Source organism: Periophthalmus magnuspinnatus, chromosome 3 (assembly GCF_009829125.3).
Source record: "Periophthalmus magnuspinnatus isolate fPerMag1 chromosome 3, fPerMag1.2.pri, whole genome shotgun sequence".
Taxonomy (NCBI): Eukaryota; Metazoa; Chordata; class Actinopteri; order Gobiiformes; family Gobiidae; genus Periophthalmus; species Periophthalmus magnuspinnatus.
Genome location: NC_047128.1, coordinates 31507868 through 31650719, shown reverse-complemented (window position 1 = coordinate 31650719; position 142852 = coordinate 31507868). Strand labels below are relative to the sequence as shown.

The 142852-nt window shown below is 39.1% G+C and overlaps 9 protein-coding genes across 15 annotated transcripts; 7 read left to right on the top strand and 2 right to left on the bottom strand.

Annotated features, from left to right (window-relative positions):
• Positions 1–11451: 11451 nt before the first annotated feature.
• Positions 11452–16432, top strand: rcn1 (reticulocalbin 1, EF-hand calcium binding domain). The gene is made up of 6 exons (XM_033989979.2): positions 11452–11945; positions 12697–12890; positions 12964–13142; positions 14186–14246; positions 14329–14528; positions 14973–16432. The coding sequence occupies exons 1-6, from the start codon at positions 11725–11727 to the stop codon at positions 15078–15080; spliced, it is 963 nt and encodes a 320-aa protein (XP_033845870.1). The 5' UTR covers positions 11452–11724; the 3' UTR covers positions 15081–16432.
• Positions 16433–20952: 4520 nt separating this feature from the next.
• Positions 20953–26319, bottom strand: wt1b (WT1 transcription factor b). 2 transcript variants are annotated; one of them, XM_033990986.2, is made up of 9 exons: positions 25647–26319; positions 24741–24854; positions 24260–24353; positions 22526–22606; positions 22237–22345; positions 22012–22156; positions 21806–21895; positions 21476–21559; positions 20953–21356 (listed from the first exon to the last, which is right to left on the bottom strand). In XM_033990986.2, exons 1-9 carry the CDS (start codon positions 26065–26067, stop codon positions 21235–21237), a joined length of 1260 nt encoding a protein of 419 aa, XP_033846877.1. In that variant the 5' UTR covers positions 26068–26319; the 3' UTR covers positions 20953–21234. The 2 variants fall into 2 exon arrangements, with proteins under 2 accessions (XP_033846877.1, XP_033846869.1); XM_033990978.2 differs by having other exon boundaries at positions 21467–21559; positions 25647–26315.
• A 4622-nt stretch (positions 26320–30941) lies between these two features.
• On the top strand, positions 30942–34098 carry eif3m (eukaryotic translation initiation factor 3, subunit M). The gene is made up of 11 exons (XM_033987843.2): positions 30942–31066; positions 31382–31514; positions 31634–31772; positions 31853–31976; positions 32081–32175; positions 32301–32384; positions 32478–32577; positions 32983–33064; positions 33450–33593; positions 33746–33806; positions 33890–34098. Exons 1-11 carry the CDS (start codon positions 31025–31027, stop codon positions 34011–34013), a joined length of 1128 nt encoding a protein of 375 aa, XP_033843734.1. The 5' UTR covers positions 30942–31024; the 3' UTR covers positions 34014–34098.
• Positions 34099–35114: 1016 nt separating this feature from the next.
• On the top strand, positions 35115–38421 carry prrg4 (proline rich Gla (G-carboxyglutamic acid) 4 (transmembrane)). Of its 2 annotated transcripts, XM_033986690.2 has the most exons (6): positions 35139–35619; positions 35711–35880; positions 35962–35989; positions 36539–36680; positions 37449–37637; positions 37711–38341. In XM_033986690.2, exons 1-6 carry the CDS (start codon positions 35541–35543, stop codon positions 37736–37738), a joined length of 636 nt encoding a protein of 211 aa, XP_033842581.1. In that variant the 5' UTR covers positions 35139–35540; the 3' UTR covers positions 37739–38341. The 2 variants fall into 2 exon arrangements, with proteins under 2 accessions (XP_055088528.1, XP_033842581.1); XM_055232553.1 differs by lacking the exon at positions 35962–35989 and having other exon boundaries at positions 35115–35619; positions 35711–35887; positions 36518–36680; positions 37711–38421.
• A 75-nt stretch (positions 38422–38496) lies between these two features.
• On the top strand, positions 38497–46527 carry qser1 (glutamine and serine rich 1). The gene is made up of 13 exons (XM_033984601.2): positions 38497–38893; positions 39521–39627; positions 39699–39836; positions 40379–43480; positions 43617–43918; positions 43994–44110; positions 44193–44326; positions 44420–44595; positions 44661–44798; positions 44891–44988; positions 45091–45237; positions 45326–45421; positions 45510–46527. The coding sequence occupies exons 1-13, from the start codon at positions 38784–38786 to the stop codon at positions 45648–45650; spliced, it is 4806 nt and encodes a 1601-aa protein (XP_033840492.1). The 5' UTR covers positions 38497–38783; the 3' UTR covers positions 45651–46527.
• A 2222-nt stretch (positions 46528–48749) lies between these two features.
• Positions 48750–54451, top strand: depdc7a (DEP domain containing 7, paralog a). Its single transcript, XM_033984810.2, has 9 exons — positions 48750–48863; positions 51920–52367; positions 52662–52789; positions 52877–53069; positions 53164–53384; positions 53475–53617; positions 53685–53810; positions 53887–53965; positions 54054–54451. Exons 2-9 carry the CDS (start codon positions 51928–51930, stop codon positions 54275–54277), a joined length of 1554 nt encoding a protein of 517 aa, XP_033840701.1. The 5' UTR covers positions 48750–48863; positions 51920–51927; the 3' UTR covers positions 54278–54451.
• Positions 54452–54680: 229 nt separating this feature from the next.
• cstf3 (cleavage stimulation factor, 3' pre-RNA, subunit 3) lies at positions 54681–62816 on the bottom strand. Its single transcript, XM_033984799.2, has 20 exons — positions 62587–62816; positions 61926–62027; positions 61675–61770; positions 59215–59247; positions 58817–58914; positions 58672–58738; positions 58550–58584; positions 58350–58476; positions 58177–58254; positions 57933–58095; positions 57695–57804; positions 57492–57608; positions 57188–57406; positions 56225–56327; positions 56061–56130; positions 55788–55983; positions 55564–55714; positions 55350–55444; positions 55219–55279; positions 54681–55140 (listed from the first exon to the last, which is right to left on the bottom strand). Exons 1-20 carry the CDS (start codon positions 62611–62613, stop codon positions 54941–54943), a joined length of 2148 nt encoding a protein of 715 aa, XP_033840690.1. The 5' UTR covers positions 62614–62816; the 3' UTR covers positions 54681–54940.
• Positions 62817–63810: 994 nt separating this feature from the next.
• On the top strand, positions 63811–84682 carry hipk3b (homeodomain interacting protein kinase 3b). 2 transcript variants are annotated; one of them, XM_033988363.2, is made up of 17 exons: positions 63811–64173; positions 66157–67375; positions 72161–72284; positions 74420–74539; positions 74633–74719; positions 74861–75045; positions 75142–75256; positions 76052–76175; positions 76264–76367; positions 76436–76560; positions 76912–77079; positions 77158–77487; positions 77575–77715; positions 77849–78081; positions 78228–78276; positions 79924–80057; positions 80317–84682. In XM_033988363.2, the coding sequence occupies exons 1-17, from the start codon at positions 64101–64103 to the stop codon at positions 80757–80759; spliced, it is 3774 nt and encodes a 1257-aa protein (XP_033844254.1). In that variant the 5' UTR covers positions 63811–64100; the 3' UTR covers positions 80760–84682. The 2 variants fall into 2 exon arrangements, with proteins under 2 accessions (XP_033844254.1, XP_033844263.1); XM_033988372.2 differs by lacking the exon at positions 78228–78276.
• Positions 84683–85683: 1001 nt separating this feature from the next.
• Positions 85684–130636, top strand: kiaa1549lb (KIAA1549-like b). 4 transcript variants are annotated; one of them, XM_055232506.1, is made up of 23 exons: positions 85684–86033; positions 108466–108777; positions 111777–112235; positions 112322–112437; positions 113963–114182; positions 114299–114432; positions 115148–115316; positions 117288–117347; positions 118534–118685; positions 119451–119622; positions 120004–120167; positions 120600–120635; positions 121444–121634; positions 123315–123436; positions 124506–124630; positions 124917–125146; positions 125836–125968; positions 127337–127708; positions 127781–127875; positions 128139–128284; positions 128525–128676; positions 129152–129225; positions 129795–129881. In XM_055232506.1, exons 1-22 carry the CDS (start codon positions 85784–85786, stop codon positions 129179–129181), a joined length of 3840 nt encoding a protein of 1279 aa, XP_055088481.1. In that variant the 5' UTR covers positions 85684–85783; the 3' UTR covers positions 129182–129225; positions 129795–129881. The 4 variants fall into 4 exon arrangements, with proteins under 4 accessions (XP_055088481.1, XP_033847549.2, XP_055088479.1 ...); XM_033991658.2 differs by lacking the exon at positions 129152–129225 and having other exon boundaries at positions 129795–130636; XM_055232504.1 differs by lacking the exon at positions 129152–129225 and having other exon boundaries at positions 85930–86033; positions 121453–121634; positions 129795–130636.
• The last annotated feature ends 12216 nt before the right edge of the window (positions 130637–142852 follow it).

Sequence of the window (142852 nt, the reverse complement as noted above, 5' to 3'; positions counted from 1 at the left end):
AAAATATTTCTATACACTATTCGTCTTTAGAAAGGTGTTTTATTTATTTAGTGAGTAAATAATTAAAATTTAAAGGTTCAAAATAAAAACACAAATTTCATGATAAAAGTAAACCACGAGGTCATTAAAAACAATGACCACAGCGCGTGTCCTGGATCTTCAAGAATATCTGGGAAACATTTTGACGTGGCCAACTACACACAGTATAATATTAAAGTTTTATTTGTAAAAGCCTATTTTAACACAGATTTATACAGATTTTTAAGTGCTGTTGTGGTTTGTGTGAGTTGTTCAGTGGGTCATCATGGCACTGTAAATCCTGTGCCTGATGGTCGTTCAAACACATAAACATACATATTGACTATACCCTGTGTGATGTTCTCACCTGACAAGACTTCTCTTTTATATACGTTAATTTGATTCAGTGATTCAGTTTGCTGGAGCTCTCCTCGGTTTCTTTCAGCGCTCTTTAAGTGACAGGTGACAGGATGGCATTTGTAAAGATCCCCATGCGCTATTCTGTCCTGACGCAGAGGGGAGGAGGCACGCCATGGTACGAGTAAAAATAGACATCATTTTACTAATGCCATCACCTGGCTTCTGGCACTTCGCTGCGCAGGGTCAGGCTGGCGCACAGAGGCCATGCGCACCTGCTGCAGAGCGCGAGGACTGGTAATTACGCAGCAGGCACCGCTGCACGTGCACAGAACAAGGCGCTGATAGTTTCTGGGGAAAAAGGGAAGAGAAACTTACTGTCCAGGTTCATGATTTTTAAAACGTGAGATAATAAGCATAGTTTATTCACTTAAAACTACTTCAGACCCAGACACGCTGAATATTTGGAAAAACTGGAGGGGGAAAAAAAAAAACTGTTGAGAGAGGCGCCTATAGCTGGAAGCAACAGACGCACCGAGCCCCAAATGTGACAAACTCGCAGCAGATCAGTGTGATATGTTTAAATGGATGCAATAGAGACCGTGAACTCACACAGAAGAACGCACCATGTAAAACAACACACTAAATCAGGCAATAACGACAACAAACCGCCTGGAAAATGGACGCATAGCGCAACAAGACTCCCTCGGCCCTCCCTCACCCTCCTGCCTCCGTCTGGATGACAAACCTTGTTCTCCAGTAAATTTTATATTTGAGGGAATAATTGAACGGATTGTTTTTGAAGTTTTTTGGTTTCTATTGAGGCTGTGGTTGCTGCGCCTCTGTATGATCAATCTGAAAATCCTAATGAGATTAAAAACAAAGTTGCCTGGACCTAGTGGCTCATAATAAACTTACAAATCATTGACTTACAAACCAAAGAGTGAAGGAATATCACCTTAAACGATCAAAAAGTGTAAAGGGAGAGAGTTATGTTTGACAACACATGTGTGACGTTTCTGGAGACGCCTTTACCTTTCAGTGTTTACATTATTGAGCACTTCACTGAGAGAGAGAGAGAGAGAGAGAAAAAAAAAAAGATCTTGTCCGGGTCATCGCTTTTCTATTGATCTGATTGAGTTCTTTCCTTATAGAGTAGTTATTAAGCTGCGCCCCTCTGTGTATACACGCCACATTTCTGTCTATACAGTGTTAAGCTTTGCAGTCTCCGTGAATAGAACATTTTCTAAATCTAATCACAAACGAACCGTAATTAGACAAGTAATTATCGGCGTAATTAACAAGGTCTTTCTGTTGTGTGCGCTTTGATACGGACGGGCTGCTGCTGCGCTCTTTGTGGCGCACAGCAGCAGCGGCAGCAGCAGCAGATAAAGTCTTTATTATTATTGCTGGAAACCCATCTGGTAATAGCCTTGCCCGAGACCTCCTCCCCCCTAATCAAGGTTTTAATTAAAGACGGTTGAGGGCTATGGAGAACATGAAGGCCAGTAATTAAGACTAACATTGGACCCTAACAGATGCAACCCTCCTCCTGCGTCGATGCAGTAAAACGCAACCTTCTAGCCTACGCGTAACGATGCGCTGGGATAAAGAAAGTACATTTGCTTTAAAACATTCATGCACCAAAACCATCTTTCAGAAATAAAGGCCTAAATCTTGAATGGCACAGATAAAGACTTCTGCTGTTGAGTAAGTCTCTGGTGTTACACTGGCAGTCGCATATTTAGAGCGTCCCATTGTGTTTGTTGTCATATTTCATTGACGTGTAAGCTATTGATTTGTAGGCAGCTGTAGGTTTTGTGGAGAAAGAAAGCTGCCAGTCACACTGCATTAGTGTGAAGACTGAGGAGTAAAGCTACAGACCGTGACACGTGACCGTCCAAAACAGTGATGGCAACTCAAGAACGTTATTCAATCATTATTAGCCAACTATTTCAAATTTTTACTCTTTAAGCTTATGTAAAAGTTTGTTATTTCATTTGACGCGCTGTTTAATCCATTCACGGATTTGTTCTGCTTTAGGAACATAAAGCCAGAACAACTGCTTTATTTCAGGGGCCTAATGTTTCAGCTCTGTTGCCTGCGCGTTATTTCTAATAAATGTGACCTCCTCATAAATATTCATTATTACCCAGGCCAGTCCCGCGTGCACGTGGTTTAGCCAGTTCAATGGCCTATACTCCCAGCCCCTTCCCAAGTTGCATTGTGAAAGTTTCGTCTTCAGATGGTCAAGCAGATGGGTGGACGTTTAGCCAAAACCCCACGCACGGTCCCTGCCTGCGCGCCATCCACTGGAGAAGGCCTGCGCGTTTAGGACTGGCTCCTGGTTGAGCAATGCACGTGCCCTTAATGACATTTCTCATTTTATTTTTAAAATGACATTTAAAATTATGTCTTTGCTTTTTTGCATCCTTTTACGCTTTTCCCCATAATAAGTGCACATATTAAATAAATCAGATGTTGTAGATTAGCCTGTTTATGTCTGGAGTTAGGTAAAAAGCACAGTATTTTGCCCGATATGTGTCTTAAGAATCTAAATTGGCTCTATTAATTAATGCTACACAAATGAAAAGTTGTCTGATGCGCAGTTGTGGTGAGTTATTTTTTGTGGAGCTTTTGTGCCCCCTTGTGGCAGGATGAGGATAAACGTTGTGATTGTGAAAGATATTTCTACACACGGTAAATGAATGCATTTATCTAAAGGACTGATATCATTTCCATTACGGACATTACTAAGATTGTTTAGCCATAAGAGTGTGCGCATGTTTCTACTGAGTATTTATGTGTGTGCTGCACAACATCCATGACAATCTGGAAATGGGCTGCACAGCCTTAATTTATGGCAAATATTCAATTGCATCAAGCAGTGCATTGTTCAAATGAGCACAAAATGAGTACAAATCAGTATATTTATTTGAAGCACAAAACACCAAACAGGTTCAGTTTTAAAACCCAAAACCACGAGAGACAAGATGACAAGAGACTAAACAGTTAAAGTATCAACTTGTATAACACAATCTGCTCTAGTAGTAAACTGCATATTTTACACTTTAACCAACAGAATCACTGCTCAATTACACAGACTAGTGACTCGTGTTTAGTAATGTTCTCTGGTATTACACTTTGTATAAGCCTGGACAATCTTTAAAAGCTGCGACACATTTCATCATTAACACATTTTGTTTGAGAGTGTCACCGTTTGTGGAGATGAACTGGTATTTCCATGTAATGAGACGGTTTTCACATGTGGACCTGGATCCATGACTAACCCACATATTTCCATAGTCTCTGCTGATTATAGCAGCATATAGCTGCTTCCAGCTCAATAAGACTTAATTTTCCAAGTGAATGAATACAGGGAAATGTCAAAGGTATTGGATTGAGACAGTTTTAATCACTGTGAAAGAACAGTAGAGTTTGATGAAAATAATTCATCCAAATATAGATTTTTTTTTTAAATATATAAAATTTTTATTCTACACTGTTTTAAATTTGTACACTCCAGAAACAAGAGTTATAACAAATCAACTTTACTGGATTATAGCTCGCTCCTAACTGTGAGCTCTGTTTGTGGAAGACAAAATCCACCCACAGAAAACATTTTACTTTTTCCAACTTGTATGAGGTGAAAGGTCATTTATGTCTGAGACCCTTAACCACTGTTTCATCATTAATCAATATGTGACTAGACTGGATCATTTATTTGATTTCTGTGGTAAAAATAGCTACAGTCTGCTATTCATGGATGTCAGGCAAACGTTCCCTTTATGATTTGAAGGGTTTTGTGAGGGCCTTTCCCCATTCAAAAGTATATAATATAATATTTTGATTTGAATTGTTTAAAGAAGAAGTGTGCCTCGACTAAAGCTATTGTTAAAGTCCTAGTACTTGAATAAACGACGTTCGCTGTGTGTTGTCTGCTAATTATAAAGTGCTTTAACGTCTGACAATCAGGCAGTGTCTTGTTAGTTTTACAACTTTCTGGTCATAGAATTTTGTGAAAAATGCTTCTAAACTTATAATAAATCATTATGATGCTCAGAATGCATAAAATAAGTGAGAAATAACACTGGACTACAGCAAAATGTTTAAAACGAACTAGTTGTTTTTCATATCCTCATGAGAGTAAAAATCTGTTCTGTTATTAATACTTACGTAAATCACAATATTGTTTTAAAATGCCTTAATAGCAGAAATGGGTTCACTCCCTGTTCAAAACTACAGAACTGACAGGCCCCCATCTCCTTATACTGAGAGTGATTCTGAGCTGTGGGCGGGGACAGGGGATGTGGACATTTTCAGAGCACTCAAACCTCGAATGCAGGACAATAAAAGATACAAATATGCATGAATCAATTAAAATACAACTGTAAGTAAGCTTAATCTGAGGAACACTGTTATAACATGATTAAAAGCTCAGAAAAGTCATTTTGGCCACCTTAATAACCATGAAGGACCATTGCTGAGTACACGTCCACTGATCTGTGTCTATTGTCTGTTTATATGTAAAACAAGCTCTGTGTTTATGAAATTTCCTCTTGCTGACAATAATGTCTAAAGTCTGAATAGAAAACAGAGCACCATCACAGTTGTACTATCACATAATGTACATTTAATATTGATATTTATTCCAAAAAAATGTCTATAAGTGAGATTGAGTCAACATACACCTTTTCTGTCAATATATTCTGCCTTGTAATGAAAGTACCTTGTCTTCCCTGTGGTAGACTGGCATTTACTTGCCAATTTCTGCCTTTAAGTGCAAGCTTTAAGAGCAGTGTTTTTATCTACACCTAAGAAAGATACGGACTGGGACAATTTAACAGGCAATTTAACTGACCGTGTGTTAGTGAAGCTGTCTGAGTCGCACTCTCTGCCAGAACGCCATGGCATGATGGATGTAGGCAGTCTGGACTAGGTAAAAACACACACACACACACTGACAGGCACACAATTATACACACGCTGCTACTCAATACACAGATACACAGAGATCCAGCGCCATATTTTCCCAATACAAACACATATGGGCCCTTCCACAGCCAACCCCCTTCCATTAAGTCAACATCTTGTGCTGGCGGTTGGAACAGAGCAGGGCTGGAGTCAGGTCGTCCAAATCCGTCAGTAAGAGGAGGCACAGGCGTTTGTCATCTCCCTCTCTGGGCACGGTCCTGTTGGAGAGAGAGAGAGGCGCGACAGAGGGTGGTGCAGCCATGAAGCATCTGGCTCTGCTCTAGCTCCAGCTGCAGGGAGATGGAGGGGGGACAGGAGCCACGCGACAGCCCAGGGGAAACAACGGCACTGAGGCAGCCAAGAGAGCTCTCCTCCACCACCACCAGGCCTGATCCTCTTCTTGTGCTGCGGTGAGGTGGGGGACCCTGCAGTTACAAGGAGAAGAGGTTCAGAAGTTAGAGGAAAACTCAATTTTATTTGTGATGACTCGAAAGTCAGAAGGCGACGTGTAGATTTTCAGACCGGAAGTGGACTTTGCTTCACCTGTGTCTGTGTAGGCTTCTTTTTGTAAGTAGAAATACATGGGTCAGGTTGCTCCTTAGTGGCAATGGCCTCAGTCACTGCTGCTTTAGAGAACTGGAGTGATGTAATGGAGTGATTTGGTCCTGTGGTGTGTGTGTTCTACCGTTTCTTTCACTCACATAACATGTATCTGATGAATGAAAAAGCAAAAATCCAAATAAAGCTTTTAATGTTGCATCGCTGAATGTCAAAGAAAAAAAAGGCTGTCCAAACATTGCCCCACAGATGACAGGCCACACTCAGGCAGCCACAGCCCACAGACACATGGAGTTCACCACTGACATCTAGCCAGTGGCAGGCATTTAGCACCAGACTGTCTCAGGCATGGCATCACTGCGTCACCATGAACAAAACTAGCCCTGAAGCTGGAAGTATTAGCTGTAAATGTGCCCTGTCTTTTGGGGTCTTGGTCTCAGGGGACAAAGTTTTCTAACAAAAGAGGGAGATCAAATGAGATGTTGTGACTCCTTTGAGGGGCTGCATAGATTGCGTTTACTGTGAACAGTGACCTTTATGGAGCAATCTGAAGCCTGAAGATCCCTTTTGTTCAGTTTAAAATGTCCACAAGGTTTAATTAACCCAATTTTTCTTTTTTATTGGGCCCTGAGACTAGATTATTTAAGTACAAATGTCTCTCTCTCTCGATATATATAATAAAAAAACACAAAAACAAACAATCACATGCAATATATATGAATAAAGGAATAAAGTCTTTTTAAACTATAGGTTTGTGAGGACATTGGATAAGGAAAGTCCCTGCAAAGCCCCAGAGGTCAGAGCAAAAGAAACCTAATGAAAAATACCCACATTGTCAGTCATTATCAGCTCGAATGAATCTGTTTATTGTTAGAGATTTTAGTTTTGACCATTTATACTTCTGTAATCTTGCATAACATAAATATTTGTTGCACGGTGTGTTTTCTGCCCTCTTAACCAACTGACCCCCTCAGAAAAAAGATTATTAGTTTGTCTGTAAGTTACTCTGTGAATTATAGTTTTCCCTGTCAAGATTTATAGTCATAAAAATGCTGTGGCCTATTTCAATGCCAGTTTACACATCCATCCCTAGTGTCAGTCTCCCAGACAGTCCCTGGGCTAATCTTCTTTTCATGGTCTTCATTACGACCTGTCAGGACATAAATTGACAGTAAATTGCCTTGTTTATTAACACGGCCCTCAAACAGCATCCTTAAACACCACCCTCTGCCCTCACTACCTCCCCCTGTTTAACAGTGACCAGGAGGATCAATTAAGACGCAACAGAAAATGAGTCTGAGCCTGAACAATTCCTCTTTTCACTCTCGCACTGACATTCACACACCCACAAGCCCCCGCACATCCACAATCCAGTTTTAATGTGACTCCTAAAACATTATGTCTTCTGTTGATGACCCCCTTTCAAGACCTATTCAGACAGATATACTTGCTTGCCTCACATTTGAAGCCAGGCCATGCTTGACGGAACACCACATCAACTTGACTCAGAGGCTTGGCTGCGGCCTTTGCCATATAACACAGTAATTACTAGATCAAATCTGTTCAAACTGGAGAAACGCTGTTCTGTGATCCCTCCTATACCAATCAGCACACCGAGGTATGGCCGCCCAACTATAAATTGCCAACTTAATTAAAACCAGGACCTCTCTGTCATCTAATTACAGGGAGAAAAGGTTATTGCTTCAATGCAATTTTCCAAATATGATTCCTTCACAGTTATTAAAGGCTGCAGCGTCGTTTATTGTTTCAGATTTTTCAATATGGAAATGGCCCCAGTGACAGATGTAATGACTCGGGGAAAACGCTTCATTTTGATAGTGGCCCCGCACAGCCATTTGTGTAAGATAAGTGGACCGGGCAGCAGCAGGGAAATGTCACCAGAGGCGTCCCATGATTGCCTCCACTTTACAGTTGTCATTAAACAGAGCAAAGGTTCCTATTCTCCTATATGGCAGCGATGAGAAGTTTATTAATCTGTCCTCAATAGTAGAGCTTGTGAGTTATTAAAACTATGGGAAATAATAGGAAAGGAAAAATAGTGGGAGTAGGGCCTGTGACAGTGTTCTGCCTTGTTTTGTTAAATTTATATCTTCTTATTCTCTCAATTTGTTCTTCTCTTTTCCTTTTATATATATTTTTAATGATGTGTAGTGTTAGGATGTTTTTTCTCCTTTTCCATTTGGGCTTGGTGCAGGGCAAATTAGTCTTTGCTATCTTGAAATAAACAGTTACATCTGCTCTTCTTTTCTATCTTTCAATGCAGCTGCCCAAACTAATCTCCAGTTCTTGAGCTTGGCTTGGTCAGGACTCCATCTTGTACCTATTGTGCATGTTTGGGTTGCATTCACATTTTAGGTACTGCCTGCACCACAAACTTAAACATATAATTAATTCTGCTGCTAGAGAAACAAAGGGCATCAAGAGGGCACATCTGAATAGCGTGCATTGTGGACACTAATGCTGTGTGTCTCCCACCATAGGGTTTTCTTAATTACATTAAACAAATGCCCTCTCTAGTGGGTGTGTAATGTCATGGTTAACAGAACACCCCAGGAGATGCCCCCCTCATCTTTTTTGAAATATTCATGTTGAAAGCCACTCCATCTAAGGCTGGATCATTTGCCGTATGTTAGTGGAAATCCTAAATGTAATACATTTTTAAAAATACGTACAAATATAAAAAAATAAATAAAATAAATGCTATACGTGTGCAATGAAACTTGTTTGCAGTAATATACTGCTCTCTAACCAATCCACATTGTATTTACACAAAAATATGTATTTTTTTACAACACATAATCATATTCAACCATTACTGTAACTTCAGTGTTTCACAGAAAAAAACAAAAGTATAAATTACATAATTTCTGCAGAACACACTGATTCAATTTGACCTGGCAGGACTCATTTAAATACATTAACAATTCATTAATTAAATAAAGAGGCTAGTTAGCCCCAGGGCCCTTTTATAATCATAAACTGGGGTGTACTATTTATGCAAAGCAGCAAAGTGCCATGTGCTGGCTTATTATGCTAATGATGAATGGCAAAATGCATGTTTCCCCTGCCTATGATGGAGGATTAGGCATGGCAGTGTCAGCAAGTAGTTTCCAGGGTACAGAGTCTGCTGCTTCCTATTACAGCCTGTTGAGATGAATCTGAGTAATGCGATTCTTTAAGTCCTCATGTAGTTATGATCCCTGGCCTGCCTCTCACAAATTAATTCCTGTGTGTTGCAGAAAATATGTCACAGGGAGTTTGTAAAGCAGGCCACCTCCACACTCCCACAACAAACTCATTTTAGAGTTCAGTATAGGTTTGATTAGTCACTGCTTCTTGCGATGGTAGACTGTGGTTCATATCGGCATCTACTGACACGAGATGGTTTACTCAAGAGTGAATTGCTCATATGTATCTGGTACATGTATAGGTATCTGTGTAATCCCTCAGTTATCCTGCTAGGTTACATCACAAAAGAAAATTTGTCCCGTTGACAGACTTCAGTTTTCTTTGGCCTATCCACTCCTAAAATTTATATCCCGGCATGAAATAATATAGTCAAGAGTTTTTATGTTATGGTGTTCCCTCATCACAGTTTACCTTTACTTACTTGTATTGCAATCGATTCATGGAGGTTTGATGAATCCTTATTGTCCTGCATTTGAGGTTTGAGAGCTCATAAAATTTCTGCTTTCACCTACCCCCTATCCCCACCCAGTTCTGTGTAGAAGGTCAATAAAGGCCACATAGCCATAAAAATAAATTAAAACCTGCTTGCTGGGGAAATGCTATGAAGGTTGTTTGTTTTTTTTTTGTTTTTTTTTTTGGTTTGTTTGTTTGTTTTTTAACAAGAAGTCAATGTCAATTCAAGTCATTTCTGTTATTAAGCCAATTTAGATTACAATTATTACAGTTTGCAATCTACAAAATGTAAAATAATTATCTTATGCTGTGGTGTAATACTAAATGCCCAAGGGAAAAAAGAAATGTGTTTTCTTTAACAACAATAACTCACTGTTATTGGGGGAAATTGTCAATATATGACCATTAGACAACCAGGCCCTGACATGTGAAGTGCCTCAGGGGTCAATACTAGGCCCTTTTGTTCAATTTTGACATGCTGTTATTATGCCAGTTAATATGCAGCAATGATGAGTCTTGCCACAACTATGCAGACGACAGATCTATGACTCATTTGCAGCAGGTGAATATGGATGGAGTATGGATGTGGATTCACTCTGTCACTGCATCCAACAGATCAGTGTGTGGATGTAAAACAACTTTCTCCAGCTAAACTCAGACAAGATTGAAGTAATTGTCTTTGGCCACAGAAACAAAGAGAAAATGTCAGCAGTCACCTCCAGTTCTCTCTCTAAAACCTTCAAATCAGGCTAGAAATCTAGGGATAATAATAGACTCAGACTTGAACTTTAACAGCCACATCAAATTAATAACATCTGCAGCTTTTTACCACCTAAAAAAACATTGCAAAAATTAAAGGTATACTGTGTAAACCAGAGTTGGAGAGCATTATTCGTGCATTTGTCCCCAATAGTTTAGAATACTGTAACGTCCTGCTCTCTGGCCTCTCCAAATGAGCATTAAGCCAGCTGAAGTACATCCAGAACGCTGCTGCTCAAGTCCTGACTAGAACCAGAGAGTACAAGCACATAAGTCCTGTGCTCAGGTCTCTGCACTGTCTCTGCTTCTGTACAAGTCTCTCCATGGACCAGCATCAAAGTACATGTTAGTGCCATATGAACCATCTCACACTCTAAGGACTTCAGGGACCGGCCTCCTGATGGTGCCCAGAGTCAGGACTAAACATGGAGGATCAGCGTTTTAGTTTTCTGCAGCTAAAACCTGGAACAGATGCAGATGTGAGACGGGACTCTACATTGACAATGTTTAAATCCAGACTTATAATAATTCAATTTAGCTGTGCACATGACTGAAAGGTTTTTATTCAGCACTGTACTCTTTTCAGACTTTTTTTTTTTTTTTGTATAATTTTCTTTGTGTGGCTTTAATGTCTTTCTTATTCTGTAAAGCTCTTTGAATTAACTTAAACTTAATAAACTTGCCTTGCCCTGAGGTATGAGTCAATGCAAGTGTCATGAAACAGATCTTTGGGTTTGGGATTTTGATTTAACAGTTGTGTAGGCCTGTCTCTAGTGCCTTTATTTATTCTGCTTTATTTGTTTATTTTTTTTATTCTGCTTCATTCATTACACAGCCTACTTCCAGCTCTAGGGGTGGCCCGTGTGAAAGTCTATAGTATTCCATGTTCGCCTTAGTCTGTAATAAGCGTTTGTTTCTATTTTTACATGGACCCACTTTCTCATATGTGTCCCCAGTTGCAACGTGGCGCCTGAAAACCTTCTATTCTTGTCGACCTCGCGTTAACCAATAATGGGGATTCTGGCAAGAGACGAGGCTGGGCCACTTCTCCAACTGGGGACGTGATTGGCTGCGTCAGCGTTACGCACAGCCGTAAGGAAATACCGGCACAGCTACATCCCTCTCTCAGGAAAAGGGATAGTGTAGGCTACTTCCCCAAATCAGTTTTGAGCTGTAGAGGTGTTTTCATGCGTTTTCTAACCACGGACACAGGTGCGCGTCTGGTGTTTGTCTCCAGAGCTTGGAGCTGCCGCAGACTCGATACACTGTTTTAAAGCGGCAGATAGTGTGTTGCAGGTTAAGAGGGGAAGGGGCTATTAGCTTTTTCCAGTAGCTTCTGGTCCATTGGAGTGCAGGCCCAGTTAGAATCAGCCTCAGAACACCTCAGCGCATCTCATGGACGTCTTCAGCTGCGCCTTAGCTGTGCTTCTGTGCACTATTGTGGTGAGTGGGAAGCCCATGGTACGAAAAGAAAGAGTCATCCACGACCCAGAGACTATGAGACAAGCCCACGAAGATAATAAAAGCTTCCAGTTCGACCACGAGGCTTTTCTGGGCAAAGACGAAGCCAAAACATTTGACCAGCTCACACCAGAGGAGAGCAAAGACAGGCTTAGGTAAGACTCCTCATTATTTGGTGTAAAGCGGAGGCAAAGGCACATCACCCCCTGTGTTTGCGTGTAATGTTGCATGCTAAAACATTAAAAATTAACGCTGCGTGAGAAACATGTGCATGACAGCAGTTGTAAGTTCCATTATTTTAGTACAAGCACTTTACGCACACTTCCTGCGTTACACATGGGCTTAATTCTACATCAATATTAAAACAAATGTAGCTGGTTAGTTATGAAATGAAGTGGAGACTGGGGATAGTAATCCAAGTACAGCCACAAACTCAATATTGTCTTAGGCCCTGAGGTTTTCGGGAGATTGGTGATGAAACTGCACTCTGTCACTTGTTGGGTGTGCAGTGGGAGGAACCTGGAACATCCCAACGTGGCAGCCCACGTCTAAATATATTTCACCTCCAGCGTTTTCTACTGAACTGTGGTTACCCTCTCCTCCACCAAAAAACACCACATTTGCTTTCCATTTGCTCCTTAAATAGTTGAACAAATATGTTTTTTTCAACCTTCCATGTTTGTTACATTCCCTCAAAGGTATTTTTTGCTGTACTCAGGCCTATATCATTTTTATTAAAGGTTATATTAAAGCTACTGATCCAAGAAGAACCAGAGGTATTGGTGTGTGGTGTGGATGTGATTTTAGTGGCTCAAAATGAAAAAATCTAAAATCTTGTTATTGCAATAGTGGTATTTTTCAATAGGCCTTTTAAACCCAATGGTTTTGCCCTTTTTATATTTTCAGTAAAATTGTGGACCGTATTGACCTTGATGCAGATGGCCTTATAACTACAACTGAACTGAAGGCTTGGATAAAGCGCGCCCAAAAACGCTACGTATATGAAAATGTGGCAAAGGTGTGGGCAGACTACGACCTCAACAAAGACAACAGAATTTCATGGGATGAGTATAAACAAGCGACCTATGGATATTACCTTGGTAAGTATTTTTGGATAGTAAATTATGCAAGTTACTTGGCTCTAATATGAGAAACTTGTTTTTATGCCCTTAGCCAACCCTGAAGAGTTTCAGGATGCATCAGATCAGTTCAACTTTAAGAAGATGCTGCCTCGTGATGAAAGAAGGTTTAAGACCGTTGATCTGAACAACGACAATGTGGCGGACAAAGAGGAATTTACAGCCTTTCTTCACCCAGAGGAGTTTGACCACATGAAAGATATCGTGGTTCTGGTAATTTCAGTTTTGTTTATTTAGTTTATTTTACAGGGACATTGTACAGGAGCATTAATCAAAGAAACATTGAGATGCTTTGTACCAGACTATAGCTCTCAGAGCTTCTTTCCACATACAGTCCTTAAGACATACAAAATACAGTACAATACAACTGTCTACACAGACAGCATAAAACAGTGCAATCTATATACACAAATAGTAAAATTTTTTACATGATAAAATTACAATGTCATTAAAGAGCTCTATCCCGGTCCCACCTTACTCCCTTTTTACTAAATTATATCTGAAAAGTAATAAGCTGACCAAAGGTGGCCCTTTAAAGCTCAACCTTAAAATATAAAATTTGCGCTATCCAAAGATTGCGTGGCAAATATCTGCAGCAATGCTCTGCTTCTGAGTTCATCAAACTTGTACTACCCATTTGACAGAGTTAATTATTGATCTCTCATTTTAACTGCATGGGTGTCACACAATGTTGTGAACTAGCACAAGATTATTTCCAGTATGTCTTGAAATAATCTTGAGATTATTTCAAGATATACTTTTAGAATTATGAGACAACGATTTATTTATTTATTTATTTTATTTTTGTAGTTAGAGAGCTGATTTGGGGGTCCTGACTGGAAAAGTCTTAGGGCCTCAATGGGTTCGTAGGTGAAGTTATATTGGTTCTTGTTGATCAGCCCGTTTACCTAAAAACATTACATTAGAGAATTAAACAACCAAAGTTAGGACTAGACAGCTGAAGACACACAAAGAAAAGGGGTAGATTCAAATGGGCAATGTGCAATTTTTAGAAAAGCAAGTATTTAAAATAATGGTAAATGTAAGGTTGCAAATGTGATTTTGCAAATGTGGTGCTTTTATAAGCAAACAATGCTGTAATTGGGGTCTGTGTGACAGCCCAGCTGTAAGATTAGCCTAATGCCATTTGCACACATCACTCAATGTGACATGTTTCATGTACTTTATGTGCAGTACAGTAAAGGGCAGCCTGCTGTTGATGCTATAATGACATCATTAACTTGTTTTGAATTCAGGAAACCCTGGAGGATATTGACAAAAATGGTGATGGACATGTGGATGAGGATGAGTACATTGGTCAGTTCAAAACTCTGGTTTATTCTGATTTAAAGAGTTAAGTGATCAACAATAACCTTTACTAATGTTATATGCACTTCAGCGGATATGTTTGCTCATGAGGAAGGCGGCCCTGAGCCAGACTGGGTCAAAACTGAGCGGGAGCAGTTTTCTGACTTCAGAGATTTGAACAAGGATGGTAAAATGGACCTGGATGAAATCCGCCACTGGATCATGCCTCAAGACTATGACCACGCTCTGGCTGAAGCCAGGCATTTGGTCCATGAGTCAGACCAGGATAAGGTAAGACGACGTTGACTCTATGATGAGATAGATGGACTGTAAATCACGGTTTATTGATCTGTAATAACTAGAGATGCATGAAGACAACTCTTTAATACTAGTGCAGAGGCTAAAAATAGACTTAATTTCCCTAAAAAGTAAAAATATTGTATGATGTGTGATGTCGCTCTTATTTATCACTCGTAACAATAGCACGACTTTGTATTTAACGCTCAAACATTGTGATCAGTAAATATTATTACATCAGTTTGTATGTCCAACCAGCATATCGGCAGAAGTGATATTTTGGAGCCAATACCCAATCCAGCAAATTTTCATGGATTGGTGCCGATATTCAATAGCAATACTGGCATCTGTTCACCCCTAGTATTAACCACACACATGCTGGTGGAGTTTGAGTTTGCAACTGGCAGAAAATAATTATTTTGCTTTCATGCTTCTTAGGATCAAATGTTGACTAGGGAAGAAATCCTTGAAAACTGGAACATGTTTGTGGGAAGCCAAGCTACCAACTATGGAGAGGACCTCACCAGGAACCATGATGAGCTTTGAGAGGAAACAACTACTTTCATTGAACTCTTTTTTTGCCAACAACTATCACCCTCCTCCACGGGACAGAATTACACTGTGACTCAGAGCAAGAGCAGGTCTGGCCTCGTCCCTCAGCTAAACTAAGGCTGCCATTATAGATCATGTTTCTGACATTCAGAGACTGAACTGGTCCAAGTGGACACGGTTATCAACAGTGGTGCCTTTAGTTGTGTCTCTGGCATCTGTGTAGATGGGGAGTTTTAGAATTTAATGTGAAACTGCAGCTCCAACAATGACTGTTTTTATTTATTTATAAGATTGGGGAAAGTGTTACTGTTCACCAATGGTTTCTCAAAGGTGTTAGTATTTTTTACTTGTTTTTGTTGCCAAAAAATGTTTTTTTTTTTTTTTATGATTTGATTATTTTAGGTAGGACATTTGTGTCTTGAATTGCCTGTGAACTATTCTTTTCTTTGGTGTTTTAAAATATGAATCAACAGAGGTCTGCCTCTTACTTGTGATGTTAGCAGCTTTAGAGCTATCGTAGAAATCTTACACTTTTTATTTGTCTTATACTAAATACAGGGATACAACACTCTTATTTTATGGCATTGAGTGTGTGGGTCTTTAATGTGTTAAATGAGTTATTTGTTGTCATTGTAACTTCTGCAAATTCTATTTCAAAATGAACATTTAGCCTATTATTCAAATTCTTCCAGGCTTGTCGAAGCCACTTAAAGCGGTACACTGAAGTCTTTATTCATTCACTCCACACTTTCGATGGCTTTGGGTTGGATGACTGCTCTAACCACTGAGAGACTGTCCCCCCAGTAAATACCTATTTACTCTGATCAAAGGTAAGGATAAAAGACAGAACACTAGAAGTACAGCTCAAAAAGCATGGTCTATGTTGTTTAGCTTATACAAATATTTTCTGCACTTGACTAATTGCACTCATTGCATAGTCCTGAGTGAACAGAGGAAACGGAGCCGGGCAGACTTGAGTTTGCTGCTGGCTGTTGTTGTTGCAGGACTCTTACATGTAACTGAGAAAGTCGTTCTGCCACCCAGCCTGTCCCTTCTGTCTGCTCATGTGGAACATATGGATATATGTGTGCCAGTTAGCGGGGCAATTCAAGCGAGACCAATCCAATAAAACTCATTAGAAGAAGTATGAGACAGACCTATGAATGTGTGGGATGTGCTGCACTTCAGTTTTGAAATATCAAGTCAGACAGAGACACTGAAAGTAGTTTTTTGTGTGTGTATAAAGTTATTTTAAAGGGTGTCATTATTGGGAGTGAACAAAGAATAGGTACTGATGTGTTTTAGATAAGATCGATGCAAAAATAAAATACAATTAGTCATTAGTCACATGATGTGTATTTACCATAATTCTTTATATCAGTAATATTTAAAAAAAAAAAAAAGTCAATCTATGTTTTAAATTGTTTGGCAATAATTCTAATGCATCTTGCTGGCTAATTTAATTTACTGTTTTTATTTCAAACCTTTTAGGAGGATGAGGGCCACGATTCCCTATTGATTGCATTATATTTTACCATAACTTCACCATGAAATATCCAAATGTTAAACCTGATCGTGACTATACCCTATAACTCACTATATTTCATCAAAACTCTGCATTAAACCCATATTAATTTTACCAAACCCACATCTGTATTAATCTGTATTGTATATTTAATGATATACAATTTTTCTTTCCAAATAGTGAAAATCTTCTGTGGCATATGTCAGGTTACATCTTAATATATGGAAACGATGTATAGCTGAGGTGAACATGGGCTATACATATTCAGGATGTAAATGAGCTAATATGTGTGTTTGCTTGTGTGAGATCTGTGCTCTTGGTCTGTCTAAATTTGCCTGGCGGTCATGTTTAACAGCCGGGCCCTGCCGCTCCTGATAGCCTCTTAATCATTGGCACTGGGGGAGTGTTTGTATCGTAATGACTTCAGACGTCTCTCATATGAGTGTCTGTGGACATCATGTGCTTTGGACTTATAATAATGAGCCCTTTGGGTAAAACACGGAGAGAGAGTGGGACTGGGGAGGCTCGTAAAGTAAAGCTTATTGGACGTCTGAATCGATTAACCCTCCTCCACTATAGAATCATTTCCACTTGTCCAACAACCATCTTCTTTTAAATAGGCTTTTTATAGCACGGTGCCATTTACTCAAAAACAATTAACAGCAAAGCCTGAATGAGTGTTTTAATAAGGTCTAGCTATCCTTCATGTTCTGTGTTGCTGCTGTTCTGGGGGGTTGTGGCTGATTGTATTTTAAGTCCTCCTGATCCATTCTTTTATAGTACAAAATAAATAGTACACATTTTATACAAGTATATGCATATAAAGGATGAAAGTATTTGACGTTCTTTGTAATTGTGTTCTTTGTAATTACATTTTTGTTCTTGCCATGTGTCACAATTTTCACATTTGCATGACCTACATACAGCACATTTCTTGTAGACTGAGAGAAGACTGTGCCGTGCTGGACAATGATGCTCTAAGAACTCCATAAGTCTTGTAAACGTTCTTGAAAATGAAGGGTCTGTGCTGACTGGACATATTTTGGGATTGTACTTCTATTGATAATAAGGACAAAAAAAAATACTTTTAACTTCTGCTCCTCTATCATTATGAGTTTTTGTGTGTCGGTCAGAGCTGTGTAGATAGGAAATCGCTCTTTAATGACTACACAATTAGAGACAGGGCTTTAAACTGCCATATATTTTAATTTAGCAACCATAAAACTAGTGAGTTGGTAAGTAATTATAAGTGCCTCCAAAGGATAGGGTCTGGATGATTCAGATACAATTACTGCCTCACTTCTGCATATCTTTGATGGCAGATAGAATATTCATTAAAAGGCTACAGTCAAAGAGGCCCACAGAGGAGTTGTTTTTGGAGTTCACGTTGGCCTGGGACATAGACAGTGCTATCCCAATGAGACTGATATCTTTGGACAAAACACCTCTCTCGCTTCGTTTGACTGTGGCTCTTCCTCTCTCTCCACATCTCAGCATCTGGTTACCTTTGGGATAGTGGGCAAGCGAGATGGGGGTGATGCTGGGGCCTTGTTTTATCTCTTTCCTGTCCTGTGTTCCCCAGGGGACTGTGTTGGTTTGTCATCTGACATCTCACATGATAGAAATATGTCTAATCCTGTTAGAAATGAACCTCCTCATGTAGAGCAGGAGACAGCAGGAGGGGCTGAGGAAGATGAAAGACGGCTGAGGGCAGAGGCTGTTTAAAGCTTAGTGCATGTCGGCTCTATTCACTACATATGAGTGTTTGTGTGCTTTGTATCCTCTTGGGACTATAGGACGACTGCTGCTGCCTTCATGACAGACTCCTCTCAAGGTGTTTTCCCTCAGTCTTTGTGGAGTGTGCCTCTCTGCTCCCTGAGTGAGAAAGTTTACCCTGTAGGCCCCATCTGAGCTCCAGGCCCCCAAGGTCTGCGCAGTCCCATAGCTGCCCCACACTGGAGCCCCTCCGGCAGCCTCAGACCACAGGGAATACCCCTAAGAACCAGGGCCCTCAGACTGTGGCCCCGCTCAGCTCTATAGCAGAGCAGCCTCGGGGAAGAGGAGCTGTCTGGGAATACCACTAAAGCTATGCTTCACTGAACATACAAAGGGGCCTGGCCAGCGCCTCCTGTTGGCACGGCCAGGCTGCTGCGTGCTGCTGGTCTCTTGTAGCCCTGTGAGCTTGGTCTCTGGGGCCCTGACCTTGTTAACAATCCCTGGGGGCTCATTGAAGCCTCAGTGTGCTACATGTGCACTGACCTTTCCAGCTCCGAAGGTTAAACAATGTCTTATTTGGCCCAAAGATTCACAGTATGACATATCCTCATGTTAAATGCACCTGGGCATTCAGGAAATATGGAGTCAGAATAATCACCATGTGGCCTACTGTGTATTTGGTTTCAAATGGTTAAATGTCAGTTGAAAACTAATCAGAGAATGGTTCTTTCTTTCAGTTCTCATCAGTTGAATATAATTTATAAGACATTCTCATTATACAACTGATGAACAGACCTTCCAACTAGTTTTAATTTGGTTAATACTTATACTACCACATTTGAGAATCCCTATTCTACCCCTAACTCCCTCCTGTCTCTCTCACTATCAAAAAACACAACTATGACTTAAAATATACTTTCACTTGCACAATAAGACTCTTTATTGTGATGTATGAGTTTGATCAGTCAGACGTTCAGTAGACACACTGCAGGAGGTGCGCATGGATCTGGAGGCTGTGAAGTAGCAGGCCTGCTGTCCTACAGATGTCTTGGGCTGTGCATTACCAGGTGTACGTCACCTGAGATTACCCACGCTCACACCCCTTAAAGGCACAGAGCCAGCGCTACAGCAGAAGGGGCATCTGGTGGCATGTGCATGGGAGTTTTGAGCATGTTTCTGTGTGTTCATGCATTCAAATGATTACTAACATTTTACAGAGCGAGCTATAGCAGATATCCCAACACTTTTTCTGGTATGTCCCAACAAAGACAATACTCAAGGCATTTCATTAAGAACAATAAACCTTCCAGTATTACATTACACTTACATTTGGCTAAAAAAAAAAGAAGAAGACCACAGAATAGCTCAATATTGTTACTATGGATTGGAAAAAAACAGCCCAAACCAGAACTTCAAATAGGACACACATGACTCTGGTTGTATTCCAGGGCATCTGAATGTGCCTGGTCCAGGTTGGAGGCAGTGCAGGTGCAGACAGAGGAGGTAGGCCTACAGTAAGCAGATGAATGGTGCGTGTGCCATTTTCCCCTGTGAATATAAAGCCCGCAGCCCATTACAAATATGTGTACATGAATAGCTACAAAGCATGCAGACATATAGAAAATCCTTAAGCTACTTGAGTCCAAATGCATTCTCATAGACCCTGACAATCATCCTAGGTTTCATTTTGCAGTAAATTGTAAGACTATATACTTTTATTTATTTATTTTTTTTCAAATACTATTTTTATACAATTCATGAGGAAATAAAAATTGGGACAAGGAACAGGGGCCTAAGTGGCTGTGCATGACCTAAAGAGGGACAGGTGGTCACCCTAAGTCACAGTCTGCTTTTTATCTTCGTCTTTGTTTGTTTGTATCTTTTAAGTGTTTTGTGGGCAGCCAAATATTAAATGGACACCCAAAGTGCAGAAGTATAAAGAGCGTTTACGGTTCATATTTAACAATTGAAAACGGTTCAGTGAGCTCAGACTTGGCCCCTCAAACAGATTGACACTGCCATCCTGTGGTCAAACTGTGTAAAACAGCTCACTGCTCTTGAAAGTAGGATTTCATTCATGTTCTTTATGTCTTAATGTTTTTGGCCTGTTTTTTTTCTTTGTATAATTGGTCTCAGAATAAAGATAAGTCTCAAAGATGTAGGTCTACCCCAAACAAGCAGGGCAAAACTGTGGTACATGATCCTTAGGGCGAACTTGTGACGGGACAATGAGGATATAAACTACCACATATTGGGAATGAGGAGGGTTTATGTTTCTAGTTGTTGCTGTCTTTTGGTAACTTGGGAGTGCACAGCTTGTTTTCCAAGTCTTAGTTACATTCATTCCAAACCATTCATCCACCACTGTTGTAATTTTATCTTTCACAACACACACACACACACACACACACACCCACCCCCCCACACACCCCCCCCCACACACACACACACACACACACACACACACACACTTATTTAGAACAATATTTTTTATGAAGTTGATTATTGTATATTATATGGTGATGGCAAACTTTATATACAAAAAAACTCTTGAATGGCACATTTTTGTTTCCTAAATCCAGTTTCCAGAGTACAGCACGTTACATGTTACAAAAGAAGAAGCCAATGCAAGTTACATTACATTGCATTACATTTTCCTTTTTGGCTCAGAATGAATGCACCTATTTAAAGTCAAATAACAAAGCAAGTGCCACATTAGGAAAGCTGTCATCTGGCCAATACAAAGGCATCAGCTGCTCTGCCCACTTCAGTAAACCTGGCATCGCACCATATAAGCGCTGACCAGGCTCCTGCGCCGTCGGTCCCTATTGCTGGCACAGCACATTGTCACCTTCCTCTTCACCCTCCTCTTCGTCCTCCTCTTCTTCATGCCGAGGCTGCTGTGGCTCAGATGGCAGGCTGCAGTTTGCTCAAGTTCCTCTGGTGCATGCTGTGGTGCCGCACCAGTTCATCGGACCGCGCAAACTTCTTCTGACAGTTGGACCAGCGGCAGGTAAAAGGCTTCTCACCTGACAGACAGGGGCAGTGGGAAAGAGGTAATCACTGCTTTAGCCTTTTAAAACAATTAACTAGCATTTAGAGTCAGAATACAAAGGTAGAAAAATAAAGGAATACGCACTTGTTTTACCTGTATGAATCCGAGTGTGTGTCTTAAGGTGGTCTGACCGTGAAAACTTTCTCTGGCAAGTCTCACACTGAAATGGCTTCACACCTACACCAATGCAATAAGCACAGTCCACATAAATACTGCAATAAAAATAGTGCATTTTTATATAAATTCTGTATTTTTTCACAATCTTTTTCTATTTCAATATGTTATAATATCTCAATGTTCATAATATTTTACTTTCCTTTTTCCTATTTTACTTTTTACTTTTATTTTCATATTACTACTGAATATTGACTATATATACACACATATATATTGTACTATACTGTTATATGCCACAGTTATTACCTGTGTGTCGGCGCTGATGTCTTTTTAACTGATCTGAACGAGAGAATCTGCGACCACACTCTGTTAAGTCACACTGGTAAGGCTTCTCCCCTGAAAAAAAACAAAAAAATTAATAGTTGCATAAATTAGTAATTAATACAACAGAGCCTTTCACAGTAAAATAATTTGCTTGGATAGTCCATTATACTATAAACAGAGGCACTCACCTGTGTGTTTGCGCCCGTGCATTTGCAGATGTGACAGTTTGAAGTATCGTTTGCTGCAGCCAGGATAAACACACACAAATGGACGCTTTTCATTTGTAACAGACTTTGGTGTAGATGGGGTGATACTAGGAGCATGGCACACATCCTACACACAAAATTATGGATATTTAAAAGAACGTTAACATTAATATACATTTTCAAAGTAAATGTTGTCTTCTTCCTAACCTGTAACCCTCTGAAGACACCGTGTGCGTGGATGTGGTACTGGGTGCTGCAGCTCACGAGCATCGGAGGAGGTGGAGGCGGTGGGTCAGTCTCAAAACTACTAGGGCCACTAACAAAAAACAAAAATACAAAAAAAAAACCAACATTATTTATGACACTTAACTCAAAATGTTGGCAAATATATTGAAAAAATGACTTCTTTTTGCCCTGTTTTTTCTTAGTTAAGTTGTTTTCTTCAAGGCTATGGGCGAGGTAAGTGCATTGTTGTAAACGCAGACAAAACAAGTACCTCTTAATGGAAGAAGCCAGTGTGTTCATCTGGTTCCACGTCACACACTCCAGCTGAGATGCCATTTGGTACAAGTTATCACTGTAAAAACATGTACAACATTATTAGAAGTACTGAAAAAACACATCTCTTTCCACTTACTCAAGTTTGGAAAGAATAAAAAGAATAATCTAGTATGTATGTGTCTATTTCTGTATTTACTTACAAGTTTAATAATACTCATACTATTGTGAGAGGACTTGTGAGACAGTCTTTACTAAAACCTTAATTATTACTAGTGGCTACTTCATTTTGCAGTGAGGCATATTTTGAGATTTAAAGCTTGATCAGTTTAGGAACCCCTGAGCTAAAAATAAAGCTTCCTTACCACTGTTTTCTTATATACATTTGATTGGTTCTGACATCTGCTACAGACCAAGAACACTGTACATTTTAGTAATTGTTTTTGGTACTTTAATCCTCTTGTATGATTATTCCTCCCTCTTCTATGTCAAGATTCAGCAGCCACTAATACAACAATAACACTTCAATAAAATAAATGTTTAAATGTGATTTGTTCTTCATGATAGTGTCATTTCACTTCCCACAACAGAAGACATTTGGGGAAGACATTTGGGGAAGTCCAAATGGTTCACTTATTAACACATCCTGTCCACCCACATTATACTCCTCCCTGGCTTCATTAAAAACATGGGCTCTGGGCCATTCTTTACCTTGGCAACTATCTCTGCACTGTACGCACACACACTTGCTATGGCCATACTGTGAACTGCAGACGGAGATACTATTGTGTGCTGTGAAGGCTGAGCTAGTCCGTGCCTAGTACACCACGGTCCGGTACATGACATCACTCAGTCCGCTGTATCATTAAAAGGCGGGAAAAATAGTTTTGGGGGAATTCTGGACAGCATTCCTGAAAAAGTCCTTGAGGGGAAGGATAGCGATGGCTCCCTAATCAGTCCAAAGCTCTGGTAAAAACAGTGGAAGCACTCACTGACACATGACTTATATACACACAGTTTGAGGGCTTCCAGCTCAAATCAGAAGTGCTCAGAGTCTTTCTCTTATCAGCTGCTGGTCCAGTATTTGGGTTGAACATGTTCCTTTTCTCCAAAAACATTGCTCAGGCGGCATGCAAAGAATTTCATCCTAATTTACCCCAAGAGATGTTCTGCATCAAAATCAAAACATGCAGGGGACTGTTACAGAGGTTAAAATGAGGCGATTCAACGCTCCTGCCCTCTATTCCACTTTGACTTGCTTTTATTGTTTAATCCTCTTCAGCAGTATATCACTCTGTGTTTGCTCTGGCAAGCTGAGTAGGAAAAGGGTAACATTATAAAATATTCCTCAGTATTGTCTCTACTACCCAATCAAGAGTTCAAATTTTTATGAATAATGTAATGTTTTTGTTTGTTTTCCAGTTAGAGGAGCGAGCAACACTTTTCGGCAAGACGTCACTGAAAAGTTGAATTTAGGACATTGCATTTTTTTTTTTTTTTCAAATGAAAATGTTCAAGAATTTTAAATACCAATTTGAAATTAAATCTTTATTACCTAGCATTTCTTGCTGTTTTTGTACTTTGCTGTTGCAACATGGACATACTCTCTTTATAAGTGTCCTCGATTCATTGCCACACCCCAGTTTACATATTATCTCATAAATGTCCTTTTGCTAAATACTAAACTTTAATATTTATAACTAATAACAAACAAAAAGAATGGTGGTTTTACCTGTTGTAGTTTCGCAGAAGTAAAGCTTGGTTGCTTGATTCAGGAGGACTGTGGCACCCAAAGACAGGAGCTGGAGCTGTGTACTGCTGATCAGCTATGAAAAAATAAATAAAAGAAATTATGAAATCTAAAATATACATTATAAAAGTGTAAGAATAGAGTTCTGAGAATAGGCCACATGGTGTATGTTGTATATTCTTTGTTTTCAGGGTGACAACAGATCAATTACTACTTTGACTCTTTCCATAGCATTGATGTAAGGGCACTTTCCCATCTCCAGAGTCATTAAAGTTAAAAGCATAAAAAGACAAGCAGAGTGTGTTTACATACGTATATGACAGAAACTGAAGTGATGTGTGACAGAAGAAAATGGAGTTGTTGTGATATGTAAAATGATGGGTTACTTATATAACCTTGCAGTGACATGACAGTTCTACACTCTGTGAATTAATGTGGTGAAAACACAAGGGGAGAAGTTTACCTATGTTGCTTGGTGGTGACAGTATGTCTTCATGTTTGAAGGACAAGCTGGGGAGCTGGTGAGATGGAGTGAGACCATAGCTGGGGTTGTTATCCAAGCCCATTGCTCCATAACCTGTAAGGACACATGAGAACTTAAACGGAATGAGGAGCTGGTTCATTAATATACACATTTTTGTTCCTTTTGGTGAGATATAATTTCGTTTTGAGTAAAAAAAAAAAAAAAGAAGCCTAATTTGTACTCTAACAATTAAAAAAACAATACATATTAATTTACACTTTGTACAGTTTAATGCCGCATTTAGAAGTTTCAAGCATTACATTACGCCTTCACTTGGCCGAGCATGTCATGAGTCAGCTAAAAGTGAAATTCATCGGAATTTTGTAGTTTCTCTGTTCACTGAATAAGAAATAAACAATGTTGCACAAGGGCACATTCCAGATGTGTCTGAGCTGATTCTAAGTTTGTATAAAAATAAATGGAATAAAGGTGTTTGTAATGTTACAGTGTTTGCACCGACAGAGGACATGACTCCCAACTCAATATAACAAAAAATATTTAGAGCTGACCTTCCAACCTAACACAAGGTAAACATTTAAATAATAATTGTAACAAGTGCCTTTATTGAAATAAACACCATTTAAGATTCAAACAGAAGTTGATTGCCAAGAATGTGTATTGCCAGAATGTAAACACAAGTCAGAGGATGTTTTCATCAGAAAACGTTTAGGCCTGTTCCTGACCCAGGATCGAATGACCTGCTGCTACTGACAAACCTGAGTAAACATGCTTTTGTAAGATCTTTATGGAAAAAAAAACTAACCAAAAAACATTTGTTGGACACAAGCCCGGCCAATAGCAGAATAATAACACAAACGACATTTGATAAAGATGTTTTCTGCTCACCTTGGCTCCTAGGCGCAGAAAGACTATCTGGACAGGTGGGTAGATATGTCCCATTTGAAAACATCCTGGCCTGGCCTGCAGCTGGTTCTCCAAAAGCCCCAACTCTACCTGCACCAGTAAACTGTCCCGAGAAGTGAACCGTGAAGGCCCCCAGGCCACAGTGAGGGTCCTCCAAAGTGTCCGAGTTAGGCCAGCCTGGCTCCTGTTTGATGAGTGAGTGATGGGACGGCAGACAGCTGTAAGGAGAGGTGGGATGGAGGTCCAAAAATTGAGTCCATTGTCCCTCATTGACAGGCATCCCACAGCCTCCACTGACGGTGGGCCCAGGTAAGGACGAGACAGGGGGTGCGGGCGACAGGAGAGTCAGCTCCCGAGTCTCTGAGCTCAAAGAGCCCAACGAAGCACATGGCTCTGTCAACATCGTCGGAAAGAAAAGTCCAAAAAAGATTCCAGGTGAAGATAAAAAGATAAAATTACTTAACTGACAATGTCATAGAGCATAAAGTAACACTTCTAGAGGGCATCTTGAGGACAACAATATATTTGATACAGTTAATTAGCAGGTCTTATAAATATCAGATAAAATCGGTACAGTCAGTGTGGACTTGTTGAGGTGTGGTGGGGTCTGTCCTTTGGTCTATCTGGCTTTTCTTACTTTCTTGAAGGCTCAAATAGGATGGACAGTGGGAGGAGCAAGAAGATGACTAACATTGCCTTACCCTGGACACACTACTGGACTGGACTCCGCTGAAAGTATTGATGTGTTTTGCTGCCTAAAAAAACAACAACATCACAACATCAATTTTACACTCTTTGATTAGTAGGCCTATAAAACAGTTTCAGTAAAATAATGAAAAGTTATACCAACCTAATAACATTTATCATAATTTATGATGAACATGAATCACACAATTTCTGAGATTTGCCGTGCCAAAAATAGACATCTGTTCCAAATGATGTAACATTTTTACAGAAATGTAGAAGTAGATCAAATAGGCTCATAACATACACGTGTTTACATAAAAAACAAAACATAAATGTAATATTATTACATTTATATAAATGCTATTATACAACTGAACTCTGATAAAAATGTAAGAAAGGTAACTGTAGTAGTACCACTGGAGACAGCACCAGAAGCTCAAGTATATTGTTTTGTTTGGTAATCAATGTTGTAGACAATTTACAAAAAAGAAATTAAATAAACTAAAACAAAGAAATACATATCCTGTAAAGGAGGCACAATTGCAAGCATCCTCTGCATTGTAGTAAAGGAACATTCTGCATTTGCACCCCCAGTGTTGTGTGTGAAGATTCATCAAAGGTGACAGACCCAAGAGAAAACGAGTCTTTCTTAGTCTCAACATGACGAATGGCAGCCCCAAATACAGCCATTCCTCAGTAGAATCTTTGGGTTTAAAACAACACTAAAGCAGGGCAGAAGGGAAATGGTCAATACTATCTGTGACCCCTAACAGGAATCACACTGAAAGCTCTGAGTAAGAGGCAAAATGAGACGGGTTTCTATCTGACAGGAATTTGTACATGTTACTAATGTTACTAATTTGTGTTATATTGCAGATGGGTTTCCTTAGTAACACATTCTGACAGAACTGACGAAAACACAAAACAAAAACTAACGCAAATAATTTTGTCACTTTGTCAAAGACAAAGAACTGTTTCAAAACTACTGTGTTTTTTACATTGTAAATTCATTCCGGTCAGAGCAGCTTGACACTTTTTTTTAATAAAAGCATATGTCTTGGCTGCCCAAGCAAATGGCCCACCATGATTTACAGAATTTAAAGTTTTGAGGAAAATGGATCATGTGTCATGCAGCAAGGAACAGCATGGGTATATATGGTCACAATAAAAGGGTAATATTAACATCTGGGCCAGTCAGACGGGAGGCTCAGAATCAAGGACTATCCTCTACCTGCAGTGCTATAAAAGGAGGACGGCCTTCATACTTCATACTTACACCATAAATACAATTTGCAGCATAACAGTCATATTATCTAAACATTTTTGGGTTGTTTTTTTTCCTATTTTTCTCCTTTCCCCTTATTCAGACATTAGCCACAGCTGTCATGTAGTTTTTGTCTCTCTGAAGAGGTACAGACCTAACTAAGAAAATTGGCAGCAATTTTCTTAGTTCAGAGAATTACACAGTTTGTAAGTCAATATACATATACTGTACAGTACACCAGCCTTTTGCGCTGTATATACATTTGCCTAGAAGTGTCATGAGTATTCATTTAGCTGAATAAAGCATGTATCATCCATGCAGGTGCTTGTGTGTCAGTATCAAGGCCGGTCTTATCAGGTCTTTACAGTAAACCACAGCCTTTTCCAGGGGTCACGCCCTGAACAGCTGGCTGTGAGCAGTCATCACAAAACACTGCACATATCTACAAAGTGGTTATGGTCTGTTCTGTTGTCATAGCCTGCTACCTCATTCAAGTTAAGTTGGTGTTGAGATGACAGTAAAATGTGTGACATGGGGCAATAGATGTTACCGCAAACAGTGTGTTTTTAGTTTCTAAGGGGAAGGCCACTTTAAGGCAACTTACTCAACAATAACTTTTGCTTAATTTGCTGGACAGAAATATTCTCTACAGTTAACATATTAGAAGAAAAAAATGGGGCACCACATGTCAGCTGATCAGATTTAAATACATGTAAAGAAAAACAAACAAAAAATATCTAATAACAAGGGGCCTCTGAAACTTTTTGTAACTTCTAGTTAGATTTTATATTTCTTTCCATACTATATCCCCAGTGCATTATGAAGAAATCGATCATTTACGACTGTACTAACCACAGAGAGGTGTCATGATTTCCAAGAAAACGGTGGTCTTTTCCTCCTCTGCAGCCTTTCCGTTTAAACAAAGCACAAACACTCTCCAGAGAGGGATTATTGACCTCAGATAGCTCCACGCCAAAGATGCAAACTAACTGACTGATGGCTGCTGTCTTTGGTGTGATAGGACAATGCTCATTAAGTGATATGGTAAGATAATGGTGGAATTTACACTTTTTTGGTTTTAAACAAGTCAAACTGACAATTTTGAAAGTAGTCACCTAAAAACTTTAAAATGTGTAAATATCTACAGATTATTGCAGCATAACTCACTGAGAACATTATAACATTATATACAGGGCTCTACCAACCTTTGAGCTGTGAGTTTGCATTTCACACCTTTTGTAGATTGTCTTGTCATGTTTTCTTGTTTCTGAAAGAGACAAAATATGTATTTTTAAATTTTGTTTAATTTCTTTATTGGCTGATAAATGAAGCTATTATTGGTTATAAAACATTAACCGTCAGGTTGATGTCACTCTACACAAAATGTTTACTTAATATCATGGTCATTATGATATTAACTAAACATTATGAGGGTTTCCAATTCAGTACATCTTAACTAATACAGTGAATACAGATTATGTCAGCAGTAACAATAATCTGCTGCCTAAGTATCCAGAATATATTACCTTTCCATGTGCAATTTCTGATGAACTCACAATATGATATTGCAAGGCTTGATTTTTTGCAAGCTATGTCCTTTTAACTTAGCAGCTCATTGAGTGACCACTGATTAAGTAATTACCACCTGCTTAGCTGGACAGATCCCCAGCTAACTCATTTTTGCATGGACTTTCATTCATCTTAAGCCAACAGAACTACAATCAGCAACATATTTATTTAATGAAATAGAAACATAATTGGAGCAAATGACATTGTTCATTTGAAGATTATTTAGATCATATTTTGGGCAGGTCTTTCAGGAGATTTATCTCCAAACTGAAGGGTTTTTTGCTTACTATTTTTTTCCCTTTGTGGTCAAACGCTTGCAGAGGCCAAGTGTGCTTCTAAGTAATTAACAAGCTATTCTGTCCACCTTTCCTTGGAGGGAAGTTACTCATGCAATGCCTCTTGACAAGGTCACTGCCTGATAGATGAGGCTGAGCAAGGGGATTTTTCAGAGATAGTGAAGGCAAGCAGAACTGTGGGAACTAGACAATTAGTGGCCGTACGTAGGCAGCCATGCTGGATGATGAGCATGAGGCTGGTTTACATGGATACTTACTACTTGGAGGCTGGACAGGGAAGGCTACACCTGGGCTCAAACTCTTAACGCTGGCCATTCATCACTGAGATGGCCGGCCAGGCGATGTGCCAGGAATTTTGGGAGAATGTTGCTTGTGAAATTAAACAGACATCAGATCATTGCAAATAATGGCTACAAAGACGTCTTCTCCTGCAAAATCTTAAGTGTGTTAGTAAATAATTTAACCCATGAGAGTAAATTGCCAGAGTGCTCATTGTCACAACAGGGAGAAAGGGCTACTGACTGCACTAGGCCTATATTTTGAAGCACTACTGTGGCATTCTAAAGGTTTGCTGTAATTTCAAGTCATTCTACTTTGAATCCATGTCCTACTCCCACTCACCACAATGTGACTTAAAACTAACCTTTTAAGATATGCTCCTGGATCTTCAAAGTGTTTCCAACTATTATTGGGACTTGAAATACACCAGGCAGCAGTTGTTAATCAGATAATGAAATTCCAAGTGCACTTGTAAAGATGTGGTTATAAATTCTCTGCATAGACAGCATACAAGAGCACGGAGAAAGAGTGAGATGTGGTACCAGGCACTTGCCTTCCCAATAGCATGACACGTCATACACATGGTATGGTGTAACCCAGTCTATCTGCTTTGTCTCTTGTAGTGGGAAAATATTGCTTCATACAGTATGCTAGGCTATTGTTACAATCATGTTTTATCTGGAATCCAACCAGATGACATAGCCTACTTCTACCCTAAATAAAATAGGCTGGCTAAACAAACATAATGGTTTAATTCAGTTGCCATGACTAGATACATTTTGCTTTCAACCTAACCTCAGACACTAACTCTGCCATTGTAAAAACAGTTTGTTAAGACCTCCCAATAAAAAGTCTCCATAGGTTAAAGGGGACAGAGATGAGCAGTCCTCCTGACAGTCTTGTAGAATGAAGAGCTCTTGGTCAGTGCTTCATAGGTGGTCCACACTGATGGTCCACAAGTCTTTAAGATAACCTCTTCTCTATAACTTTCATCCATGACATCCACCCAGGATTACAGACATAAATAAAATATCTGTTTAGACAAAAGAGGTTGTGACTAACATGTACACACACATAAAATGCCAGTTAATGATAGAATTATCAAGTGATAAAGCAACCAAAAGGACAAACAAAAAGAAACGGTACTGTAGCTTTAACATCATGACCCGGAAGTGCTCTCCCGGCCCCGGACTTTTCTTTTCCGCTCGTCTCTCAGTCGCGGTGGGAGCGTGGATTTCATCACCTAAGCTCACAAAAGCACCAAAATGAGCGTCCCTGCGTTTATTGACATTACAGAAGAAGATCAGGTACGGCAGAGTCATTGTAAAACACGTTTGTTTGTTTCAGTTTGAGCTTGGTCTGGTTTTGGCGACAATAGTGGATGTGGGTTAGCAGCAGGCTAACATCACAGCTGTGCTTAAGCTAATGTTGTTTAGCTAATGGATAAGATGTGTGTGTTGATATTAACTCTTAGCATATAGCTTGCCCATCAATATATATTTATCAGTTCACATGTTTTTAAGAAAATTTGTATTAATTAGTTTTGCTGTCTTAAAATGACACGTATACATAAAGTGTTGTCTGTAATTATAGAATAATTAAAGTGAATGTTGTATATGCAGGCCTCTGAACTGAGAGCTTACATCAAGGCCAAAGGAGCAGACATCTCTGAAGAGAACTCTGAAGGTGGGCTCCACGTAGATCTTGCTCAGATTATTGAAGCATGTGATGTCTGCCTCAAGGATGATGACAAAGGTATTTATCATGCCTACGATTGTATTTCTCTTTTTTACGCAGACATTTCTGTTCCTGTATGTCTTTTGTGCATTTATTACTCCACTGAATTTTGTTTATTCATTGTCACTATTGAACAGATGTGGAGAGTGTCATGAATAGCATTGTGTCCTTGCTGTTGATCCTGGAGACGGAGAAGCAGGAAGCTCTCATTGAGAGTCTCTGTGAGAAACTGGTGAAGTTCCGTGAAGGAGAGAGACCCTCCCTGAGGATGCAGCTGTAGGTGACCACCTTTGTTTTATGTCTTTCTTAAACATATTGCAGGTTGACTGACCTTGTGGTTGCATGTTTTGACCCAGTCTAAGTAACCTGTTTCACGGTATGGATGAGAACACCCCAGTGAGGTACACAGTCTTTTGTAGCCTCATTAAAGTGGCTGCGACGTGCAATGCCATTGCATTTATTCCCACAGACCTTGATCAGGTGAGACAAGAATTTCTTGATACCTGACTGAATTATTACTCTACAGCATATAGCAGTTAATTGCAAATCATCTGTAAAATGTGTATATTGTTTGCAACTTCCAGGTGCGCAAATGGATTATTGACTGGAACTTGAACACAGAGAAGAAGCACACACTCTTACGGCTGGTGTATGAAGCACTCGTTGACTGCAAAAAAAGGTATACTTTAACACATACATCATTTTAATCAAATCTTAGACTGATTTATTGTGCTTATTTCTTTATGTTCTGTCCAGTTTATATTTTTCTGTACTTGAGGCAATTCTTTTGTGTATATTTTGCAGTGAGGCTGCAGCTAAAGTTATGGTTGAGTTGCTGGGAAGTTACACAGAAGACAATGCTTCACAAGCACGTGTTGATGCTCACAGGTAGTGGCATTCTGCATCATTAGTCGTATAAGTTCAACTGTGTGTCTGAGCTCTTTTTTTTTAAATGTGTGTGTGTATATATATCTATTTTAGATGTATTGTACGTGCACTCAAAGACCCCAACACTTACCTTTTTGACCACCTCCTCACATTGAAACCTGTGCGCTTCCTGGAAGGTGAACTTATTCATGATGTGAGTTCTTTTACAAAATTATTTTGTATGTTTCAGAACAGTGACATGAGTATTAATAAGTGGTCCTTTTTAAAATTAAGAATTATAAATAAAATGCCATGATATTTTTTTTTAAACATGAATGACTATTTCAAGAGACTTTATGTGATTTCTTTTATATAAAGACAAATGACTCACGTGTTCTATATCCTCCTTAGTGAATAGAAATTAGGTTCTTAATAATATATCACTACATATCATAATTTCTTTTCATTTTTCATTTCATTTATTCATTATTTTTTTTATATATGCTAATCATGGTTTTTGTTATTTATTTATTTAGTTATGTTATTGTCAGAAACGTGTGAGCAACTGTAATTAATACATTTTCAATAGATACAATACATTTTTCCACTGTCTTTTCAGCTGTTAACCATTTTTGTAAGTGCTAAACTGGCAGCTTACATCAAGTTTTACCAGAGTAACAAAGACTTCATTGAATCTCTGGGTAAGTATATAGTATGAGATAATCTTACAACAGTAATTGTTTAATATAAGCTAAAATTGCAATGCTATTACTTGTAACACCAATATAATAAATCTATTAATATACTATGCTCTATTGCTATTATAAATTAGCATCGGTTTTTGTGCTGATCCAACACTGGAATGTGCATGTGTCAGCACAGCCCTTTTAAAAGCATGGTTGTAATTACAAGCTTGTGTGGGATGGACAGTGAAAACAGACAATATGGGATCATGGTAGTCTTAATGAGTAGAGATTTTCCCTTCACATGGGCCCAAATGAATAAAAAAGGGAAACTCCCAGGGTGAAGAGTAATAGACTGTGAACTGTTTTTGTGTTTAATGACCCTTGGATGTTTACCACCCAGGACTGTCCCATGAGCAAAACATGGCCAAGATGCGTCTGCTCACTTTTATGGGCATGGCTGCAGAATTCAAAGAGATACCGTTTGACACCATGCAACAGGAACTGCAGATTGGGGCTGATGATGTTGAAGCATTTGTCATTGATGGTAAAAATAAATTATTCTGTCCATAAATTTTAGATATATTTTTATTAATTCATGTTTTTTTTTTTAGTTTTTGCCCTTAGAACATGCTTACTAGTCTCTATTCCTAGCTCGCAGGTTCATTACAACATGTTCCTTATTTTTTTTCCTCCTAGCTGTTCGGACCAAGATGGTTTATTGCAAAATTGATCAAACACAACGCAAAGTTGTTGTGAGGTATGTTCCTTTACCACTGAGGTGTGTTATACATTTCATATTATGGGCTTGCCTTTGCTAATGTATTTTTTTCCTACTTTCAGCCACAGCACACATCGCACCTTTGGCAAACAGCAGTGGCAGCAGCTGTATGACAGTTTATCCTCCTGGAAGGGTAATCTTGCAACCGTGAAAACCAGTCTACAAGGCTTGTCTCCCTCTGCCTAATTTACAATGTTACAGAGAAAAGAAACTACAGAAGAAATTCATCCCACATCTGCTTTCTGACTGATTGAGCAGGTTTTTATATTATTCATCAATAAAAAAAAAAAAAAAAGAATTCCATGTTTTTGTTGAGTTATTTGAGATTGAGAAGTGAGTAGGTGACACCACTATTGCATTTTTATCCCAGCAGATTTTGAGTTTGTCTGTACTTGCATTCAGAACATCTCATCTTGATTGAAGTCATTTTAAAAAATATATACCAGTGGAATGTTTTTTTTTTTTTTTCCTCTTAATTTGCCAACATGGTTTTATAATCTACCAATGGAACTTTACTATTCAAATCTCCAATTAAGGTGAATTATTCCTAATTCAAGAAATTTGAAGCCAATTTCTAGCAGTAGCCCAGTGATGTATGAAAAAGGGGGGACATGAGGTGTTCAGGTGTCTCAGTAATGATTGTAGTAAAATCAGCACCAACTGATAAAGTGCAGAACTGCTGTACCTTTGATGACCTAGTTGCAGTTCCATATGGGTGGCTCTGTAATGTCTATTTCAACATCACTCGTCAATGTACCCTCTTCATAAAACATTATTGTTTTAATGCATTGTTTGTAAAGATCTGTGTAACCTCACAGCTCACCTCTGCCATCTTGTCTAAAGGGATTTCAGTCTGCAGCTCTTATCAGGGGAGTAAATCACAGAACACATTCTCAAGAGCACAGCCTCATCAGAGCCACCTGTATGGAGAAGCACAGAGCAGATAGGCAAATGCAACACGGTCACAAAGGCATTCACAGTGCTCTACTTTATAAATATGGTATGAAACAAGTACATCAATCGGATAGAATTCCATGTTTGTGTTTTTACTTCAGAATATGTAGACATTGGCTCAAATTAGAAAACCAGAGATGCTGCCAAGAGATAGCTCCCTCATGATTATTTATTTATTTAGGTTTGGAGAAGGCTATGCATGTTGTGTGCCATTTATTCACAGTATAAACAGGATATTTAGCCAAGAACCAACCTACACATTTTTCCAAGACAAGATGGTGCCATCTAGCGTCCATTTTACGCACGACGCACCGCGCTCAAGGTAAGCGCAATCGATTGGTCATGTCTGTGCGCAGGTGGTTTTGGAAAAGCGACAATTGCAAGTAAACAGACTTTGGAAGCTTACTCATACATTTCCTGCCATTTCAGAAAAACGACAGACATTGAACGCCACCTCCACCACATTACAAATAGAGGTTGTTTTTTTAAATTGCGTTAAAATATTTCGGGGATTTTAAAGCGGCTGTTTAGTTTTTAAGTTTTTGGGCAACGACTTTAGTTTTTATCGCCGTCCAAAGACTCGCTCTTGTAGATCTTTTTTGTCTCTGCTCGTAGACTTTCGGTTACAAAATGAAAGTAAGTTGTAAGTCACCTTTGTAAGAGTGTTCATGTAGTTATTACACTCTGGTCGTGTCGCTGAAAGACTTTAGTGGCAATTAATGCCCCACCCGCGGTCCGTGCGCAGGTGCACGCACAGCCATGTTACTGTGGGTGTTCATACTACTGCTGCTGGTGCGCTTTGGAGATCTGGGCTGTCTGCGGAGTTCAGACAATGAGGGTAAGTAGCAGCTTGTTATTATGTTATAACAATTAGTAGCAGGCCTATATTATTTTGTTATTGGGCTATGTTTGCTTCTGTTATGTTCCAGCTGAAGTTTTTAGTGATGAGCGGGGCGCAAACTCTTTCTTGGGTCGCCACCTTCTGTTGAATCGTTTTGACTTTGAAATCTTCGTCCCTGGAAACCTGGAGAGGGAGTGTTACGAAGAAATTTGTAACTATGAGGAGGCCAGAGAGGTTTTTGAGAACATCCCTGAAACAGTTGAGTGTGTTCAGTCAAATCCCCTTAATAGGAAAAAACTAAAAGCTGTCAGTAATTCTAACATTATTTTTGTTTTACAGGATAACTTTTGGAAGAAGTACACTGAAGGTACACTGTGTTTTGGGTTGGCCTTGTTTCCAAGAAATGTAGTATAAAACCTGTTTTGTCACTTGACAAAATGAACAGTGTGTGTTTTCTATGATAAAGACGCCCTAGTGAAATGTTTTCTCCAGTGTGGGGAAGAAAAATCTAAGCCCCTATACTAAATTAAGAGACAAAATACATACTACATAGGTTTGTAGTTTGGGAAGTTTTTTTTTTTTTACTTTGCATTTGCTTAAACGTGCACTATGTAACTTAAAGTCTGTTATCTGCTTGTTTCAATGAAGATATTGCTTTGCTTGGAGTGCTCCACTGTACACTCTGCTCACATTAGAATGCATGTTTTTCCAGATATTTTGGAGCAATTAAATGGCTGTAATTGCAATTAAATGCAAGACAAATTACTTTAATACCATACTTCCAGGTAGAGTATTAGCATCATGGAGACAAACAGGTGGTAGACTTCTTAGGTTACACGGTGCACCTTTTAATGTAATGGACACTGGTACAGTCACAAACTTCGATGAACCTCAGTGTGTAATGTTATGTCCACAGATAAGGGCCAGCGACCGAACCGAGTTGATGTGACATCTCTTTTGATTGGTCTAATCACTGCTGGTGTGGTTCTTGTTTTTATGGGCCTCCTTGCGTGGTATTTGTGTCAGGGAAAATGTAAAGATGACATCAGCCGTGCGAGGTGAGTAATAATATTATCAGTATACAATATTCTGATGTATCAGTTGAGCCACAGAGGAATCAGTAAGGCTCACAGTCATGTCTTAAAAGCTAATATTAAGTTAAGATAAACTAGGGATGGGCAATATTGACAAAACTTAAAATATCTATATATCTATAATATCGTGATATCATATACATTCTAAACTAGGCTGCTGATTAGATAGTAGAAATGTAATTGTAAATCATCACCAAAGAAGCTTTTGGACCATCACAAATGTAACAGGAGTGTAGCCTGTGCACAGGCGCTGCAGAACCTGTGCCCCAGAGGGAGTGAGTCGAGAGATGGCGAAACAAAACGGAACAGAAGCACAGCTCTGCTATTAACACAACAAATCTCAATATTTACTATATTGCCAAATGTATATCTTGCACAAAATTTTAAAACTATATCTTTAATATCAAACTATCACCCAGCCCTATGGTGAACTGTAGTGTTCCACAAAGGGACACATGTAAATAACACAACACAACAATGCAAAAGTAAAAAAGAGGGTACATGCAGTTGAATGCCTATGTGCCATACTATAATTTTAACTCAATGAATAAACCAGTTATATAAACTTAAGGAGGAAGTCACTTTCGCTCTTTCTATTGCAACTAGTCTCACATTTAGTGCCACTGTTATAACATCGTAGATGCCAAATGATTAATGCATTGGCCTACAATATTTGATGCCCAAAACATCACTTAAATTATTTTGTTTCCAACCCCATTTTATTTTTGCCAGTTCAATTCGAGTTCGCACGAGAAGGAGTAATGCATCAGTAATCATTCGACGACTAGAGGAAGTGTCCTTGCAGCCTGTGAACCCACAGGTGGACCCTGTTCAGGACACAGATGCCCCAGGCCTGCCTTCATATGAACAAGCTATTGCAAACAGTGGACAATATGATGCCCCCCCGCCACCATATCCTGGGTATTTTTTTATACTTTGTTTTTATTTGAATGTTGCAGTGAATTGTATAACCAAGTACCTTTTTTGCCTATAGATCAAGAGCTGGCAGTACAAGACGATAACCAGAATGACACACACATAATCTGCCCTTCCTCCCTAGACCTGTATGCTGGATTGCTCATATTCTCATTGTGCCATTCAGTTTGATGCACTACAGAACTATTAGTTTACAACAGAAGGAAATGGACATGATTTCAATGTATAGGCTTGGTGTTGACTTATTTAAGGCACTTTAAAGTAGGCCAAGATCTTACCTTTCATGTTTTAATATGGCAGATTTTTACCAAATGAAAAATGAAGACTCCTAAAGATTGGTATATTACATCTGCAAACAGTGTTTTTCCATGTTTCTTGTATTTTTGAAGAATAACAACTGCTGCTGTGAGAATCTTATTTTAACGAAGTATAATTTTGTTTGACCTAAGCTTAACTTGCATGCTTTGCTTTACACTTCATCTTCTGGTTCAAATCGACTTCAGAAACACTGAGTAACAGTCTAACTTCATAAATTCAGATGATTGTCTCATGTTCATTAGCCTACACATTTCACTGAATTCTTAAGTGTGAAGTTTTTTATAATGATTACATTTAGGTGAGATGCTATTTATTTGTCTGCAGACCTCTGTCTCTGATGCCTCTTTGTGTCACACATGAAACATGGGCATGGTGCAAATTTTATGAAATTGAAGAAATTCTATATTTTAAGGTTTTATTATAAAATTAAATAAATTTTAGATGAAATCTCTATTGATTTGACCTTTTTTGTAATGACAGCCTGGTGTTTGTGCGGCTCTCAAACATGGCATGGAACTTGTAATGTGGGAAAGGGGCAAAAACTACAAGCTTGACTGCGGTGCATCCTGGGAAATATGCTAACATGGACGAAAGCATGCAGGATTTGCACCATGGTCTTTACAGTATTCGAAGAAGCGCGTCGAACAAAAAGTGATAATTGACTTTAAAGTAGCCGCGATCCTTCAGAGAGGCTTTTCGGCGCTTTGTGGACTGTCCACGGCTCTGGACTGAGCTTAGTCCGTCAGACCGAGCTGCTGCAATGTGCGTCCAGTGCCTCTCGAAGCTCCGCAGGAGAAGCAGATCTTTAACCGGATGATGGACAGGAACTACCCGTGCTCAAGCTTCGCGGACGCGCTGGCTCCTCCAGCACAAAGCGCAGCTTCTTGGGCCTATGAGCGCAGCTCTGCGACTGTCAAGCCAAGGTACAGGGAACAGGAGGGCGGGTCTGCTTCCCAGAAAATGTCGGTGATGAAAGGCCTAGGAGCTTGAAACCGAGGAGTTCACTGCCTGTGTGTTGTCAGTAACACCAAAGTAGACTACAGAGAAAGTTTAGTGTCCTGTGCGTTTGAGGGAACACTTTTGTGAGCGCTAAATACTCTGTAGTCTACTCTGTACTCTGGAGTACACTCTCCAGACTACTCTCCTTTAAAGGTTTGCTGCGTGGCTTCCACAAAAAAACACCATTCCCTGTTCTGGCAGGGCTGATGATCTGTGTCCTACATTTAACACTAGTTTTAATTAACGCTTCAATCATAAAACTTGTTCCTATTGGCTGTTAGTTGGCTGTCGATTTGTTTACAAAGTTTGGCCTACTATAGTCCATCCTGGACATTTTTTTTGCATAGTTCATTAGCTACTCGTTGAATTGTTTCTGAAAACTGAATGTCATTTTTTCATACATTGTAACTTGCTGAATTGTCCTTATATTTACTATGTAGGCTTCAATTGTTAAATCAGTAGGCTACAAGGTTCTTATTTGCAACAACAAAAATATGTGTGATCTACAGCGCTTATATTAATAACACAATTCATGTTTCTTGTCTTATTAGTACCAGTTATGGAACAACACACGTTGATACAGAGGTTCTTCACCGGCAAAGTTACGTGTCCTCCCACCAGCTGCCCAACTATACTACAACAAACCTACCTGCAGGAGGTGAGTTAAATACTGTGGGCTACATTATCTCCCCAATAACTGGTTGATGAAGTACGCTCCTCTTGTTTTAGGAACGCTTGACACAAATAGTCATACTTCTGAGACCTCAATTATGAGCTTTTTGTCAGCCATGGAGTCCAGAAGTCTTCAGGCAGGACCTGTTGGTGCCTCACTGCTTCCTCCTTTTAGACCACCATCATGGCCATCTGGTAAGAGGTTTTAATAGATAAAAAACAAAGTTGTAAGCCAATATAAGTTGATAAAATGTACTGTACTAGGGGTGCAATTAACAATGATTTAATAGTTAACTAATCTGTGATAAATGTTTTGAATAGTCAACAGTCAAAGCATTATTTCTATTGTACATGCAGACCTTTTAAATAAATAAACAACAAAATAAATCTTGGAATATGGTGACTGAAGGCTTCTGAATACAAAATCGTTATGAATAATGTGTATTATTGATCAAAAATAATTTATTCTGCCATTTTGGTTGAAGAATGCTACTGTCCTTGTAAATGTAGTGTATTAAATATACTCTCCAGACGTCCTTAGGCAGTGTCAGTTTAGCTTCTTTTTGGTCAAATTGGGTGAAAATCTCATTCACAGGCCTTCCATGATCTAATGACTAATTGATGAATTGAAAAATAGCTAATGGTTAGTTGCTGCCTTATTTTTGACTTTATGTTTGCTATATTTTGCTACATTTCTGAATGTCTTGGTTTTTACATATTTTCTTTTTCTGCTCCAGGCACAAATTCTACCACAGAGTTATACTTGACTGGTGCCCTGCCATCTACTGCCACTTTCCCATCTACTGCTGCTCTTATGTCTTATCAACATACCAGTGCCTACCCCACCAGAAGCTGTGCTGCAAATTCTCCTCCAGCTCTTCAGGACCCTGCCTTCAGCACTTCCACCAGTGGCCTGTTCCTTTCTCATCATGACCCCCTTCTCCATCTCAAACCAAGTCAAACCATGCTTCCTGCAGCTTTGGCCTTTTCTACTCCCACTTTAGGCTCCTCTTTACCGGTCCAGTCCTCCACTTACCGCTCAGCTCAGGAGTCAGCCCCTCACCTCCTTCAGCCTCAGTTTAGCCTTCTGCCTTGTCCGTTATCCACTCCTCATGGACCTACACAGCAATTTGGCACTACTGTATTTTCAGGCTCTATTGAGAGAGCTCTTCAGAGAGAATGCAGTGTGATCAAACACCACCAGAGGCCTTCTACAAACATCACAGCATCGGAGCAGTCTCCAGACTCTGAGCATACACTACAAGGTTACTTTAGCGCTGTCAATGAAGGAGAGGTATCTTATCCACCTGAACCATCTCGGCACTCCCCTGTGTCCTGCAACCTTTCCACTGGATCAGATTCCTCTCATGGAGTAGTTTCACAAACCAAAACAAATTCAGTCACTGAGGCTTACTCAGCTATTTCTGTGCCAAAGGCTAAAGATATCCATCTAAATGATGTAGATAAAGATAGTAACTATAATAATCATAATTCTCCAGGGCAAAAGCAAAATTCTATTGCTAATCAGCAGTCCACACAATTGTCTGCCGCTATAACCACCAATTCACCTATTTATGTCAATTCACATGCTCAGTCACAGCCTCCATGTTCTTCCCCTAACAAATTGCCTGCACCTTCCAGCCAGTCGGGGAGTGTTTCATCTGTCAATCAGAGCCATGTTTACTCTCCTGGTCAGGAGCATGAGACGCAGTACACAGCCCAGGCTCAGGGCTTGTGTCAAGAACTTGCTCTCTCTGAAAGTTATGCTGCATCCCACTCTCAGGGTACTCCTTTAATGACTTACACGTCCCAGTCAGAGGTGCAAGCTTCATTAACATATCCACACAGTTATGCCCCAGGACAATCCCTTAACTCATCCTTTCCAACCACATGTATGGAGAGTCTTCCCACTTCTAATTCTTCTCAGGTGTACTCTTTAATTCAGGCCTCCGGAGAAAAAGTACATAACAACTTATCCGCGCAAGAAGCACATAGCAACAAATCATTGCCCCTTTATTCATTGTCATTGCAATCTTTACAAAATAACATCACAACTTCAGTTCAAGACATAAAGCCTTCAACGCAGCAGGTCTCAATGTCTGTCAATTTGGTAGATAACAGTTTGAGTGCTCACAACAACATTATCTATGTTGTCTCCAAGATGGAAGACCACCAGAAATTACAAAGTGTTATTCGAAGCAGCTCACAATCGGGTGACCAGGCAAATGGACAGGGACCTGCAAATACAGCACATGTTAAAGATGAAAGTACAGTCGCAGTAGGCCAACAGCATGCCCACCAAACTACTGTCTCTGGGCAGCTAGGTTCCAGCATATCACCTACAGGCAATAGTGTAGTGTGTTCACCTGCACAATTGAACCTAGAGCAAAAACTGCATACTTCACAGATCAGATCTCCTGAATCTCATCAACAAAATCATCAAAATCCAATTCAGGGCCTTGTTACAGCAGGCCACACACAGTTCATAACGGTTCCTTGTAATCAAGTTCTTATTGACCCAAACCAGATCATCAGTCACAATCAGTCTTCATCAAAGGGGGTATCTGTGCCAGGAATACAACAGCCCCAAGGCCTGGGTCCAGTTCATGTCCAATATCTTCATATGGATCGAGACTTGCTAGGATCTAGCATGGCTGAGACCACAAACGAACAGGGGCAATATCATGAGCAGAGTACTAGATGCTCTGATTCTAATCATCCTCTTATCCCCAAAAGCCACTATGACCAGGCAACAAATCAACAACTGAATGATGCTAAGAACCATTTTGCTCTTAACTCAATTTGCTTTTCTGACTCAGTGTTAGATGAAAGAAATATTATGTCTAATGTTGATGATATTTTGGCTGCCACAGTTGCAGCATGTGGTGTGCAAGATTTTGTGAAGGCATCATCTTCTGTTGAGGCTGATAGGTCAAAGGTAAATTCTGCTGATCCAAAAAATCAGTTCCAGACTTTAGATATGAGGCATATATCCCCCATTTTCTCCAACGCACAAGAACTCACAAATGTTTCCTCCAGCACTGTGGCCATGGCATCGAATGGATCTCGAGTGACATCAGGCTGTCAGGGACCCTCCATCCATTTTAACCATAATCCTGAACATCACACAAATGAAGACAAAGACAGGTCAGAAAATCACTTTACATATGTCCCTTCTGGTAACGAAAACCAAACCAAAGGAAGGTCAATATTATGTATGAAAACAGAGGAATGTTCTGTAGAGTACGCTGACGGTGAAGTAAAAAAGAAGGGGAAGTTCTTAACCAAGCCAGGGGGTGATGATGAGGCACATGCCAAACGCAGTGGACAAGCTAAGCGGCAAAACTCCAGGCCAAGTGATATTTCACCTCCTGTCACAGCAAATGCAGTTGACAGTTGTCCACAGCAGGAAAGAATAAGGCAAAAGATCCGGGAAGTGGAAGAGAAGCAGCCAGAGGTTAAAAATGGTTTTATAGGTTCATTTTTGGACTTTCTCAAATCTGGTCCCAAACAGCAATATTCCCCCAGTCCCATGCGAACGGTCAGCCGGTCAAAGAAGCCTTCCAACCCACCCAAACCCCTTACATGTACTACAAGTACTTTACCAAGTGTAGCTCCTAAACTACAGACTCTTACAGCACCTTTGATTCCTCAAGCAAGCCCAGTGGTGACCACTCATTCAAAACGTCTAGATGAAGATCTGCAGAGAAACCTGGAGACACTGCCATCATTCAGCTCAGATGAGGAAGAAAACACCGGGAAGAATTTGGCTTTAAGGAACAGCATTAGCTCAGTACTATCATCTCTGGATGAATCTTCAGATAGGAAAATACGAATAGGTAGGCTTTGCTTTCTTTGTATACCATGCTCTTGTTGAAAGTATTGTCAATTGTATCCATTCACCTTCATTTCTTTAACATTTTTATATATATATATATATATATATTATTTTATTTTATTTTTTTCTTTTCGCAGATAACAGAATTTCTAACCCTATGTTGAAGCCTGAACAACCAGTCATGGTGCCTGTTACTATAACAGCCATTTGTCTTCCACAAATGCCTGCCCCTTCACAACAAATAAAGAGTGCCATGAGACAGACTGCTGTTGTTGCAGAGAAGCCCTCTGTGACTGCACCTTCCCAGTTGGCTGTTCAGCTGATGAGTGTGGCTCTGGAAGGACTCACAGATGATGAACTTTCCGACAGTGGAGGAGAGGGAATGTATCGTGAAAGAGATGAGTTTGTTGTCAGAAATGAGGATATTGAAATGTTGAAGGTATATCTGGGATAGTTGCTTAAAAATTACTTCTTAAAAGGTTTGTACTTATAACTTGACTGTTGCTTTTTGCAGGTCACAATGAAAGCAGGGAATGAGCCACCTGCTATCTGGAAAGTTCAAAAGGCTCTGCTACAAAAGTTTGTGCCTGAGCTTCGAGATGGACGGAGAGTCTTCTCAGCCACAAACAGTGTAAACTTTACATTGATACTATAATATTTCCTGATAAAATGTATATGAAACATTTGACATTTTTCTGTCTTCTTCTATGCAGTATCTGGGGTATTTTGGAGATGCAAAAACCATGTACAGACGGGTTTACGTTAAGTTTTTGGACACCGTCAATAAGAGAGAGTATGTCAGAGTTTGTAGTAGAAAACCTCGCTGTAAACCTATGACTTCCTTGAGGTAGATTTATTTTTCCATTTTTAAAAGATTATAATTAGAACAAAGCAAAGGCTGAATGATTGTTAATGTTTGTTTCTTTCTTGGTGTACTCAGAGGTGTCCAGGTTAAAGCCCTGCTTGGCTTGACAGCCAATACTTGCACCACCACATTGTGCCAAAAGCCCCGACCCAAACAACCTAAGTCCAGAGCAGAGCCACCACCCAAAAAACGACGGAAATGGAAGGAGGAGTTTTCATCTACACACTCCGACTCTTCTGCTGAAGAAGATGGTAAATAACTTGACTTATTTGCTTTTTAAAACATCACATAATAACTTATTTGTAAATGTGCTTAGACTTAAATCCTCCAGTCCCCTTTACTTCACGTCTGCTCAACACAAGGACAATGAAGGAGACATTTAAGGGCTTTGTGGAACTCCTCATCAGTATTGCATTAGATGAGGAATTGATAACGGCTTTAGAGAGATCGAATGGTGAGTGAAACATTTTGACAAATTACAAAATCTTTGTCATGCTATTTGGAAATTTGTCTAGTACAATGGGTACACTTTGTCATTTATCATAGATGACTTACTACTACCACACATGAAGAAGGTAGATGGGATGATTACAGACAACAGGAAACGTTTGCTTCACAAACTTCCTATTGAAAATATTCTTAAGGTGTTTTTCCATTATATTCAATAGAATCGATTAAACAAAATTGTATTAAATTTCTAGTACAAAAAAAAAAGTATTATAAGTCTGTCTGTTGATTGTGCCTAGACGGCCTTGGACAGCTTTCCTGAGATTGCTGTAGTGACGGAAATGAAAAAAGAGGGCGAAACTCCAACCTTCAAAATTCGTCTCAGTGGCAGGGCCTACAACAAAAAAACTATGAAACCCTACAAGTTACCAAACAAAGTGCCACAGGTAATTAAAATGTGTAACTACTCTATCACCCAACAGGGGGTGCAGTTTATTTTTTACTCACACTGTCATGTTCTTTTTACTCTCCAAGGAATACACTGTTAATCAACAGCAAACTCAGTGGTTCTCTCTGTACCACTCTTTACAGCATTACAAGTACCACACATACCTCATGTGTAAAAATGAGGTATGGCACAGTTCCCAGTAAATGGCACACCTTTGCACTCTCCTGTTTTGACTACAATCAATTGTGTGTGTACACCTCTCTCTGACAGATTGAGTCTCTGCGCGTCCAGGCGGGAGAGCTGGGACAGGAGCAAACCGTACAGAAGTGCCTGCAGAACGGAGTGTGGCTGGAGGGCCTTTTTGATCGCTTTGGAGAGCTAATCAATCAAGTGCAGCAGGTCTGCCGATGATATTTCCTTGTTTAGACTGGTGACAAAAATATTTGAACTCAATCTGATGTATGAAAAAAAAAACCATGACTGTTCGGATTTGTGGTATCAAAATTCCGTTTGCCTTTTTGAGAGTGTGAGACAAGTTTCTTCAGGTGTTGCATCAAACTCGAATGTAACTTAAAGAATGTGACAGACTTTGAAAGCTACTTGTCTCTGTGTATGGTTTTGTAGGAAACATATTTTTAATGTGTGTCTTTTGTATGTTTGTATGTTTTTAAGTATTTTTTTAAAAGAAAATGTTATAACCCATTGTTGTATATTAAGATAGAAAGTCTTTGGCATAACATGTAGTCATGAGATTAAATAAATTCACAAGCATAGACAAATGTCTACAATAGAGTTGAATAGTTCTATACGCAAGATAACGTACAAATAATTTTTTTATTTTTTTTTAATTTAAGCTAATTTTATATAACCCTGTTTACAGCTTTGAAACAGCATTTTTTCTGTCTATAAGCATTATGTACATGTTGTGTACATAAAAACAGGTGAAATTATGCAAACTCAGTTCTTCCAACTTTATCTTCCACGTTTTTAAGAATGGAATGGAAGGACTGTATTCAATGAATATCATTTCACCATTTCACTGTAAAGTTGCTTTATAACTCTCAAATATCCCAGTTCAAGCTAAACTAAATAGATTTCTATTTACGCTAATATTTTTATACCTTTCCACAACAGATTTCTATGACCCAAAAAATTGGTTTTATGCTACCACTTTGAAATGCAGTTTGTAAATAAAGTCCTGCATGCTTTTCTTGATGCAAGATGCATGGTATATTATATTGCCTTTTATATGTGTAAAACTAATCAAGTCATGAATGAATGTTTAAATACTTCAACATACTAAAATTAAATGCCAATTTTGTTTTATTGGCTAACAAATACAAAAACAAAAACATCAATCAGCCCTTTAACAGTCTAATTTATATGTGAGCTGTGAGGATGCTTAACACAAGTAAAAAAAAAACAAAAAAACCCCCCAAAACATTATATATGAGTCGTGAGGCTAACACTATGTTGGCATAAAACCATTCCTAAATTTTTCCCTATTGAGAGTATATGACTTGGTTTAGTCTGGACTGTTGAAGAAAATATGATTTCTATGCGTACAGAAGGCACAATTACTGGCAACCTTTGTGAGAAAAACAAAAGTTTCTCTGTGCTGGGGCGACAGTTTGTCAATGAGGAGACCCACTGTCCTCTGTTGAGATGGAAAAGAAGGAGGCAGACGTCAGGCGGGCATTTCAGATTCCAGCGCAGACACAGCTGTAACAGATACACGGCTCTGCTCTCTAGATAAAAAGCTAATGAATTTTAATGAATCATTGTGTAACATGTGGGAGTTCTATTGAGGGACCCTTAAAGTTTTTGAAAGTCTGACTGTAGCTTGGGTGTTTATAACATGTTTTCTACAAACAGATTAACTACATTTTTACCTTTGTGGATTTTAAAGGTGCACTCTTCACCTTTTGTGGTGGGGGCTCCACAGTGTGATATTAAACACATCTAGTATTTATTCTGCTACAGGTGTTTTAATTGTCAAATAAATATGGCTGAGTGGATAGGAGGCATGCATTCACAGCAAGAAGTTCCCAGATTTGATCACCAGGTTGCCTGGGTCTTTCTGTGCAGAGTTTGCATGTTCTCCCCATGTCTGGGTGGGTTTTCTCCAGGCACTCCAGTTTCCCCCTTCAACCCAAAACATGTACAATAGGTCAAATCCTCCAGTTTAGGTAGTCCTGACCAAGATTAGCAACAGAGATGCTCTCTGAGCATTGCGTTGTGGTGCCCACTGCTCATGAGGAGACGCCCCAGTGGCATTGAAAGATGGGTCAAATGCAAAGGACAAAGTGTACCTTAACCTTGAAATACATGCGTTCTTATTATGAGTGGAGTCAATTCTCCACAGAGCTGACCTGTAACTTGGCCTGGTGGTTTCACATGCTTGTCACATTGTTTCTTGTAGAACATTTTGGGCGAAGCAATAACATCTCCATGAATATGTTTGGTGGGGAGCGCTCCAATAGAAAGTCTACCTTTAAATTACAGAAAAATGGGAAAATAAGGTAAAAATAAAACAATGTAAAACAGGTAACTTTAGAGGTCACTGCCATAATTTACTTTCACATATAAACTCAAACCAACTGTGAGTAGGCTACATTTTCTGTCTTTGCTAAAATGTGTCGACATGATCTTATTCGTTCTTTAAATGTGAGTTAAACAAAGTCTGAAAAGAGTCAGTGTCAGTTTTGTCCAAACACACCTGACTCCTGACATTCTCAGTTCAAGAGTTGTTAAACCAGTTCTGCCAAGAATATTCAAGAGATCATTTCCTCAAGTCTCATCTTTGTCTTGACTGAACAGAGATTTGGGTCCAGACAAGGGTGATCAGAAAAAAAATAAAAGGTCAAGCTTTGTAGACATACAATAGTTGAGTGTGATAATATTGCATTGCCGCCTTCCTTTTCCAGTGTCTCTTTCAGCAAGTGAGCTACATTGGCTTTGCAGTGTCAGCTTACTACTTTTCCATTGTCAGATTACACCTCAAGACAGACACTGCTGTATTCAAGTCAATGCTGAGTGTATGTTTTATAGGTGTTTGTGAGTGTAACTGGAGAAATTATACCTTATTTATTCTAGGCTACTTTTGCATAAAATTCAAAAAGGCAATATGGAGAAACTAACAAACAAGATATATAAGACAAACGTGTGTTCTGTGACTCCTGCTGAAATATTAACACGGATATGGTACAGTTCAATTGTGTCTTGCACCCAGTTCATACAAACTACAGCCCATAAGGAAAAACATATGTATAATGTAATAATAGCCTACATATGAGTGCAGCTTGCAGCTTTTTAGTCTCATTTTAGTTATTTTAGTCCTGGTGATTTAACGCAGTGACACATTTTTTAGAGTGTTTACATCAAAAATGAAGTTGTTAGTGTCAACCAGCCCGAGAGTGGCTCATTATCACATTAATGGGCGTCCCAAACGGGCGGTGATTGGCACATGAATAATGTATGTTCGTGGGAGGAGACGGTTTCGCAGAGAGCTGGAGCGAGGTGCGTGCGTCACGGTGCGCACTGAAAACCAAAGACATGGACCAACTCGCTTTGAATGGCAGCCTCTACAGTGACTGAAAGAAGTTGTTATGCTTCTGAGATAAGGTGAGATATTGGTCCTTTTCAGACTTTTCCCTCGTTGTCCAAAGGCGTAGACTGTTAGAGAGAAGTAACGAGAACTCCTGACAGTGGAGGACTGACTGGAACCAAGCGTCTGTGGAAAGATCAAATGTTGTTAAAATTGTTTTTGTTGCTGCATTTGTGACTCTGGAATATTGAGACGATTAACTTTGAATGAACTCTGAACTTTGAATTTGTCTGTTTAAAAACTACAGAATTTGAAAGACTAGGCTTATCATTTAATTAATACTTAACACTTTTTTTAGACTAAGCCAATAGGCAAACGTGCTTTATCGGTTTAATCATTAAGCCTGCCTACTAATATGCTCCATTATATCCCCATAGATTAAATATTGGCAAATAGTTGTTTATTTATTGTACTCTTGATAATTCTGCAGCCTGGTGTTTGTATTAAAACACCAAACCAGGGTTTTAACTTTAACCAGCCTATCATAGACACAGGTGTATTTAAAAGAGCCAATGGTCTCTTCTCTCAAATGATGTCCTTGGGCTTGATCGGTTGATGTAACCTGACTCAACATGTTAGAAAAATGCAGCCTTCAAGCCTTTTTCGTTGCTTTTCTGCCTTGGGAATAATATTACTTTGCCTCTGCACAAAATCAGAGCTAGTGTTTGATCTTTCACCTGTAATGGGCTGTTTGTGTTCACAGGGGATTGTCCCATGTGTTGCTGCTGCTCCCATTGCGAGTATTTACCTCCACTGATGTGTGCAAACACAAATGGTGATGTTGTCTTTAGTTGGAATACAGGTCAGCCTTTCTTTGATGCCTTTGAAGGTTGGCAGAATAATATAGGTTAAGCAGGATCAAATCTCAGCATGTGGGAAAGAAACCTTATGCATGCCCCACTCCCATCATTTTAATGCATTTAATCTGTAAAAGGTAATCCACAGATCCCTGTAGGGACACAGCAGATGGTTCTCCTTTACTTCATTATAAAGACTTCATTGTAGCAAAAGCTCTCTATCGAGACTAGGACCTTAAGTTTTCACGTGATGTCCGACAGCAAAGCCTATTTGATTCAGATATTCACATTTACATAAAAACATGGGTTTAGCCTAACATCCTGAAACTTATCTGATGCACAAATGGCCTGATATGGGTCTTACTCTGGAAGAAGATTTAATTGTCTTCCTCAAAATCAACAAACCACAACTTGCAGTGGTGCCGAGTGGACACTTAGTGTCTGTGTGTGTCGTATGATGTGTGTAGTATGATGTGTGTAGTATGATGTGTGTAGTATGATGTGTGTCGTATGATGTGTGTCGTATGATGTGTGTCGTATGATGTGTGTAGTATGATGTGTGTAGTATGATGTGTGTCGTATGATGTCTCATATGATGTGTGTCGTATGATGTGTGTCGTATGATGTGTGTAGTATGATGTGTGTAGTATGATGTGTGTAGTATGATGTGTGTCGTATGATGTGTGTCGTATGATGTGTGTAGTATGATGTGTGTAGTATGATGTGTGTCGTATGATGTGTGTAGTATGATGTGTGTCGTATGATGTGTGTCGTATGATGTGTGTCGTATGATGTGTGTAGTATGATGTGTGTAGTATGATGTGTGTAGTATGATGTGTGTCGTATGATGTGTGTCGTATGATGTGTGTCGTATGATGTGTGTAGTATGATGTGTGAAGTATGATGTGTGTCATATGATGTGTGTAGTATGATGTGTGTAGTATGATGTGTGTCATATGATGTGTGTAGTATGATGTGTGTCATATGATGTGTGTAGTATGATGTGTGTCATATGATGTGTGTCGTATGATGTGTGTCGTATGATGTGTGTAGTATGATGTGTGTCGTATGATGTGTGTAGTATGATGTGTGTAGTATGATGTGTGTCGTATGATGTGTGTCGTATGACGTGTGTAGTATGACGTGTGTAGTATGACGTGTGTAGTATGACGTGTGTAGTATGACGTGTGTAGTATGACGTGTGTTGTATGACGTGTGTCGTATGACGTGTGTCGTATGATGTGTGTCGTATGATGTGTGTCGTATGATGTGTGTAGTATGATGTGTGTCGTATGATGTGTGTAGTATGATGTGTGTAGTATGGGGCCAGTGTTGGCATTCACAATTTTATTATTAAAATATTTGTCTTTTGCAGAGGTTGTTTTTCTTTTTACTTAGTGCTGACCTGATCTACTGCCAACATTTGTTCAGAGGTTTTCAAATGTTTCCTTTTGGAAACAGCAGTAGTCTTGACACCTTCTGCTCTTCTCTCCTCGTGGAGAGGTGGGGGCTGTGTCAGCAGAATACACTGTGTATCCTTGTGTGTGATCAGTGTTTAGTGCAGTCCAGGATAACCCGGGTCTAATGAATATTAAAAGTTACAGCTGGTTTATAAAAAGCAATACAATCTCAATTGAAACTAAAATGCTGGTTGCCCGTATGTACTGTAAAGGTCAATCATAATCTGACAACAAGTTTGGAGTTGATTCATTCATGTTTTTTGATTGGATCAGGAGCTCGAGAGCCAGAACACTAAATGGAAACCAGCAACTTTCACATCTATGTTTTTGTAAAAAAAATCAATATACAGTTATCAGTATAATCAAGGTATAATGTTTTACCAGCAGTTGTTGCGCATTATGAGCATGTTTACTTCCTTTTTGAGAAAATGAAATTGTACATTGTACCTTTAGTTTACATTTGTATTGGACAAAAAGGGTTAAGCACTGATAAGTGACATTTTTTGAGGAGCTGTACTTCCAAAAAGCAGCTACGACAGCAATAATATTAAATAAAATGTGCAAAGATTGTGAGGCCAAAATTATGAACAGAACACACAATATATTTATTCTATATTATGTCAAAATCGCATTGCATGTCTGTTTCTCATAGATCCAGTGAAGGTCCCATAACACTATATGATAGAATAGGAACCGAAACCTTGCTCTACTGATATGATTAATAGTCAACTGAGAAAAAAAAAAGTTCACAGTAAAACATGTTGTCTTCAAACTTGGGGTGAACGTCTGATGTATTTTGTGTCTTCCTTGCTTCAGGGTAAGACATGGCCATGGCGGGGAAGCCTTTCAGGGCAACCTACATCTGGGGCAGCATTATCTCCAACCTGCACACCCACGTGGAGGTCAAACGGCGCAGACACAACCTCAAGTCCTACCACGACTGCTTTTTGGGCTCAGAGGCTGTAGACGCAGTCCTCACACACATCACACTCATGCGCTTCTTTGGAGAGGAGGCCGTGCCGCGTTATAAGGCTGTTCGTCTGTGCCAGGCCCTTATGGACTCCAGAGTGTTTGAACCAGTTGGGACTAAAGTTGTTTTTGGAAAGGACAAGAAGCAACCAACCTTTGAGGATAGCAGCTGTAGTTTGTACCGGTTTCTGAGTCCAGGGAGCAGCTCATTAAACTACTTATCGTCAGAGCACAATGAAAGTGGATATGAATCCCCAGGAATCAAATGGAACAAGAACAGTCCAACACGTGAAAGGTACATCCCATAATCTACTTCTTACCATAGGTAACGCTGAGCTTTGAATGTAGTTGTAAAGGGCTTCAGGAGACCTGTTGCTGTGATCATATTGCATTAATATGTTACTGTTAAAGACTTTGGCTTTAACACTTGCAGCCTTTTGATTTATTGTGAGAGTGACAACTAAACCAGAGCTGTGTTTTATTATGACATGATTGATAAATAATTGGAACATATTGTAAATTAAAGTTGAAAAGCAACACAATACTTTACACTAATTTCACTGCTTGATGCAATTGTGTATCTCCTCAGACAAGAGGTGAAGCATGGATTTTTCTTCAAGTCGCCAACAGACATATCTCTGGAAGAAGTGCTAAAAAACCTAGACCTGAGTGCAAACGTCACACCACAGATGATCAACCTTGGATTATCTCAAGACAGTAAAACAGATTTTTTTTCTTACAAAATAAATCTACAGTATGTATGTTTGAATCACATCTCATGTGTTTTTATACATTTCTGTACAGTTATGGATGAGTTGTGGCACCAGCAGGCTGTGTTCAGGCTGTTGCAGCTGATAGAGCTCCCCCTGTTGGAGAGTTTGTTAGAGGGAAAGGGTCCATCAGAGTCCAAAATGAATGGCACAAGCAGTGACACAGATGTCATGTGCACGTCAAGTTACCTCGACAGAGAAGTTCTCAAGGCTTTTAGTGAAGCACAGTGAGTTTTATGTTGTGTTATAATATACAATTGTGACCTCAAGAACGTCACAGCCTTTTTAGCTCTAGATGACTATAGTTGTCCTGTCCTACAGGGCGGATGAGTGGATGTCTGCTGCAGTGGACTGTCTGGAGTTTGTACCTGATGAGTTGGTCGTAGAGCTGAGCCGTGGTTTGGCCCGCTGTGCCGATGACCTGCTCCAGTGTAAGAAGCTGCTCTATCAGATTCTAGCTGAACATTATGGACATGCTCAACAGCCGCCTCTGTTGTGTAACTACATTTTTGATATCCACTCTGGCATCTCTGAACTTCTTGGTGAGTGGAGTTTTGCTTTTTTATTTTTAATGCATACAAGTTTATGATTACGGAAAACTTTAATCAAGTTTTTTTTTTTTTTTTTTCCAGTAAATGGAAAGCAAGAACAAGCTCTGGAGGCCTTCCAGTTGAGTCTGAAGATCCAGGACTCTCAAAGAAGGGAAGAGCTGCGCAGGCTGCTCAGGTTTATGGCAATTGCATCCACATCACTGGAACTTAAGCTCCACAAGGAGGTGAGCAGTGACACTGCACTCTACTATCTATATGTGTTCACAACAGCTAAAAATCGCTCTTTTCCAGATTGAAAACAGAATGGCTGTAAAAAGAGCCTTCTCAAATGCCATTGTGTACAGCAGAAAACTGCCTAAAGGAAAAGTAGATCTAATGGTGCTATTTATGATGGATAACCATCATGATTTGTTTAAAGTAAGTAGTAATAAGTTTCATTAACCAATAAGTTTGCTTGCCAAATACATTTTTAAATCAATGTTTCTTTTACCAGACACCTTTGACTTTACACAAGTTGGTTACTGACAAAATAATTACCATAGTTAAAGGAGAGGATCCAAACAATATGAGTGGTGAGTACATCAGTGCTTTCTCTTAATTAAATTCATACTTAGAATGAAACATTACCATTGTTTTTTTTGTTTTTTTTCCTTTTTGCAGATACAACATATTGCAATAGAATAAGTTCTAAAGAATATGCAGAAAATGCTCAAAAAAACACAAAAGAAGAATTGTTATCATTGCTACAGACTATCCATGAAAATCCCCATCTTTCAGCTAGTAAAAAAAGAAGACTTTTGGGACAGTTTTATAAAGGCCATCCAGAAATATTTGTTCAGTATTTTGGAAATAGATTATCTGCGGTCAATATGTTACTAAGGTGATATTTATATTTCTCAAAAGACATTAATTTTAAAAGTATGTTCAATATTTATTTTTTGTCAGGTTAATAGGTTAAGATCCCTGTGTAAATGTTACATACAGGAGGAGGTTGCATAGCAAAACACGGCATTATTAGCAAATGACCAGAGATTGTGTTTGAAGACATTTGGCTGCACGCACTAAACTGTATATGAATTATCACTTCAGGATTTGTTTTTTATTTAAATGTTTTTTTTACATTGACTCAACTGACTTGATTATGGCATCTGGTATGCCAAATAATTTAAAACTAAGCTTTTATGACAAGAACAAATAATTGTTTTGTTATTGTTTGTTATTAAAATGTTTTCTGTTAGTGTTTGTAATATTTGAATGTGTAATACATAATGACGAGACAAAATTATGTTTCTCAGTGTTTATTGAGAGGAAATTCAATTCCTTTTTCTAAAAAAGATTAATTTGCCATCACTCAAACTTCACAAGGTGTGACAACATCGACTACCAGATTTAAAAATGTGTACAGAATAAGGATCAGTCTTTAAAAATAGGAACTGTTAACCAGACCACTCATTTGACCATCTTTTGTATACAGAGAGATGTCAAAAGTGGACATACATTACCCATAATGACCACAACTGCGTACTTTACACTAAGGTTTGGAGTGTCTACCGGATTCGCTTCTGTTGGCGGGCACGGTAAATGTCATGTATGGGAGGTGCAATAGCTCCCTTGTCGTCCTCCTCATCGGAGTCTGCGTTAGGCCTCTTGAGTGACTTGGCAATAGCATGGTTCTCCATGGCCCCATTGCCCTCGCCCTGTGCATCAGGGAGTCTTCCAGTGATCAACTCCACAGCAGCGTCAACAGCTTCATAGGAACAAAACATACAAGTAAACAGCAGGCCAAAGTACAGGGCTCAGTACACATTCCCAAAAATCAACTTACTCTCAGGAAGAGTGCATCTCCTGAATGTTTCCATGAGCTCATCCACTTGAACAAAGGGTCCCTAAAACAGTACAACAGGAGTTAAGATTGCACAAATGATATTTAAATAGATCTGTTACCGTTACACTTACAGTGAAGCATGTTGGTGGAGGCAAAAGTTTCATTAATACCACAGCGGCTGGTGGAACAGGAAATACTCCACCAGGGACTGGGTGTAAACCAGGGGCTGTGGAGGAAAAAGTAAAATTACTTTAGTTTTTTCCTTAAAAGATAAAGATAAGATAACCTTTATTTGTCCTCCAATGAAGAAATCATTTAATAAATATAAACAATGAAAACACATACGGGCAAGGTGACGAGGCTGGAAGGGGATCATTTGATTAGTATCAGGTTTGGGATACTCTGGTTTACGGTCAATTTCGTCTTTCAGTATAGGCACAGAAGGAGCCACCACTGTCTCTGGAAGTAGTGCAGCCAGTTTGGCACGAGATACATCCTTTAATAATACAAACCACAGGTTAATGATATTTCATGTTGTCCAATGTGTACGTAACATTATACATTCACACCTTGTATCCAAGAGCTTTGAGTTCACTGGTAGAGCAGGGGTACAAGTCCATGAACTTGTATCTATCTACAAGCAAGGCAGTTTCTTTGCCTTCATACTCATCCTTAAAGGCAGCAAAACGCCTGCGCTCCACTTTGAGAATACTGGCCAGGTCACCTATGTTGCTCTCAAAAGCTAAGAACCGAGCCCAGATCTCACTAAGAAAGCAAGTAACAATAGAGTTTAGTTGTGTTTGTTTTTGATAACATGCAACAGTATTAATCATTTACTTTACCCAGACTTTTCAGGAGACAAATTTCCTGAAGTAAGCACTCGCTCAAACAAGACCCGTGTGTTGTTGTCCTCTGGAGAGAAAAAACAGTTGATGTTAAGTACTTTTCAAAAACAAAATGTCTTTTTATGGTGTAAAAGATTAACAGATGGGCAAACATTACTTACCATTGAGATGTGAGAGGTAGTCTATGTAGGCAAGTATGTACTCGGGAATGTCACCATATTTTTTCAAACCAAGTTCAAAAATCTTGAAGGCCACAGATTTGTCCTAAAATCACAGAAAATGTATACTGTTGTTATATGTGTAAACAGCAAAGTTCAAAAACAGTGCGAATACAATAAGATGCCCAAAAGTATAACAAATATTCTAGGTGATAGGAAATTCAACACACGTATTTATAAATATTTAACTACAATCACAATATATACTCAATATAAAAATAATAGATAGAATAAAATACATCAAACAATGCTACAATACAGTGGCCTCAGTGAGTTTTCACACATCTTTAATTCCTTCAGATTTATTACAATGTAGCTATTAAATCTGATTAAACTGATTTTCATAAAAAATAAATAAATTCAAAAAAACAATTTCATAGTTTTGCAAAAATAAAAAATTCTACGATTTCACAGTGAGAAATGTATTCACATTGTAAAAAACCTGCAGATCCCTTCCAGGTTTATACAGTGTTTCAGTACAGGTTTATTTGATGAATTGTACTGAATACCTTTTTGTAAATAATATGTCACTTTTTGACTCAACTACAAAAAAAAATGACTGCTTTAATAAAATTACATTAATGTATCTATATTATAAGCTAAAAGTATAATTTTTAAATACCAATTTACTGCTTGGCTCGTTTTAGACTATGGGTGCAGGCCATAGTCGTCATTAATGGGGAACATTAAATCCTGTGGTTCTACATATTTCAATTGATGTGCAGTGGGTGAATACTTTTCTCACAGTCGTAATATTTATTGCAAACCTCTTGAAATTTAGCTTCCTTCTAATGTACAGTTAAAGTAGAATCTTTGGAATAAAAATTAATTTAATCACATTAAGTATCTGGCAATGCTGTGATATGCATGTGTACAATAGGACAGCTGATGACAGTTTCTCCTTACTTTGCTGCAGTAATACTCCATGAGTGCTGCAGTAACATACACATGGTGACGAGTGCGTGGATCTTCCCTGGCTTTTTTAAAGATGGTTCGACCTGACTTGATGCCTTCAGCTCTTCTGGCAAACTTCATGTACTGAATATATACCAGCGTGGGGTCGATGTCTTCAATAGCCAGCAATTTATTATAAATGCCATGCACCTTTTCATGCTTCATACGACTCTGCAGAAGCATGGACGATACAAGGTAAAAAAAAAAAAAAAAAAAAGCCTAAACATTCTATCTATAAAAGCAGTCAGACACCCACCTCCTCATAGTCTGCAAATGAAAAGTACAGAAGCATGTTTTTCTTCAGCAAAGTGCCAATAGCGCGTTCATAGATGTTAGCAGCTTCATCACTGAATAACTTTGAGTTATTCATGTCCTGAGGGTAGTAGTAAGTTTAATGATCATATTTAGTACATTTTCTAGTAACCTAATGAGTGAACTCAATAATGCCTTTAAACTTACCCCCTTTTCTGCCAACAGTTTGCTGGACTGTTCCAGGTACTGTGCTGCTTCATACCATATGTCAGGATGATGACCAAGCACTAATAGACACTGCTCATAGGCAAACATGACTGCAACACACAGCAAACTCACTTGTAAAACTAATGTTATGTATACCCTATGTTTAAAAAAAATAACCTTCTGCCCTCCACTGGTTATATGGTGGTACTGTTTATTGGCAATGGAATATGACAGTAACCTCTTTTTGTGATGAGAGTCTGGTCTTCTGTGCGCAACGGATTGCTTTTTTCCCACTGGATGTATTTCTTCCACATCTCCACTTGTTGGGCCTCCTGTGGTGAATTCTGGGGTGGCACTGAGGGGGCATTTCTATCCAGTCCCTTCATCACAGTCTCATACTCCTATACAACAATAAACACTGGGTTTCTGATGTGCTTTAATAACAAGAACTTATCATTTCACATATCCATCATGTGTCATACCTTTGCCACCCTCCTGGCGTTCATGTAATCTCTACTTCGATCCTCAATCATCTTTTTTGCCAGATGTACATTTATCCCCTTAGTGTAAAAGAACAATACATTTATGAAACTTTTTTTCTTAAACTTTTACTATAAAGAAGCATTTAAATAACATGAGTTAGGGTTCAGCTCACCTCTTCATATTTGCTATAATCCCTCCAGAGTTGCTCAATATTAATCATGGGATTGACACAGCCCCGCTGATAGACCCTTCGTACTGCAGTGATGCGCTGATTCTCTGCATAAGAGCCAACAGCCTCACTACCAAAACACACAAATAAATATTATTAAAAAGGTTAGCAAGTAACTTTGTTTGAATAAAAGCAGCACTTACACTCCTTTGAGAAAGTTGATGTAGTCCACCCAGATCTAATAAACAAAGAAAATGTAAAAAAAAACAACACAAACAAAAAAGCCATGTACACAGAAATAATAATAATTGTCTTGGGACTGTACCTGATATGACATGATTTCCATACCAATCTTATCAAGAGCAAAGTCATAGGCCTGGGCCATCTTTTCTCTGTTGGTAGGACACATGGATGCTTTAGATTTTGCTGAGCTTGTTGAAACACTCATGTAACTATTTTTATTCTCTTACTTGTAGCTAGGCAGTTTTCCTTTGGTCTCTCTGACATATGAGAGGTAACATTTCCACAGGTCAATGTGCAATACTTTCATTAGGCATCTTTGAAACAACTAGAGGTAAGAGAACAGTAGTTAACTGTAATGGTTTGTTACATTTTTCCTCTAAACATCAAAGTATTTAAATGGGAGGTCAACTGAAAGTCAAAGGCATACTACACAGAATAAGGAATAATTATACATGCTTTTTTAAGCTGACCTTGTGCATTCAGTTTGTAAACTAGATTTTGTCAATCACATTCACATTTTAATGTGAATATATGTTACTTCTGGTCACCAAAGGTTTTAACTGATTTTCCTTGACTGATGGCATCTGAATTGAAAATTTGACAATAACAAGGTTTGCCTACTTACCTTTTCAACCTTGTCATAGTTTTTAGCCTTGATCTGCAAATGAGAGTGCACATTCAATGTTACTATAACAGCCGTACATAATAACAGTGTATGTTTTTAGAGGTCATGCATTCATGCAACTGATCATTCACACAATCAAACTGAGGAAATCAACAAAGTGAATTTCACACAATAATGACAGATTGCTTAAGGGAATATTTGTTTATTTTCTTTAAAACTGTACCACAGCAAAGTCAATAGGTTCACTTTGCATCTTACAGATGAAAGAATTGCAGCACTCTGTCTCTGCACCTTACAAACAGATTAAACCACGTTATAGCAGCCTGAACGTTTTTCACCAAACATAAGGGACCAGACGAAGGTGAGATTAATTTGGTTATGCATGGGGAACCGCAAAAGCTGTAGAAGATTCAGTGGTGTGTATCCACAAACAAACTAAAACACTAAAACTCCTGGAAAATAGGAAAAAAGTCCACTTTCTCCTTCATCAAAATGGGCAATGATAGGATAATCTAATGTGTAGTGACATGTATCGTAATGACATGCCTTATGTTAAGAATTCAAAGCTGTCCTTATCTGCAAAAAGTATGGCTGTGAAGATTACTATTATTGCTCCAATCAATTACACAATGGTGTAGTAAAATTCTGCTCAGCAATACCTGGAGCAAAGCCACTCTAATCTACACTGAACAAAATTATACCTACTTCACAAAAAACATACATCATTAATTAACATAATAATCAAAATCATGACCCAAATAATGTGACCAGGATGTTTTCTTTAATCAACCAGCCATAATAAAGTAAAAAATGTAGTCCAATTCATAATACAAAATGTAAAAACCCAAAGATTGGGAACCTCATGGATAACATGCCAAAAGTTCATGAAAAGCCATTATGCTACTGAAAATAGAACGGTTTAGATGTCCAAAAATGTTTTACCTTAAGCAACAGTTTATCACATTGGTGCACTGGTGTGGTCATTAATTCTGATGTTAACTGAATATACTCCTACTCTTACATTCCATCAAAAAGAAAGTGTAGATTAGCTCGTATTCTAACTGAAAATGATGAAAATGTTATGCCTAGATAGATGTGCTAATGTGACCTGAGAGCAAAAATGTACATGCTTTAAGATGGCAACTTAAAAATGTTTTTGTTTTTAAATGTTCCTTAAAATATTTCCAACGATCCAAAGACGATCCATTTGACTTAATCCATATTGTTATATATGACATAAAAGGTGGGCAGATTTATCAAAAATACTGACATCATTGAGAATGCTGATTTGAAGATATGCAAAATGAAAAAAAAACCCAAAAACAAAATATCAGTTACATAGCTGACCATTAAAATGCTGAAAAAAGAGCCAGTTTAAAAAAAAGTTCAAAATAAGGGTATAAAGTAATATTTCTACACTTTGTGGGTCATTTTAGTCATTTCACATTCGTCTGATACTTGAACCTCAACCCAATATATTTTTATACATGTGTATACATTTCTGTTGAAATGGCATATTTTCTGAATATTGTCACTGGGAAAACTCCATAAAAAAGATAATTTACTATCAACACTGCCCACCCTTCTGACAGATAATAAATCTTCATCTATGGGTCGATTCTATGAAAGGAAAGTAAATTTACACACCATAAATATTAAATTGTAAATTTTTTTTTATTTTGTAAATGCTGCCCACCCGTAATAGCTGCTGACAGAGCCTGTTTTAGACCTTTCAAATTTGTTTACGAAAAACTGCTGCAGTGAATATAACAGTGAGGTAGGGTTTGCAGTACTTCCAAGGTGAATATAGAGGGCAGTAAATGTGAGGTAAAATTATACTCTGTGAAACATGCTAACTGTTAGACATGGAAGTTGATAACCTGTATGGATGTAGGAAGGTGCTGTAGGCCCCAGCAGGTCTAGATCAGTGTTATTTTTCATGTTCAGGACAAGGGAGGGAAAAAATATATTTACCCAAAAGAAATGACACAGGAGGCAATAAATTGACACGACAAGTGAATAAAAGGCTAATGCACTCCAATATCATTAAAATTATTTTAATACTGTTGCAGACCAAACATGCAACAAATGCACATGACCCCCCCCCCCCCCTCCCCCTCCTCCACACGTACTGTGAAAAAGACTGTATTAAAAATCCAAATTATTCTGGAAAAGCAAAAAAGCCAATTTTCTGCTGGTATTTTAAAGCCACAATTCTAGATGAACCACACAAGATATGCTACACAAAATTAAACATTATGAGTCTACAGATGCATTTAAAGGGTGAAACTTTCTTGACATATTTGGGTGAATTTATGAATTGTTTCAAACACAGGAATTGTGACTTTAAAACTGATAAAAGTATGTAGAAATGACACATTTTGGTTGTGTGAAAATCACATTGTTGATCATTTAGGACATACCCCAGCCATGCACACTTAAGAGAGAATAAAAAATAACCTCAGCCTCTATGAAAAGTTTCCAAAATCTGCCTGAACTTGGAAACTGTGTGACTAGTCGCTCATAGGTCTTCCGGGCTTTATCTATTGGTTGATTCTATGAAAGGAAAGTGCATTTACATACCATAAATATAAAATTTTATATAAAATATGATTCATTATTTAGACAATCTACATGCCCCACCCTCTTTTCAAACCACCCGTCAACCCCAATATGCTGAACCCCAGGAATGCAACTCTGTGTCACTAAACCTGTGCTTCTCGAATCAGAATGCTCCATGCGTCAAGGTCATATGGATTTTCTTCCAACTTCTTTTCTGCCTTCTTCACCTTCTCCGGAATATACTCTGCAGCCTGCAAGACAAAAACAAGGACCAGATGTTTGACAGTGGCAAATATACTTCCCATCATTTCGAATAGCAAATATAACATGTTAACTAGATGCATAAAACAACCAAAACATATGTCATATTAGTTCATTAATCACGTCAAACAACATATAACAGTAATATGGCGAAGTATTGTTGTGTTTTATTTTGGTACAATTGCTCATATGATGACATGATGGTGATGAGGTCAACCTTAATTTTACAATATCAAAGCAATTATTCGAGATCTGCCACCTGTTACAATGCACAATGAAAACGTAAAGAGTAAACATGCTAATGCTTGGTAGCTATTGCTAACACTGCAGACGGTTCGTTTACCATCCTCATTTGTAACCTTGCTATCGCCGTGCTACTGGTGCGGCCTTGCATTCATCCATTGTTTACTCTTTAACGCCAACTAGTGCAAACGAATACATTAACCGTAATTGAAGAAACTGAAAATTAGGTACATTTTGTGTTGTGTAAAAACATGTAGCCCTACATTGTGGGCTTGCCATGCAGTGTACTGCGTGTAGGTTAACTACCTGATCGGCTGCTGCTTCGCTGGTCATAGCTGGAAGAGTAAACTAGGATTAGAAAAATAAAGTAAATAACATAAACGTTCAAATAACGGCGTTTTGACAGTTATTGTACACTATTTTAATTTCAGCATTGCGTCTAAAAGCTAGATTATGTATATATAGTAGGTCGAAAGGCAAGTAGCACAAGCTTTTCTATGGTGACCGATTTTCAAAATGGCGTCGAATGTGACTTCCGCTCTTCCAATTAAGTCCCTTCAAAATAAAACGGTCAGATGCGGTTTATATAAATTACTTGATTATATCAGGTGTACATATCATAAGGCCTGTGCATGTTGCTTGGATGAATGAATACTTCCATAGGCCTTTGCTCCGGAGGCTGAGGTTGAAATTTGTTTCCAGCCAAACACTACGCCTCAAGACCACACAGGCTAAAGCAAAAGATAACAGAGCAGTAGATCAAACGCCTGTTAAAAGTCAGGGGCATGACGAATCCTCAAGAATATCGCCTGGTTTATTTCAGTGATGTATGTGAAACAAAAGAGCTCGCTTTTCACTCATGAACAAATTTCTCTCACCCAAGACAGATTTTAGTGCTTCGTTTCTCAGTTTCCTGTGATGTTTTTTTTTCTTTGTTTTTTCCTAATAAGCAGCAGACATTCCTGTCCGTAATTAGCTAATCATCCACCAATCAATCACGCTGAACCCAGAAAGATTCAACAGTGACCAGACTCACATCTTCCTAAAGTACTGGAGAAGTGTGTATTCCCAGGCAAAATCAAAATACAGACAACCTTGGCAGTTTCATTCTCGTTTGTTATGTAAAATGACAGTGAGTAAGCAATATTTGAAGACTAATTTTATTGAATAACATGCTAGGCTACATCTTCAGTTTATAAATGTAATCACATTCAGTTAACCTTTACTTTCCAAGAAACAGACTGTTGTTCTTGCTTCAGGTTTGCAACCTCCTGTAATTAGGGTCCCACATGGTCACATACATACTGGAGATGCAAGTCAAAACACTGCAAGTCCCAAGGAATAGTCTAAATTCTATTTTGAGCTCAGACAGTTTGTTCTTGTCTTCGCACTAATCTACTTAAAAAGCTATACGTCTGGCAACTCATTTGGTGGATGCGAAAAGTTTGAGGACCATGTCCACGTCCTCTCTACATCGGTCATTGATTGTTTTGGCCTGGTCGATGCCGTCAGTTAACAAACATTGCGCTCGCGCTGTTTCTGCTAGAGGAAAAGAGACATGTTAGAAACTGGCTGGGCCGCGGAGTCGCACGTCTAGACGGGGTATCGCCAACCCAATTTGATATGGGCTACTTTGCCCTAAATGGACTGAGACACGCGTGAACACTGTAAATACAATCTGGACTCGATATGGTGCGGTCGGGAGCAAAAATGACGGAGTAACCTCATGTTTAAAATGTGGGAGATGGTGGCTTTGACGAGAGCGGGCTCTCCCTTCCTGTCGTCTCGGACAAGATGGCAGCAATGCAGGCGAACTGTACATGGTGTGGATTTGTGAGTCCATAACATGTTCAGAGAAGCCCTGGATTATATATATAGTTACTCTGTGTGAAGGTAAGCGCTCAAATCAAATGTTCAAAGTCTTAAAGTGGTTTGTGTTGATCTCATATCAATCAAGTTGTGACGTAGCACTAAGTTGCAACTTGGCTAACAGTTACAAACTTGAGGCTAACGAATATAAACTTAAGACATATTTGCTTTTGCTAAAGGCTCTTATTATTTCCGTATTGGCTGTATTTTGTTCTGATGTTCTTTGTTTAGCCTTTAACCTATAGCTTTTATCACAGACCATATCGCCTTAGCGTCGATGTAAATATCCATGTAAAGCAGTGGTAAAGACTTCATGTTGGTTTCATGTTGGTTTCATGTAGTCAGGGGCTTCATGTTGGTTTCATGTAGTCAGGGGCTTCATGTTGGTTTCATGTAGTCAGGGGCTTCATGTTATGGCAGTCCATCATAAATGCGCTAAACGTGTCTGTAAATGTCTTTGTTATTGTGGAAAACATGCAGAAAACATGTATAGTCTGTACAGTTAACCAAGAGAGCAGATGTGTCATTGTTTTTATTTCAGAAGATTTCACAACAATATTTTATTCTTAAACAACAGCCAACAAATAGTCCCTTAAAATAGTCCCGAGCATCTGGGGCTTCATGTTGATTTCATGTAGCCAGGGGCTCTGTAAAGGTTATGTCACATTTTGCCAAATCAAAACATAGTTCACTGATACTTTAAATTAAATTAGTGTTTCTTTTCATCAAAGGTTTATAATAAGTGCAGTTGCAGTAGTTCTTGGCGCAAACTGTCTCCACTTGTGTCTTTTCCCAAGAACATAAACAATGCATGCAGTGTTTCAGATGATTGGGACTATTTTAAAAGATTATTTGTTGGCTGTTGTTTAAGAATAAAATGTTGTTGTGAAATCTTCTGAAATCTCTTAGTTACCTGTACAAACTATAATTTTTCTTCTGCATGATTTCCACAATAACAAAGACATTTTCATGCACGTTTAGCACATTTATGATGGACTGCAATAATATTGTCTGAATATGTCAATGAGATAATAATATATTTAAATGTTTTTGTCAATACCCGCCCCTAGAATATGTGCCAAATATTTGTGATAAATTGTTGTCTCTCTTCTAGTTGAGATCAGTGGTGGCTGTTGGTTGCCAGTCAGACTCAGGAATGTGTTTTTGTGTGATGTCATACCCCCATAATTCCCATACCGGGGACAGCTGGTCACATGTCCTACATTATGGTAGCTTAAATACTGGTTTGAGAATGATGTCATTTCATGATTACAGACAAACAATCAATTGGGTGTGTGTGTGTGTCAAAAAGCGTGAGAAAACATAGGTGTACAAAAAAATTACGGAACAACAAACAACAGATAAAAAATGTAATCAGTTTTTGACATAAATTGATTAAATGAAAATAAAACTACTCACTTAACTAAAACTGATCTGTATTACATTGCGTAGTAGTAACAATCTTATTCCCCCTATTGTACAAGGTAGGCTAGGGCAGTACCTTTGACTGATGAACGGGTTCTAATGCTGCACCAGTGGTCAAACATAGCTTCATGTGTTTACTTTTGTGAACAGTCCGACCATGACCATGTGCTTCCTTTTGAAGCATGATGACTTGTTTTTTTTCTCACTTGTATTCTCTTTGTGGTGGTTGCTTAGAGACCTGCAGTAGGATGCATGGAAATGGCAAAAAAAGGTCAGGCAAACCTTTGAAAAGTTAGTCATTTTGTGTGGAGGTGTTTACGTTCTACCCTCCACACGTTTCACTGGTCTATTTGACCAGTTCTTCATGTCCTTGTGTTTGGTAAACAGTGAAATTTTATCTTGACTGAGGGTGTTTACATTAGTGCTTTTATTTGTTTGTTTCAGGAAACTTGTGTAATCTTAATCAAATTTTATTTTGCCCAGTAGGTCAAATAATTCATACTGTAAAAGTAATTGATTCCTTGTTTTATATTTGCAATTCATGTTAAACTGATCAAGTATTTCTTGATTATGTCTCTGCAGGTATGGCCTCACAAGTCTTGGTTTACCCACCACACGTTTATCAAACCCAGACAAGTGCCTTTAGTGTGAAGAAACTCAAAGTTGAGCCCAGCAGCTGTGTGTACCATGAGAGGGCACACCCACGGACTTATCTGAACAGCAGAACCCTTCCTATTGTACACCCGACCAAACAAGCCCAGCTGTTTGTGAACCCAGACGTTTCATTTGGTGTTAAAGTGCGTGGGGGACAAAAGTACCTAGTCCAGACGGTAGTGGTGCGGGGTGTGCCCAGACATCAGCCCAACAAAAGAAGAGGAGAAGGAGTTTGCCACGCGCAGGGCAAGGAGCAGCAGCAGAAGAAGACAGGCGCAGCAAGTGGAGGGCGCAGTGGAGCGGTGGGGGCAGCGGGGCGGGGCTGGGGCCAGGGCGCAGGAGGAGGTCCGGAGGAGGAAGTGGAGGAGGACTGTGCAGGTTTAAACTTGGCCGACAGCTCTCACCGATGTGGGCTCAAACGTAAAAGTGGAGAGCTGGAAACCCAGGCGAGCACAATGCAGATCGTTGAGGAATTGTCAATGTTGCCTGCTATGTTGCAATCGAATGTGGGGAGCGCGACTGCGGGTGTGGGGGCCACTGGTGGGCCCTCCAAACAGGGGGCTACAGGAGGAGCTGCAGGTGCTGATGGGGACTATCAAGTTGTACAACATGAGGTCCTATGTTCAATGAAGAATACCTATGAAGTGCTGGATTTTCTGGGCCGGGGCACTTTTGGGCAGGTTGTGAAGTGCTGGAAAAGGGGCACGGGGGATGTAGTGGCGGTGAAGATACTGAAGAATCACCCATCATATGCGCGGCAGGGCCAGATTGAAGTGGGCATCCTTGCTCGTCTAAGTGGTGAGAATGCGGACGAGCACAACCTGGTGCGGGCATTTGAGTGCTTCCAGCACCGCAGTCACACCTGCCTGGTGTTTGAGATGCTCGAGCAGAATCTCTATGACTTTCTCAAGCAGAACAAGTTCAGCCCGCTGCCACTGAAGGTGATCCGGCCTGTACTGCAGCAAGTGGCCACTGCTTTGAAGAAGCTCAAGAGCATGGGGCTGATTCATGCAGACCTCAAGCCTGAAAACATCATGCTGGTGGACCCAGTCAGGCAGCCCTATAGGGTAAAGGTCATAGACTTTGGCTCAGCCAGTCACGTGTCCAAAGCAGTGTGCTCCACGTACCTTCAGTCCCGCTACTACAGGTAAACACACATGTCATCAAAAGCCCAGTACAAAGAAGATGGTAAATCTATTTCTTTTAAAGTGTTTTATTTGCCTTTTCAGCAAATTACCATAAATCTTTATCCATTATAATTATCTAAAAGGAAAGTAAGGAAATATCTCCTATATATCAAAACTGGCTTTATAAGCAATCACTGGCTTTGTTTCTTCCTTGTCGTATAACTAAATCCTTTATAATTCCGGTATTGCTTATATTAACAGAACACAATAATTCTGAGTTATGGATAATAACTACCGTCAGCAATTACAATTTACAAGTTTATTTGATTTCTTTTTAATCAATAGATGGATGTGAAACCTTTTCCACCCTCACCTGGCCTTTGTTCAGGTTGACTTGTCATTCAAAACACCAATTCTCCCTCTCCCTCTTTAAAATAAATTGTTAGCATCTTGTTGAAACTATGGTAAGTTTGTTAGCAGTAACTTAGGAACTGTCTGGAGGTGGCACGTCACATTCCCAATTCCATGGAAATAAAAAGTTGAAACCATGCTTCGGAACATGTCATTTATGTCAGATTTTATATCATACTGTGGAATATTAGAGCCAAAATAACATTTCCATGGAAAGTCTTCAGGCCAAATAAGACATAGCTAATGCACTAGGCACTGCATTCCAGATGGGAAGTGAGCATGGGCGTGAAGTGGTTCCTTCAAGCTCTGGTTACTATTGAAAAATCGTCGCCCCTCTGTTGCTGTTCGGCTTCACTATTTTGTTCCTAAATTAAGATATGAACATTAATAACAGACCAATCCAGTGCCCGCCCCTGCCAAACCAGCAGTGGGAGCTCGAGAGGGTGTGTACCTTCAACAGCCTCGCGCCTGATTAGCTTTTTGGTTTTATGCTCAGATTTTCAGTTATGGCCCCTAGTTGCAGGTTAGCCACTATAACTGCTACCCTCGATGAGCATCATTTGATTGCAGCCGAATGCTATGGATGACGCTACACTCCCTTTGTCCACTTTTATTATACAGTTAGAACACATGTTTTCTAAGTTCATTGCAATAAGAAATAGATGAATCACTGTCTACACACATTTTCCATGTGGTTTGAGAGAAACATTCTTTGTATGAAAATGTATCATCAAGAGGTCCTCCTGTGGCATAGTAATGACTTAGTCTAGTTGAAATGAACTCTAGCTCAACTACTCCAACTAGGTATCTGGCTCCTATCATGAAATGTGATTATTCTAACTCTCAACTGAGAGTTAGAATAATCTTTATTTCCTTGTGGAGCAGTTTAGTAGGACTATTAGTCATTATGTTGATTAAGTGGTTGATTTTGTTTTAGTCACTTAGTGAAGCGAAGGTGCATTTTACAAGTACTTATGACATAAATGACCTAAAAGAACTGAAAGCTTTTCCCTGTCATTTGAAGGAGAGTATTGTATGATTGTTTAACAGGAAGTGGCTGAAAATAGAACAGTCACAGACCTTTACTGTGCAGAGGAGGAAGTGATCAGTGCGGCTGTTTTAACTCTGTTCTGTCAGGTTATTTTGATACAAAGAACATCAGAGAGACTCCTTGATATAATGTGTATGTGGTGTGGGAATGCAGACTGACTTCTTATGCCAATATTAGCATTTACCATTTGGTACTTTGACTACTAATATGGAAATGATCATTATACGCTTGTGTTGGAAGATATTGTTTTGATTTTCACTTCATTTCACATAATTACAAGTTTGTTTGTACTCTCGCAGACCCTGATAGAAATATGCAGAGCCAGTGGCTGAGCATTGCCAAGGCTGACGTTGAAGGTTGCCCAAAATAGCTGTGGGGACATTGACACTTCTATAGATGGTGAAGCAAATAGGCAGCCAGAATGAGAGAGGGACAGCCTGAAATACTGGAGCTCTCACTTGCTCATTCAAGGTCATCTATCTTTAACATCAGCTGTCTTACAATTAACTTCATGAAATCATGTTACACACTGAATTGTATACAGAAGACTGGGACAATATTCTCAATAAATTGATCTGGATAAAGTTTCACATGAAGTACCCAGCAGAAAAAATGACAAGAATACAAAGCTTGTGTTCACATGATGAAAGTCATTCCTGTTTACTCCCATCTTGAATAAAGAGCCTTTATATGTGTCACATGCATTCTATAGAGACAGAACGATGGGTTTTTTCATGCTTAAATAGGGCTGTACAATTTTCAGCAAGACTGAGATTCTGTCATCTCTAATTGTCAATAACATGCTTAGGTGTTTTTAATCAAGAGGTCCACAGCCAGTTCTCTCTGTTAAAGCATGGGTTTTGGAGGAGAGTATAGAGAAACTTGACTTTTTAGATTTTATTGTAGTTTATTAAAAGTTTTAGGTCTGTAAACCTAAAGCCACTCAGAACCAAATTGCTGCTGGGCGAGCATACTTCCTTTGTATAACGCAAATAAATGCCAAGGCTAATGCATATGGGTCAGTGGCTCTGATCACTCCAAATGTAGAGAAAGCAAGAGATTCAACATCCAAATATAAAATGTTTTCATTGTGATGGATTCATAATATTGAGGTGGTTCTCACATGTCTGTAGCAGTCCTGAGCCCTCTTCTGCTTCTATTTTCTCACTTCACAGGGTGCTGACACTAATCCGATTTTAGTCAAATAATCAGTATTTATTTTTATTTTTTAAATTGTCAATCATAAACCAGGGTGTTTATAATTGAACTGTCTCCATCCGGCCCTGTGGACGTGAAAGCATGTGATTTGGAGCAGAGTTAGGACTTGTGTACTGCATTTTAGGTTTAGTCCTGGTTCAGTCTTGGTTCAGTCTTGGTTCAGTCTTGGTTTAGTCCTGGTTTAGTCCTGGTTTAGTCCTGGTTTAGTCCTGGTTTAGTCCTGGTTTAGTCCTGGTTTAGTCCTGGTTTAGTCCTGGATTTGTCTTCCACCAGGGGATATTACGCTTTTTGTAGTACTGTAGATTCTCATGTAGTTACATCACTGTTGGTGTTGATGACTTTTCCAGGAAGACCCTGATGGGTATAAATAGGGCTAATGTTGCATTGCTGACATATCTTTATGCCAGCATTTTGCTGCTGGCAGCAGTTGACTTCTGATATAATATACATTTGCAGTCTATTTTAGCAGATGCTTGTAGTGGTGCTGTTCATATGCACATGCATTATGTGATTAGAAAAAAATGGTTTGGTGCAGGTTGTATTACACAATGTACATGGTCTAAAACTTAAATTTCTTGCTGTTTTTATTATTTTTTAAAGGCACTATGCAATGTCTAAACAGGCACGTTGAGAATATTAACAGAAGAGCTTCGTTTCTATGGGGGCAGTACATGGCAGAGCAGTGTGGACTAATAAGTTATACATTCAGCCGACATGCTTAGCTAAACAGAGCTAGCATGTGTTAGCAACAGCTGTTTCCTGTTTATTGATGCTAGGGACCGGAGGGTATTGAAATTTGGTGTCACGATTATCATGGCCAAATTCATTGCGACTAATAATTGTATTACAATAATTATAAAAGTTGAACCGTTTAAAAATGTTATGGATATGAATAACTATTATTTAAATATTATGAATAGGTTCCATATTTAAACAACTGCTACAGTGATAAACTGTCATCAGTGATTTAGAAGAGAACATTATGGAGCTTTTTTCTGCACATTCTGGTGATATTATGGCGATTATCTTTGTTGGCAATCATCACCATTATATAAAATGTCCCATGAGCGATTATTGTTGACTTTTTTTTATCATGATAAACCTTTATTGTTTTTTGTCCCATGCCTGATGGATGCACTCGTGTCAAGAGCAAAAATCGGGCCTCTCCACGACAACAAAAACACATCTTGAATAAATAATATTAAACCTGATTATACACATGTTACCACTTGAAATTATTACCTGTGTTCATTTTATTTTGCCAGGGTGTTTGCATGGCTATTGGGGGTCAAGACCTGAAAAGTTTCAGAACCCCTGCACTAAAGCACTTATTACTGATTGGCTGCAGGTTTAAGTGCTGAGTATTCATATGAGCCCTTTTATTTAGCTTATTTATTTACCTAAATATGAAAGTTTAAAAAATTGTAATTTGTATGTAAATATGACATACCGTATTTTTTGAATTGAAATGTTTTAATCTAATCTATGAAACCTATTAATGCTGGGTTTGTTATATCATCCCCAGCCTGCACCTGTGACACAGTATTGCGGGATGATTATCTCGAGTGTACGCCTGAGACAGCATGTTGTCTGAGTATTAAGAGCAGTGACTATACTTCATCCTTTGACCCAAGGACATAGAGACTGCTTCTTCATCAGAGCACAGCTGACCTGCTAACCTAAGGCTCAGCCGCTGAACCATAATGACTGAGTGGTTCTTGTACTAATACAAATATCTATTAATATAACTACTTTAGACCTGGTAGGCTGGTATAAATCCAGTGATACTCAGAAAGACTTATGTTTAGGTTGTACACAGTGTGAAACTTGAATCAAAACTATTAGCGTCTTGTTTGATTTCCCTATGCACCATCTTCAGCATTTCACAGAATTCTGTGCAAATAAATCAAAAGAACACCTCATTTTCTTTCTGTAATCCCCTTAAACAGTCAGCCATATGACCACCACATTCAGTTCAGTGAAGCATTTTCTTTCCTTTTGACTAAAGCTTTTGTAACTTAAATACCATTCAAGTATTGCATTAGGTATTTTGTGATATCCATATTTAATTGCATTTTTTGTGATCTGACTCAAATATCTAACCTAGATTTCTTTTCTGTTTTAGGGCTCCAGAGGTGATTTTGGGATTACCCTTTTGTGAAGCCATAGACATGTGGTCACTGGGCTGTGTCATAGCTGAACTGTTTTTGGGCTGGCCCCTGTATCCTGGAGCTCTGGAGTATGATCAGGTAAACACGTTTGAAGGTTGCATCAGTCTTTGTTCTGATGGTCTGTATCAGAATCATTTACCACATGGTGTTTACTTTGTACATTTGATATATATCTGCTATTTTGATCACAATCATCAACATTTCCAGTGTATTTTTTCTTTGGTCTTATGACCTTTTTTTTCTTATTCTCACCAATGACAATTTAAGTGAGAGGGATAACTGACAAGTTTTCCAAGTCAGATGTAAAATGGAATCACATGTTAGCTGGTTATTAGCGGCCACCTTCAGTTATCATTTAATCATTTTTACCCTGTTAACATTTGTTGTAAAATATTCCACACATCACAACCATTTTGTGGTGATGATGGCCATTATGAATTTCAGCATTTAGATAGCTGCTGTGGCAGATAACCAATATTGGCAATACTGATATCAAGATTTAAAAATATACAGCAAGGCCTAGAGAAGAGGAAAAAATAAATATAAAAATAAATAAATAAATAAATAAATATATATATATATATATATATATATATATATATATATATATATATATATATATATATATATATAAAAATAAAAGGCAGTATCTGCAAACCCCTCTGATATCTCCTATTCTAGCACCGATATAATGACCATCCCCATTATTTTGCGTGCTTTAGCAGGGCAGTCTGCTGTCTGCCCTCCCTCTAGTTTCCTGACTGTTGTCCCGGGACCAGACTGATCTGGGCTTATCCTGAGCGGCTTTCCCAGCCCCCGGAGCCATATCTGCTCAGGGCTGCCAACCCTCTCCTTCTGAGTATGCCTTGTCTGCTGTAATGCCACACTACCACCTGACCATATGTGCACATTATTCAAGGGTGTTATGAGCAAGTTGACACCTTGGAAATTAAGCTTTGGCCAGAATATATCAAAGCCTCAGTCTGTGAGAATTTGTTTTTTTGGAATCCAGTCAGCATGTTTCAAATTGGTTTCAACTTTCAGAGGGGTCCAGGTCCAGGGAAGCCTTCTCTCCCTACAAGCGACCATTTGGGGAATTGTATAAAGTAGGGCTAAATAAAAGAGAATTTAAGAAAATTTTGTTTAAATTGACAAACAGAAAACATAACATATTATATAACTCACTCGGTGTATAAATGTTCATACTTGGAAACAATTGAATTGAGGGAGGGTTGATTTTGAATCTGTCATTTCAAACTTACACAGGATGGAAATGACAAGTTTAAGTGTCTGTGCTCAGGCTCAGTGTTGGTGTGCGGTGTCATCCAGGGGCCACAGCGTCACGGCCCCTCCACTCTTCTTATCTTTCTACATGGGCTCTTGTTCCATCACACACAGCATAATGTATTTATAACTCTGACTAACTTTTACTTGAACACTTTTTTATCTATCAGCTTCAGGACACTATTCAAACAGTGTTTGCTATTATTTTTTTTTCAGCAAACCACACAAATACTTGATTATAGCTGCTGTGATTTTGGGAATTACTACCATATAATTAGATTTTAATTGGGGGGTCAATGTTGCCTAAACAGTCATACAAATGTGAAACAAAAACTAAAGTGATATTTTCAGAGTTTGGACTGTGGTGGTCGTAAAGTAGCTTATACATTTATGCTGCAGGCAGAGGCATGCCACCAGTTAACAAGTGTCATTTCAGATGAACCACTCCTTCCAGTAAAAATCTGGGATTTCCCAGTGGCAAAAAAATTATCCACCCACATCCTCACATATGTTGTCATGCTGTTTAGTTTTACTCTTGAGCTAAACACATCAAAGGTAAACTTTATACTCATTCCAGATTTTTTTTTTCCACCCGTCTCTTGTAATTGCTCTGCCAGAATATGCTTTGTGTTCAAAAGTCACAGGATTGTTCTTCACCCTTGTGCTGTGCTCAGTCTAAGAGCAGTTTTCTTTGCACTCTGGTGGGATTGATGTCAAGTTTCTTCTCATTGATTCCCTTTTCTTGAATACTATAATATGTAAGTATATAAGTGTTTGTATCTTGTTATCCGGCTTTGTTGGATGGCACACAAAGGCTCCTGTTACAATGCATTTTGATAAGATCCAGTAGAGTGTCTCTACTGGTGTATTGCCATCAGAAATGTAAAGAACATGAACAATATTGAGCATTTCATTCCACATGTGTTTAGATTCGCTACATCTCCCAGACACAAGGTTTGCCTGGGGAGCACTTACTGAACACGGGGACAAAGACAGTGCGGTTCTTTTGTAAGGAATCAGACTCCCCTTATGCAGCATGGAGACTGAAGGTAGAACATGACTTGTTGATACTCATTTATAATCAGTGAACCTCACTAGGTTTTCTTTATGAACCTCATAAAAACTTTCTTTTGTCATTGTAGTCTACAGATGAACATGAGACTGAAACAGGAATGAAATCAAAGGAAGCCAGAAAGTACATCTTCAGCTGTTTAGATGACATAGCGCATGTAAGTGTAACTGCCCAGACCATTATGATTAAACACTAAAAATGAAGTGCTAAGAGTGTGAGCAGTTTCAATGAATCCTCATGTTTAATAATTTGCTCTGAGCTTAGACTTGAGAGTAATGGTCACTCATGTTTGTTGCAGGTGAACTTGGTGATGAATCTGGAAGGTAGTGACTTGCTGGCAGAGAAGGCGGATCGTCGGGAGTTTGTAAACTTACTCAAAAAGATGCTGTTGATTGATGCTGAGGAAAGGATTGTCCCTGCTGAAGCCCTGACCCACCCTTTTGTAACAATGCAACACCTGCTTGACTTTCCCCATAGCAACCAGTTAGTGATCATTTTGTTTAGTTATCTAATCATTTGTGTAATATGTCATTGTCACCTCTTTTGGTAACCTTTGACATTCTTGTTTTCTTCTTGCAGTGTAAAATCATGTTTTCATATCATGGATATCTGCTGGAGTCGTCCCGGTGCATATGATTTAAACAGGAATAAAGGTTCTTTCATGAGACCCAAGCTGACCGGTGTTCATCCACAAGTAAGCCTCACACTCTGCTCCAATCGATGGTGCAGATAGAGCCCCTAGTTCTGTCGTAATGGCATTCACATATTCTGATTTGCCTGGCTTATTGCATCTTGCTTCTGCTGTCATGACAACCACATCGCGTCATATTGCTGAGGTCATGGCAACAGAGCAAAGCATTGTTGTTGCTGAGGAGGAAAAAGGAGGTAACCTTTTTTGGCATAGATGTCTCATAAAAGCCTGTGTGCTAAATAGAGCAGAAAAATGATCTCTGATTATAACAATGAACGTACTTATCAATCATTTTGTTGCCGTTTATGTGCAGAAAAGCTGTTATAGAGCAGTTGCTCTATACACATTTTGGAACATAAGTGACCAAAACCTTGTAACATATTCTGAATGCTTCCCACCTAAGTTAAAATGAGTAGTTTAAAGCCCCAATCTCACTGATAACTGAGAGTCACTATAACACGGTGACTCTCATATGAGATTAGGCCATGGATCTGTTAAAATTAAATTAATTATAAAATATGAACAATAAAAGTGTAGTCTTTAACCTTTTCAGGTGGCACAAAAGACATTTAGAATAAATATGTTCATAGTTCTTCCTTAATATGATGAGGCAGCTATTATTGGTACATCTGGTGTAACATTGTTTTGCTATGTAAATTTGGATAATTCACTTTGGCTGTTTCTTTTCTCTTGTTTGTTAAACAAATCATAAAAAGCACACTTTGCTCTCTGCAGGTTGCTGAATAATTTAATCTGTACAAATCTGTGAACTTTGTATTTGCTTGTATTTCTGTGTAGGGGTTGGCTCCATCTGCTCCTTCAGTTTTACATCCTGGGATTCCTCTCCAAACAGGAAATGGACAGTTTGGTTGCAATGACTCGTTTCAGCAGGCTCTCATCCTCTGTCCACCAACCATTCAAGGTACATTGTAAACTTATGTGTACAATGTTCACTGTTACAGCAGTGTTTTTCTTATTTTAAATATTCTGACCAATACACCCAAACACAGCCAAACCAACAGGTTATCCTGTTCGAATGGAAGCTTCTGTGCCTCTAGTCACTCAAGCACCCCCAATTCAGCCATTACAAATCCGACCTGGAGTCATTACACAGGTAAGTTGAATTTAATGCTATATTTTATATAGACCAACTTATCATTAAAGTATATGCACTTTACTTAGGCCTGGTCCAATCGTGCTCAGCAGCTCTTGGTGCCCACATGGCAGCAGGTGACATCAGTACCTCCCCCACCAAGCTCTTTGGCCTCTGATTCTGTGGCTGGGTCACAGCGACTGGGAGAATGGGGGTAAGCTCACAGGACTCCATCTGGATTATGTTTCTAATGAGCTCATCAATAAATCTGTGAAATAAATGAGAGCACCACTTGCACATTGTCAGAATTGTCTTTTTTATTTTTTTTAACTTTCATAATATGGCCAAAGGTCTGCTAGATTGTTTACAGTATTTTTGTGTTGTGTTTGCGCTGATATAAGATATACTCTGCACTCCTGGCTTTGCTGCTCCAATCTGTGCCTGCTCTTCAGAATATTAATGACTGATGAGTCATCTGTGTCCTTTGGGATCGCTGACAGGGACCATTTTGTCTGTAATCGTGCTGAAGGGTTTTGGCTCACCGTTTTCTTTTTTCTTGAATCAGAAAAGTGCGTCCCCATGGCAACCACTACAGCTCCATGATTGCCCACTCTCAGCCATTCTTAGCCAACCAAATGACAATGTCCACCCACCAGCCAATCAACATCGGCATAGCACATGTGGTGTGGCCACAACCTGCTGCCAACAAAAGATCAAAGCCCTGTGGTAATAGGTAAGAAACATACTCTCAGGTAATGTTTAATGCAGGGTTCAAATAAAGTGTAAATCTTTGTTTTAATAAATTTTGCAGAGGCAGCCACGTTTCCCAAAATGCAAACATCCAAAATATTGAATGCCAGTCCCCAAAGATGGCCGATACAGCAAAGAATGTCCAAGAGGTAGAGGAGGAAGAGTCCAGATGTGTGGCTGAAGGGCATCCTGCTGAAGACAAGCCTGACGGAGTGCAGGAAGAGCGTCATGAGGACGCCTGCTGTAAAGTGGAGCCAGACTGTGCAGAGCGCTCAGTATCTCATGAGCAAAGACCGGCCGTGGTCATGTCTGACCTGACCAGCCCCACAGTCAGTATTATCAGCATCAGCAGCGACGAAGAGGACAACACGCAGAGGCACTCGGTGGGAGAGTAAGTACCTGTACTCATTTCACTACTGACTTTTACTTATACATATATCTGCGTATTGAAAATGGTTTATCTCCTTTGTCAATACAGATGTGAAGGTAACACAGACTGTGAGGCCTGTCAAAGTACAGTGGATATGGAGAGGGTGTGTTCTCTCAGTAGTCCTGACAGCACACTCAGCACGAGTTCTTCAGCCCAGTCCAGTGTGTCTCCCTGCAAACATTCAAACAGGCACGTAGCTCTACACATGTGTGTCTGATACAAATGCACTGAGATAAGCGAAGAATGCATCCAGATACATATTCAGAAACTTTTTTTCTTAGGGATTTAACTAAAATAGGGTCTTTCTTTTGTTTTATTGCAGTATGTCCGAAGATGAACAGGAGAGTGGTTGTGACACAGTGGACAGCACACCCACCTCTGATACTGGTCATACAAACAGTCCCTTTCCTGAGGAGAGCTTCATTGCTGACACCAACCAAAACTGTGAGCCACGTGTCGCTTGTGTTGCCCCAGAAACGGAACCCAGTAAGCCACAAATTCGTACTGTTGCCGTGCCACCAATGAGAATACAGAACAACAACACATCTAACATGGGTAGGTATTTAGTCAACAGCAGTATGCATGTTGTTGATTCCATTTGTCACATTTATAATATATAAGTAGTTTGCATAAAGTCCAAACATTCCCCAGAGCGCTGTGTAAGCTCAAAGATCCAGTCACTGCTGCTGTCTGCTCTATAGGTCACTTGGCCCAGGATTATCCTGTATTAGGCTACAGAGGTTCTCACAGGTGATTATGAATGACCTGGATGACATATTTGCAGAGATCTCTGGTGTGAATTTCTGTTTGCTGTCAACACTAGCTCTATACTGTCTCTTTCTCTTCTTTCCGAGTGAGAGTGAAATATAGCTGGATTCAAAGATTCATAATCATCCACAAAATTAGCTACTTAATGAAATGTAAGAATTCAACCTAAAACATAATACATGCCACACTTTAGGTTTTGTCTGCATGTTTTTCTGGTGCTTTAAAGTGTGCTAAAAGTAGCTTCAGTGCTGTTGTGGCAAAAGCAGACTAATGTTAGACAGTTTGGACAGTTAGGCCTGTCATGATAATTACTATATCGATTTATCTTTCAGTATATGAAAGCTGGAACAATATTTTTTGGGGCTCATTATATATTGTACGTGCAATATTTCTTTGTGCTAATGATGATTTTTTTGGTTATTTTTTTGTGCTACTATACAACTGGAGCAGTTGAAATTGAATGAACTTCTACGACTGATTATAGATACAAACTAATGAATTAGTGTTTCATTCTCCTTTATTGCAGCTCATGTTTATTTTATATATAAACATGAGCTGCAATAAAGGAGAATGAAACACTAATTCATTAGTTTGTATCTATAATCAATATAAGTACATTTAGAATGTTTTGGGGGATAATCCTGCTATTTTTTTCAGCAATACATCACACTTCATAATTTATTATCATGACAGGCCTATGGGCTGTACAATTATATAACATCATCAGTGACATTGGTTATATCAGAGGAGGTCCCAGATATTGACATCTGTCCAATATTGAGAATTTATCATATCGTTGGCACAGTATTTTTTCTAAGGTGTGCCAGTCTCTGATGCATTGAGGATAAACTTGGAATGACACATGGACATGCAGATGAGGAACTTAAAATAAAAATTAAAAGAGGTGGCAAATGACAAATGACTTTATATTTCACACAAATGCATGCTATCATCTAATAATGCCAATTTGTGGACCTTGGATGTCTAAATTTGGATATTTGTATAAAAAAATACTGTCCATCAGCCACAGTAATTAGAAAAATATTAGTATTGGCTTAAAAAACAACAACATATGGGACCATTTATAGTTTTTTAATGCACTGTTCAACCCCAGCTGAAATTCAAGCAAATATTTGTCATGACTTGCGAGTAGTTCACATTTATCCCATCATTCATGTCTATTTATAAAGCTTGGGATCAGATTGGAAGGACACATGCTGCTATATTTAAATCCTGCAAACCCCAAACAGCTCATGCAGGCCTACGAAGTCTAGTGGGGAGGTGCTAAAACTTTATTCCTCTGGACAAAAGTTTAGCGGACCAAACATGCTAATCTTTTACAAGTAAAAAATTACTCTGCAAAGACATTTATCTGCACATTTTCTTCTTTCTTTCTCAATGCACAACTGAATTTAAATAGATACCTCTTATAAATCTCAGCAGTCTGTCACAGATCAAATCTAGACTTTAACCAGCTGCTCCACCCCCAGAGCCCCTTATCTAGGGCACAAATGAAAGTAAGCTGTGGTTGTAGAGTTTTTTAGATGCCTTTTTAAGGATTTACCTTCGGCATACACTAACATATCTATATTTTGTCCCCCCATAACATGTTTTTGGTAATAATCTTAGAGTCATCATACCAGTCCAAAGGAAGAGGCATTCCAGGGCGACAACATCACCACTCCACGCCTCTTCTCAACCGGTCACAGAAAATAACCCCTGCATTCCAGACCCAACAGCAGCAGCCCATTGGCTTTGGACAGGTGAGCACAATTAGCATGTCGAAACTGGTTTATTTATTATAGAAACTGTCTCTAATATTATTTACGTACTGTGGCAGATTTGTATCTTGATATATACATTATTTTACAAGGAAAAAGTCGGACATCAAATTCACATTGATACAAAACATAAATAAATGTTGCTAATAATTAATCTCTATTTCGCTTAATTTATTTTCATTTATCATACAGTTTAAACACTCCCATCTAGTGGCCAAAATTCATATTTTATTTTCCGCAGGTTCAACATTTTGGCTCGTGTCAAGAATGGAATGGCAACTTTCCTCACCGGAGACCGCAGGCCTTTATTCCTCCCACCATACATGGGCATACCTTCACCCTGTCCCACAGCAGCCCCAGCCACACCTCTGGTCCCCATCCCCACATTGGAGCTCACCCTCACTCTCAGCCTGCACTCTTGCCCTACCCTGCGTCTGGTCCTCTGGTCACAGGTGCACCAGTAGCACACTTACTGGCCTCTCCTGGGGCCTCACGACCGGTGCTCCAGCCCACATATGGCCTCTCCCACCCCGCAGGCATTGTCCATCAGGTCACAGTGGGACTCAACCCTCGGCTGCTGCCCTCGCCCACCATGCACCAACCGGGCCAGTTCAAGCCTCTCTTTCCCCCACACTCCTATATCGCCTCGCCTGCTTACGCCAGTTTCCCCCTCAGCCCCACTAAAATAAACCAGTACCCCTACATCTGAGCTCTGCATTATCCTTCATACCACAATAGGGCTACACGAGCTGAGCATATCTCAACCCATAAACCACAAGAACATGGTTTTCCTGACAAAACCATGGCACAACCACAAAGATAGCAAGCTATTTTTTGAATCATGTAGACTTGGTTGTATTGAACTTCAAGCTTTAAAACATGAGTTTCACTGGTGGATGATTTAAAAAAAATCTGAAGGAAATAATGGATGAATGACTAAGTGAAAGAATGAATATCAAAACTCACACTTAATGTGTTTTGCACATTTGATATATCTTTGCATTGGATCTTATATGAATACTCTTCAAAACAGGTAAATAATTGGGGTGGTGTGAAATAGTTAGACTTTGCACCCCTGATCCCAGCTATTTTTCTATAATGCCTTCTTATGTGTGCAAGACACATCCATATTTGTAAAGCCATCCCAGTCTCTAGCTCTAGGTTGACAAATGCACATGTTGTCCACAGTGTATGTTGTACTGCTTTCAAAGTATTTGTACTTTCTTGGTGTCTTTTGGTGTTAGCAATGTCAAGTCAGTTAACCAATTTAAATAGGGTTATTCCTCACGCTGCATGTGGTCTTGCATGAGCAAAAATGTAAACAGGAAGATGCATAGACATTGCTCTAATTGTTTGTGTTCCAAGACTCGCTGCATTGTATAACTGTCCCCAGCCATAGTGCCTTACATATTTGAGGTTGTTAATGTTACTACTTATATATGACTATAACATGAATATTAATGTACTGGACTGCAGCACTTGAAATTCCAATCACTCAATGCATCCTATGTGTGAGTATATATATGCACCTGTGTATATGTCCATGCATAGCTTGCATGGATGTGAGGTATCACTGATAGTGATACTTGATATTTGGAGTTGGTGTATTTTCTTGTGTAGTGAATTACTTTGTTTCCTCAAGAAGAACAGCATGATTTGCTGTTGCAAATGCTTGCTCCTTCATTAGAGTTGTTTTAGGATCCATCCTGAATGAACTAGTGTACAAGTGCAAGTACTGAGTATTGATTAATATTTGATAATCACTTTATATTTAGTGGAACTCTTATTACTAACAGTATTTGTACTGTTTGATGAAACTGCAATACAATCTAAATTTAGTTCATTTTTTTTGTCGTCATATTTCTGTTCTAAATGTGTTCACATTGTTTTATAGATGTTTAGAAGTGTGGTGGGCATGGCTTTGATTAGGTAAGGAAACATGCAAATGAAATTCACCGTATGGAATCTTCTAAGCCTGAGCAAACCATGCAGTATTTCATATAGACACGTATATGAACATATATTATAGAGCTAGGCTATTAAGTACAGATGCTTGACAAAGTGTGAGTTAATGGTGTGCAATTCTCATTTATGCATGTGTGACAAAGGTAACTTTCCCTTTACATGATAATCTTTTAAATGCTTAAAACGTATTGGTGTCGACGGCTTATTTTCTACATTCCGTCAGGGAGGATATATATACACATGTATTTATGTTGGTTACACCCATTATAAATATATGCATTTGTGCTTTTTCTGTTCAGTTGGCTAGTTTTGGGTGTAATTGTGTCGTCTTTATTTTCAAATGAAGTTGCTTGTGCAGCACCAAAGACTGTATTTCATTTCCTAAAGCAAGGTAGCTACTCTGTTTGCATCGGCCTCAGTTCTACTGTCGTCATGAAATGGGGTTATATAAAAAGAAACAAAAACTTAATTTAAAAATGGCAGAGGTTTTGTCTAGCTTATTGGGCAATTAATACGTCGTATCATTTCTTTCTTGAATGTATCATAGATAAGCTGCTATATGATAATTGCCACTTCAATAGCTGTGAAATTAGGTGATTTCTGAGTTTAAACCTGGCGTCGCTATTTTTGTATAGGTCCCTAATTATTAAGTGATTTTTGTGTTTTGTGTTCTTATTTGGAATGTCATTGTAACTACTGTATTACTGATGATGAACTTTTGTTGCGTTTGTTGTTTCTTGGGGTCTGTGTTTTTGCATCAGTATTTTATCCTTATTAACCTTTTGGGCTCATCACTGCATATCAAATGTATTGATGTAACTTAATTTTTGTACGTTTTCATAATGGGGTTTTGTAGACATCTAAAGCTATAGCTTGCAGGATTGATTTAACTTTTTTTTTTTTTTCTTTTTGTTTCAAGTCCGTGCTCTTTTTATATATGGTACCTGAGTGCTGTGACATGCTAGAACATCTCCCTTTGGATAAGGAGAATAAATCTTTTTTTCCTCTCACAAACGATATACCCCAAGATTTCATACAAGCAGGCAAGCACCTTGTATTGTCTGAGAGATGAAATGATTAACCAGTAATTTAATATTGATTTTACCGTTAAATAGATTCTTGCAAATTATTTTATCTGTTTAATGTTATGCTACTTTTGTTCTCTGTTGTTAAACTGCCTTGTTTTCCTATTGCTCTCCCCTTTATGAGTGTTTCATATCAAATGCAAGAATTGTGGCCACTGTAACATGCTACTTTCAGAAATGGACAGTGTGAGCAGCACTGCGCTTGTGCCTTGAGATAAGAAAATGCGAATTTACAACCGTAACATTATTGTGGTCAAAACAGATTTGCTTTTTACAGCCACATTTAAGTAGGTGAAAAATTGTTGAACTTGTAAAGACGACTCCTGTTACTAGTGTGTCAACACTGAAGTATTAATCTAAAAATAGCTGCCACTGAAACCTCCCAACACATCTACACTTGAATGATATGGCACTCAATCTTTGAAAGTCTCTCTGGCTAAACAGATGCAATACTTTTGTGCCGTCATCGCACCACCAAGTGTTCTTAAATAATCGATTCTTTAATTTAACCTGCTTGTCACATTTTTGTTCCATTGCATTTCAACACCCAGCACTGAGAGTAACTAATTGAAAATGAAATTCTAGGAATTGATTTGAAAGTGCAATATTTTGCTCATATGAATATTGGGTTTTATGGCATTTGTTAACTATGGATCTACTGAACATACTGAACAAAAAATGTAGTCAGTGAATTAATTGAATTAGAGTGAAATGCTCTCCCAATTTTCTCCAGTTATTCACCAGCAACACACCTGCATAACCTCGCCCAAATATATCTGTCCTTCCAAGGTCAACCAGGAAAGTTCGAAAACAACAACAGGTTTCAAAAGATCCTTTGTTTTCATCTCATTAAGGGGAGTAATTGACAAACGTGTTTAATGTCCTCTGGTCCAAATGAGATCTATGTGCTGAGATGTTTTGAGACCTTTTGTCGTTTCTCTCCCAAACACTTAGTAAGAAGTGGACAGAACCTTTGTTGACTAATGTACACTTGACATGACACAACATGACATAACATTTAACAGATAAAACTTTTTTTTTCTTTTATGGACATTTATGTTTCATGTACAAATGTTAATTCAGGGCCTGTATTTGTAAAATGCTACTGTGTTCATTTAGTTCATTTGTGTTATTTTCTGGTGATTTGTGTTCAATTCAGAGTTAACTCATACTGCAAGTTATAGAATCATTTAAGATTGCTCTCAAATAGACTTGATTATAAAATCTAAACTGTTACTGTTTAAATGTAGATTTTTTGTGGCTTTTTGTTTTGTTCCATTAGCTTTTATTTTGTGCTACACTAGTTTGCCATGTAGCAATTGCACTGTGCAATATTTACAGTATGACGACTGGGAAAACTAACTCAATGGATGTGATGTCTACAGTTTGCATAGTGTTTCCTCTAGTTCTCAGTGATTTAGATGTGACCAAGCCTTCTCTACTTTGTCACATTAAGCGGGTTTTCCAGGTGACTCTTTTGGTGAGTGTCAAAATAAGACTTTATGGTGTATTATTGTTAAAATCCACTTTGAATTAAAAAAAATCTGTTGATGCAAATATTTCCGGCTTTGTTTCTTTTATCCTTGGTGTATTTTAAAGAGAATCTACAGTAGTTTATATCCTACTTTTTGGTTGACCTAAACATGAATCGCACATCTGAACTCCAGTGTTTAGAACAAAAAATAACAATAAGGTAATAGCCTACAAATGCAAACTTAAACTAGTTAACTTTAATAACTTAAGTTTTTGAATATCCTTTACTGATAATTTTGGCAACCATAGATTATATTACAACAAATTACCTGTCCGATCTTAAATGTATTTTACTAATAAAAAGTACAGACTTAAATAGCCTATTACACATGATGATGCACAAAAAAAGATTGCTGTAAAAGTATTTGGAACATTAAACCTCAACCTTCCTCATACATCTGGTCTTTATCTCCATCTAGTGGCCATGAGCTGGTATGAGCAGCACGGTCAGCAAACATTCACATATCCTTGTGTCGTGCACGTGTCAAAGGGCTGGGTGAGGTCAAGATTTTACAAGAATAAAGCTTTTAAAGAACTATAAAAACATCACAAATAACTAAGCACTTTTCCATCAGTTGCGTGTGACTTACAGGACCAGCAGAGGGCGTCCTTCTGTTCATTTTTTTTTCTTTTTGTCTTTTTTGCAATTAGCAGATGCTAATTTATCTATTTTGTCCAGAGACATCAGGATTCATGTGCTACGGTCTGTGGAAATCTGAAGCTAAATATCACATGACCAGTGACAGAGACATGTCCTCATCAGGACACAGGAGTCTGACACACAGCCCCATGAGTTTGAGCTCAAGCTGCTAAATGTAAAAGCTTTGAGAAAGTGCTGCCGCCCTGCGCCACGCGCGGATGGGTGGATCGAGTGAAGAGAGGAGCTGAAGAGAGGAGCTGAAGAGAGGAGCTGAAGAGAGGAGCTGAAGAGAGGAGCTGAAGAGAGGAGCTGAAGAGAGGAGCTGAAGAGAGGAGCTGAAGGAGCTCTCTTTATTTTCTCCTGAGCGCCTTTCCGCGCGAGCCGTGGACGCGACGCGAGCCGCTGTGTGCCATTCCTGCTCGAAGCACCCAGACTGATCCAATGTATTATTTACGGGCCAAAGTTCAGCTATTCATCCGCTGGAGATGGCTCCCGGTGTGAGGGCTGCTGTGCGGGCCGGTGTGAGGGCTGCTGAGGGGGCTGCTGTGCGGACAGGTCAGCCCGGTGGCCGTGCAGGACGTGGCGGTGGATGCTCTCTGGACAGATCGGATGCTGGAGCGGAGAGGAGATGTGTGAGGAGCAGGCGGCGGGTCAGAGCAGTGGGGAAGCCCGTGAGCTGGCTGCTGTCTGCGGGAATGCTTTCATTTATTGTCCAGTGTGCTGTGGCTGCAGAGGGTAAGCTCCACTGACACTGGCCCAGACCAACACTAATGCTGCATTACGTTTGATATTCAGCGCATAGCGTTGGTGACAAATGGCTTTCCTTTTTGTTCACTTCTTAATAGGCTGCATGAGCAGAGGATGCACTTGGACATATTAACACAAACCTATCATTCTTCTCACCTATTTCCAGCGACACAAACAAGTTGTAAATCCGTCCATGTTCAGGCCATGTTAAAAGCCCCTGAGCTGTTCAGCGTTAAGGCTGTGGGTTAAAATTGCAGTGTGGAGCTTTCTGAATGTTCTGAATGAGTGTCCTGGCTGGTTGTCTGCATTTTCACGATGCTTTGTGTCTGCAGTCGTTTACCTCCTTTCACCTCTGTCAACTCTTTTGTTTCATTGCTCTCATACTGCACAGATGGGCTTTTTCTGCAGTAACAAATTATATAATCTAATATGCTCTTGTGTTCTCATTTTTCTTTCATTTTTCTATAATCTCAAATATTTGCATTTATTGAAACTTTAATTATTTTTCCACAACCTTTTTATTGGTCAGTTATTCTGATAGGGTGTTTGGATTCACAGGACAAACAGTGTTTCACCCGGGTCAGCAGCACTAATGATCCAGTGGTTTGTTCAAATGAGGCTGACCAACACTACAGGCTATAATCATCTCATCATCCATTTAAAACTGCATTTTTGTGACACTTTTTCCATCTTGTTCCAAAGTGCATTCACCCGAAATTGCCCATGTCCTGTCAGCTTCCTCAGGTGCAAACTGTGAAGCGCACTCTCACCTCACTGATGCACTGCTACAGCATCTCTGTCTTTTTCCCTCCCTCTCTCGCTCCCCCTCTTTCTCTCTCCCTTCCGCTCAGTCTCTCTCTCTCGCTTTCCCTCTTTCTCTCTCCCTTCCTTTCTTTCTCTCTCTGTCTCTCTCGTTCTTTTCATAGTCAGCACATCCATTCTTACACATGAGCCCAGCAGCAGAAGCACCTGAGCCAGACGCTGTACATTTCATCAGAGCAGCTTCCACAACAATGTCACTTTTTGGGCACAAACAAGGACATAGATGTAGGTTTATTTAGACTGCATCAGACTGTTACTTACTGCGGGTTATTTAGTCATTTTATTAGTGGCTATTTGCACTGTAGTGGTCTTTTTATTTCTATGGAAAATACTTCCCAAACAAACCAGTACTAAATAAGAACTGTTTTGGTTTTGGTCGGTTGGTTTGGTCCTTATTTAACAAGATGATGTAAAATCGTTGTGCGTCTGTGGTTTATTTAATGAATCTATATGGCATGACAGTCGACAAGTCAATATAGACAGTAAATAATTGAAGGACTACCATGATTTTGAATGCAGAACATATTGACGGCGAGCTGTGTGGACGTACTGGATGTTTCATTATGGCTTTTAAGTTCTCCACCAGACCAAGTTGTGGGTCAGATCTGTGGCTAAGTATGTGTTTCTAGGTATTTTTTAAGCAATAAAACACTTTTAATACGGCACAGATGTAAAACAAATTGCAAAAGCACCAACATCCCTTTAAAATACATTGATTTCATGTATTAAAAAGTGACAAATGCACGTTACAAAGCGTCACCATCAGATTAGAAACATAAGGATCATTTTAAAGCACGTTAACCACATTATGTAACACTTTTTGAAGCGAAGGTGCACGTAGTGGTTGAGTATTATTATTCCTGTAGCACAGAGGACTCTCAGAGGGCAGTGCCTGTTGTCTCCCGTGTCTTGTGGTTTCCTACAGTTTGAGTGAACCTAATGAATTCTTGTCTGCTTTATGGCCTTCCTATTGGCTTTACCAGATAAATTATGCACCGAGGTGACGGGACACAGAACCTCGCTGAGACTGTGCAACCTTAGTCTTTTTTAAACTGCACGAATCTGACTGATTTACAAAGGCTGCACGGTTATTATTTTTTTGGCGATTGTGATTAGAATTATGATATATGTTTCAAAAGTAGGATTCAGTTCAAAGTGTACATTGTAAACAACTCTAGGAGCATCGACGGTTGACAGAAGACTGAAATATGAACAGATAAACTAACACAGGGTTGAGTGTAGAGGTCTAAATGACAAGTACAACAAACTATTTCTTTTAAAAATGTTGTATATTTTGTTTGTTGCAGCGCCAACTCAAATTGTGCTTTAGATTAGATTGCAAGCCCCGTGCAGCTCTACTGTTTACCCTTTTTCACTACCATAACCCAGCCTTTCATATGAGTTCTGACAGCTCATTTTGACATGGTTTAACCTCTCAAACCTTGTGTGATTTGAGATGCTATCCAGAGCGATTGCCTGCTTTCAGTTTATGTTTACCAATTCATCATGGAGCAGACTGGCAGTGAGATACCTGTCCGTTTCCCATTTGCAATCGTATTTTGGGATTTGACTGTTATAATGGAGGAATATTCAAAACTGTCCATCAATATGCTTTGATTCTTCTATTGTGTACCTGTGAATTACGCTGCAAAAGAGGTTTAGTTTTGCCTGGCGTAATCACAGAAAATATAATCATCAGATTTTAGTGACACTTTTTTAGCAAAACTCAATGGAAATATACTTTTTTTTCAAGTATGTATGTTGTATGTGTTTCTTGTTGTATGTCGTTCGATCAGGGGTGTCGAACTTTTCTCATGAAGGGCCACATATAAAAACACTTATGACAAAGCTGAGGGCCGATTGAGGGCCATAGACCGGTCGCCAATACAGTGAAGACTTCAAATCTGTGTGTTTATTACAAGTTAAACTGAACCACTAGATATTTTTTCATGTTTACATCCTCAATGGGACTCAGTAAACATTTGAGATGGACAGTAAGTAGATTTTCAGAAATGTACAGTAAAAGTACTATTTAAAGTAATATGGGCCAATTCATCTGGAAGCTTGAAGGCCAAGAAAAATTGGTCTGAGGGCTGCATTTTGCCCCCGGGCCACAGTTTGGGCACGTCTGCGTTAGATGAAGTAGAAACTTGGAATGAAGCTACATAACGGCAATCAATATCGCTCAGCTTTGTGCTTCTCAGACGTTTCAAAATTATTCCCGGGCTGAAATGATCCAAATGATTCTAGTGAAGTTGTATGGAGTTTAAAAACACAGTGGAGCACTTCCTGTATTTCCACATGACATCACAAGGTGGAACATAAGAGAGAAAATTACTCAGTCCTAAATTTGCGGGATTTGTGTGCTAAATGTGTGAATGAAATATTTTTTGATGAGGAAACAACATTATAACATAAATCAGGAAAACGGTGTAATGCGGGACTTTTAAAATGACCCTCTAGAGTTAAATTTAACACAGCTCAGGTTAAAAACAGGTTGTGTGACTCACCTTTATCCACTGACCTGTCATTTGTTTTGCAAGCTGCCGAGGACACGACTTCTCCGCTTAATCCCCTGTTTTACAAAGAAGTCATTATGAATTCCCATCTCATTGAGCTATCTTTAAAATCAGACTGATTCAAAATGACAAAAATATAAAATTTATATTCCAAAAAAATCTCCATTTCTGACAGATGTTTTGAACAGAAAACATCGGCGTGTTCTTCTCCTCATTATGCAAATGTGTGAGTAAATGACTGTGCTGAAGGGCAGAAAAGAAGTACTGTCAAGTGATTAAAAACATATTAGCTCTGGTGTTCATTTGGGATGTAAAGGGACATATATCATTATCTCCCCTCTCAGTCTGGTTTAATGGAGCTTGTGGGGGGAACTGTAAAGGTCCACAGTCCTGTCTCTCATGGCTTTGTAAACAGAGTAACTGGCAGCATGTGCACTGTACAATGCTCTTATGTGCCATTATAGGTATGGCAGGATGCTGTCTAATTAGCATCGTGGACCATCTGCTTCATATCAGCTCACATATATTTGTGGTGGAGGAACACGCTGGTATTTTATGTGATGCGTGCTTACTGCGGATCATATATATTCCAGGTTAGTTATAGTTATCCCCTATCACTGTGCTACTGCAGTATTGTAGGGCAGGACGATAAGACAAAAAAAAGATTCAAAATGATTCCTCGTATTGATCAATCTCAGTTTTTGATGCGACTTTATTTTGTCTTATTTAACAGTGTACAGTGTTGATCATAAATAATTCATATTTTTAATCACTGCTGTCAAATTTCTTCTTTTTAAGTCTGAACTCAGCTCCAAACCACTGTCGAAGGATGTGGAGTAAACCCTTCAGTTAAGCCGCAATCTGATCACTGACGATTAGAAGTGACTGAATCTTGATCTTGATTCAAACGTGATTAATTGCACAGACGTACAATATTGACTGTGAGTATTGCATTATGAGGAGAGGTTGTTGGTTTATTTCACAGTATTCATACTTTCATAGTGGTAGAATTTGGCTCGGTTTGGCTGTGGGAGAACTGCAGTGGAGCTTTATTTATTGGGACGTCACACTGACCTGCACAAGGCCACTTTTCATCAACCTACTTTATACAGAAATGTAGCACAGCTTATCAGAGGCGGAACATGCACTCATATTTTCAAAAGTAAGAGTCCCTGCCAAAGATGCAACAAGGGTGCAGCGAATTGCATGTTCATTTTGAAAACCAGAGAAAGCCCCTGATGGAACACAATTATTTGAGGAAAGTGAAAGAAACACACAAAAGTATAGAGGCACCACAATTACAACAATGTCTGTGGCTGTGACTGGTGCCATGAAGAGTATATTTCACTAGCGCTGGTACTACTCTTCTACTCAAAATCTATTAAATGTGTTTGTAAAATATACTATTATCAGAAACACACACCATATGGCAGCCACTCCGCACCTGGTGTCAAACTAATATATTTTGGCATTTTGTTCACTAGTTCAATTTAAATAAGGAGATAGGACTGGCTGTGGGCTTGATTTATTCATACTGATGCAACAGTGGACTGTGACATTTTAGCTAATCCTTTTAACCACTGGGGGAGACAATATGAGGCACCAAGACAGGAAAACACTTTTATTACACAAAAGCTCAAATGCTCGTCTTTCTGGATATTTTACACAAAACACAAGATGTTTCAGCCCCGTTTAGAAGCCATTTTCAATTGATGGAACTGGCTTGAACCAATGGGAATTTATCCTACTCTGGGTATCTAAATCCAACCCCAAAGGTAGGAGTTTTAGAGTGAAACTGGTTCGAGCCAGTTCCATCAATTGAAAATGGCTTCTGGGTTTGAGTCGAAATGTCTTGGTCACAAAAACAGAGTTCAGATAACCACCAATGAAAACCTTCTCTACACCGTCTCATGAAATTGTAAACTTAATTTGTAGATAACATTACATAAACATGCCACAAATAGTTCTCAGGAATTTCTAAACAATGTTGTGTGTGACCTTGTTTTTTCACTAGTGCATAAAAGCTCTTGTGGTATGTTATTTTCATGTAAATTTTAGCTATTAATTTGTGTTCTCTTGTTACCCGTTCGTGCTATGAAATTAGGACAAGGCAGAGATGACGCTTGATAATAGAGGTGCTGAAACAAAAGGTTTAGGAGTTTAATGAGGTTACTGTTCCGTGTAGTACTAAGCCTATTGAATTACTTTGGAAATTAGATTTTTTATTTACCAAAACCTGTCCAGATGAAATTTCACTTAGTTGATTGATTCATGGATTCTACTATTCACAAACTTTTATCATTTAGCAGCATTTGTATGGAAATAGAACACTTTTTTGCAGTATAAAGTCTCCCTGCTTATTAAACAAACAGGACATAACCCCTAGAAAGACACGGGAATTTGCAGTCTATAATTACATGTTCACTCAGTTTAAAGTTATTCAAAGTCAATGAAAGACGTTTTCTCTGAGCAGACAGCCCCAGACCGGCACAAGCACATGCACACAACAGTCCCGGAAACATTTTCATAAATCCATCCCCTGTAGCATTGGTTAGATTTATGCCTTGACTTGAGAGCTCCGAAGTCAGTCCGTAAGTCTTAAAATGTGATGAGCGACTCCCCACCGGCCAATTCATTACCGGGTAATCTCAATGTGTCGCTCTGCTGCCCCTGGAGGATAGAGGCGTTTGCACAGAAACAAACAAAATGTCAAAGACTCACTGCATCACAACAAGGAGACATGGACTCTGTTTCCCATAATCCTCTTGGTTCATTAGATATGCAGTGGCTCCAGCATGTTTGCACTCACTGAGTTAAAGCAGACCTATAATCCAAAATTGACTTTTTTAACTAAGTTATAGTTGTTTCTCCTCAACATTTACACTCTCAAAGTTGTATTTGGAGTGATTTGCTCATGTCTGAGCAATCGTTTATTTTAAAGACACCATATTGCCGATCAACTCAAGTTTTCTTTGTACTTGCTCCAATTTAATTTTCTTAATCGGTGATACATGTAGGATTCAACAGTGTCTTGTAGCCATGTTTGTACAAATAAAAAAAGAAAAAATCCACTGCTATCTATCGAAGGTGCCGACTTGTTGTTGTGATGTCGGCTCCCGTTCGGCACCGCAGTTTTCTAACACGGAAGTCAGGAGACTCCATCCATCCATTTTCTTCCGCTTATCCAGGGCCGGGTCGCGGGGGCAGCAGTCTAAGCAGGGACTCCCAGACTTCCCTCACCCCGGACACGTCCTCCAGCTCCTCCGGTGGGACCCCAAGGCGTTCCCAGGCCAGCTGAGAGACATAGTCCCTCCAGCGTGTCCTGGGTCTTCTCCGGGGCCTCCTCCCGGTGGGACATGCCCAGAACACCTCCCTAGGGAGGCGTCCAGGAGGCATCCTGAGCAGATGCCCGAGCCACCTCAACTGGTTCCTCTCGACGTGTAGGAGCAGCGGCTCTACTCCGAGCTCCTCCCGTGTGACCGAGCTCCTCACCCTATCCCTAAGGGTGCGCCCGGCCACCGTGCGGAGGAAACCCATTTCAGCCGCTTGTATCCGCGACCTTGTCCTTTCGGTCATTATCCAGAGCTCATGACCATAGGTGAGGGTAGGAATGCAGATTGACCGGTAAATCGAGAGCTTCGCCTTTGGGCTCAGCTCCTTCTTCACCACAACGGACCGATACAGCGACCGCATCACTGCAGACGCTGCACCAATCTGCCTGTTGCAAACCGCCCCAGTGCCTGCTGCAGGTCCTGGTTCCATCAGGACAACATCATCTGCAAACAGCAGCGATGAAATCCTGTGGTTCCCAAACCAGACCCCCTCCGGCCCCTGGCTGCGCCTAGAAATTATGTCCATAAATATAATGAACAGACCCGGTGACAAAGGGCAGCCCTGGCGGAGTCCAACATGCACCGGGAACAGGTCTGACTTACTGCCGGCAACGCGAACACAGCTCCTGCTCCGGTCATACAGGGACCGGACAGCCCTTAGCAAAGAGCCCCGGACCCCATACTCCCAGAGCACCCCCCAAAGGACACCACGAGGGACACGGTCGAATGCCTTCTCCAGATCCACAAAACACATGTGGACTGCTTGGGCAAACTCCCATGAACCCTCGAGGACCCGATGGAGAGTATAGAGCTGGTCCAGTAGTCAGCAGACTTGTTTCTTTAATTAAGTTATTTTGGATCAATAGAGCGATTTAAAATGTCAAAATTATGACATAATGATCCATGGGTGTCATTGACTATAACTACTTAGCAGACACAAGCACAATTGCTGAAGCATGGACATGATTGATCTACCAGTGCAGACCAGTCAGACGTGTCTATCAATAGAGATACTTGTACTGAGCATCAATTCAGGATGTTCATAAAGTTAGACCAATAAGTGAATGTTTTTAAGAGGATTTATGGTCACTTTACTTGATACACTGCTTTTGCAAAGTTACAAATAAACTAAACTAAGCTAAATAAATTAATACATGTGTTAGTTTTAAGACGTGGGATATTTGAATGCTAAAATGATCAAAATGAGTCTAGTGAAGTCACTGAACACAGGAGCACTTCTGTATCACCAGATGGCTTCATGAGGTGGGCAGATGAGCATTTATGACTAAAACAGTTTTTTTTCTTTTGTTTTTTTTTCATACTTTTTTGTGGTAAGTCTGAGTCATGGGAAGGGGTGCAATAATGTAGCTGAGGGCCAGAAAGACAATTTTAGCAACGTCCAAAACAAACACACAAATCAAATAAACAGAGATTACAAATGTCCAACTTACAGTGTTGCTGAGTGAACGCCTTACAATGTTCTTCGGCGCTGTGAGGAGGTTAATGAAGGTCAAGAGAGCGTCCAGTTTTGGATCAGTGTGTGTCCTGTGGAAATACATCTCACTAATGAGACTGAGGAGCGACAGACCTGAGCCCTGCATCAACTGCTAGTAATCAGTCCGTCTATGACACTAAGACATGTCCAGTGTACAGCACCATAAATGTTTCAGCCGGATTGTCAAAATTTATTTACTTACTGTATTTGTCCATGCATATACTGTTGTGGTGTCCCTGGGCAAGACACTGCACCTGCTCTAATCAAAGTATCTGTAGGTGTGACAGGAAAGGGCTTTGTTTGATGTAAAATCATATCATGTGCCTAGTTGTTTGCTCTGACCTGAAGTAACAAATGAATGGGTATAGTGTATAAAAAATACTGTATTATTATTATTTTTTTAAACTTTAGAGCTATGCAATTAATTAAATTTAATTCAAATCCAAATCAGAGTAATTTCTCATAATCGGTGATCATCTTCGGGCTTATTTAACAGCTTTAAACCGAATATTAAAAGCACGCCATTTGGGGAAGAGTTCAGACTTTGAAAGAATAAATTTGGCTGTTTTTGTGTTAAATGGCACTGATTGAGCCTAGAGCCTTGTTTATCTTCATGAAATTTACATTTAAAGCCATATTTAGTCAGTTTCATCACGTCTATTTAAATAAAATTACACTTGGATTCCAGCATTTTAATAACTTTCATGTGTTTGTTCAGAAAATGGAGTTGCTTATTTGTTGGAAAGACAAGTAACGTATAGAAATATGCACAGACTGTCTTTGAAAAGTGTCTTTCCTAATTAACTTGACGAATCATGTTTGTTTTGGAGTCTTCTCAAGCTGCTTTGTATAATTACTTGTAAATGATGAAAATGCACAAGTGTTCTTGAGCTGAAGTGTAATGATACAGAGAGTTAATTAGCATAAGCATTACCCTGCGCGGGCTGTGATTGGACAGTAGCTGCGATAGTGGTTAAGGTCGTGGTGTTGAGTGGAAGCGTATGGGGAGCTCATCCATCAAAGTGTCAAAGTGACTGGTGGCCTCCATATTTGTTCTGTTGGAGTGAAGGTTGGACCGATGAGGCTGTTTTACATAAGATCTAATAGGGCAAAATAATATGGCTGGGTTTGCGAATATATCACGACGATGATTTTTAATGAAGGTGTAGGTATAAAGGTACTGTTAACATTCAGATCAAATAACAGCGTACTGGACTTTCATTCATTGATTCTACAGAAATGTGCACTGTTTCTCAGTCCTCTGTCCTCTGTATTTTTTTCTCATAAGACACCATGTTTGTTTTGTTTGTTTTGACTGTGTTTCTCTGATTCGTTAATTGTCTTATAGTCTTGGCTGGTCAGTCAACTTTGAACTGATGCACACTCTGTTTAAAAATGTATAGAGAATAACTAGGATTTTTGTTTCCTAAAGAGTGGCATTAACTACTTACAAATAAAATCTTTAGCTCACCATGTTACCTTTTGTTGTTTTTAAATTGCTATATCTGCCAGAAACAACGTATTAACATGTTCTATAAGTTTCACTTTTGTTTTTTTGACGCTCTGAGCCCCCCCCTCCCTTTGCTCTCCTCATTAAGTCACTCCCCCTTCAGAGCACACAGTCAGCGTGCACATCGATCAGGTTTGTGAAGTTGTTTTATATCATGTTTTTGTGTATTTATGGGGAATTGTCTTTATAGGTTTTCATGAATATTAATAATACAAAACCTATGAACGCCACAGTACTAGAAAATATAAAAAAAGTACCAAAAAAAATTAAAAAATAATAATAATAATTAAATTCAAACCGCAATTAATGAATAATACAAATACACAAAAATAATGAAATACAAGTCAGATCCATGTATTTAAAATGCATTTTCCTGAGGGGCAGTTTTATCTTCTGTTGCCACATCCAAACCTGCAAGAATGAGATCTAAAAACTCTTTTATTTATTTATTTTATTTTTTTATGAGGGAACAACGTTATAGCATTGTACAAAGCAAATAAATAAATAAATAGATAATTAAATAAATGAATAAATAAATAGATAGATAATTAAATAAATGAATGAATAAATAAATACATTTTGCATAATACTTTAAGTTATTACCCAACATTTATTTCATTGTTTGTTTATTAGATTTTAGTAGACTAAACGTATTTCTTATTAAAATACACCACCTAAAGCCCACCGCAGTTATTAGTATGTTTTCCCATATCACACGGCCCTATCAGAGATAAACAGGTTGTGTTGTACCTCTTCACCCGGATTATGTATTCCTTGTGATGGCATTACATATTATTGACATTCTGGTGGTTCTCTCCATGCAGTGTGGCTTTGTGAAGAGACCTGGAGGCTTAAATATGCTTATCCCTCCATGTTATCCCTCATTGTCCCACCTCCTCTCCTCCTCAAACCTGGGATAACCTCTTCTGTACTGTTTCCATCATAGTGATAGGCTGCACTTTTCTGTTTCACGCCATTGTGGTTTTGCCCTCCATTAGAGCAGAAAACAATTAGGAGGTAGGTTAATTGTAAGTCCCATCTTAAATGTGAAAGAGTGTAATAGACTTTAATCTTGTACCAGTTCACAATTTAGTGGCAGTATAAAAACATATGTCAACTGCTCTATTGGAAAAGTTGCTTAATCTTCTGTTTTAGAAGATCAGTGTATTTTTACTAATAGCATTACTAACAAATCCATACAAAGGCTTGAAAAACGGCTATGAGACTCCAATTCCATGCTATTATAACAATCACCTTTTTACTTGTAGTGGTTTTGAAGACGACATTTTGAGAGAGAGCGGGAGTGTTCATATTCTGTCACTTGGCAGATGAACTTTGATTTTGTCTGAAGTCTCTCTCTGGGCCCAATTAGAAGGTAAAAACACTGACATGTGATCTGCAGCGGAGGGTTCTTATAGGAGCCTTTTAGCTTTTGTATGTCACAGGTGACCAAGATGCCCCCGTGGCAAGATGTGTTGTGGAGGCGGCTAAATACACAACTCGATCTAAGACACGATGTTTCCCCTTATTTGTCTTATAACAGGTTAAATTTGATGCCTTTGGTAATCTCACTGAGTACACTCGACCTACTTCTGTTACCTTAAATCTCCTGTGTTATTATACTGAAAGAGCAGACTGGATCTTCTCATTGAAAAGCCAGGCAAGGATCCAAAGGAATTGTTAAGCTCTGCTGCAGCACATAAAAATAGATCCACCTCTTTCTATTGCCACTATAGTTTAATTTGACCATATAATCATGAGCGTGATCTTGTCTGCAAAAATAACTAACCCGATCTAGTTTGCAGTAGTGTACAGTTTTACCATGTATTATAACTCCACATAGTGTTAATGCTCTATGTCAATGATTCTTATGTTATTATTATGTAAATGCTTTTCATTGGTAAAAACTTGTCTTTACAATAGGAGCATAATCTTGTTAGTCTTTATCATTTTTATTACAGAACTTGTGTATTGACCTTATATCCGTGTAATGATTTTGTTGTTTGTGTTTATTAGGCTACTTTAGACAATGCTGTAATATAGTTGACCTTTAAATCAAACTTTTGGCAGCGTTTGTGTGTGAGCAGTGGGGCTGGTGCAGTCTCCTGGAGGGGTGCTAACAGAGCAGGCAGGGGACAGAGGGTGAGTTTAGCTACACGCTGAGGTTGTGATGAACTGGGATTATTCTTCTGCTCTACCTGCAGACTCCGGCTTTGGTATGACACTCCCTCAAATTAGGCAACATACTGTATCTACTGATTTACAACTACAATTTGTTGGCGTTTCCCGAATATTGTGTTTTTATTATATTTTTTCATATGGTTGGGACAGTGCGTGTTACGTGATTTAAATGCTTTTAAAACCAAGAGTTCTACCCAAAGAGCAATTTCCAATCTGTTGTCTCTCATTCTCACTCATCATACACCAGTACACATGAACACTGGAGGTTTGCTGGGTGAAGTGTCTTGCCCAAGGACACAATGGCAGGATTTTTTCAGTCTGAGTAGTGAATTAATGAATCTATTTTATGATTGTGTCTTGCATACAGAAAATTCCGAGTCCTTTAATGGGCTTATAAGACACGATTAACAAAATACAATAAAATACAATAAGCCAGTTACTAGATAGACCAATAGACTCATTTAAACAAACTCATAGTAGTAGTGAAGTGCTTCTACTACTGAGTCACTGCTGACACGTTTCAGTATTCCCAGCGGTCTCCAATCCCAGTACATCCCAGGCCCTACCCTATTTTTGGAGATAAGACAAGATCAAGTGATAAGGCTCTGCAAGTCAAGACGTTACTTTCTAATGCAAAGTGCAAAGAGTAGCACAATTCTTACATGAGTAAATGTTAGTGGGGGTTTTCACAGTTCTACAAACTAAGCAGACTCTCATGTCCACTAAAGCAGTTTCAGTTTTCATGGCAGTGACTTAGTTAGCGTAGTGTGCTTTTGCGCTGACCACTAGATTTCGCCCTGCTTCCACCTTGATAGTTCATAGATCAGCACTGCCTCTGGGCTCTCTGTTTTTTTATAGCATCACAAGCACTGGTTTGTTCTGTAGTTTTTAGTTTTAGAGCCGGTGTGCCTGAGCCAACAAGGTTTGTCTGCTAATGAAAGGACCATTAATGACCTGAAATACAAGTTTATGTGATATCAATCTGTAATCGTCACACATTTTAAGCACTATCATTTAAGTACAGATGCGATTGTTGTTTGCTATAGAAGCCATTTCAGAATAAACTAATAAACAAATACTACACTTTACCTGTGTAGTCTGTAAGATGTGAGCTGCGTAGACATCTGTCCAGTACACTCTACATAGGTGAGGTTCCATAAATATTACCGGAAAGCACATTAGAAAATTTACATAATAATGCCCAGAAACCAAGTCAAATGGGGCTTCCTCTGCTGCTCGGGCTGTCCTCGTCTGGTGATATATGATAGTCCATATGAGAGCGGAGTGAATGTCACCTTCTGAAATGTCTGCTTAAAGCTCTACAGTCACTCGAGTCAAAACACGAGTCTACAGAACATGCACATTGTTCTGTTTTGTGTATTGCATTTAGCGTGTCTGAACAATTAAGAATTTAAAGCTGCTTTCATAAGAAATTAGAAATATGCCCGGCAAAAGCATTAGGTGTAGAGATAGTCTGGAAATATTACACATTTTCAAAAATAGACTATAAAGCTTGATTACATAACGGTTTGAACTTATGAATTATTGTGAGTTCAAGGCCAAATAGGTATTCTTAATTTGTAGGAGGACATATTTTCAGAAATGTGGAGTCAGCGTGCTTGACAGTCAGATATGTATAGTATATAGAATGTTGATTTAATTTCTACAAATATGAGCTATGTTTTGCTATTTAAACATATCATTCATTACCAGTTTGCTCCCTTAAAACAAAATCTGAATAATTACTCCTGAAAGCATATTGGCCTTGATACATTTCAATAGCAAGAACAAAATAATAGAAAGTGCGGTTTTATACGGTATAAACCACCAGCAGTGGCCATGACTGTGTAAAGTGCGGTATGTTGTCAGAAAAAGACAGTGTTTCTTCAGTCAGAGTGTTGAGTGTTGACATTTCTGTGAGACTTTAGTGAGCAATACACAGAGAGTGAAGTAGCCGTCACAGAGCGGAGGTCAGGGCCGGCTCCTCAGTCACTTTGAGATGACAAGGACAACACTGCTGTGAGGGACTGTGCTTGTGTTTCGTTGACATACTCTATACAAAAGCCAAAATCAGATAAGCGATTTTTAATATTTCATTTTATCCTATGCCCCTCGTGTTTTAAAGGCACTGTACAAGATTTTTACCTTCTTCAGACATGAAAAACAGAGCCACTTCATTTAAAAAGGTTTTGCAGTGGTCTAAAGATATTCCTCCGAACATCTTTCCCCAGTTTATAAGTGGTTCTCACAACTTTCAGAGGCCAGAGTGGACTTGCCATAATGCTAACAACAAATAGCATGCTAGGCGCACACCTCCTGGTTCTCATAAAATGCTTTTTAATTTAGATGCAGACAGTACACTGTGGACTTATCTTGACCTCAAGAGCTGCTTTTAATATATCTGTACTAGGGAAAGACACATTTTGTTCAGGAAATACAATTATGTGTTACTTTGTTACAGTGCCACCTGGGATGCTTCCAGATTCCTTTTTGGTTGGGTAGTCGCCCCAGTTCAGAATGGTATACATTTGGAGAGCTTAAGGCCTGCCAAGAGGTCCCAATGGGATAATGGTCAACCAAGAAGAACATTTGTAAACAAGTTGTATCCACTCTTGATCAAAATTTTAAGAAAAAAAGTTGAAAAAATAGCAAGAATTCACATTTTGTATTGTTGGATCTTAAGAAAGTTGTAAGTAGTGCTTGAAGAAATGGGAGTGAGAGAAAAAAATCTGAGTAAGCAATTTATTGCAAACAAGCATTAAACTGAAATAGGCTGTTCATCAGCTCATCAAAAGTTTAAGACCGCAGCCTTTAAAAGCCCAAATCTTCGCAAAAATGTGGATTCACTGTCATTTCCTGTCGGGTATTCAAACTGACATGACCTCCTGATGGCAAAGGCAAAAAAGCGTTCTCTCTTTGAACGTGGTCAGATTGTTGAGCTGCATCAGCCTCTCGCAGCGTGCCATTGCTGCTGAGGCTGGACGCAGTAAAACAGTCATTTTAAACTTCTTAAAAGATCCTGAGGGTTATGGGAAAAGACCCCAAAAAAATGTCACTAGCCCTGAGCCAGAGGATCCGATTGACTGTCCATCAAGACACGGGACAATCCTCGGCCCAAATTAAGCTTGTCACTGGTGCCAACTGCAGTCCCATAACCATTAGACGGCATCTGCGAGAGAAGGTTTTAAGAACAAAAAATGTCTTCAAAGACCTCATCTCCTTCAACGGCACAAAATTGCCCATTTGGAGTTTGCCCGAGAGCACCAAACACGGGGCATTGAAAGGTGAAAGAAAGTTTTATCCTCTGATGAGAGAAAATGTAACCTTGACGGTCCTGATGGCTACCAACGTTACTGGCATGACAAGGAGATCCCACCTGAGATGTTTTCTACACGGGACAGTGGAGGGGGCTCCATCATGATCTTGGGGTCTTTTTGCTTCAATGGAACAATGGAGCTTCAGGTTGTGCAGAGGCGTCAAACGGCAGCTGGCTGTGGAGATGTTGCAGGGGGCATCCCTCACGACTGAAGGCCATTGTCTGTGTGGTAATGACTGGGTTTTTCAACAGGACAACGCTACAGTTCACAATGCCGCCTGACAAAGGACTTCTTCCAGAGAAATAACATCACTCTTTTGAACCTTCCTGCATGTTACCCTGATCTAAATCCAATTGAAAACATTTGGAGTTGGATGGCAAGGGAAGTTTACAAAAATGGACACCAGTTCCAGACAGTGGATGCCTCCATGAAGCCTCTTCACCACCTGGAGCAACATTCCCACCAGCCTCCTGGAAACACTAGCATCAAACATGCCAAAACTAATGTTTGAGGTGATTAACAAAAATGGAGCAACTACTCATTACTGAGTTCTTTTTGGAAAATTATATTTCTATTTTAGGCTTTTTTTTTTTTTTTTTTTTTTTTTTTTTTTTTTTTTTTGAGATGTGGTCTTAAACTTTTGATCAGCTGATAAACAGCGTATTTCAGTTTAATGCTTATTATTTTTTTTCTTATTTTTTGTCTTTTTTGCATTTTGAAGCACTACTTGGAACCTTCTTAAGATCCAACAGTGCAAAATGTAAATTCTTGCAATTTTTCAGCTGGCCTTAAAACTTTGATCAGGAGTGTATATATGTATATATATATATACAAAGATTTTTAGTTATTTACAACATCAGAAACGACATATATTAATACTTGTGCTATAGGCCACCAGTAAATGGCTAAATATGCACCTTCCGTAGAGCGTGCTCTTGACTGCATGTGCTAACAGGGTTAAGTGTTCCTGCCTGACCAATCCTTCCTTCCTGTGTTTCTGACCAATGGTGCGTATCTTGTCCTGCTGTGCTCTGTACAAGCTGTGACATCCCCTCAGCCCACTGTCACCTCCTCAGCAGAATTGGCACCATCACTACCTTCCTGTAGTGGGTCTTATACATATTAATGCAAGGTTTTCTCAAATGCTCTTTTCTCAAACTTTCCATACACTCACAAATTCATCATTCCAACAACAACAGCTGGGAGCAGTCACATATGCCAAGGCCTTTTGTAAACAACCAAAACATTGTGGGGACTTACAAGGCTCTTCCTTGACCAAACCAATCTTTTCAAATTTGCTTTCTTTTCCTCGCAGGGCCCTCTCTACCTCACTATTGAATTACATGTGTTTACTGTTTTTCCACACATAAGAGAACAAAAACAGCTCCAGGAGAGGTTGTGTATAATTTGAGAGGAGAAGTGCAGACTTGTATCATGTCTGAGAGCTGCAGGCTCAGAGATACAGCGGTCGGCTTAGGAGAGACTTTCAACCAGACCAGGCTTTGGCTGCATTTTGTGAGCTTGACCTGCTGAGTGCTCTTTATATTTACTCATCTGTTTGTTGATTATCCAGTCTGTTGTTGTGAGCTTATACTTTAGCAAGTATAGGGGGTTTTAGTAGAGTACACTACACCCTGGATGGTGGTTTGCTACAAAAATGCAAATATTTATCTCTTGTATATTTTAGGTAATGGTTTGTGTTTTCATTTGCAAAAAATATGTTTTTTAATCAACTATATACACGCCTGATGTCTTCAGTCATTACATAATCTTTCCTTATTACTTTTTTATTATTACTTCAATTAGCATGTATTCTCATTATCCATGAGATTTCAACTGTCAGTGGATCCAGTAAAGTTTAGGTTGTTCATTATGAGAACAGAGTCCTGAGCGAATCCTCCACTGGTTAAACATCAGGGTGTCAGGAAGGAGGAGAAGGGTGAGGGTTATTATTGGTTCATGGTGTAGAGGTCTGCAGAACTGCCGAGCCTCCTGCTAAAGCTCAGAGACTCAAGAGCACCCAGGACGAGGACTCAATGACCTATAATGAACTATAGATACACTTAGGCAGCTCAGGGCTCACTTCATAGGTATTTTCACAGTTTAAAATATTCACTCAAAATGCATTTGCTGGATGAGATTATGTTTATATACAAAGATAGATATTAGAAACCAAAACTGATGGTTTTATGAGACTACATCAGGACTCATTGGCAAAGGAGAATATATTTGTTCCCCATCTATTGCATATTAAACTAACCTTTAACTTAGTTCTGTTGCACATTGACATTCCTTTGCTGTAATACACAAAGCATTACATAGCAATGTGCTTTAAAGTGATTTGATAGTGACAAACCTAGCTTTGATGCAGTGTGGAACAGAGGTAATAACATCTTTTTTTAATGACCTGCAGACTAAGCAGCTCTAGATGTCACAACAATTCTCCACAGTGAATCCAACCTGCTACATTTTTGTTGTTTATTTAAACCTCACTGCTTTCTCTCCTTACATATGTCTTCATCTTGTCTTTACCAGTCACATGCCTGTACATCATGTTCTTTATGGATCCCTGATGAAATCGGACCATATGTCAGCCCTGCCAGAGCAGGTGGCTAACCATAGGAGGGTCGCACACCTAAACTGGCACTGACTCTCCTTCATACTGCTGCACTCATGTTGGCTCTGCAGACTTAACCAGGAGGGGGAGTTACTAAAGTTTCTGTCATAACAAAGGGTTGACCTTGTTGCATTGACAAAAGTAAGATACTTTTGAGGAATCTGTGTTCTAGTTTTTATTCTATCCTATTTATAATCCTATTTTAATATATTTAAGTTTGGTATTATATGTTTATTTGCAATAGCCATTATCAATGCCTGTTTATCCATATGTTTGAAATACTTTTTGTTAGTTCACTACTGCTGCTGCTGTTGCTGTTGAAACACTGTAATTGCCCTGTTGTTCCACAAATAAAGGTTCTCTTGTCTTTAGTTAAAATACGCTTTCACTTTTAACCTTGGCGATAAACAAGTACTGTCCAAATACAGAACAGTTAGTAGTGATGCTCTGGAGAATTGAGCTCTTTACAAAGTGAAATAACATTTTCCCTGCTTTTCTGTCCTCATCCCTAATCAAAAGTGCAATTTCACTAATCACATTTCCACACACAAGTGATTCATTGAAGAAAGGGAATTAAATAGGATTCATAAATACCATATGAAAGGCCTGACCTAAATAATAATGTCAGTTAATGGAATTCAACAATTCACCTTGCACCAAACTAATTATAAAGGACAGTTTGGCAGTTCTTAGGGCTCTGATGTCATTCAAAAGTATAATGTGCAACTGAATTTGAAGGTTAGGGATCATCTCATTTTCGTAGATTAATTGTTGGAAATAATTAAGTCCTGAATAATGTCTTTTGTAATATGAGCAGTCTCCTCTAAATTGTGCATTATTCATTCATTCCATACTCAGTGTTGATAAGTTACTATTGTTCTGTAGGACTCTCAGCTGATCAGACTGTAGGCACTGGCTGGAGTTTAAAGCTGTCGCCTCTGGGGTGTCGGCCAGAACAGCTCTTAAGGCTCAGATGAATATTCAGACTCAGACAGCAGGAGGCAATAAGCAGACAGGTGTTGACGTTTAGTTCTTATATTGAACATCAGGAGTGACATACGGTTACTGATTGATGGGGTGAGGGGCAGACGTGTGTGTGGTCTCTGAACCACCCTGAGTGTATGAAGCACATTTGCTAACAACAAAAGGTGTTTTATGTACTTCAAATTTGGCCAAAACACACTAAAACCATGTGCAATTAAAGATTATCAGTTACATTTTGAGTATGACTGTGTCTGGTCATGTTTGTATAGCAAAATTTTCCTCTTACACACATTTTTTTTTGTTTGGGAAACGCCAATAGAGTGTTTATACTGATGTGCTAACAAGTCAAGGTGCTATCTAACAAAATGGCTCTTTAGCGCCCTCTTAAATTTGCATTTTTAAAAATTCATATAAGACAGTTTATTTGTTGTGGACTTGGCAAAAAACCCCACAGAGGGCTTGTTTGTCATGGGCACAGTGGGACAAAGTCACATACCTTTTTTTTTATGGTTTAAAAGAATAATGCTTGAGAAAAAAAAAAAAAAAAAAAAAAAAAAATCCATTATCAAGCCTGAGTCGAGGACAACGTCTCAGCAAGAGACTAATTAAAACCATGTTTGGAGCCCGGAAAATCGTGAAAGTAAACAACCGGTCGAGCCAGTAACCGGTATCAAAAATTAGAACTTGATGAGCTCTAATTTTGAGCGAAGACCCTGAGAAAAAGCTATGAAAAATTACTCAATAGCACCACCAATGGGAGCCTGACACAGAAAAAAATCAACATAAAAATCTGAAACTGGCCACAAAAAATGAAATGAAACATGTCAGCAAAAAATGTAATTATATCCGTACAGGAAGTTGGCCATATTGGATCAAACTCAGATATGACAAAAGCGTTCACCGTCATACTCGGGACATCTCCTCACACAATTTTCATCTCAAACACTTCAAATTTGGCCAGAAAGACTCTAAACCCATGTGCAAGTAAAGATTATCAGTTACATTTTGAATATGACTTTGGGTGTGGTCATGGTAAATTTTCACCAAAATTGCAATTTTTAGAAACTTTAACAAACTTGTCCTAGGATTTTTATCTGGCAGACTCCAAACTGAGGCAGCATCATCAGGACAGATCAAAAGCTGTTAAACAATTTACATGAATTTCAGGTTGTGGTCTTAACAAGCTCTTAACAAAGCAGCCATTTTGAAAGTATAAAAATCTATGTAACGTTTGCAAAAATGGTCAAACTCAGTGTAGCATTTGTGTGTTTTGATGATCTGGATATTATAACGGGATAGATTTTGTTTGTCATAAATTAGATTCGTTGTACAAACCCTTTGATTCTGAACGAAAAAGCCAATGAAGACCACACCCTATCTGCATACACATGTACATGGTCACGCCTCAAAAAAGTCAATGGTGAATAAAATGTCTTTGTCATAATCCAATGAAATTTTGTACAATCATTATTTATGTGATCAAAATATGCCCTCGTACTTTAACAAACCTGTCGAAGGATTTTTATCTCCAAACTCCAAACTGAGGGAGCATCATCAGGACAATATCTGGGATCAAAAGTTGTTAAAATAATGTACATAAGTCTCAGGATGTGGTTATGACAAAGTTTTAATGAAGCAAAGATTTAACTTTGCAAAAATGGTCAGATCTGGATGGACTCGCTGTAGCATTTGTGTGTGTGCGTTGGAATGCAAAATGCAAAATCTAGACATATTTTAACAAACTGTCCTAAACTTTTAATTTGACAGACTGCAAACTGAGGCAGCATCATCAGGACATATCTGGAATCAAAAGTTGTTAAAATAGTTTACATAAATCTCAGGGTGTGGTCATAATGAGCTCATAATGAAGCGGCCATTTTGAAAGTATAATAATCCCTGTAACTTTTTCAAACACCGTGGGATACAGACGAACCCAATGTAGCGTTTGTGTATTTTGATGACCTGGATAAAATGACGTGTGGATTAAAATTCTATCTTTAAAAATGCCTCTACAGCGCCCCCTGCAAAATTACAATAACCCAGACATATGTATTTTCATCGTGACACCGGAAACATTTAATGACACGTCAATAAATTCTGATCATCCTAATTATTCCCCGTGATAAGTTTATAAGCACGTTTCACAACTTTCAGAGACGAGAGTGGAGTTTATTATGGCAATAAAGAGCAAAAATGTGCATGCTAGCAGCACACTTTTTTGTTTATTGGACAATGAAACACTTAATTAGATGCAGACAGAACACAGCAGCATTATTTTTTGCCTCAAGAGCTGCTTTTACTATATATCTGTACTGGGGCAAGACGAATTTTGCTCATATACATTGAGAAATAATGACTTTATGAAGACCATTTCATTTGATGATGATGATGATTATTATTATTGTTATTATTATTATTTATTATCTACAAAAATACACAGTGTACATGAATTGTGCTGAAATAATGATCTAGCTCCAAGAAAATTGTGATTATTGTATATTATTGCCCACTCCTCCTCATATTGTCTCTTGTTTTGCAGTTGGGGCACATTTGTCATCGTTCCCACCTCAAACTAAGCCCCCTGCGCTGGTCCCTCCTACAGTCTAAAGACTCTTGGGTTAACATAGTGTGTGGGCGGGTGATGTGACAGGACTGCAAAGCTATATAAATGGATGAAAGGATTCCTATATGGACGTGCTCAAGATGTGCTGAGAATGAAAGCAGCACCAGGGCCTAAAGAAAACTTTATATCAGCTGTCTTAAGCCAAATTCAACTTTTCTTTAATACCAATGTCAATATTTCCAACTAAGTACAGACCAGGAAAGCTTCACCATAAACACCGAGTGTGTTTAGCAAAATAATGTTATCTCTCTGTTGAACATCCATCTGCCATCTTCTGAATAATTCTGTTTGTTCCACTTTGAAGTCTTTTTCACGCTTTGGGGAATACATAAATTTCTGTCCTTGCTGTCTTCTGCGTGGGTGTTCATTCATATGTTAACGCACACACACATGCTCACACACATGCACTTGCCTATGTTGTGAATTGAGTTTGTAAACTGACAGCAACCGTCAGTTTTGGTCCCACTGTGTTATTAATTAATTGTATTATAAATTGATCCTGCCAGTCCCTGTCACCTGTAAATGATTGTTTTGTGAGATACCATGCTGTTTTGTAATAGCTTGAGCTGTTATGTTTGGAAAATATTATGTTGACAGAATACTGTATACACATTTTCAGTGCTTTTTATCACTTTATCACCGAATGTAGATCCAGACATTCACAAAAGAAATATGCATAAGCTGATGTGTTGCTAGGACTGCTGTTAACTCCTGCTTATTATTTTACAAAACACTTACAATTAACTGTTTTTTTTTTTCTTCTCAAATTAATATAGGGACCTCCTGTGTGGACTAAATGCTTCAGAAAATTCAATGAATGCTGATGCAGTGTTTTCTAACCAGACCACACATTCACATACAACATGTATTGATTGATTGATTGTAGAGATTGTTGCCTCTGGCCAAAAGTACCTCAATAAAGAAATGGCGACTAATGCTAATTTACTCTCTCTCCCTGATGACATTGTTCTTTGCACCCGGTAGTTTAATGATTTTCTTGTGTCTTTCTTCTATGAACAGGTGGATCTACCTATGATGCCTCCGGTTCTTCTTCTTTTGTGGGGGACCCTGTCACAGCTGCTCCTCACCCACTGGCCGGTCTGTCTGCAGTGGGGGCAGTGCCTTTCTCCGCCCTGATTTTGGATGGTGCTTCTGAATCCAAAGGGGAAAGTTTCTCTGGACAGCCCGCCTTTTCGTCTGTCTTCACTGTCATGGCGGGAACCGTGAGACGTCCAATCGCACAAAGTCGAACCTCCCCCACCATCACCAGAGACGAGGACCCTACCATTCAAATGCCTTCATCCACTGTCTCTTCTCCATCTAATAGTTCAGGTTTGGCCAAAAAACACAACTAATGATCTTGTCACACCGTCGGCTCAAACTGTGCCTGCTCCACAACATTTGGTTTTGATGGATGGAGATAGTAATATGCCCATGTTTTCATCACCAGCTGCATCTTATCCATCTGTACAAGCACTTTTTTTATTTTCACCAGCCACTCAGACAAAAATACACTCTTCTCAAGGTCAGATATTTGAGTGAAGGTCCGCTCTGATGGTGAGGATGGCCAGATTTGTCAAAGTGAACAATATGTAACTACACATTACTATGTTCCTCACTCATAGGCGATACATAATGGATCTAAATTGAACAATAATACAAACACAGTCACAAGACCTCAGTCAAATAAGAATCTAAAGTAGCAAGTCTTACACCTTTTAATGTGGAATTTGCTGTTCAAAGTCCAAACTTTTAAGTCTCTAATTATCCAGAACCTCTACATGTTCAAAGGCAAAGAGATTCTTCCCAAAATCTAGCATCAGCCCTGCCTACATCCCATTTGCTCTCTAGTCATGTCACCCAGCAGATTTCAAATACAAGCCAGACTGAGATGTTCTCTCCTGTTCACGAAACCCGTGGAAAAGCAATTATGTCACCTTTCAGTTCACACACTGTAGATCTGAGCGTAACAACAAGAGCATTGCACAACACATCACAATCACTTTTTACCCCGGCAACAGCATCTGATGCAGACCTCCTTTCTGATCTAACCATCACCAAGTCTACACATATCCATTACAGTACGGAGTCCTTGGAGTATGCATCTCATCATAGTGATTTACTGAAGGCAGCAGGTCACAGTGGCCCTAAAGCTCCGGCTATCAACATGATTTACAAGCAAGGAGAAATTCAGGGAGCAGAGTTCACAACTATATCATCCAGCTTGAATAAGTTACTTTCCCTATCAGAGCTGAGACCTCATAATAATGGTGTTACTCCTTGTATGGTCAGTGTAATAGCAACAGTAGAAAAATAATTAACAAAAACTTCAAACAACCTCTCCTTTGAGCGCATACCCAGAGCCAGACATCTGGATTTCAAAGTGTGACAATGTCTTAAGCCAGATCAAAAATGCAAGTCAAAACCTGTACACATTAATGCATTTTATTTAAAGCGCCTTTCAAAACACCCAAGGGCACTGAACAAGATCAAATTAGATAAAAAACATACAAATACAATAAAACATGACAACATACTGATTGATAAAAGATGTGTGATTGGTTACAAGAGGTAGGACAGTCTGAACAGGTAAGTTTTGAGTCTGGATTTGAAGAGTTGAAGAGAGTCTAAGATCAGGAGGGAGAGAGTTCCAAAGCTGGGGGGCAGAGCGGCTGAAAGCCCTGTTCCCCATGGTCACAAGTTGGGCAGAGGGTACAGTGAGCAGGAAGGGGTGGAGAGTGCGGGCAGGAGCAGCAATGTGGAGGAGGTCAGACATGTATGAAGGGACTAAGTTGTGTATTTCCTTTGAAGGTGGTAATTAGTATTTTGAAGTTATTAACATTGTACTGCCTTGTCTCAATGCAGCAACATGCACTGTAAATATGTAAATAGTGTATGGATGTGGTGACAGATATTGAATAGGACCACCATTTTATATATTGATTGACTGGATGAATGATTGCATTAATATACATTGTATTTGTTTGGCATGTATACAATTTATGACTTCAGCCTGTCCAGGGACTGAAGGTGAATTTAGTGGTCTTGCTATAACCTGGCACAAACACATTACCTCTTTGTGTAAGTCAGTGTTTTTTATGTACATTGTTCTTGATAAATAAACAAACAAATAAACTAAACTAAAAGGAATTTAGTCACACTTAAATAAATCTGAACTCATGTTGGCCTCTTCTTTGGATAAGGATGACCGGGGTTTGCCTTTTACAGGTGACTCCTTGAGACAAAGACAAAACTCAGCTAAAAGCATGCACATAAATACTGCAACAACTTAGCGCCTGCTTTATTTGAAGAGTGTTTGCCCTCTGATCTGAAGATTGGTGGCTCGAATCCCGCTCTCGACATAAACTGTCTGTGCTTTGGGTGCCTTGAAGGTGCTATATAAATGTGACTTTTTTCTTTTTAAAAACTCAATACAGAGATCTTAATGCCACTCTAATCCTCTCATCTTTAGTAACAAAAGCTGAAGCAAAGTTGAATGAAGGGTCAGCAGGTAAACGTGGCATACCAATTTCCAGCTATAGTTTTAAGACTACATTGGATCACCCCAAAAACGAAAAAGCTGTGACAGTCCAGAATCCTAATAAGCAGCCTCCTTCCTGAATAGACACGTCTCTCACACTGAGGACAAACTCTGCAACTGGCTCTCAGGGACCAATCACCAGTCGAGGTAGTGATAAATCAAATTTTTATTTAGGAAGAAAAACAACAATTTTCTACCCGGCTTCTTCGGGAAAAGCTACTACTTCTTCCACTGATGGACAGAGCAGTAATGCTATTTTCAGCCTTGGCACACAACCACTGGCACATTATATAAAAAGGGAAACCAGCAAGCTTGAGCTTTTTGAATTAAATGCATTTATACCAGAAACTACATCTGCTAGTTTCGAGCATCCATTCAGTGATTTACAAAACAGCAGGCTTTCATATGAAAATGCAAATCAGCACCATGGACAGCAGCCTTTTACCAATCTACACACTACCTCCCCCACTCCGCTTGACAAAGATTTATATTCATTTAATCCAAAAACTGATGCCATATTCAGTGCTAGTTGTACCACCAGCCATGATTCTTTCTTAAATTCAAGTCCGTAGCTTACTTTTTAAGAAGTAAAAAGCCAAATCTGTATTTTCACCTGCGTCATTCTCATCTCCTCAGTTTAAATTTCATAAAAAACTCAATCTGCCATCACCTAAATCATGTGTCTGTCAAACTCTATAGCTCCGCTCACCTCATCTTCTGTTAAATATGTGTTCACTCGTGCGAATAGAATTTGGTGATCCACAAGAATTGACTTTTGTTGTCCTTACAGCATCCAGAGTTGATGGGTTGACATCTGCAGCAACAAGTACAATTTCTTTGCCAAATGAGAAGGAAATTGATCCAGCAACCTCTCCAACAGTAATCTTGGCTGGCGACACTCAACACACATCTCAGGTATCATTTCTGAACCCTCCGCTGGACACCACAACAGCCTCCGTCCAGTTTACTACCACAAGAAGTAGCCCGACTACTTCTACTACTACTATCCCACCTATAAAAACCACAATGCATTTCGCTGCAACTACAACTCTGCAGCTCACTACTACAACAAGAAGATCCATTACAACTCCAGCCATCAGAAGTCCAATAAACCGGAGGACATTTACTCCACCTGTCCCAAGAACTCCTCCCAAGTTGGCTACCACAGTTTTTGTCTCGCCGTTTACCACCACCACTGAATCCCCCCCTCAACAGTGCAACGTGACGGAGAGAATGTGGGTGAAGACAGGTAATCTGACTTCCATCTTTTGACTATAAAAGCTAATTCAGAAACATGTTTTTTTGTGACATATGCTGTGTTGCTCTTTGTCCCAGTGGTCTCCATCTATGTGCGGAGGAACAGATTGGACAGCATACAGAGACAGAACCTGCGTAGAGGATTGAGTCAAGGCCTTAGAAAAGCTCTCAATGACAGCTCGGCTCAGGCCCAGGTCAGTTTATCATTCCTACAGTCTGTACTCGAGCATAACTAATTATTCTCTCGTTGTAAATCTAATAATACATTTAGTGAATCACTTATTGTAGACATTGGATTACTTAGTACAACACAACTACTAGTCCTATAGTTGTTTGTCTCTGTTTAGCTTTATGATTTTGTAGTGGTATTATACAGGTTCATCAGAAGAGTTCTTGAAGAGTTTTTGACATTCATTGCTATGCACATGTCTGTCAGGAGTGAATTAGCCTGTAAATCAAGGACCTTCATGCAGAGCTAGAGCAGATCAAGACTAATATAGAAATGAGGTTATACACGTCCCAAAAGACACTTGCTGCTGTCATATATTTGAGTAACTCTACCCACATTACAGATTGTTCAACCTTATAGCAAATGTATTCTGCTGTTTTTGTTGAGAAAATAATGTATCTCTTACCGACCTGTGGCAGTAAACAGGCTGTGAAGATTTATAGTACTTTTCTAGTATCAGTGGTTCACAAACAGTCAGACTGTGTGTGTGTACCACAGCCTTAGTGATGTAAAACCTGTCTGAAAGTGAATGAGGCCGAGCAGTCGTCTGTACCTTTCATTTGAGACCATTCCTCTTATCTCTCTAGTGGCTCTAGTGTTAAGTGCCTCTATAACTGTGCATATTATGCACTTACCTACAGTTGAGTCATGCATAGAGGTCTCAGTGTGTATATACTGTATAAGCTACAGATCACTGGAGTTAGGTTTGTTTGTCCTGCCAATGTGAAGGTCAATCCTCTCACATGTTCCTCTCCCTCTGGTCTCCAAGTGTCATGCTTCAGTGCACTCCTGTCACCCATTTCACTACTGCTCCATTCTTTTTAGTACCACTGCTCTCTCATCCAATAGGAAGCAAGCTGTTGGCGAGGGAAATTGCCTCTGTGTTTAATTATAGGTTATAAATGGTTTGGAGCAGAGCAGCGTGCTGCACTGATGCTAAAAAAATACGAGAAATAGATTAAATGAACCGCAAGTCAAAATCCATTTTGGATTCCTAAAAGAAAAGTAGAGAGCTGTTGTTATGGCTTATAGCCAGGCCTCTCCACTGACTTATTGTAGCCAAAATTCAGGACTAATCTGATGAGAGCCTCTTAATGCTCTTTGAGATAGTGGTTTTGTGTGTGTTAACAGTGCCTTGCTGGAAATGCAATCTTTTAATAACACCTTCACATGGTGGAGCTGGAGAGGGTGAAGTGATAATAAAGGGCCTTTCACACAGCACACACAAGGCTTTAGATTGTCAAGAGCCTGAACACTGACTCGCGCCTTTCAATAGCTCTCCTTGTGGCAGATACGGCAGGGCTATATCTAGATAACAGGCCTGAGTGCTGGTACCTCACAGTTGTCCAGGCCTTGAATTGAGCCATTTGTTTCCTTAGCTCACAAAAAAGTTAAATGATGCAGCGTGATGGCAGATAGGAAATATCCTTCATCCTACACTTTATTTAAAATAATTACTCAAGTGAGTGTTTTCCCTGCTTGTTTTCCAGGTAGAAACAGTGTTTGGTTCACCCAACATGACAGTGGCATATCATGTGACTGGCACAGACATGGTTTACTCTCCCTCCATGGTGCTTGATGGACTGAGTGCATACGGTCGTGATAAGCTGATTGCAGACCTGCGGCAGTACCTCCCCATGGTAACTGCCCTGCCTCTGCCAGTAGCGTTATGGAGGAGCAGCCCAGCTCCCAGTTTACAGCTCAAAACAGGTCAGCACTATAGGACTGTGTAAACTTCATTTTAAACTAAAGCAATGTTTCATAAATCCATTTATAGAAAGATGACATATAGTGAGTGAGGATGGATGTGTTGCTTGGTGTTGCAGTACTGCAGTTTGTGGGAGTAGCTGATGATCCACGCTCCTGTCGCTTCTCTCAGACAATGGAGCAGCGCCTAGAGAAAGTGTTCTTTGAAGCTCAGGCCAAAGTGTTAAGCATCCACAGCAGACTCTCTGTTCAGGTAATGTCTGTTGTACACAACACACTCCCTGTTCAGGTACTGTCTGTTGTCCACAGCACACTCTCTGTTCAGGTACTGTCTGTTGTCCACCACACGCTCTTTGTTCAGGTACTGTCTGTTGTCCACAGCACACTCTCTGTTCAGGTACTGTCTGTTGTCCACAGCACACTCTCTGTTTAGATACTGCCTGCTGTGATTTATTTGTCTTTGTTTTGACTTTTTCAAGCTTCAGAGTCTGACCTCCTCTCAGATCTGAATTCACAACTGTTTTATCTGTTTTTATTTATCTGTCTGCTCTGTCTTTAAGGTCACTCTTTAAAATAGTACACACATGCTTCCTCAGTTCTTTCTTATCATCTTTGACTTAACATATACACAACATAATATACAAATAGATATATGGACAGAATATTATGTAAGTGCCCTCCAATATAAAGGGAGGTATTGTCTGTTACACAATGTCTATAAGGGCATTATATGACTTGATGAGTGCTGATTTGAATGAGGTGTCATCATGGTGCCCTTATATGAAACCTCATTTGTCTTCCGTGCTGTGATGACAAAGTGAACATCTTTGAAGCCCCCTCCTGCTGTGCCTGCTCATGCCGAGAATTGATGATATGGCAGTTCACACCACCGTGTCACTCTCCAGTTTACATTCAAAGAACTGCACCTCTAATCTTCTTGTTGTTGGTGCTGTTTTGTCCTGCTTCAGATGCTGAGTGTGTCCCAGGCTCCCAGCTCCCCAGCTGTGTCACTGGTCTACACTGTGAGGAATGGCACTGTCTTCCTTAATGGCACCACTGCCTCAAACCTCCTCGGTCAGCTGTCAGCTGAGCTAGTCGGCTACTTCCTCTTCTATCCGCCACTTATCATTGCTGAGCGTAAGTTGCAATTTGTGCCCAGAAAAACAACAGCTTTTTTCTGCAGTAGTTTTAAAAGGCATGGAAAATGTCATATTTCACAGTCAAGCCATACGGTGAATTTGTAAATACTCTTGGCTTGTGCAATTTAGTTTGGCTAGAATCGTGGACTTTTTTTTTCTTTTTTTTTACAGTTTAAGTTGCAGTTACAGTTTAAATGCCCACTCTAACACTCTAACTTACATCTCCTTTGAATAAATAACTTCTCTCTTGTCATCTTTACCCTATGTCATCAGGCACAGTCTCATTTGGCTGTGTTTGAGTTGTTCTCAGCAGTGAGTTAATCTAACCAGCCACATGGAACTTCTACTTTTACTTCTTCTGTCACTCAAAAATCAAACCAATCAAGGAGAAATTTCTGTATGTATCATTTTTAGGAGCTCAAGTAAACCCAAAAATACCCATTTTTATTTAGGTTGGTGCATGTGTATTTACTCTGGTTTGGAGTCCTACCTGTGTGAATAAAAGCCTTAGCCCTAAAACCAAATTATGTTCACCAGCTAAGCCTCATATTTACTTACTTACAAACAACAGGATTTGTCGAAGAAAATTTTCCAAATTACAAAGTAGTTGTTTAAAAAAAGTCTTAACAAAGCCTCTTAATCATGGTTTGCTTGTGGGAGTTAATTTAGAACTTTGTTTTTGTGATAACATTAACTTGAAGACTAATGTTTAACAATTATTGCTATTCAGTTAGGGAATGAGAAACTATATTATAAAACCAAACCCATTTAGACAGGGCCTGTTCTGGGACAGTACCTGTACAGTAATTTTGCTGAGTCTGCACTTGTGCCAATAGTGAGATTACACTATTCACTGGAGAAATTCTAACTGTGGCTGATGCCGTACATCAAAGAATGTAATGGCAGTAATAATGTGATTATAAGTTGTTTCTTTATGTGCCGGGCAAAGTCATTTGTCACTGTTTGTTGGACTTCTTCTGTCCTGTTTTGGCTGGTCACAATAGTAAGACGTAGCTTGCTTGTTTTATGATTTTCATCTTAGAAATACTTTTCTTGGGGAATTATTAATATAATTTAGTATAATTTGTCTCACTTTAGAGTTCCTCTGATTTTCTCTCCCTATAATAGCTTTTGGCTGGAGATAGTTCAAATAGATGTAGACAATGAAAACATTTGGAGTCCTTTGAGAGTCCTGAAAACGTCTCTTACTAATGAAAAGTGCAACACCTCACATCCACTTTAGGAATAGAGCAATAAAATGTGGGTTAGAGGGGATGAGTCAGGTAGTGTGGAACCTTGGAGAAATAGCTTTTACCTCAAATGGCTCAAGAGTGGAGGAGTTTACCTTGGTTAAACTTCCACCACGCTTCATTACTGGCAGCTCTTGAAAAACAAATCACATTTACAGTAGTGGAAGGCATTCAGTATTTGATTGGACAGCCCTGTGGTCTCTCTTACATCATCTATGCTGCAGCAGTTTCCTTAGCATTTTATCACTCTGCAGCAGAGGCATATTGGAAAACATAACTGATAAATACCTTCAAGACATTCAAGCTATAGACTCAAGGTCATAGTTAAAACCCCACAGTGCTTCCCTTACCACACAGTGCAAGATTATCCACTGACACCACTCCACCTTTTCCTGACCATTCTGTTCAAATTCAGAAGTGTCTGGAATGGAACCATAGAGTGCAACCACAGGCCAACCACAGCCGCTAATTTGAAGACATCTCCACTTGAATCTCCTTCTTCTTAATCAAAATAATAATAATAATTCAGATCAAAACATATAACTTCTTTCGCCTGAGATAAATTACACTTTTGGCGCTCTATTTATCCACACACACAGCCCTCGCCCTGGATTCTAGTAATAGAAATACAGCTGACAACAAGTGCTCACTTACTTTTGGCTGTAGATTTTGAGTTTTCCTCCAGTCCTCATTTCCTCCCTCCTTTATGTCTTTTACAGCACTGGAGTATCACAATCTGAACACCTCTACTGCCACCAGAGACTACTGGGTTATCACAGGTATGCAGGGAGTCTATAGTAATAATACAACTACTTTGACTGCGCTGTTGAATGTTTGATATTTTATTGACTTTATTTCACTTAATAGATTCATCACTTACTATGTAGATGTTAGATAGTGACTAATTTCCGACATTACAGGACTACATGTACAGCTTTATCGATACAGTGAAGTGTATTAAATATGCCAGTCATGTGTAATGGATTGGCTTTTACATCTGACTAGGTAGCCCTTAACCCTGCACTTATAGCAATGAAAGCCAAAGCCACTTCAAGGTCAGAGTCCGGATAATGGGATTTACTCACATAGAACAAGATGTATGGCCTGCAGGATTATTGCCCCGCACCTCAACTCTGGAAAAGGCAACAGGCAACTCCCCTGAGGACCAAAGGTGGAGGGATATGTCCAGGAATGAACCATAGAGTTTAAATGTCACCTCTTCTGATTTTTCATGTGTGACTTCCTCCGACGTGGCCTATAGATTGGCATGAAAAATAATATCACCAGTTACTGTTGAATTAAGACAGTTTAATGTAACAATGAGCTGGTCTAGTATAAATAGTGGTTACAAGGGTTTAATCCAGGCTTATAGCGGAGTTACAATAGAGGTGATTACAATGTCAGTAGCAACAATAAAGCAGGCTTGATCCGCATATCCAATTCGTATTTCAATTTTCCTGTATTTTGTATTATTTAAAAGTTATACTATTGATTTGACAGTATAGCAAAATTGTCAATTGATATAGAGGGAAAGTATTATGTCTTTGAGCCACTCAGTCAGACATTCACAAAAAAACAACATTAGTGTATGTCCTAAAAAGACAAAAGCTCACTTAAATTTAGACTTAAACAGCTTGATCTACGATAAGAAACTATAGCGACTCAAATATTACAATATAAGAAGAGTTCCTTAGTTACAAAGAGCCAATTGGCAATATAATTCTAAATAAATAAATAATGAATAAGCAATAGTTTTACAATGCATATAATTAATGCACATTTCTAAGTGACGCTCTGTTGAAATATTCATAAATACAGTGATCCTAGCTGGTCCAACCTCTTTCCACCAAGCTGCCTTCATAACATTCACACTCCAAAGCCCACATATGTCCCATTCTAGCACCACATGCCATTATCCGTCTGCAACCTCCATCTGATGTACTCTTTGTTTCATCTCATTCACAGTGATCCAGGATGTTGATAACAGCAGCCTGGAGGGACAGTACCAGAGCTTTGCCAGTCTGATGGAGCAGCGGTTGGCAGAGCTGTTTGTTTTGGCAGGGCAACAGGGCACACGCTTCAGGAGAGCTACTACAGTGGGCAGCTTCACTGTTCAGGTGAGACTGGGTGTTTAGTGTGCGTGCTTTGAGTGAAACAGTTGGCAGCAGGATGGAGCTTTCTACTTGTACAATATGTTCATTCATTTTGTGCTAGATGCAACTTGGATTTCATCTGTTTATTCTTTTATTTTTACGCTGATGCACTGCCCACTTGCGCATAGTCTCTGAATCATTTAGGTTTATTTTTTGGTCAGTTTGCTTTCCTAAAATACAAGCATTCACCTGGAAATAACAACACCATCCAATCTGCACATAAAGATGTTTTATTATTTCATTTAATCAACTTGGATAGATTTATAAGGGAGATTGTAACTTCAAAGGCGGTTTTCTCCAAATGCATTTTTCTAACACAGGGACATAAACATCAGAGAAGTATCTATATAGCTGTAAACCTTCCAATATTTTACTGAATGATAGATTGTACAGAAGTTTTAACAAAAAAAAATGAGGCAACATTTGAATTTTTATAGTTATAATTTGTGGAAATCTTTGAGTATATAGAATGCTCAAGCTTCTAGTGAGTGAGCGCATGATTTTTTGTCTATTTCTCGCAGAGTTACAAGAATGAACCCTTCTTAAAACCCAAAGATAAGCTCTTATGAAATGTATAGGACTGCGTGTACATTTATTTTTACGTTAAGCTTTGTAAAGTAGTGGTTTAAGTGTCATATTTCGGATCCTGTTTTCATCCAACTTGTTTCATATGGTGAAAGGTATGCTTTTCTTTTTCTTTGAATCAAAATGAATTTCCTTTTCTATCAGATGGTGAGCATCCGTAGAATCTCAGGACAGAAAAATCCAGCAGAACTGACATATTACGTTCAACACAGCGGCACTCCCCTGGCGGGTACATCTGCCGCCAAGGTCCTGAACACAGTGGACTCCCAGACTATGGCTCTCAGGCTGGGCTACTTTGTTCAGCTGCAAGCAGAAGGTAAATCTAACATGAACTATACATTTGAAGATTATGACAGAGTTACCTATTTTAAATGTGACCCACGCACCTTGTCAGAGTCTGAACTTGTCTGATGGGGTTGGGTCTGGTTTCTGGTCTCTAGTGCATTCTGTTTTTGTGTCCCTAGGCAAGATACTTAACTCACCCTTGCTTAGTGTGAATGTGGTGGGTGAGTGAGGGGTTGGTGGTGGTCGGAGGGGCCAATGGCTGAAATGATCAGCCTTGCTTCCGTCAGTCTACCTCAATGCCGCTGTGGCTACAATACCACTATAGCGGACTGAATGGGCAGCTATGTAAGACAAATGCATTATTACTATAAACAGATTTAAATACATTCCTTCCTTTTCCATTTTTGTCTAGCTGTGGTCAAGAATCCTTCTAGTAATCTTTGGATAATCGCTGCAGTGTTGGCCCCGATTGCTGTCGTCACAATAATAATCATCATCATCACTGCAGTGCTGTGCAGGAAGAACAAGAACGACTTTAAAACTGACGCTATTGGAAACCTAAACCCACGAGCAAAGGTACTGTTGGTCTGTCTGTCCTCAGTGTGGGGCCATCAGGAGAAATGTGATTTACAGTCATTTAATGTCACCCTGTTATACAAACAGTCAAAGGTTTGAAAAGCATCTGTATTTAGAGTATTTCCAGCCATATTTTAAAACTTTAATTAGGTCTTTCTGCAGCATTTTGAGATATATTTTTATTAGAAACAATAACCCAATATTTAAATGTTTTATCTTTAAATCAATGGTATTATAATAAGATGCTACATTATTGATATTGCCCACCTGTAATTGTATGATGTTACTAATACAAAAAAACAAACAATTATCAAGTCATAAATGATTGTACTGGGCCTTGTTCATATGGCTTCAACTCAACTATTGTTAAATTAATAAAATGTTCACTATTATTGAATGAAATAATACTGATCCCCTCTTTTGTTCCTCTAGATGTCTTATCGGAGAGATGTGGGCTTCTACCATCAGGTATTGGTCACTTTCCGTTTGTACTCACTATAGTATTTTTAAATTAAAGGTTTACTTGCACTATCAACAATAATACCCAGAGACAAATGATTACATTTTGTTCATGACTACATCACAGTATAAACAATACAATATATAAGATCAATATTAAATACATTAAATTAGGCATTATTTTGCTTGTACGTCCTTCTCATCCTACTGTCAGACCCCACTTGAAACCTACATAGAATAACTAGTCCCAACCAAAACACTTATTTTATCTAATCCTCTTCTCTGAAATATCTAATATTAGCCATCTTACCACTTGTCCCACATTTAACTAACTACCCTGTACACCCCCTGGCGCTCCAAAAGAGAACATGTTTTACCCTGTATCTCAGCTTCCTGTCTGTTTCTCAATGCCCTCATCCTTCAAACATGCTGATAGTCTCATATATCTTATACTTTTCTGAATTTTTGGACAACCTTGTATTCTTTCCGTGCTGCTTTATTTTTTACTGTTGACCACAAATATCTAAAATACTTGTAGTCCCCTGTGCATGACATACTTGATAGAAATAAGAGTCACGATTAAACAGCTTTTGAAAAAAAAAAGTAATCTATTTTTACTGTTCACCTATAACCCAGGCTCTAAATATGTTTTACTAGTGATGCTCTGTTTAGTTTTTAAGTCTATAAACGTCAGCTCTGATCATCTAATCCCTGTTGAATGTAATAGGAATGTCTTATGACTTCATATAAATTGCCTCAATCTTACTTAGGCCTGTCTGTTCTTTCTCTTCATTCACATTCCCGCTGTGACCATGAGCCGGTCCAGGGTTTTGACTATGCCAAGCAGCACCTCGGCCAGCTGGGAGGTGATGAGGAGGCCCTGCCTGTCAGTCAGGATACCTTAGTCATGTCACTACAAATTAAGGACACAGCACTGTCGCTGGAGAAGTCTCTGCAGCAGGACGGCACTGTGAGCAAGAAGAGCCTCACCACAGACACACACAAGAGGTACACATGCCTGGAGATGAATGTCTTATATCAATCATTGTTGGTTTGTTTGGTTTATGGGGTTAATGATATAAACATGACACACCACAGGGGATAATCTGGTGTAAAATGCTGCAGCTTTTTAACACTAAATGTAAAGAAAATGACCTGATGTCCTGATTACAAGATGTGGCTAATTCTTCCCATGAACATATTGTGGGAATAATTCAAGTTGAGCAAAAGTTATAAAGAGAGGCAGACTCTGGTTATTTAATGAAGAAGAAGTTTATTGACCACCATAACGGGGCTGCAGACATGAATAACACTTTACTGGAAGCTGGAAGTGTCCTTGGTTTGTCTGTGCAAAGAAAAATTCACTGTCAACATGCACACTAAACAACTGAAGTTTCACAGTTTCTCCTAATGCTAAATAAATGTAAGTGCTCAGTGAATAATTGCATATATAAGTGTCCTTACTGTGGGCATGCATAAATACACCTTGCATTGTGACCTTGGTATAATGTGAACGCAGTGATAGATGCACTAGAGTTTGTAACCTCATACCTCATCCTGGACTTATGCATGAGGACAAAGTGAATGCAGCTTGGAAATGGATCAAAACAGTAAGTTGAAATTAATATGTCTGTCTAGAGAAGCAATTTTCTATCACAGGAAGGGGAGAGCTGTCTGTCACTTTGCGGGGGTCTTTCTGAAATCACCTCAGATGCCATGTCAAGAAGCGCAGCCTGATGAAATAATATGATCAAATTTCTCCTTGACTTTCAAATCTTGTCAAATGTATTGGATTTTGTCATATTCAAAACTGATAGCAGAGTCTATGCTGTCATGTTGCTTCTTTTGCCTTTTCCCTTCCAGGTTTACTACAACGTGTCAACTGCCAGAGTGACATAACATATATATATATTTTTTTACACTTTATCAAAATTTAAATCTTCTTTTCGTAGATAGGACATTTATACGTGTTGGATGCACTTTGGTAGGCATTCGGTATTGCATTACTGGCTGTGGTCTAACGATAAATATCCACTGGGAGACTCAAACCTTATATTTTTGAGCCGTGTTGGGTTGAGTCTGAGAGGAGCAGGGAGGCCAGCGTATTCCATTGTGTTATCATTTTTACCAGACAATTAGGGGATCGTCCACAGTGCTTTGATGTCACTCTTTCTCTTTCTCTGGGCTATAGCTTGATCTCTTTTATTTCTGACTACAGTACACTATTTGAGTCCGGCATAAGCTGGAGAAAAACAGTCTAGCTTTGAAAATATACATACTATATAGACGTTTGTGTTATATAATGTTTGTCAAAGGATTCAAGTGTCAATATTGCTTCACTCGGTCGCTGGACGGTGTTTTATTTGTCCCAGTTCCAAGTTTAGACGACTAAGTACAGTAAAAAAACATTTGACATCTCAATTAATGCTCATTACTATATCTATGAAAGAGATTTAATTGTTTTAAGTAATCAAACAAACGTAGAAATATTATTAAATTAACCCTTATTAACTGAGACAAAACCTTATAGGAGTCAAAAGCCTCCATTAACAGGATCATGTGTTTACAAGATAACAAAAGGTAAAAGACTGAAAAGGTAATAGTGTTAAGGAAAGGATGACATAACCTGGCCGCATGCCCGTTTTTCTGTGTGCTCACCGCCTCTCTTGTTGCTATGGTTACTTGCAGCCAGTTGCCGAGTGAGGATGGTTCCGTCATCAGCAACGAATCAGAGAAGCTGAAATCCGGCAGGGGCCTGAAAGTCACAGCGCAGCAGAAACTGACAAAAGAGCAGTCCCATAACCGAGAAGGTGAGAGTCACGTAAAAATTAGAATAGATTTATTTGTTTTGCGGTGTCGTCGCAAGACCGATTCTGTCATGAATTCCAAAATGTTTTCCCGTGTCCTCCCGGGAAGACTGCTTTTCTTTCACCCAGGTATGAAATGAGATACAGTATGCAATGCCACTGCAGCAGTTTTTATAGCCGGAAAGGTAGCCACTCAGCAGTAAGCAGAGACGGCCCTTATGAATATGCATGCGGAACACAGTCTGCTGACATACGAGTGAATGTCAGACTACAGGGCGCTGTCATACAATGGCACCAAAACAATAAAAATGAAACAAAGTCACTCAAGTCGTGGGTTTAGAAAAATCCTCAAGTCACCCCGCTCCTTTATTATTTTTGTCAGCAGATTTTACGCCTGTGTCCAATGTCACTCACTAAACTCACTAAATTATGCTTTGATCCATGGAGGATTTTTAGTAGATATATTATGTTAAATTGACTACTGAACCATGTTATAATGATGTTTCCTCTTCAGTATCTTACTCAAAGGTCTATTTTAATTGATTCATATGTGTTCGAGTAGTCTTCCATTTTACTGAATTCAAGACGTGTGCTCAAAAAAGTTTTCTTTTCACCAACCCCATCTTCTTAAAAAATGTCACGTCGCCATAAATCAGCAATAAAAACACATAAATGAAACTTCACTGCTTGCTATGGAGAAATGCCAAAGAGGTTTATCAGTTCCACAGTTTTGAAAAGGAATTTAAAGGACCTGCTTCTACTATCTGGCCATTTTATATCACAATTACGGTTTACAATGAACAAAAGGTTAAATGATGATCTATGTATAAAAACCTTTAAAAAGCACAATATGTCTTATTTTATTATCAACGTCATTGCTAAGAGGAACAAAAGTGAGTCAGCTGTTAAGGCATAGGATAAAAAATGAATGTGCAAAGTTAAGAGCTCTAGTGTGGATTCATGTTTAACTTAATCCTCTAATGTCAGGGGAAAAATAAAGAGACATTGGCAGGTCTTTCTCGATAATAATCAGAGGAGCTGACCCTGAGTGAACCATCTCTCTGTTCTTCAGATCCATACGACTCCTCCTCTGGCTCCCTGCAGCTCATCTCCGTAAAGCCCATGGTAACTCAGACCAACTACTCACACCCTGCACTATGTGACCGCAGCCACGACACAGCTGCCTTCAATGGAGAGGTAACGCATCTACGTACTAACCTGTGAAAACATTTGGATCCTGTGTGTTGCTTATGCGTAAAAAAGAAATCTGTGCATGTGAAGAATCATGCTTAAGTCGGCAGATCTAACAGTTTAAGCTCAGCAGTTTCCCTCTGTCATGGTTTTAAACGCTAGTGATAGAACATTAACATCTTTCCTGAAATTGGATGACCCATGATGACCCAAAATCAGCTGTTTAAATAAAATATACATATAAAATCATGTGTCCACTGTATCCATGTCCTCCACCTTTTCTCCTTCACAGATCAACGTGGCTCTTAAACAAAAATCAGATATCGAGCACTACAGAAACAAGATGAGAATCAAAGCTAAGAAGAAGGGATATTATGACTTCCCCTCAATGGAGGACAGTCTCAATGATGGGCCGGTGTCACACATACAGCGGCACGGTCAGGACAGGTTAACTGCTGATCACGGCAGACTGCAAGAGGCTGCAGATGAGCGGGGTTCAACTTATGTCAAGTCTAATAAAAGGTAAGTTCAAATGATGACAGGTGGTAGCACATGTAATATGCTTCTAATAACTGTCCACTCCGAAGCTGTCATTATCCTGTTAGGGAGCAGCAAGGGGTCCAGCAGCTCTGTCCCCTGTCTGTTCAAATACAAATGCTACTGGTACCAAGTCAGTGGAACAGTTTCTAGTTTGTTCTTCAAGTGGCAACACATTTCCTGATTGATATAATTGAACAAAGAACAAACAAATGATCACTTTTATGTAGGGCTTTTCTACTTTCAAGGCACTAGCAATGAACAGTGAATAATTCTAAATAATAAAATGAAAGTGAGTGTTGAGGCGAACAAGTTTAGGACTCACCCATGAGCAGAAAGAGTGCGCTTCAAGCCACATCATTGACTAAAACAGTTACTGATATGGGCCAAATAGCTCAGCCTGATGAGATGCATTTTTGTCAGCCCTTAACAAGACTTGGCTGAAGGAGATCATAAATAATTAAACAGAGATTTGAAATATCTGTCATACTGCTGTGTTGTCTGCCATTTTGTGTCAGGATCAGTCAAGTGTGTAGCTTCACAAACTTTACTCCACTACTAAATCCTGCCCTTCGAGTTATATAAAGATTTGAGAATGCAGCTTTGAGAATAGCACCTTGAGTCAAATAGAGCCTTTGGTGGGATTAGCTGTGACTGTGTGCTCTCCTCTTCAGGCATTCACAGGTGGGACAGCCAGCGTATCGCAGCAGACAGAGCCTGAGTAGCCCCAGTCCTGGTGGAACGGAGATGGACCTTCTTGTGATGAGAGAGAGACCAAGGAGAGGAATTCGAAACAGTGGCTACGACGTAAGTTATGAAGCCGCATGCATCACTACAATCTTATATTAATTTAGTTGTTAAAGCTAGTATAATTAAGCTTGATATCCTAATAGAGAGACATAGAAGACGGCTGTATCTTGCTCAGGTGTGGCCAAGTGTGTCACAAGTAGCACGAGTAAAGAGCGTCCTATCATGATTAACAGTCATAATTTATGGGGCTCTGTCATTTTGATTTATAACGCATTTAAAGATGGCTGCTTTGTCGCTTCTCTCTTTTATGGTTTCATTACTGTATATTTTCCATCATGAAGTCCCATTTGGATGTGAGCTGTTTAATAGGCCACAAAAGAATGGGTATTTTAAAAGATGTCCTTAAATACACATTTAACAACAGAGTACTACTTGTATTTGTCTAAGGCGCTGTCTGAAACCAAAACTTATTGCTTCCACTATGAGAGCAGGCTGGCTTTGGTTTCATTGATGGTTCGTGTAATAGTTTGTTAACAAGTAGTAAAAGGTCACATTCAGAATATATCTTCCAGAAATCCAAAGAAAGTAATGCTTTTTGTACAGGCATGCATCAAGAGTCTAGTCCTAACTACAAATTGAGTTCATGTCAAGGCACCATTTAATCTCAGCCCTGACCAGTGTATATTTTTCTTCTGTTCATTACTCATCTTGCCTTGGACTGTAGTGTATGAGTAGTTAGTGGTTAGTGGAGGGGCCATAGGTGCAGATTGGCAGCCACACTACTGTCAGTCCTCCCAGGGCAGCTGTGGCTACATTAATTAATAATGCATGAAATTAGAGTGACTGGAAAACAGTCAAAGACAACTGCATCATTTATTTATTCAACAATTTGTCACATTTTTTTATGTGGGTTGGAAAATGAACTATAGTTTCCCTGTGTGAATTTGTCCACACTAAAAACAACAGCAGGTGTAATAACCTAAATGTATGTGATACAGTGACACAGCACCCAGCCACCTGTTCTGCTGTGTTCATTATATGGTCCAACAGCCCCTCTTTCCGAACTCCTGGCTGTAGTGATTACAATGGAGGCAGTGTTGCCGCAGGGCCCATGGCTGCAGATGTGAGTCTCTGGCTCTCTTTGTTGCGCGGGGGGGTGATTTATGGGGCGCACTGCTCTGGGTCTCCTGTGGCTAACCTCCATTCGCACAGGAAGTAGGGCACCGTCTTTCCTGTTCATTTGTCGGTGCATGTCTCGAGAATGAGATATAGAAAAGCTGTCACTGTCAAATGAAATATGTGGAATAGTTTTGGAAGAATTAAACTGATTGTCCAGACTTGAACATTTAATTTTAGTCACATACAGAAAAATGCAGTGAAATATCTTCTCCTTCCTACTATTAAAATTGTGTGTGCATTTTTCAGACTGAGCCAGAGTTGATCGAGGAGACCAATGTGGACCGCCTGGTAGGCCAAAGGTCATTCATGTGTGGGCGAGGCGTGAAAGGCCACTCGGAGACGTCCACTCTTAGCTCACAGCCCTCCATTGATGAAGTGCGGCAGCAGATGCACCTGCTGTTGGAGGAGGCATTCACTCTGGCTTCAGGAGGGCAGTCCACGTCTGGGCGACACTCACACCCCCAGCCGCCCCCTACCAGCCTCTACAGCCCCGCCCCACCCCTCCCATACTCCGAAGTAGTGACCAGCGCTCCAGGGACCATGAGCTGTGGACGAGGAGGCCTGCAGTGGGTGCCCTCCTATGGAACTGATGTGTATCAGTGCAGCCTGCCCAAACCAGTAGGTGGAAAATCCTTCTGTCTGCCCCCTTACTGTCTGAATACCTCTAATCTTTAGTCTGATCTGTTTAAGGCATTTCGCTTTACACAGCTCCCCGAAATGGCCTTGGGTTCTCCACCTCCGCTACCCCCTCGGACTGGACCTCCTCCTGGGAATCCCTTAAAACGGTATAACTGAAAAAGAGAGGTGAATACAGTCTGTGAGCAGCATCACAAAGCTCCTCAGATACTTTTAATTATATCCAAATTTACATTTCATTCAAAGCTGTGCCAAAAAACATTTAGCTGTGAGTTTAATAATGAAGGAGCTCAGTGAAAGATAAGGAAGAGGGAAGAATATCAATGAGTATTGCCTTGTAACGCAATGTGGCTGCCATCTGGTGGTACCAATATATTATTGCAACATTCCTCCATGTGCAATCTCTACTTAGGTCCACGTCTGACTTGGGTCCTAAGACAAGGAGCTCTGAGAAAATCCTCAATGATTTGAAGAGTCCTCATGAAAACAACCCATATGCGATTAGCCCTAGAGCACTCCCGCCAATCACTGCAGAGGAGCCTGTGTCCAACTACTCAGGTAAACACTGGAAGATCTCTCCTCAGAACTCAGTTTTACACTTATACTTCCAGTGCTATTATAGTGCAGTTTCTATTGCCTAGAGGTGCAAATACAAAATCATTAACAAATGGTATTCTACAAAGAAAGATATTCCGCTTGCACCATAGCTTGGCTGATTTTATTGTCTGTATGGAATTACTACACCAGCTGTTTATGACTCCTGATGTCTTGATATTATTTTATTTTCCACATCCCCAGGAAACCCTATAACAGCGGTCTATGCCATCCCAGCCAGCAGGCCTGAATACTCAGAGTACTTTGTGTCCTCACCTCCCACCTCGTACCATAGCCCGTCCTGGATGTCCTATCCCCCTGAGCCTGAGGACGTGTTACCACAGTGGACAGACTCGGTATAAAAGCACATACTAAAAATACTACCACCAACTACTAACAACACCGCCATCTGCTCAATAATATGTTCTAAAATAATATGTTCTAAAACAATCCTGCCCAAATAAATAATAAAACATAGACTGTAGGTGTGTTCACACTTGCACATGCTTCACATCAAAACTAGGACTGAGATGGGACTGAATCTGGAACTAAACTTGGGCCAGGACTAGAACAGGTCCAGACCAAGTCCTGATCAGGACTAAACTGGGCTCAAACCCGAACCAAACAAAGGCAAATGTGAACGTACCTTGTGATAGTTTAAGTTTTTTAAAGGGTTACAGTGATGTTTTGCACATCTGCCAGGCATCTTGTGGTTGACATTTTATGTGTGTTTTCATCTGTCATAGGACATTGCCTGTTTGTTGAATGGTCCTTTCTGTTTTGTACAGTATGTTTTTGCCTGTTTCCTTCTTCATGCATTGTCTTTTGCAGAACCAGTGTCATTTAGAAACCATTTGCTGAAAAGATTTATGGCTGGCAGTGAGTGGACACAGCAATATCTTGGGGTAGTTGAGAACACTTCTTAAATATTTTTTCTTGATTGACATTTAACCTTCTCTTACTTGGAATACACATTGCACAATACATTTTGTGACACCGTTTTTCTTTCTTGCTCTAGTCTAGATTAGTTGTGGTGGGGTCTGGGGCCTCCTGGGGTGCACAAGATTATTTTAAGATACTGTATCTCATTAATTCTTTATTTTGCTGTGTTGGGTCAGTTGCATCTTGGGGTTTCAGCCTCAAAAAGTTTGAGGAACCCTGGTTTCTCACACTTAAAAATAGTAGAGTTAAGTAGTAAACATTAATTTAACATAAAAGGGGATTTACAATGAATTTATTAAATCATTGTCATTGTCACTACATTGATGACCAATGGATTTTTTTATTTTTTATTTAGAGGTTAAATATATGTCTGCAATACTTTTTTGCATTGGAATGTGCACTTTATCCCATGTTGCAAACACACAAATGTATGCAATTGTGTCATAAATTGAAATACCAAATCCATGTTAATATTTATTTGACTGTTTAATAAATACCATTTCTAACATGTTTTGTATGCCGTTTGGTGCAGGTGCCTCTGCCCGGGTATGTGGATGCCTTCCCTCGGCCCCGTTACCCCCAGCATAGCCCCATGAGGCTCCCGCTGCAGTACCACCAGGCCCTGGAGCCCCTGTCCTCCTCTGTCCCCAGCACAGTGTCCCAGCACAGCTTGCCCCCGCTGGTCAAGGACATGGACGGCTTGCATCTTAGCAGCCTCTCCACCACAGCACTTGTACGGGCCATTCGCCAGGAGGTTGCCAAGTTGGCCAAAAAGAATGATTTTTTTGACTATTGAAAATAAACTCCATCTTATGAACAGAAAAAGCATTTTACAAACAGCACACAGTGATACTACTTCCTTTGGACTGTTTTTACGTTTTGATTTAGGAACATCTTACCATAAAGTTAAAGGAACTGGTAAATTATCAGATTTCTTTAAAACAATGTATGATATCTTTCTGAGGATGTCCCAAGTAACTCTGTGCATCTCTTCTTTGTAGATATTATGTCAATATATAGCTATAAGAAGTATGGAATTTTTTTCAATCTGCTTAGTCTGAAAAGAGACAAGTGAGTTCATTGAGTGGACCAAACGCCTCCTGTGAGATGGTCAGGATGGTCACACAATTTGAGCATGTGCAGAATAAACATCATATAAGTCCTAGGCCTCAAAGATCAGCAACCATGAAGAAATAAATCAGTTCGCTTTAATGTGCCACAGTGTGCTACACATGATCAATCTCATACAAACTCTCACTTTTTTAAACTTAAAGAAAGTACTTTTTTAAGCCCAGATATCAAAATGTTTCAATATGTTATCAAACATATTTTTCCTGATGTATTGTTCAGCTACCAAACAGAATTGACTATATTGTTTAGTTATGTAAAATGAATTATATCAAATTTATTTTCTTTCCAATGTAGCTTGAATTCTAAAACCAGAATATCTATCATGTAATTAAATGCACAAAACCAGTGCATTTTAGGTTGTTTAAATACAAAAATGAATCCAGCTTGCAACACCCCCCCTGATGTGTCCTATATTTTCACTAAGCAGGTGACAACAGTTGTATCTCGCTGTGGCATCATCTTCATCAATAGTCGTTGATGAGCTCTTCTCATAAATCATACACGCCAGCGGGAAACAGGAAGTGGCTGATTACTGAGCTGAGAGCGCGGAGGCCTATAGCGGGGAGATGTATTAGCATAAACATTCACGAGCTATAGATTGCCTTCTTTTTATTTGTGCCAATCATATGGAATGCTTTGCTGATTATAATAATCAATGCTGTCATAAGAGAGAGTTAGTTGTGAAACATAAAGAGATGCCTTTAACCTAACAGATTTGGGACGTCAAAGCTTTTTAGATATTCCACAATTGTTTAATTAACTCTTGCATTTTTTATAACACAATATATGACATGTTCTTTTATTGTTTATGTTTAATGATAATGTATATCATTGAACTGTATTATTGGTTCTTAATAATTAATCCCAGCAAAGGCACTTTGTATTTATTATTTAAGACATTTCTACCATCTCCTACTTACTGAAATGACATTTTGCTGGAGTTTATTGGAGGGTGGGTACTTTGACCAGTTGGAGCACATTGTTAGGTAAAGTATGTTCCTCCAAATGTCATTGCTTTATGGTTTGTTTCTTACTGATTTGATGATTTCACATTGTTTGTTACTTGTTACTACTTAATCTTAATGAGTATATGGCAGAGTGTTTAAGACAGATTTAAAAAGAGAGAGAAATATTAGCAAACATTATTCAATTCAATAAAAAAAAAAGATTTTGTTATGAGCTCAGACTCATTTCTTTTAATAATATGCTGGTGTAGTCGTGTGATGTCTGTCACGTCTTCATGACTTTTCTTAGGTCGACAGACAAGGAAGAACATCATACACTTCTGAGGAGAGCTGTCATTGTAGCTGACAGCTCTGTGTACCTTTTGGAAACTGAGGTAAAAGATATTTCATTGTGTGCTGACAGCCTAAAAGAAAGAAAGAAAAGAAAAAAGAAATAATAAAAATTGTAAATATGTAGTTGCACGCTTGTCCACCAGAGGTCACCATAGCATCATTCAGTGGCTCATTCTTATTGTAACATTTCTTAAAGTAGACACTGGCGTCAGATGTTTTAGGAGGTCACACACCTTTTTACCCTGATTTACGCCATCACAGTTGGTGACCATAAACATTTGTGAGCCTCCGGTTTCTTACTGCTATTTTTCAGATAATGGTCTTAACTGAATGTTCGACCATTGCATAATAAAGTCTAATTTTACAGCTCACATCTGCTGTACTCTGCAGATATACAGGACTCTCAGGAAAAACACACTGAGCTGGATTTACTCAACTGTTTTAGTTTGTCAGAGAAATCCAGTGAACTAAATACAGCAAACGTCTTTTAACATCAAACCTGACCTGTTTTTGTGTTGGTTTGGTTTTTAAGACGTTTTGCTGCTTTATTCCACTTTAGTTGGTATGTATGTTTTGTTGTGAGATGTTACACTGTGGGATAGTAAGTGTTTTATGTGCACAAAATAAAAAAAACACAGTGATAATCAGTTCCTTTTGCACAAGGGACAAAATTGATCTTGACAGACTTATGGGGCCAGACATTTATATATATACATGTTCTGTGTGCACCGCTGCTCAAACTGCTTCCACCTGCTCTTACTGATGCTCACTGCCTTATTGTAACTGTCTCAGCCTGAAGATTTATAGAGGTGCTTTCAGTGACTGCTCTGTGTGTGCTGGGATTGGATTTAGCTTGAGCCACAAAGTAGAGTCACTAGTAAGGCTCACATCTCCATTTGGATTAATATTCTCAAACCTGTCTTTTGGGAAATTAATGAGTGTTACTGTAAGCAGCTTTCTCTCCTCCTCAAACCTTTTTTTTCTGCTGATTTGGACTTTCTCCCTCTGCACCTCGTTCCCCCGTCCTTAACTTCTTTCCCTGCAGATTAATTGCCCAGTGATTTCGAATGTAAAAGAGTGATTTCCTCCACAGCCAGCAGGTTCACAATGTCAAAGTCAGCAGGTTTGTGTGCTTCGTCTTCACCTAGGGTTCTCTTACCTATCAGTGTCCTTCAAGGCAAATGCACTTTCTCTTTATATTGCTTTGAACACTTCTGTATCTGGCCTCTGTCGTTTATATCATTTGAAAAGTTGAAAACGTAGCCTATAACCTATAACCACTGAAGGCTTGTTGAATAGAAATGCACTGTAATCTTTGACAAAATATTTTTTAGTAATAGCCCACCTGTTTTATTCAGACACTGCTGTAAGGCCTTGAATTGAACGCTTTAATACAAAGTTAAAGTAGGGCAAAGAGCATTCGATAACATTACGTGTGTTTAAAGAGACTATAACATGCTATTTAAAATATATATATATCTTTGTTATAATGTTGTATCCTGATCAAAACATCAAAACAGACCTGGAGTTGTGTTTTGTTTCATGCACACATGTTAAACACACAAATCCTGCATATTTAGGCTGTGTTCTTCACTCAAATTGAAAAAAGAAACACTCTGTTCCACCTTGTGATGTCCTCAAGTGGTAATACATTGTGTTTTTAAACTCCATGCACCTTCACTAGATCCTTTGAATCATTTGCAGCCCTGGAATTACTCAGATTTGAAGGCACATCTATTGCATGATCCTCACTCAAAGTTCTTCACTTCTCTGAGCGCCAGAAGATATTGGAGACTTTCTATGGCTATCTCAGCAACAACTTAAGATTCTTCTAGCATCTTGCATCGAGCATATTGTAGAGTAAAGCAGTATACGTGAGGCTAATAATATCTTTACATTTTAAAACAACCACTTCATTACATCACAAGGTTGAACGGAGCATTTTGAGCTTTGGAGATGTGGACAATCCAATAATAAAGAGTTTCTCAAACACGTATGAATGAAACAAAACACAAACCTGGATATGTTTTTGAGGAGGTAACAATGTTCTAATGAGAACCTTTAAATGGTGCATCGAGTTAATTAAATCAAAAATATTTCCTTGCATAATCATTTTTTTTTCAATGTTCTGGAGGTTGCATCGTTAAGAAAACTTTACTTTTTCATTTGGGGTCACAGTTTGGAAGTACAGACGTTATGGGGCTGCTGTTAACATTTCTGTAAAGCCAATTTAAATAAACTTTTTTGTACACTAATGCCATTTATTCATTTGACGTGCGTGTGCTCCTATCAGACCATCTCACGGGTGGATTTCAGATTTGAGAGAGTCACGTCAGACGGAGTTAGGATTCAGTCAAATTTCAAGTGCTGCACCTGTTCTGAATCCCATGATGCAATATTTGGCAGGGTGCACTGCAAAGTCATTCTGTAAACAAACAAACATAAAACTGCCCCGGGAGCGTTTTGCTTCCCTCCGTCTGGCCTTTTCTTCAGGAGGGCACCTTCCTCTGGCACATTCACTTTGGCGTACTGTAATCTGCTGCTGCTGTCTCACACAAGGATTTGAAATGAGGAGAGAAGGAAATGAGAGCTCGGCTAGTCTTATTGAATGCATAAATCACTTCCTGGATAGAGGTTTATGCTGCTGCACTCTTAATGGACGCTCGTGCTGGTCTCCTAAATCACGTCGCTGCTCAAATATTCAGCCCTTAATCAGACGTCACTGTTGCTTTTAGATATTTCGGACTGTTGCTGTCTTAAAACGTGAAAAACAGAACTATTTCATTGTAAACAGCGAGACTATAAGCTTTTTTCACAACTTTCAGACACTAGAACAGTTAGTTTTAAAGCTAACAACAACTAGCATGCTGATATGGACTTCCTCTGTTATTAATTAAATGCATGACAGTACACAGCTGACTTATCCTCCTGAGACCCGAGCTCTTGCATGACATGCTTTATTAATTTCTCTTTGTTATTTGGGCTGGCTGGGACCTGATGAGTGTAAAAACAAAGAATTATCTTTTTACATTATGTAGTTTCTGAGAAAAATTATGTAAATCAAATGTCCTCATATGTGGACATTTTACTCATTTTGATAAAACATTTGAATAATGATTTGCAAAAACTATTAAGACCCTGAACACGGCAACATTTGTCCTGAATGTAAAAACAAAATGAGAAACAACAATTGTGCCTCTTGGAACAATGTGTCTCATGTGAAGTGCTGCTGACAGGAGCAGGGAGAAAAACAAAAAATTAAAATAAAATATTCTAAACATTCTAAATTGTTAAAAATGAATATATATATAGTATATTTACATTGTTGCTGTTCTTGTATGCTGTTATTCTTCATCTAATAATTTGCACTGTGGCCTAGACAAGCCAAAAACCTATTGTCCACATATGAGGACGCCAGGTCTCAGGAGGTTAAATTGACTTCAAGAGCTGTGTATACAATATAATATATGTGTACTTGCTCATATACATGCGCCTATAATGTCAACTCTCAAAATCTTGGCTTTTGTTCAACTTCAACTGCAAAACATTTTTTAAACTTAGGCTCTATTCTTCATTTTTTTGCTTTGATGTGTGCTCCGCAGAGGTGGCAAAATCCCTGTCGCCAAGCAAAGTCACGAAAGGTTCACACCCGACCAGGCGCACACACGCTGCCCTCGCTCGTCCTTGTTTGAAATGTTTCCCTGACTGTATGATTTTAAAAGATATGGCTAAGTTCAGGTGGTACAAGGACACAGCTGGTGTTTCATATGCTAATGCAATCAAGCGCTACTTTTGGACATGGCCACGTGGAATGAAACGGATGTGTGGATTAGATGCAAATATAAATATGAAAACGCTGACATTAAAGCTACATCATGCATAGCGAAAGATCATACACAGGAAAATAAGAACGCGCGTGTGATCAAAGTACTGCATATCCTCAGTCATTGTGGCGTTACAGTGTAGATTTATGACATATGTGTTGATGTGTTTTTATTCAGCTGGTGTTTCTTAATCATTGTCGTTATTTAGAGACAAATCGATGTTTGTTTTCTCCTTTGGGTTAACTATTAAGTGCATTTTAAGTTTTATTTAATACTTTCTTCTTTCCTTTTTGATTTTAAATAAGAAAAAGAATCAAAAATCAAAAAGAAATAAAGAAATGAATGAAATTATAATTATTTAGCACTACCGTATCGCATTTTAGACCATTTTTAAGCTGTTTTAGGGCTGAACATGGTCTAAAATGTTCAGATTTAGACCTCAGAAACCCAAATATTACCTGAAATAAATACCACATTTGACTGAAAACCACTACAAATACTTCTAAAACCTCAAGACATTAAATCCATCTCACAGAATTTGATTTTGTACCATAATGATTAAACCTGATCTATCCTTTGTCGACCAATTCATGTACTTTTGTGAAAACTGTGCACTGTTAAAAGCGGCTGTGGTTGGACCAAGGTCTTAAACATCGTTGCACTGATCATAGTCACCAGATTGATTTATTCGGGCAGATGGTAAATGTTGTGTTCTTATTAAAATTGAAAGCCATACGAACCACGCCATTTACCACCACGAAAACAATCTACACTGACAATCCTCTATCCTCAAATCAAACAAATCAATGACGGAGAGTGCACAGCCGAGGAGATAAGAGCAATTTGTTGTGGTCCACAGTAGCAGAGGACACCGGCGCGTCCTTGTGAGCCTCCTATAAGGCATATAAAATGTCATTGGCCTTTAATCATTACATACATCTTGGCATTGCCTTTTTATGAGCTATCACTGCAGCCATCATCACAGACAATGATAGACTTTAAAGACCTACGTCAGCTCCACTCCTTTGGTCAAATGTGCAACACTCTCACAGTTGGGAGACCCTTGTGCGCGGCTACGGAGGTGAAGCATGAGACCGGGCGCAATATAATTCTCTTTTCAAGGACAGCGTTAAATGCCAAATGTTCAGATAGATATAAATGTGTGGAAGGTCATTGTATTGGTTTGAACTCAAGTAGAACCTTTTGTGGTGTTAAATACATATTCGTCACATCGTCAGGCAGAACATTATCATCCACCTGATTGGAGTTGCTGAAGAAGTTGAATTTTTGTTCTTGTTTTTGGTTTAATAGAGTTTTGAGCATATGCAGGGGTCACATTGTGCTCCTATCGACAGGTCAAATACAAACAGCACACATAACCATTATTTTTAGGACAAAACATTCATTGTGGAACATTTCAAGTACATGGGAAACATCTCCTGCCACAATATAGTTTTGTTCTATGCATTTACATTTGGCACTAACAAAAAAGTGTGATAAATGCCTGTGAGTTTGTCTTTGAGTAGCCGTACAATGCAACAAAGGAATGCAATCAAAATAATCAGATATTGTGCAGCCAAATCATGTATTTTGACATTTATTAACTATTTTGAATAACACCCAAATGTAAGCTTTATTATATGTTGCATTGAGGTTGTGTTGTTCTTGATAAAAAAAAAGGGTTTTGATATATTTTCCATCTATTTCAGGTATTAAAATGAATAACATCATAGAATTACTGTATGTGTGTTTTACCGTTCAAACGCAGGTAGCACATCTTTAATCCACACATCCATCTTTTCACTATTAGATTTAAAGTAGGATGTTTAAAATATCAGTCGTCTATATTTTACCAATAAAATGTATTTATTGTTCTATTCTCTTTAATAGCTTTGCTGCCATAGAGAGAACTATCTGTCACTTTCAGATTTACCCTTCCTCATACAATAGGTCACAGCGTGATACAGCACCATCATGGCCCATAAATTTGACACTGTGATCACACATGTATTTGCATTAAACACACACTGGGCTCAGGTCTCCAGGTAAAAACCTGGGGCTTTTGATGGCTTTGTCCTCTGTGCATTTTTCTCATGAATCTAATTTAGTGCTGAAAAGAAGGAGGGGTCAGTGATGGGCCAAAACGCATAATAATGTGCGTATGGGATTTACATTTGTATTTTGTGTGCTTCCCATAATGCATCTGTGAAATGGCCAACCCACATTCAAAACACTGTAAATGACTAGTGATGTATGTTGTTTTTCATTTGAACAGAACATTGAGAAATTATGTTGTAGGTCAAACACGAGTATCATATATACTCATGTAAAAATATAAAAGTGAAATATAACAAACTGTAAGGATGCACACGTGTGTACTTTTTCTTCTTCATAAATCAACAGGAACTTTTCCCATTATCATAAACCTGCTCTTTTATTTTCTTTATTTAACTGCAAAGGTATAATTGCAATTACAATTGTATGAGTGGATGTAAACTGAATTTTTAAGCTAAAAAACCCTTGACTGCTGACTCCTTTGCTGCATCTTTGAAGTAACAGTTTAGGGTTTACAGCCCTCCTGATGTTTGAATAAGCTTTGCCAACTGCAGTCCCAGCTGGAGAACGAGCCTTACATCCAAATGAGCCTTGTAATGACCATTTAGCAAAGCAAAGAAAGTGACTACTGCCTGTGCTCCCTGTAAGTCATTTCATAACTGCTCCATATTATAAGGCTGCTCTTCTGTAGAGTATGAAGACCCTTTGTGAGTGTGATTACTGATTAGCCAGACTCATTTCAGCTGCTGTTCATGACTTTCAAAAGGTTTTGCACCTTTCAGAATTCTGTTTGTCTGTGTGTCCTTGCTCTCCTGCTCTACTTAAAAAGTGAAATGAAAGAAGTCCTGTAGTGCTGGAGACTCTGTTTGCACATGTTCATATTCAGCTAAAGTACACATTCATTAATGAATAGTATTTCACTGATATTTACAAATATGAGAGGAAAATTCATCCTCACATCTTTAAGCAGACACCTCTCCCTGTTTATCCAAAGCAGGAGCTTAAACACATCACAAGAGCTATAAGAGTGATTCAAATCATATATTGAATATATACTTTACAGAGTTATAGATAATAAAACAGCCCAGACAGAGAGCAACCAATTAGTATCAAAATTTTGGAGAAAAAACTAATTGAAGCTAATTATTGAACTAAATGCTTCAGATTTTTGATTTTTGTGTTGAGTGTTCCACATTCAGTCTCCAAAAGCTATTTCACCTTCAAATGTTTCTACTTTAAATTTATAATAAAATGTCATACTTTAATATTAACATTTTTTTTATAAGTATTAAACCTCTTTCTCTTTTACATTACTCTGCTGAAAGCTGAACTAAGACATTATTGATTCTTAGACAGTTGCTTCTTTAGATAAATAGAAAATTAGTCCTGCAATTTGTTCCATAAGCAGCTGCCTCACAAGAAAAGCCTTTGAACAAAGTAATAATAAAACATTCAAATGAATTAGATAAGATGATGTGAAAGACACGGGCTTCCAAATGGGAAAGTTGAAATTGTTCTTTGCACGATCTGTTCACAGACGTCTTCTAAGCGCACTGTTCAAACAATGGCTGTCGGAAGCTCTTCTTAGTTACAAGAGAAATCAAAGTCCATTTAAAGCAAACAAAACACTGAATACAGTTTGTTTCTTATAAGTCTAATAACAGTCTGTCTCTTATAAGACAGACTGTTATTAGAAGAGACAGGACAAGATTAGAGAAAAACAATTTGTGTTTTTATGTTTTGTGTCTTTATGTTCATCTGACTCTGCACACAAACCCACAGGGAGAGCCAACTGTGGCTTAGGGGCAACTGTGGCTCAGAGACGACAGTGGCTCAGAGACGACAGTGGCTCAGGGGTGACTGTGGCTCAGTGGTAAGAGCAGTGGTCCCTTCAACATGAAGGTCAAAGAATCGATTCCTGCTCGGACAAAGTTCTGTTGTCGTGTCCTTAGTGAAGAAGCCACTTCACTCACCTTGCTTAGTAAAGCTTGTAAAGCACATTACAAGTGTAAGGCATTATTATTCTTCTTGCTCTAATGATCAGATTATGAAGTGCACTGCCCTATAAACCTACTATAGCTCAGTGAATGTGTAATGGAAAGTGACTGAGTCATAGCAGATGAATCCTTGAATGACAATATGATTAAGTGAGAAAGACTGACACAGCAGAAGAGGCCAATTAAAATCCCCCTTTAACCAGACTTCCTTGTATAGCTTATCTGAAACCTGCAAAGACAAATTAATTTGAGATAAGGGGGCTGGGAGTGTGCACTCAGCATAAAGATGATTTCAAGGTAAGACAACTTTTTTTCAGTTTCACAAAAATACAAACACAAACGCTCCAAGGTAACAAGCTGCTCTGAAATGGACAGAGCTTTGAAAAGATTCAGTTCTGAACAGTTCAGTATCTTTGCTTCATGAGGCTGTTCCAGTGGAAAACAGGAGTATTCTGGGTTTGACCCATGGTGTGAGCAAAGTTGGAAAGCAACTAATTTAAAATTCTCACTTTACTATAATTAACTCCTTTTTGTTAGTAAATCTGGCCTTAGAATTGAGTTTAAGTAAATGTAGTTAGCTCTAGCAGGAATGACAGGACAGCACATGTAAGTTTTGGATAAAAGACTGATCTAAAATGTTACTAATATTAAAAAGTATCTAATACATTTTCCATGCATACTTTACACTTTAATACCAATTTTTCAGCACTGTATTTCAGTCATGTAACTGTACTTTTTTACGTCAGTTTCATGGAGTCAGCACTAACTTGACCTTGACCTATTTTTATTATTATTATTTATTATGTTATGTTTTTATTTTTATTTTAATTGTTTCTTATGTGAGTGGTCATGTGATGTTGCTGTGACGTGTCCGATCAGCTGATTTAAACAGGTTTTGGGGCTGTCTTCCTACTGGTGGAGGCAGGACGACAGCGCCATCTGCAGTCCGACTTCTTCAGGCCAGTATCCCAGGTGTGTGAGAGTGAAAAGCCCCCCTCATCCAGTTTACATGCCCATGGGTATGTGTTTGTATTTTGATTGCCTCCTTACTGTCCTCTGTTTGCTCCATCTCAGTCCATAATGTTGTTCTCTCTTTTACACTGATCAGAAATGGCCAATTTGTGCTGATGTACATACCTTCGCTGTTTCCTTCTCATATTCTGTCCTATGTCCTTTTTCCCACGTACTGAATGCCCTCCCTGTTTCTGCAATGTATATTTTATTGCGAGACATGCAGAGTATTCCATATATGGCATTACACTTCTGCCATGGTTCTGTCTCATCTTTGGGATGGAGGAGTATTTGCCTGAGTTTTCTGTACGGTTTTACTGGTGTGCAGATGGCACTGTCGCCCTGCCTCCATCGATAGGAAGACAGTGCCAAAACCTGTTTCTCAGAGCAACATCACGTAACCACTCTGAGGAAGACCGCTAGTGAGCAGTCGAAAGTGTCAGGTATGAAAACAAACTAATCCCTGGTCTGAAAAAAGAATCTTAAAATGGAAATCCAGATAAACCTCAATGGACTTGACCTTGACCTATTGCAAAATTTGTTCAGTGTGGCAAAATGACTCACTAGATTGCTTAGTTTGCTTAAAATATATAGATATCTTCAAGAATTTTATTTTAGACATTTTTCATATTCCATAATCCATCAAGAGTCCTTTTTCTCTGTTCTTAGCGCCAATCTTTTCTGCTACATTTTGATGTCCTCGGATAAACGTAACCAGTCTCTTTATTTACCCAATCAGTCTCAGTCTAAGCCTTACTTAAGTGTATATTTGAAAACGAGTGGGTGTCTGTATGGCCAACAATCGACACCAGCGTCAAAGAAACACGCTCACAGAGTATCTGGCATGTTTCTAAGCAACATGAACAAACAGACTCAGAAAAGTAGATATTTTTCCCTCACAGTGTGCTACAGCCTCCTCTGATCCTCTGTATAGTTTTTGTACCCCCACAATGATTCAAACACTCCCTGCAGAACATTCAGCCTCCGGTATCAGGGGATCCAGCACGTCTCTTTTTAGCGCACCATCTTTCACTTCCAACAAAAGCTATCACGATGTTTAATTGCTTGTGAAATAAAAGGGAGATGAATTGTTTGTTCATTCACGTGCATACGAGAGAGGATGTTCACTGTGTATAAGAGGCTCGTATGTAGTGTAATTGGTGAACTATCAATATCAGTGGAGCTATTATAAAGTTGACCTCAGCTTGCATCATTTTTTTTCTTTGGTTGTTCCCACTGCGGTTGAGGATTCTGCGTGGAAAGTCGGTAATACACTCCAGGATCGCACATAAACTCCAGTAAGTTCATGTTGTGTCCCATTACCAAACATACTGTAATACTACTCTGCTCGCCACAGATTTAGATTGTCCTTTTTCAAGCTGAAAGGTCACGCAATCAAAAGGTTTGCAAAGATAAAAACACTACTACTAATAAGAAAAAAACATTTTGCTTAGTTGCTTTCATAGATTTTAGCTTAAAAATGTCATTAGTATGGCATTAAACATATCTATCATCATGTAGACAAGCCGTTTGCTATTAAAAAAAGACACGTACAAAACCACAAATAGATTAATAAGGTGGTAAATATGTTTAATATCATACTTAACAGTCCAGGTACTGCGATTACAGGCACAGCAGGTGGCAGAGTACACCTTTAACATCGCTTTTAAATGGGTAAATTAACGTTAGCTTAACATTGCTCATGTTAAGCTAACGGGAATAAACGGTTGTGGCCCTGACCAAATAGATTTCCATTAGTATAAAAATGATCCTGATGATAAAATATGATGCAAAAACATGGTTCATTCTGAATAACTTTGCGACGAACGATCCTTACACTTCGCACAGGTACCTAACTCTCTTGAGCTTCATACCCTATAGGCCTCGGCATTGTATTTTGGGTTTACCGCTCCACTCTCTCTCCTTCACTTCACAGGCAATGCGGTCGGTGAGCTCCTTTTGTCCACATCTATTGATACACATTTCCCAGCATGCCACGGTACAATGAGTAATGCCTCCAGCAGAGATCATATCAGAGACAATGGATTCATGTGAAGGTACTGTGAAGGCAAAGGAGAGGTGGGCTCACGATACCATCCCGCTGTTGTTGTGAAAGCTTTCTTCTTCACATATAATACAAGTTACATGTCACCGGAGGAGTGCGTCTGATTATTGCCAAGAGGTGCGTTTGAACCACGAGCGCTATCAGGCAGAGCGCTATATATTCGCCTCGTAGACAGACCCTTAAAGCTCTCGAGATTACAGTTTGAAATT

Excerpts from the sequence above, each read along its gene's own strand:
- rcn1 (XM_033989979.2), top strand. The coding sequence starts at position 11,725 with ATGGACGTCTTCAGCTGCGCCTTAGCTGTGCTTCTGTGCACTATTGTG. Across the intron at positions 12,891-12,963 it reads GACCTATGGATATTACCTTG|CCAACCCTGAAGAGTTTCAG; the intron begins GTAAGTATTTTT and ends TTATGCCCTTAG. Across the intron at positions 14,247-14,328 it reads GGATGAGGATGAGTACATTG|CGGATATGTTTGCTCATGAG; the intron begins GTCAGTTCAAAA and ends TATGCACTTCAG.
- depdc7a (XM_033984810.2), top strand. The coding sequence starts at position 51,928 with ATGGCCATGGCGGGGAAGCCTTTCAGGGCAACCTACATCTGGGGCAGC. Across the intron at positions 53,070-53,163 it reads AAGGCTTTTAGTGAAGCACA|GGCGGATGAGTGGATGTCTG; the intron begins GTGAGTTTTATG and ends CCTGTCCTACAG. Across the intron at positions 53,385-53,474 it reads TGGCATCTCTGAACTTCTTG|TAAATGGAAAGCAAGAACAA; the intron begins GTGAGTGGAGTT and ends TTTTTTTTCCAG.
- qser1 (XM_033984601.2), top strand. The coding sequence starts at position 38,784 with ATGATGGACAGGAACTACCCGTGCTCAAGCTTCGCGGACGCGCTGGCT. Across the intron at positions 44,799-44,890 it reads GGCTTTAGAGAGATCGAATG|ATGACTTACTACTACCACAC; the intron begins GTGAGTGAAACA and ends CATTTATCATAG. Across the intron at positions 45,422-45,509 it reads ACCTCATGTGTAAAAATGAG|ATTGAGTCTCTGCGCGTCCA; the intron begins GTATGGCACAGT and ends TCTCTCTGACAG.
- eif3m (XM_033987843.2), top strand. The coding sequence starts at position 31,025 with ATGAGCGTCCCTGCGTTTATTGACATTACAGAAGAAGATCAG. Across the intron at positions 31,515-31,633 it reads CCTCAAGGATGATGACAAAG|ATGTGGAGAGTGTCATGAAT; the intron begins GTATTTATCATG and ends ACTATTGAACAG. Across the intron at positions 31,773-31,852 it reads CCCTCCCTGAGGATGCAGCT|TCTAAGTAACCTGTTTCACG; the intron begins GTAGGTGACCAC and ends GTTTTGACCCAG.
- hipk3b (XM_033988363.2), top strand. The coding sequence starts at position 64,101 with ATGGTGTGGATTTGTGAGTCCATAACATGTTCAGAGAAGCCCTGGATT. Across the intron at positions 77,716-77,848 it reads CCCTGCAAACATTCAAACAG|TATGTCCGAAGATGAACAGG; the intron begins GCACGTAGCTCT and ends GTTTTATTGCAG. Across the intron at positions 80,058-80,316 it reads AGCCCATTGGCTTTGGACAG|GTTCAACATTTTGGCTCGTG; the intron begins GTGAGCACAATT and ends TATTTTCCGCAG.
- cstf3 (XM_033984799.2), bottom strand. The coding sequence starts at position 62,613 with ATGACCAGCGAAGCAGCAGCCGATCAG. Across the intron at positions 58,477-58,549 it reads ATCAACTTTCTCAAAGGAGT|TGAGGCTGTTGGCTCTTATG; the intron begins GTAAGTGCTGCT and ends GTGTTTTGGTAG. Across the intron at positions 58,255-58,349 it reads ATTATAGCAAATATGAAGAG|GGGATAAATGTACATCTGGC; the intron begins GTGAGCTGAACC and ends TTTTACACTAAG.
- wt1b (XM_033990978.2), bottom strand. The coding sequence starts at position 26,067 with ATGTTGACAGAGCCATGTGCTTCGTTGGGCTCTTTGAGCTCAGAGACT. Across the intron at positions 24,855-25,646 it reads TTCTGCGCCTAGGAGCCAAG|GTTATGGAGCAATGGGCTTG; the intron begins GTGAGCAGAAAA and ends GTGTCCTTACAG. Across the intron at positions 22,346-22,525 it reads CTGGCTTCTTCCATTAAGAG|TGGCCCTAGTAGTTTTGAGA; the intron begins GTACTTGTTTTG and ends GTTTTTTGTTAG.
- prrg4 (XM_055232553.1), top strand. The coding sequence starts at position 35,541 with ATGTTACTGTGGGTGTTCATACTACTGCTGCTGGTGCGCTTTGGAGAT. Across the intron at positions 35,620-35,710 it reads GCGGAGTTCAGACAATGAGG|CTGAAGTTTTTAGTGATGAG; the intron begins GTAAGTAGCAGC and ends GTTATGTTCCAG. Across the intron at positions 35,888-36,517 it reads CATCCCTGAAACAGTTGAGT|TGTGTAATGTTATGTCCACA; the intron begins GTGTTCAGTCAA and ends GATGAACCTCAG.
- kiaa1549lb (XM_033991658.2), top strand. The coding sequence starts at position 85,784 with ATGGCTCCCGGTGTGAGGGCTGCTGTGCGGGCCGGTGTGAGGGCTGCT. Across the intron at positions 112,236-112,321 it reads GAGAATGTGGGTGAAGACAG|TGGTCTCCATCTATGTGCGG; the intron begins GTAATCTGACTT and ends TCTTTGTCCCAG. Across the intron at positions 125,147-125,835 it reads TATGTCAAGTCTAATAAAAG|GCATTCACAGGTGGGACAGC; the intron begins GTAAGTTCAAAT and ends TCTCCTCTTCAG.